This window comes from Abramis brama (genome assembly GCF_963993115.1).
Source record: "Abramis brama genome assembly, chromosome: 15".
Lineage (NCBI taxonomy): Eukaryota > Metazoa > Chordata > Actinopteri > Cypriniformes > Leuciscidae > Abramis > Abramis brama.
In genome coordinates this window covers 8701847-8846025 of record NC_139977.1, presented here as the reverse complement: position 1 = coordinate 8846025, position 144179 = coordinate 8701847, and the positions used below count along the sequence as shown (strand labels likewise).

Sequence of the window (144179 nt, the reverse complement as noted above, 5' to 3'; positions counted from 1 at the left end):
AGGAGGGTCCATTGTCATTATACAGTACGTGTACTTTGTGTAGATATTTAAAGATGACCATCTAGAACAGGGATGGGCAACTTCGGTCCTGGAGGGCCACTGTCCTACAGAGTTTAGCTCCAACCCTGAAAAAAATCACCTGCCTGTAATTTTCTAGTAATCCTGAGGACCTTGATTAGCTTGTTCAGGTGTGTTTGATTAGGGTTGAAGCTAAACTCTGTAGGACAGTGGCCCTCCAGGACCGAAGTTGCCCATCCCTGATCTAGAAGCATGTTTGCTTGGATTTATTTAAAATGGTAACACTTTACAATAAGAGTCCATTTGTAACATTAACTAAAGTTAATAAAAGTATTTCTCATTGTTAATTTCAACTGCCCCCAATAGGTGACTAACCATTAGTTGACTAGAAGAGGCTTGGTCGACCAAAATTTTATTAGTCAGTTAGTCGCAGAAAAAATAAGCTCCACAGGAAGTGGCGAAATCACGCAGGCTGTAACGGACAGATCGTTAACGGCAGGAAATCCAAACATTCGCCTATCATTCATCGACCTCAACTATGGCTTATCACTTGAAACATGTAAGTAGTAGCAACTTTACAAGTCCGCTCGCTCTAATGTTAACCTAGATAAATGTGCGCTATAATTAGGCACATAAATTTGTGTGTGGAGAGCGCGCTTACTGCATGACATACAGGCGCCAGTGAAATCACTTGCATTTAACGTAAAAAATACTCCGTAATTTTTGGTCATACAAATAAGAGTGATGAAAACTGTAAAGGGTCTACTTTTGTTTTTGTAAACTCACAATAACAACAAAATGTTGTGCTTTTGTAAAATAGAGAAAACAAACAGGATGCGCTTTCTGCCGTCTCGGATCAAATTCAAATGGAAAATAAATATCCTCAGATTATGTAATCCATATGAAACATGCATATATGTGCGTCCACTACTGCAGACATGACGAGTCAGCATCGTTGACTTAATCTCTGCAGCCGAAAACAGAGAAAACATTAACAATAAATTATAAAAATGTTTAGACAAGTCTCCTTCAGTTTTTTTCACGACACATTCATAGTCATTACATTTACTGGTGCGCTGTGGCAAGCTTATGTGTGCGCTTGAACGCTGATTAGGCTATGCATTTTATATAGGCAGTTAAAGACTCATTATTATGATTTATGGCTTAATATAAAGTCATCTCTCCTGTGGTTATTAATGATCATTATTAATGATCATGCTGTTGAGGTTGTACATCAATTTTAATACCTTGGTACTGTAATAGATGAAAAGTTGACTTTTGAGGCTCATGTGGATGCTGTGTGCAAGAAAGCCCATCAGCGTATGCATTTTTTATGGAAGCTTTGTGATTTTAACCCTTGTGCATCAATTAAAAAAAGTTACACATAGCTACATAGAGGACAAAAATGTCTGTCAAAAAACTGTCATAAAAATGTGAAGCTTGGGAGCACAGACTTAAGTTTGGTATCATTTTAAAGAAGACCCTTGGCAGATTATTGCTGAAGTAAAAAAATAATATTAAGTAAATCCCCAAAAAAACGTTATATAGGTTTAAGTTTATGAAAATTATTTATGAACATTATTTTATAGAAAATATATATTTTATGAAACAAGTTGAACTCTAAAACGGCTAGAAAATCAAAACCATAAATCTAAATAAGTTGTGATCCAAATTTGAGGTTGATATCTCAAAAAATTAGCTTTCGGTAAGATTTTGTTTGGGCGCAGTACCAGATTTTCCCTATTGGATGCCAGCAAAACTCCACCTGGTGCACACAGTGATTGGATTTGTTATTTGAAGTTTTTCTCTCTCAATATTACAAACACACACATGCACACAAACACATTTTTTTTTTTTTAACATACATACCAACCACACTCTGACATCCATACCAACACACCCACACAAATATCGGTGCATAATTTATCCAATTGGTTCTATGATATGCCAAAGCAAAAAACAGGAATAAAGCGAGTATTTGCTTTATAGGCCAAACATGAAATTATGCAGTTAGCATTAACACAGGCAAAGACAAAAATGTCTTTGGGTTAGTACTTCTGAAAATGTTTTATTCTTGTTTTATTGAATCTGTCATTACGTTTTCATTTGTGTCCTAATCTTAAAAACAGAAATTGATTACAGGGTATTGTGAAAGTGTGTGGTAAGTTTGTTGGCACCACTTTTAATAATTTATATAAAGTCAGGACTCTGAGGAAGGCGGAGTTAATTATGAGAGATTCTAGCCATCCTTTTGCAGAATGTTTTTAAGTTGCTTCCTTCTACTCGTAGATATTATCTGCCATCTGCCATCGGACGAATAGATTTTAAAAGTTATTTTGTACCAGCTGCCATTTTTATTTATTATTATTATTCTAGGTAAATCATTTATGGAAGTCTTTTTCCCCCCCTTTCTTTTTGTGTGTTGTGGTGTTATGCATTTGTTCTTGCTGATTGTATGGTTTACTGTTGGTTGTGAAACAAATTGCCCCTTGGGAATAATAAAGTTGACCTAACCTAAACCTGCGATTAGTCGACTAATCACTTAAATGAACGACTACTAGCTGACTAGAAAAATCTTTAGTCGAGGGCAGCCCTAATTTCAACATTTACAAATACATTTTTACATTTTAAAGTTATATCTCTTAACATTAGTTAATTCACTATGAACTTGAATGATATGGTATAATTCATATATAAAAAAAATTATATTTAAAAAGTACAGTACATTTTCATGGTTGAGTACCATTTTTCAATTTCTGTAATAAAGTTCAGCACTATTTTTATGTGTTATGTTTGTTTTCATTCAGTACCCATTTTAAAAAATATCGGTTGATTAATCGGTTATCGGCCAGCGTGGTCCAACCTTGTTATTGTTATCTGTAAAATCCACTATCGGTCGACCTCTAGCTTACATATTATATAAAGCTTGAAGGATGACGACAAATCGGTAAGTCTATATCGGCTGCAAAAATACTGATCGGAGCATCCCTAGTGGACTTGTGCATTTACATTATCACAAATTTTTCCAAAGTTTAAATCCAGAAAATCAGCTATTTACCTCAATTGCCTTGCCTGTCAATGACGTCATATCCGCGGCGCATTACACTTGATTTTACTTTTGTGTTATCAAAAGCACTGACTTCAGTACCAAGTCGGTACTAAAATTGATATCAATTTTGCGTGCTCCTACGCCTAGTGAGAATATAGTTCCCAGTTTTTATACGATTAAAAATGGTCTCTGTCTCATATAGCCTTGTTATTTGTACACACTGTGACTATACAGATCACAACATGTAAATAGGAAAATGTTTGCATTATTTTGTCACTTATTGGGATTAGTATGCTACCATTATCCATTTACATCCAGTCCTAGGCTAGCGGTGGGTGCGTCAAATAACACTTACAGAACGCACAGAAATGAAAAAGGTATGTATGGACTTATCTAACTCTGGGGGATACTGTGAATAAGCTAAAGTCCCAAAAAGTCGGAGTGTTCCTTTAATCAAACAAAAGAGAAAATCACTTTTGTAGCTTTAACAGAGATACATTTTCTTAATTAATTAACTAAATCGCATAGGCTTGGGTTGGATTAAAACTTCATGATCCGTTGAGTTTGGAAAATTATTTACACAGTAATCAGAATATCTCTTCTCGCAGACAATCATTTTAGGTGGCGTTTAGTCAACTAGGTGACTACAGCACAATGAAAAAATACATAACCAGAAACAAATTAGCTGTACTATTTCAAAACAGAAGTGCGTCACAAAGCTCAGTGCAAGTAGTCCATTTGGCTATTGCCCTTAGATAAAAAAAAAAAGCAGTTCCGAACCACAGTATTATCCCTGTATCTAACTTCAAAGAGGAATAAAAAAAATTACTCCCAAGTACTTTACTTGACCCTGCAGGTAACTACCCCATAGGTCTAATTTAAGGAATATTCCACTTGAGTCCTTGCTATTCAGTCTCAAAAGCAAGTAAATTTGAGTGTAGTCCACATAGAGATGGTAGGAGATACCATGTTTTTTTGTTTTTTTAAATCATTCCCAAAGGGAGCATATAGTGAAAACAAAACTGGACCCAAAATGGATCCTTGTGGGACCCCACAGGTAATGGGCGCTGGGAGGAAAAATAATTACCAAATTTCACTGTAAAAGATCTTTGCTCCAAGTAGCCTAAGAGAAAAAACATTTAAAATCATTCCCTGGATTCCAACAAACTATTTTAAGCAGTTCAGGATTAAATGATCAATGGTATCAAAAGCTGCTGAGAGATCCAATAGAGTTAATGCCACATGATTACCTGTGTCACTGAAAAGCCGGAGGTCATTTACAACCCTTAAAGGGGCAGATTCAGTACTATGCCCACGTCTTAAAACCATATTGAAATTTATCTAAAATAATTTGGTTAAAAAAAGTTGATAATTGTCCCAATACAACTTTTTTTAATATCTTAGATAAGCTGGGTAAATTTGATATCGGCAGATATATATATTTTTTTATCATATGGGTCCAGATTTTTTTTTTTTTTTTGTTTTTTTTTTTTTTTTAAGTAGGGCTCAAGTAGGAGTGTAACGGTTCTCGGTAAAAAAACAAAAAAACAACCGTACCGTTCTCCACCCATGGTTCGGCAAGCACTTGCACCGCGGTTCATCTTAAATTTGATGACGCATCTAATAATATGGTTTGTTGAAAATAATGCGTAAAGAAGACGGACAGAGCTTGGCTAATGTATGTTTCTGTCGATGGATACACATTCTGGCTTTCCAATACATTACAACAGTGATAATCAAAAAACATGGACTAAATAATCACTCTTTGTAAACTTTGTTCAATGCGAGTGCCGTATGCTCTAATATGACCTGTCATTTACGGCATCATCACCCGGGTGTTGATAGCGTGCGAGCGCAGGTGAGACCTGAACAGCACACGTGGTTATCTGTGTTTAAACTAAACTCATTCAAGCCGTGCCAATTTAAACACTGAAGAGCAAGACAATGCAAAAGAGAACTCTAGATGTTTTACACATTTTTTAAAAACTGCACTTTTGAGGAATCCCATTTATTTGATGCATGAATGAAGATGAAAGATTGAAGACAACGTGAGACTGCATGCGTTGTTTGGTAATGTATAGATGGACATTGTGTGAAGATGTGGAGAGAATCAAAATAAAGGTATATATATATACACTACCGGTCAAAAGTTTTAGATCGGTAAGATTTTTAATGTTTTTAAAAGAAGTCTCTTCTGCTCACCAAGGCTGCATTTATTTGATTAAAAATACAAACAAAAACAGTAATATTGTGAAATATTATTCAAATGTAAAACAGCTGTTTTCTATGTGAATATATAGTTAAGTGTAATTTATTCCTGTGATCAAAGCTGAATTTTCAGCATCATTACTCCAGTCTTCAGTGTCACATGATCCTTCAGAAATCACTCTAATATGAGGATTTGATGAACATTTATGATTTCAAGAAACATTTATGATTATTATCAGCGTTGAAAACAGTTTTTTACATTTTTATTTCATGATGCTATGATGAATAGAAAGTTCAAAAGAACAGCATTTATCCGAAATCTAAAGCTTTTGTAACATTAAACACTACCGTTCAAAAGTTTGGGGTCAGTAAGAATTTTAATTTAATTTTTGGGGGAAAGAAATAAAATAAATCAATACTTTTATTCATCAAGGATGAGTTAAACTGATCAAAAGTGACAGTAAAGACATTTATAATGTTAGAAAATATTCTATTTTAAATAAATGCTGTTCTTTTGAACTTTCTATTCATCAAAGAATTTTGAGAAAAAAAAACATTGATAATAATAACGAATGTTTTTTGATCATCAAATCATCATATTAGAGTGATTTCTGAAGGATCATGTGACACTGAAGACTGGAGTAATGATGCTGAAAACTCAGCTTTGATCACAGGAATAAATTACAGTTTAAAATATATTAAAATAGAAAACAGTAATTTTAAATTGTCATAATATTTCACAATAATACTTTTTTTATTATTATTTTTTATCAGCCTTGGTGAGCAGAAGAGACTTCTTTTAAAAACATTAAAAATCTTACCGATCTAAAACTTTTGACCGGTAGTGTATATATATTAGGGGTGTAACGGTACATCAACTGTGGAAAGATAATCAATTAAACAGCTTGAGAATAATATCTCACGTAGCATTACATTTACCTCAGGCATTTAGTGTCGACAGCAGGTTAGTTCACTAGAGAAATTAACTCTAGAGAGAAGCATTTTGTAGCACTATATTAGCCTATTCATTATATTTACTTAACCTGTTAGTAATGTCTTGATTATTTAATCATGTATGTTTAAATAAATGTGTCATGAAAACAACTTATGACAGCCTCTGTGTGAATGATTATATTTAAAAAATAAATGAGTGGAAAATTAACTTTAGAATTAGATTTAGAAGTTAATGCAAAACTGCCTTATTTACAGTACTTTTTTTGTGTGTGTGTTGATTATTATATCTAAAATAAATAGCAACTGAATTTAATAATTTGGCCTCTGTTGTTAATTGTAATTAAGGGCTCCCCAAATAGTTTACAGCATTAGCTAAGATAGTTGTTTTTTTTATCCTTATTTAAACACATATACACATTTGTGCACAAAATTGAAAAAAGAAAAGCAGCAGCAATTTTGTGTTTAGTTTTCTCCCCCCTGCTGTACCGTTACAACCCTAATATATATATATATATATATATATATATATATATATATATATATATATATATATATATATATATATATATATGAGTACACTGTAGTAACTAAATTGTAGTATACTGTAGTATATTATAGTATTTACTACACTTTGATGGAAGACCATACCCTGTCCACGGTCCAGTGAAGATTTCAGTGGTAAGTCTCTTGTTTAAGTCAATTCACTTACTAGCTCATAAATGATTGGTCAATACTAAGTAAGGCAGCTGCTTCAGCATAACGGTAAACTAATGTCACTATACGCCAACTGTAAACATGCAGGGTTTAGAATCAATAAATTCTTCTCTCCATGCAGATTATAGACTAGGTTTGGTTGAAAGGATGGCAAAATGCATTGACAGGGAAGACATGCCAAGCCCTGCATGAAGAGGGAAAGGGGGGGGGGGAAATACTGGTGTGTTTTACCAGTAATAAATTAACTTGTGAGTTTATATGTTTGTGTTTCAGGAGCTGCCAATGCCAGATTCTCCTGCTTGACTGCAATGTCAAGTGTCTGATTCTGCTAAAAATTTGTTAAACAAATAATAAAAGTTAAACAATGCAGCCAAGAACAAAAAGATTTTTAAAAAATAAAGAAATGAATAGCTTCTTATGATGTTGTTTGGTGTTATTCATTTTTAAGGATTTTGCATGCATATTATTGGTAGACCTACATGTTTGGCCCCTGACATGTGCTGTTATGACTGTCATACTGTAGTATTATATACAACCGTTTATAAGACCCCCGGTATAATGTGATTATTAGACATGACTCATGAGTGATCATCAGATTCAACAAACATTCAGCTAGCCTCGCGCTGTTTACATCTTTACATGTGAATTTTGTAACTTCATCTACACACATCTATGTATGTAACGCTATAGCTGAGAGGCGTCCAACCTGAGAGGCGTCGTCGAGATGTCCGTGTCCATGGTTGTGTTCCACACCATCAACCTCCACCTCAAACACCCCTGCCATCTTTACACTTACAAGCCGTCTGTTCAAGACACTTCCGGGTTACACGCCGCCTTCGTCTTCTTCGTCTTCCTCTTCTTTTTCCGGTTTTGTGGCAAGAAAACGTAATACTGCGTATTTCCGCCATCTACTGAGATGGAGTGTGGAGCATCAATGTGAATAAAAGGGGGAATACTAAATTATTTTAAAGGAACACGACGACTTTTGGGGATTTTAGCTTATTCACCGTATCCCCCAGAGTTAGATAAGTCCATACCCTTTTCATCTCCGTGCGTGCACTTCAGTAACTCTTTCTGTCGCGCACCCATCGCTAGCCTAGTTTAGCACAAAGACTGGAGGTAAACGGCTCCATCTAGCATACTGCTCCCATTAAGTGACAAAATAATGCCAAAATTTTCCTATTTTACATGTTGTGATTTGTATCACAGCCTGTACAAATAACAAAGTCATTAAGAAATACAAATACACAGACATTAAGAAACAGCATATGAATCTCAACAATGGTGACAATCAAACAAAATATCCAGATAATCAGATTAACTATGAGCATAAAACAAGCTACAAAAAATCCAGCTGCATAATTTATTAATGCCGCAATGCATGCTGGGAGATAAGGGTGTGTTTTGATTGGTGGTACCCAGCATGCACTGCAGCATGAAGCATTTCTTTGATTGTCACCATTGTTGAGAGTCATACACTGATTCTTGATGGCTAAGTAATAATGCAGAGGAAAAAGTTTAATCCACTAAATGTTTTTAAAATTCTTTATATTATTTGACAAACAACATTGCTCTCATGCTGTAAAATTAAATGGCATCTATTATAAAACAATATTAAAAACACAAGTCCTATATAATCAAAACATTATACACTGAATAAGATCAGGGATTCAAGCAATTACATGATGATGATTTCATCATCAATAAACAGCCAACATCACCTAATCTAATTTTTCTCTAGGCTCTTTTGCCACAACAAATGTGCTTTATAAACACACAATTATAGCAGCCAGAGAATTTTTTTTACTAAAAAGTCAAGGGTCAAGTAGCCTGGAAATCCAGACCTAAATCTAAAAGATTAATGGTCTGGCGTTGACTAATGAAAATTGTAGTGGCAAAAGCCGTTTCAAACAAATGTTGTTCATCCATAACCATCTTGCAATGTTTACTAATGACTTCGACATCACAGCGCTGGCTCACCCATATCAGATAACCTGATGTGATTGGTGTAGTTCAGATAGAGGAACATATTTAATAAGCATCATTACTCGACACCAGAGTAACTCGCTGAGCAAATTAAATTTGTGCTCTCGCGAGAACTCCGGTTTACCAGGGTAAGGGTCAAGAGTCCAACTAAAGCAAACACTAACCACCATCATGGTGACTTTAAAGCTCCAATATGTAACAATTTTGTAATAAAATTTCCGAAAATAACTTGCACAGTGTGATATATTTCCTCCAGTTGTGTACTTACAATATCTCAAAAGTCTCCAAAGATTTTTTATTTCAGAGAAATTCCGATATTAAATAACTGTCCGTCCCGGAAAAGAAATGTCGCCTCTCAGTGACGCAATGTCCGCAACGCTATCCTTTTTTTGGTGTGGACCATGTGATAAATAACATTTCACGTTCCTTGCAGTTCATTAATTATGATGACATAAAATAATACGATCAGACATACAGGTAATACAAAAACGAATAAATTACCTCATCCGTGATCATGATTCATTAATTCCATTTAGATACATCGCTAGATGGTGAAAACGCATTAAAAACGACATCTCCCATCGTCACCTCCTTCATAGCGTCATCAAGCTTCGCCTTTGTTATTGTTGGAAACTGCGCCCTCTTGTGGTCAACATTTTTTACATATTGGAGCTTTAAAATACAACTATTGATTTCATTAAAACAGAAATTAAATAAAGTAAATCTGGTTAGTAATAAGTGAAGCTGGTAATGCTGTTTGTGGAGTTGTTTACTCCTCCTCTGCTGAGATCTTCACAGATTTAATGTGCTGCCATGCATGTCACATTTTTCCAACAGTTATTCCAACCAAAATTCAACATCTGTCTGACGTTGGAGCTTGACGCCAAACAAACGTTGGGTTTAGACGGCAACCTGACTTTCATTTTCAACCAAAATATGACGTCTGACTGACGTTGGATTAGTTGGAGTCCAACGTCTTCCTGACGTCACATTGACATACTGTGCCTGCTGGGATCTTCTAACTGTATACATACTGGGAACTATATTCTCAGAAGGTGAAGCACTGCTACTTTGGCGGAGTTATTTGCTCGCAGCACCTGAGAAGCCCCTTGGTGAGGAGCAGAGCAGTAGCACCTCACTGCAGTACACGAGATCCAGGGGGCAGAGTTGGATCCAGATCGAAGGGGTAGGTTTAGGGGTGGGTTTAGGGATCAGGGGTGCAGATGGGTAGGTTTAGGTCAGAGGTCTTCAATCCTGCTCCTGGAGGGCCACTGTCCTGCAAAGTTTAGTTCCAACCCTAATCAAACACACCTGAATCAGCTCATCAAGTTCTTCAGAAGCTTGAATATTCAAAGGCAGGTGTGCTGAAGCAGGTTGGAACTAAACTCTGCAGGACAGTGGCCCTCCAGGAGCAGGATTGAAGACCTCTGATCTTGACTTGACTTGACTTGACACAGACTATGATATGTTTTGGTTAACAGTCATCAGTATCGTAAATCTAAATACTGCAAAGTTTTTTACATTTTCATTTTTAAAAGATGGAATGTACATTTATAACACTATTCTTAGTATTATATTACCTTTGTGTGATTTAAAACAGCTTAATGTTGTTATTTACGAGTGCACAATACCACATGAGGGCTCGAAAGCCAGGTGAAATCCCACCATAGTGAAAGAGGCAGACGTGGAAATCATGGAAATTTGTCCAGCAAAAAGTGCTGAGTGCCGGAAATGCAGTAAAAATGGTCATTTCGCTCAAATTCACTGCAGTTTGTAGAACCAAAGAAGTCCATGATGTCAGCAAACTACAAGAGGGCAGCAATATAACACACTTCCTGAGTGAGTTAACTCTTTTTTTTTTCTTTCTTTCTTTTTTTTTTAAAGAACTTTATTGAACAATATAAACAAACATAAATGGCCTGGTACAAAATATGAAATGTCTTAATCAGACAACAGACAAGCATCATAGCATAATATAAAGAAAATATAAATAAATAAAGAAGTAAAATAAAGAAATAAAATAAAAAATACATTAGAGTAAATAATAAATAAGGAAATAAAAGACTAGGGGGTTTCAGCAAGTTTAAGATCCTCTATCAAAGTAGATAAGATTAAGGCATTCTTTTTCTTCATTAATTTAACGATAAGAACACTGTTAGACCTTACCAGTTTTTTTTTACAGTAAAACTGGCAACACTGTTGCCAGTAATTTACTGTAATCTACAGTATGTTACTGAAAAAATGCACTAAATCAAAACTCGAGTTACCTAATTTCACTTGCAGAAACCGACTGCCTTAAATTGATCAACTGTCATTTAAATGTATTAACTTAAATGTATAATACATTAATAATGTGAGCAAAGTATTACTGTGAGCTTAATTCATTTGAGGCCACTAAAAAACTATTGTACATAAAAAGATTTCCACTAGACCAGCAAATACACAGTCACCACCTGTTAAACAAAGCAACATGTAGCATATCAGCAATGTTTGTAGACCTTCTCCTGGACTGAAGCACAGGCTCTACTCTTCAGCACAATGGTGACCCAAACTTTTTTTTTTTTACAGTAAACCACTGGCAACAGTGTTGCCAGTATATACCTGTTTTATAACTTACAGTTTATTACTGTTAAAATACATTCAGTGGGTGTGTCATTTCATCTTACACTGTTAACCCTTTCAACCCCACAGGAAAATCCACACTACAAAGAGTAAAAGTAACATTGAGACAGTAGCTGTGTCCCAATGTGAAGGCTGCATCCTTCGAAGGACTGAAGACTTCAAGGATGCAGCCTATGCGTCCTCCGAAGGACGCACCATGTAGCCTCCGTAGGATTTCCTAATTGCGCAGCCAGGTGTTCCCGATTACCGCTCCAGGCGCCAAGCAACGGTGCGAGAGTATGCTGCCATCCTGACAATTCATTTGATATGCTATGGAGCCAGAACTGGCTGTTGTCATTTTTGTGTTTTATATTTTACTGGAGGACATGGTATTAAGGATGTTTCAGGTCATACTTTCGGCTTAGCCGAAGATTCAAATGTTCATGTAGCCTATCTTACCTTGATGCGATTTTGTAGGCTAGTGTATTCTTTTTATTATGCACATAAATGGACCATGGTAAATATATTTACACAGGTTTTTAACCCCATTTGAATATAAAACCCAGTTGAATATAAAAAGTCCAGTGCGAATGTTACTCCCGCTCGTCATCGGCAGCTGTCAGTCACTGTTGCTAGGCGACAAGAACAATCCTCTGTAGGCTAGACCGGTCCGAGCGCTTCAGATGCGCCCTGGGACGGAGCTGTAGTTAGCAACAATTTGTTAATATTGTGACAATAGGCCTACATTTTGTTACTTTAATATTCAAAATAACCAGTGGTGGTATGTAAGGAACTATATACTTCGTTAATACTCAAAGTAATTTTCCCACACGGGACAGCAACACTACAAAACTGTTATTTTACAATATGATGCATTGTTTTACATTAAACTACACAAAAGTATATAGTTTAAATGTATCAACCTTGAAAATATTCTTAAGTAAAATGCAACATGCAGTAATAGAAATGCAGAATTCCTTTACTTTTACTCTTGATACCTTAAGAACATTAGAGTATGCAAGATAATGAAAACAAATAATTAAAAAATTGCTTAACTAAGGTTTAAAATATATGACTAGTAGTTTTTCACCAATGTGGTATTAGTGGTTATTAAAAGTACTTTAGTGTAATAAAGTATCTCAATATTTATTCCATGAGTCAGCCCTGCAAACCTGTTGGTAGACAACTTAGTGGACAGTGAAAATATGCAGTCAAACACTCTGGAGAGCATCCCAGATGATGTCCCACCAGCAGGAGGCCTTACCAGGATCTCTATTGTGGAGCCCATCCCGGTCCAGCAGCACACCAGGGTCTCCCACTCAGCTGAATAAAAGTCTACATCATTTTTCTTATTTTATGTACTGTAAATTTAAATGTTTATGTTGAATTTGATATGTTTAACGTATGTTGTAAATAGTTGGGGGAAAAAAGGTATAGAAGAATTTGTTTCATGTAGAAATTATGACTATCATTACAAAAATAAACAATGTCCAGAGCAATGAATTCTCTTTTATTTACACATTTAAAGTTGCATAAAAATAAATAAATGTACAGATTTTTTTATATTTTTCCTTTTAAAAAATATAGGTGAAAAAAAAAGTTAAACAAGAATATATATATATATTTCTCAATAATTCTTTCAAGAAGAGAAAACAGCCTGTCCATCCTCTCCCTACTCTCCAGTGCTCTCCTCGCCTCTGCAGTCCCATGTCTTCTCTAATCAAGTCCAAAAACTCATCCTCTCTGTCTCGCCTTCTTCGTGGTGCTGGTGCTGATGCTGTTGCGGGTGCTGGTGCTGGTGCTGGTGCTGCCCCTGGCTCCTCCTCTTCTTGGGCACCCACTGCTGAACTCGGCCCTGATCTGTCCTCAGGGGTTGGTACAACGCCTCTGTCCCAACACCTCATCCATGAGGACAAACCAGGGCCAAGTTTCAGCAGTGGGTTTCCCACTCACACCCTCTCCTGTCCCAGGACACGTGCAATCTAAGGCAGAGCAAATTAACCATGGCTTGTTAACAACAACAGCACAATACAACAGCACAATACATTTCAGCAAAGATGTGTGTATTAATTTTCTTATATATATATAAAATTATATACCCATATAAAAATGGGTCTGGGGAATGTAACTCCCATACAGGCACAAAATAATATATATTTTATATATATATATATATATATATTATTTTGTGCCTGTATGGGAGTTACATACCCCAGACCCATTTTTCCCTGAATTGTTCTGAAAAAGCAGAAAAGGGTACTTAACACAGGGGTGCAATCTTAAGTGCATTGTTAACACTGCAAAATATGACACATCAAGACCAATTTAGACCAACATTAAAAACCAAATTTTGGGGTTGGTTGTTTTAGGCTTTAGGGTGAGTGATATTTCTTATAATACACAAGTGAGATAGACAAGTGCAAATATTACAAATAGGTCGTTAAACTAATAACTTTATTACCACAAGTTTTGCCTAAAACTACCTGACAAATGAAGCCATGCAATGATGACGAAGGAGTTAAGATGAAGTTTATAATAAACTTTAACTGTGGTTTCGCTAGCTATTTGAGTAAATGAAAACATAATAGGCTACTTACATTTAAATGTGAATTTGCTGTCCACCACCGATCTCTCGGCCGCCGGCCTGTCGTCAACGGCGTGCAATGACTTATGGGGTAGGATAGGCCGCTAAGTGTCCATTTATGTATCCTTCTTTTCACGGGGAAACGAAGGGCGCATTTGGCGTCGCTTTTGAATCAGGGTAGCCTTCGTCGCGGCGCGATGACGCAACCGTCCTTCGAACACGGCCTTCGGAGGATGCAGAATTGAATTGGGACAGCCTTAATCGAGCCGCGGTGACGCAATCGGCCTTCAAATGCGACCTTCCAAGGATGCAGCCTTTGAATTGGGACGTCCTTCGTCGCGCCGCTGTGACGTTTCGTCTCGCCGCGGTGACGCAATCGGCCTTCAAATACGGCCATCCGGCCTTCAAATACGGCCTTCGAAGGACGCAGCCTTCACTTTGGGACACAGCTACTGTTGCAGTGAGATAATTAAGGGAAAGTGATTGTTGAGCATTAGTGATGAACACCTGCTGTTAACAAGCAGAATCACTGTAGGAAAGAGGAACACACGAACAGAAAATAGAGAAACAGAAGAAATACTACTGACTTCCAGCCATTACACATTATTACACTTATTATTAACCTGTCTGACTTTATTTCTGTCATACATCTACAGAAGTTGTTATTGAGATGTTTAATTGAAAATGTTTGGTTTGAAGTTACCATTATAGCAATCAGTGTTTGATTTAGTTGGGTTCTGGACTCTTGACTTTTTAACATTAGTGATTGCAATTATATTAATTATGATGCCAAAATCGTCATATAACCTGTTGAATAATTAACCTCATTCAGAGTTTAATCCTGTAATAAATGTGTTACATCACCATCACTGTTAAACTACAGCAATGAGTTACAATGATGATTTTTTTAACACATCATGCACAACCAAAGAAACGGAGACTCTATATTGTAGAAACACAGAGATATCAAAATTTAGCACGTGAATCTCAACAATGGTGGCAATTTTTTTATTTTTTTTTATTCATGCAGCAGTGCATGCTGGGAGTTTTCTACTATCCTGGAACCCAGCATGCATTGTGACATGAAACTTTTGATTGACACCATTGTTGAGATTCATGTGCTGATTGTTGATGTCTGTGTGTCTGAGTTAAGGAGTTGTTCAAAATGTTTTAATGCACTATATGATTTCAATATCCTTCTGAATAACTGGTTACAGAAATATTTCAGTATTTCATGTTGTATATTAAAAGATGAACAATAAATATTAAATACCCATAAATTCAAAGCTTATAAAAGACAATCAGACATGACCAGGATGATTATGGCATCATCTCAACATCCTAAAACACCTGATCATCTTCCTCTTGGTTTTTTCTAGTCATAACAAATGTGCTTTATAAACACAGAGTTAAAGCAGCCAGAAATAAACTAATGTTATAAAGTCAAGGGTCAAGAGACCAACTAAAACAAATACTGATCTCCATCATGGTGACAACAAACTTTATTATTTTCAATAAAATATCAACAACTAAATATCTGTTAATTCTCAACAAGAACTTTTGTACATGAAAAAAATCGTAAACTGGTTTGTAAATTGGTTTCACACTCAGTGGCTATAAGTCCGTTGTAGTTCTTGTTTCTCTTTTTTTCTGTTCTTGTTTCTCTGTCCTTCAGTGATTCTGCTTATCAGGTGTTCATCAGTTTCTCAATTCACTCACTTCTTTTCATTCACTGTCAAGAGGACTGTATTAGTGAACTAATGTAGGGAATAGTGACGGGCAGGGGAGTTTATCAGGGTTGGAGCTAAACTCTGCAGAGCTGTGGCCCTCCAGGACAAAGTTTGCCCATCCCTGCTTTAGAGGAACTTGATGGGCTTTTGGCACTCCATTTTGTGCCTGCGCACTGCCATTGGATGGTGAGAGACTTTCTTATCCAAACAAACATGCCATACAAACACACAGTCACACCAGCCAGAGAAATAATAATAATGTTTGGGATTATTTCTGTGCCAGGGTTACACCCTTTATTCAGTACAGTTTATGGCGACTGTACTGGGGCACTGGATGTTTTGTGATATAGAGACTATTTTACACCAGGGGTACCCTTTATACAGTACAGCTTATTGTGAATGTACTGGGGCGTTAGGACCCACTAAGGACACAGGTTGATCAGACCTGCTGGCCTCTCTAACAGCTCTTCCAGCAGCTACCCAGTCTCCCAGGAGGTTTCCCATCCAGATAAAGACCAGGCTCAACCCTACTTAGCTTCGATGTGAGTGCATGGAAGCTTTAGGTTGACCACTGCTGGCTGGTACTGTTTTCTTTGCAAGAGTTAAAAAGACCAACTAATGGAAACAATAATAACCATTATGGTGATTTCAAATGAAACAGAGTTAAACCCCTGTTAATTCTCATTAACAACTTCTGTGGACATCTGACAGAAATAAAGTAATTCTGGTTAGTAATAAGTGAAAGTGGTAATGCTTTTTGTTGCGTTGTTTAATCCTCTTCTGATGAAATCTTGAGAGATTTATTGTCGTCTTTTATCTTCAGTTGATTTCATCTTAGACTGTGGCTGAAGTCAGTTGTAGTTCTTGTGTTTATGCTCGTCTCTTTTTCTGCTGTCTTCTTTCCTTCAGTGATTCTGCTTGTTAACAGGCTTATTAAAGCTGAGATGACTCAATATTTAATATTCACACATTTTGTGGCTCAGATGAGGTCCAGTTCTGGTTTATTTCTTTGCTCTTGGCTGACATGTGTCATTGCTATGGCCTGCTTGTGGCCCAGATCTGGAAAACAGGAGTGAGCCACCCAAGGGCCGTCATTCCACGCTGCATGTGGGCCAGATCATCTTTCCACGTGTGTCAGATGTGGGCCGGATATTGGACGTCAAAATGTTGCTATGTGGGAGGGGTCAGAAAGTAAAAGTCCTGCCATATGTTTATTCCACCCATAAACTCAGTCAGCTGATTTCACTAATTAGTTCTATCTCCTTGGCTGAATTAGCAAATCCAGGTGATTGGAACAAAATACTGAGGAGGACTTTTACTTTCTGAACCTGGACTTTACACCTCTGGCCACATGTCAGCCAAAAGCAAAAGAAATAAACCAGAACTGGACCTTATCTGAGCCACAAAACCTGTGTATATTAAATATTGAGTCATCTCAGTCTTAATAAGCCTGTTAACAAGCAGAATCACTGAAGGAAAGAAGATAGATAAGTACACTTTAAAATGAATACGCTATATCTACTCAATAAATTTGTGGCAACAGATTACAAGCAATATTATTAATTAAATGTAACAAATTAGAATTGAGTAATAATTATTCAAATTAATTCCTTAAAAGTTAACCATTTAAAATGAGTAAAATTTACAAAAAAATTTTTTTAAACAAAAATATCTGAATAACAGATGGGTGTCAAAGATGAATTAAGAACTCTTTATTTTTTATTGTCAACATTGAAGACACCTGATGTTAACAAGCAGAATCACTGAAGGAGAAAACCGTCATTTTAATCGTCATTCAGTGTTTGTTTTAGTTGGGCTCTTGACTCTTATATCACTAACTTTAGATTTTGTTTGGCTGTTGTACCTGAATTATAACAGCCAAATGAACAAATAGAAAAGGTGATCTGATGGGGTTGGTTGTGTTTTAACATAATCATTATTTCACAATCATTTGACCTGAATCACTCAACTCATATAGAACCCGATTTCTGAGTAAGCTTTACTTTATTAATTATAGCAGCACTGTCCTTGTACAGCATAATAATTCTAACTTTTACAATGTAATCAAAAGATTGTCTTAAAAGTTTCTCATATACAAAAAAAGGGTTAGGGTTAGGTTAGGGTTAGGTTAGGTTTAGTTTTTAGACACACACATCAAGAATCAGCCTGTGAATCTCAACAATGGTGACAATTATAAAGCATGTTGCAGTGCATTCTGGGTGCCACCAATCAAAACTCATTCATGGCTCACATCATGCATTGCTGCATAAATACAGTGAGGAAAATAAGTATTTGAACACCCTGCTATTTTGCAAGTTCTCCCACTTAGAAATCATGGAGGGGTCTGAAATTGTCATCGTAGGTGCATGTCCACTGTGAGAGACATAATCTAAAAAAAAAAATCCAGAAATCACAATATATGATTTTTTAACTATTTATTTGTATGATACAGCTGCAAATAAGTATTTGAACACCTGAGAAAATCAATGTTAATATTTGGTACAATAGCCTTTGTTTGCAATTACAGAGGTCAAACGTTTCCTGTAGTTTTTCACCAGGTTTGCACACACTGCAGGAGGGATTTTGGCCCACTCCTCCACACAGATCTTCTCTAGATCAGTCAGGTTTCTGGGCTGTCGCTGAGAAACACGGAGTTTGAGCTCCCTCCAAAGATTCTCTATTGGGTTTAGGTCTGGAGACTGGCTAGGCCACGCCAGAACCTTGATATGCTTCTTACAGAGCCACTCCTTGGTTATCCTGGCTGTGTGCTTCGGGTCATTGTCATGTTGGAAGACCCAGCCTCGACCCATCTTCAATGCTCTAACTGAGGGAAGGAGGTTGTTCCCCAAAATCTCGCAATACATGGCCCCGGTCATCCTCTCCTTAATACAGTGCAGTCGCCCTGTCCCATGTGCAGAAAAACACCCCCAAAGCATGATGCTACCACCCCCATGCTTCACAGTAGGGATGGTGTTCTTGGGATGGTACTCATCATTCTTCTTCCTCCAAACACGTTTAGTGGAATTATGACCAAAAAGTTCTATTTTGGTCTCATCTGACCACATGACTTTCTCCCATGACTCCTCTGGATCATCCAAATGGTCATTGGCAAACTTAAGACGGGCCTTGACATGTGCTGGTTTAAGCAGGGGAACCTTCCGTGCCATGCATGATTTCAAACCATGACGTCTTAGTGTATTACCAACAGTAACCTTGGAAACGGTGGTCCCAGCTCTTTTCAGGTCATTGACCAGCTCCTCCCGTGTAGTTCTGGGCTGATTTCTCACCTTTCTTAGGATCATTGAGACCCCACGAGGTGAGATCGTGCATGAAGCCCCAGTCCGAGGGAGATTGACAGTCATGTTTAGCTTCTTCCATTTTCTAATGATTGCTCCAACAGTGGACCTTTTTTCACCAAGCTGCTTGGCAATTTCCCCGTAGCCCTTTCCAGCCTTGTGGAGGTGTACAATTTTGTCTCTAGTGTCTTTGGACAGCTCTTTGGTCTTGGCCATGTTAGTAGTTGGATTCTTACTGATTGTATGGGGTGGACAGGTGTCTTTATGCAGCTAACGCACTTTCAATCCGTGACCGACAGAGGAGCGTCTTGGCGGCAAGGATTTAAATCTTTAACAATGTCTGGGATAAGAAAATCTAAAGTGTAGATGTACACCATCAGAAAGGATATTCTCCAAGGCTGGATTTAGCATCAGGAAAACCATGATTGCATTTCTGCCGGCCAACGTTAACAAGTTGGTTTTCCACAGGACATTCTAAAATGCTTAACGTGAAAAAAGCTTTTAAAATGCTTAAAAGGCACTTTAACGTGCCTTAATGCATCTATACAGTACACACTTTATTAAGAAACCATACTATGTGCAGATAAGCAGATGAACCCAGAATATGAATGCGTTCCTCCTATGGTAAAGCGTTTTCTTTACATAATTTGATATTTTAATTTAACTATTTTAGGAGATTAAGTTTTTCACGTTAAGTGTTTTAGAATGTATTTTATCCACGTGCACAATTTGAAAAGACTCCAATGGACACAGACAGAGTGAAAGGGTGTTTCTCAAAACCAAGAATGCAAAGAACGGACTTGTGTTCTTGGGGAGAACGCTCTTGCTAGTTGTTCTTGAAAGAATTAACTCACAATGTGACGAGCACACAGAACGCTGCTGACAGTTTGAGATGATGTGTTCTTGCTGGTATTGCGCAATAATACCCCCGCACAGACGCTATCTGCAGTACCCAAACATAACAAGAATTATTGACGATAACAGCCAGGCTTTATCGCCCAAGCCTACCCTCAGCTCAAGGGATGACTCTACAACTGTACACTACAATGTAATGTATATTTATAACAATAAAGCAACGCTTATGGAGATTCTCATTTCCGAAAATGTTTGAGCACATTTTCGATTCGCCATAAATCTTCGTAAAAATGCCAATATTTGAAATCTACACAGTTCATTTCTCGCATCAAATGTTCTCAGAAGTGAATTTAGTGATGAAATAGCGTACGAAATTGTAGAAAAACGACTTGTATTGACCTGCCTCTCCTTCCTCGAATGCCGAAATGAATGCTGGGATATTTCTGCCGTCAAGTTCACACAAGTTACCAACCGATGCATCCTCGGTAAAATGGGCGTGTCAAGAACACTTCCGGTATTTTTAACCGTTCTTGCCAAAATGCAAACTTGTGTATTGGGACAGTACTTGGGCAGCGACTGATGACGTTTCACAAGTCCACAAGAACACAAGTACAGACAAGAACGCATATTGAGAAACGGCCAAAGACTGGATTTTTTTCTCTCGATCACGTAGGGTACAAGTGATTTCAAAACTTTTCAGCCGGTTCCAATTTGATTTTTGGATGCTGTGAACATTTTTAGCTAAAAAGACTGCCACTCCAGTTTATCATTTATTTTATTTAGCATTTATTGTTGTTTCTACAGTTAAAAAGACAAAGTTGAAAATTCTGTCTATTATCGTTATTTTAATAATTTCTTTATTTTTATTTTATTTATTGATCTGTCAGGGTTATCTAATCTAACTATTTGTGGCTTGTGTTTTGAATATATGTTCCCCTGCACTTTAGGCATTTTGCACACATTTGCTCCTCATCTTGTGACTTGATTCTGATTTATTTCGTTTTGTATTTCTATTTATTAGAAAGGTATATTCTGTTCTAATTTAATTTTGTAAATTAACTGTTTATTTTTTCGATGCATCGATGTTGTGCTGTAGCCTACTTAGAGCCTGCTCGCACAGGTAATTTAGCCGATTTAATTTGATTTGCATGTGAAATGCAAATCCTGTCTGCAGTGTGGCCTTTCTGGAGTTATTTATGTTATTTCTTAGTTTTATTGATCCAAAATGTTTTTATACATTTTTTTCTATATCTTTGTGTGATTTTCTGTACATCGCTGCTTTGAAATGTTTAAGCCCAGCCTCCACCCTCCACCTAGGGTCTTGAAGTTCTATCACACCACATGTAGCCACTTACATGTATGCTTACTTGGCATATGTAACTCTTCCCAGATAGCAACATTGTTTCGGCCCAGATCCGGCCCACATCTGGCACTTGTGGAATGCGGATCTGGCCCACATGCAGCGTGGAATGATGGCACTTGGGCGGACCGCTCCTGTTTGCCAGATCTGGGCCACAAGCAGGCCATAGCAATGCCACATGTCATTATGGAGTCATTTCAGCCTTAATAAGCCTGTTAACAAGCATAATCACTTAAGGAAAGAAGAGAACAGAAAAAGAGACGGGCAGAAACACAAGAAAAGAAGACATTAAATCTCTGAAGATCTCAGCAGAGTAGGATTAAACAACTCCACAAACAGCATTACCAGCTTCACTTATTACTAACCAGACTGACTTTATTTATGTCAGACGTCTACAGAAGTTTTTATTGAGAATTAATAGAGGTTTAACTCTAATGTGTTTCATTTGAAATCACCATAACAGTGATTAGTGTTTCCATTAGTTGGGCTCTTAACTCTTATTATATCTTTTGTCTTTTTTTGGTGGCTGTGACAGTGTGTTTGTCAAACACATTTGCAGCAGACAATTGTGTTGTTCTGTTAAGGTTTTCACATCACAAACCCTGTGTTACTGCAGCCTGAGATGTAGCAATGTTATAACAATCAGTTAGAAGACTTTTACAAACATGAGCACGAAAAAGTCAGTTTAATATGACAAACACAGACATCAACAATCAGTGTATGAATCTCAATTATGGTGACAATCAAAAGTACCTTGCATAGTACAAAACTCCCAGCATGCATTGGAACATGAATAAATTATGCAGCTGTATTGTCCTATTATTTTGTTTAATTCTAAATATTTGCTTTTATTTCAGGGAAGACTGGCTGGCAGCAGGAAAGACTGCACCAGGGGCGGAGGGGCTAGTTACCCTGTCCGCACGTTTGTGAAGCAACTGCCTCACAAACTCCCTAACTAACTACAAGCAGAATAAAAAGAAAACAGCTCGATGGTCCACCGAGAGGCGGGATGGAAGATGGACCAAACTGGACAGATAACCCGGTAACGACTGGAACGGACACAACGAATAAAGAAAGGATCCTAAGAGAATGTAGCTTCGGATGGAGCAAAGTGACTACATACCTCGGCCTGCAAATCCATCAGGGGAAGGCAAAGTGTGGCAGGAATACCCAGGCGCAAGCTTGCACTGCAGCAGCAGATCAGACAAGGAGAAACAGTAGCCCGGTCGAGCACCACAGCGCTACAGATCCCACAATTGCACCTGGGAGAACGACGCCAGAACAGCCCCCCCCCAAGTGGTTGTGAGTCATCCGCCACAAATCCAGCAGCCCGAAATATCGAGACACCGCAAGCGAAGAACCCGAAAGAGCCACAACCACGATGCCTTGCCGGAAAGTCAAGGTCAAATGGCCGAAAGCCAGCGAAAAGGACGAGTGGAGAATCTTCGACGAGAGTCTGCATACATCCCTTCAGAATGCCCTGAAAGGCAACACAATCGCTAAGTTGAACATCTTCGGTGACATCATCTACGAAGAAGGCAAAGCAAGATTTGGAGTGCTGCAGCAAAGGAAGAGCCTCCCAAAGCAGTACGGTAGACGTGAGAGGGAAATACACCAGCTAGTGAAAGAGCGCCGCCTCCTATGGAAAGCTTGGAAAAGATCAGAAGACCACGAAAAGGAGGGCCTAAAAAACCTGTGGGACCAGATCCGAGCCAAACTTGGGCTGTTAAGGAGAGCAGAGAGGATTCGGAGACGTAGAAGCCGCAAGGAGAAAGCAAGGTCGAGCTTCGTACGTGACCCTTTTAAGTATGCGCGCGGGTTGTTGGAGGAAAAGAAATCAGGGACACTGCACATCACTGAACGGGAGCTGGAGGATTATATAAAAACCCAGACAAGCGACGAGCTTCGGGAAAGCCCCATTGGTTCACCTGGCTACATTCCAAAACCACCTGAGCCTTCATCAAAGTTCGATACCACCCCTCCGAAATGGTCGGAAATCAATCAAGTGGTGTCTCGAGCAAGAGCGGCCTCAGCAGCTGGACCAAATGGGGTATCATACAAGGTCTACAAGAGATGCCCCATGACCTTGAGGCTTTTGTGGAAGATGATGAGTGTTGCCTGGAAAACTAAATCCATCCCACCTGCATGGTGCAAGGCATTCACCACTTTTATCCCAAAAGAAAAGGACTCCCGAAACATCAACCAATTCAGAGGCATTGCGCTTCTAAATGTGGAAGGAAAAATCTTCTTTTCGTTGATGGCGAGCCGCTTGTCCAACTACTTCCTGGCCAACAAATACATAGATGCCAGCTGACAGAAGGCAGGCGTACCAGGGTTTTCAGGCTGCATGGAGCACTCAACGGTAATTTGGGAACAGATCCAGACAGCCAAACACAACAAGTCAGACCTCCACGTAGTCTGGCTTGATCTGGCTAATGCCTATGGGTCAGTCCCCCACCAGCTCATCTGGCACGCCCTCAGCTTCTTCCACATCCCACCAAGCATCCAGAGTCTCATAACCACCTACTTTAATAACCTCCAAGTGTGCTACTCTACATCAATCGTAACAACTGGATGGTATCATCAGCAGAAAGGAATAGCCATGGGCTGTTCAATCTCCCCAATTCTTTTCACAGCAGCCTTTGAGGTCATCCTAGTTGGAGGAAGACAGATGGTTAAGGGAGTCAGATCCCCAGCAGGGCAGCGTCTTGTGGCCATCAGATGCTATATGGATGACATCACCACACTCTTACAAACAGCAGCGTGCACTCACAGACTCCTAAAGAGATTTGAGGAACTGTTGACATGGGCCAGGATGAAGATAAAGCCATCCAAGTCTCGCAGTGTCTCAATCCGCAAAGGAGCCAGGAGAGACGACATCTCCTTCACAGTGGATGGCGAGGAGATTCCATGCCTGGCAGAACAGTCGGTGAGAAGCTTGGGAAGGCTATATACAGCTGATCTGTCAGACAAAAACATGGCAGTCTCGGTGACGGCACAGCTCACTGCTGGTCTGAAGAAGATCGACCAAAGCCATCTACTTGGCAAGTTTAAGGTCTGGTGCTACCAGTTCACCCTGTTCAATCGCCTAATGTGGCCCTTAAAGCTGTGTGACATCCCCTCTTCAGCAGTCCTGAAGATGGATGCTAAGGCAAACAATTACATCAGGAAGTGGCTGGGCCTTCCCCGATGCCTGTCAAGGGCAGCTCTATTCGGAAGGAACACCTTGAGACTTCCGCTGAAAACCATCAGCTTGGGCTACAAACTGGAGAAGGTGAGACTGCTGTTTGAACTAAAAGATTCACCTGACCCAGCGGTACAGAGTGCCAAAGTCCAAGTTAGAACAGGAAGAAGATGGGATGCTTCACAGGCATTAGACCAGGCCATAACCCGGCTGAAACACCAGGAGGTCGTGGGGCGGTGCAGTATGGCACGGCAGGTCTTGGATGGCGAACACCATCCAAGCCATGGTCGAAAGCCTCAAGGGAGGAAAGGAAACAACTTGTGATTTCAGAAGTCAGGAGGGGGGAAGAGGGAAGAGGGCCCCCAAGGTTATGGCAGTTACCCAATCCCAGCAAGGTAGATGGACTACCTGGGAGGCTGTCACCGACAGGTCCATCACGTGGTCAGATCTATGGAAGTTGCCCCAAGCAAGGCTAAGTTTTTTGATCAGAGCCACGTATGACACTCTCCCAAGTCCCCAAAATCTGCACCGCTGGTACTGCACAGAGGAGCCCTGCCAGCTTTGCGGCCACCAACGTCCCAGCCTCCAGCACATCCTCTCTAGCTGCAAGACTGCGCTGAGCCAGGGGCGCTACGGGTGGCGTCACGATAGAGTTCTGCGAAAGCTAGCAGAAGCCATCGAAGCACGCAGGCTCGAAGTGAACCGTGCCAGCCCACTAATATCACACCCGCCCATTCAGTTTGTTAGACAAGGGGGAGAGGCACTCAGTAGCACAGTAAGAGAGAGGTCCTTGCTGACACCTGGAGGGGAGTGGGCCCTTAGAGCTGACCTGGATCGCCAGTTGAAGTTCCCACAGGAGATCGCCATAACCTCCCTCTGGACAGACATCGTAATTTGGTCCATCGCCACGAAGACTGTTGTTGTGGCCGAATTAACCGTGCCATGGGAGGATGGGCTGGAGGCCGCCTTCGAAAGAAAAAGGAGAGGTATGCAGAACTGGCAGCTGCATGCGCACAAGCTGGGTGGAGAGCATACACCTACCCAGTGGAAGTGGGTTGCAGGGGCTTCACTGGAACCTCCATCCAGCGACTCCTTAAGACCCTTAGCATCAGAGGTGCCAAACTAGAGAGAGTTCGCAAGGAGCTGGCAGAAGAGGCAGAGCAAGGGAGCTTTTGGCTCTGGCTTCGTAGAAAAGACAGGGCTTGGGGGAAAGACGGATCCTAAGGCTGGCTGCAGGGGGCGGCAGGGAGACGTCCCTGTCGCTGCTCCACCACCCAGAGGTGCTCCGGGATTAAAGGAGCGAAACATCTGTGAAGGGTGGCTCCCGGCTGACGACCCTGCAGCCAGACCAAAAGGCACTGGCGGAAGTGCGTCAGGCAGAAATGCCTTGCAGGTGGTCTCACCTGTGCTTACAACTTGCTGTTGTTTTTGTTGTGAAATAGTAGCTTTTTAATGATGTTCTAAATTGATGTTTATCTAAATATTTGTGATTGTCACCATTGTTGAGATTCATACGCTGATTGTTGATATCTGTGTATGTCAGCATAAGCTTATTTTTTTGATCTCATGTTTGTTAAAAGATTTAAACTGACTGTTATAATATTGCTAGATCTCATGCTGCAGTAACACAGGTTTGTGATGTGAAAATATTAATGGATCAACACATTTGTTAGATTCCAAGGACATCAGTGAAACAGGTTATTTCATGATGATTATAAAACCATCAACAGGTAACCATCATCACCTGGTCTCATTTCCCTTTATCTTTCTTTGCTGCTGCAGATGTGTTTGACAAACACACTGTCACAGCGGCCAAAAAAAGAAAAAATATATAATAAGAGTTAAGAGCCCAACTAATGGAAACACTAATCACTGCTATGGTGACTTCAAATGAAACACGTTAGAGTTAAACCTCTGTTAATTCTCAATAAAAAACTTTTGTAGAAGTCTGACAGAAATAAAGTCAGTCTGGTTAGTAATAAGTGAAGCTGGTAATGCTGTTTGTGGAGTTGTTTAATCCTCCTCTGCTGAGATCTTCAGAGATTTAATGTCTTCTTTTCTCTTCAGTTGATTTCATCTAAGACTGTGTCTGAAGTCAGTTGTAGTTCTTGTGTTTCTGCTCATCTCTTTTTCTGTTCTCTTCTTTCCTTCAGTCATTCTGCTTGTTAACAGGCTTATTAAGGCTGAAATGACTCCACATTTAATACACAGACTTTGTGGCTCAGATAAGGTTTAATTTTGGTTTATTTCTTTGCTCTTGGCTGACATGTGGCATTGCTATGGCCTGCTTGTGGCCCAGATCTGGCAAACAGGAGCGGTCCGCCCAAGTGCCATCATTCCACGCTGCATGTGGGCCAGATCAGCATTCCACAAGTGCCAGATGTGGGCCGAAACAATGTTGCTATCTGGGATGGGAACAGGTATTAGCACCCAGCCGACGTCGATGTGTAGACGTGCTAGGGTGTAGGATTAGACTCAGCCGCCGTCGATGTGTAGACGTGCTAGAGTATAGGATTAGACTCAGCCACCGTCGATGTGTAGCGCGCTAGAATTAGCACCCAGCCGATGATGATGTGTAGACGCGCTAGGGTGTAGGGTTGCACTCAGCCGACGTCGATGTGCTAGAGTATAGATATTATAGGCCCAGGTAGACTTAGGTCAGATGAGATAGGACTTAGTTAGGTTTAGGGAAAAATCTACAACAATAACAACACCCAAATACACCCAAAACGCTGTTGTCGTGTAAATGAACAACCAAAATACATAAAAAGTCTTACGGTTTCAGTTCAAAACGGTGATTAAGTAATTAAATCATAGCATTTTAAAGTTTATATTGCTTCACATTTAAGCAATATTGTGATTCCTGTTTTTCCATCCCCAGATTTAAAACCTCCTCAAATTAAAATGGAGACTAAAGCAGATTAGCAGATTATATCCGAGCAAAAGTTACTGAACTCGAGTTCAGCGCAGAGTGGCTCTCTCAGCCTGTATGACGTTACAGAATGTTGCCCAGTCCGGTTCCATTCACACAGCAGGTCTTTCCTGAAAATGCACTGGTATGTGAGTTAATTTGTAGAATGATGTTGTCACAGCAGCAAACTCTCATGCATACAAATATTAGCCTATTTAAAAATATATAACTTTTGTGCAGCCAGTAGGCCCTTGCATGGGCTTTAGCCCATGGAAGCCTGTGCGTTAATGAGCCCCTGCTCATCTATATGGAGCTGCATAGACCACCTGCATAGAGCATGATTTGAACCTTACAAATTATGTGTTTGCATCAGTGGACTTGTACATAACACTTAGGGAGCTAATTAACAGTGAGTTGGAGACTTATAAGTTGTAAAAAAATAAAGAAAAAAAGTCTTGCTGAACATTTGGGATTTGTATTATAAGGGTCAGTAGTGAAGACAAACAGGTTATCTTTTAACCAGGGAATGGTTTAATTGTCCCAAAATAACATTCCAAAATCGATCCAAGTGCAGCACACTTTATTAAATAAACTAAAATCAAGACAAACTCAGACATGGGAAACAGGACATGGGAACCAAACAACCAACACACAATAACATTAAGAACTCACAAAGACTGAACTTGACACAGGACTTAAATACAAAGGCAAACAAGCTAAACAAGATTACAATGGGGCGTGGCTAATCGGAAACACCTTTCCGGTGTATATAGGTGCAATCACATAATGCCACTGCTCTATCACAAACTTGAATCAGCTTCTGATGTGCCATCTCTTCCAAGAGCTGCTCAATATTATCTGCTGTTGGGACTCTTCAACAGTTATGATGATCCATGACCTCAAACAGCTCTTCTTTTGTCACATCTTCAAAATGTGAACGTGGATCATTCTGTCTGATTCTGTAACATAATCTGAGAAAGCAGTCCACAAGACATGTTGTGACACATCCATGGGCTTCCTGTTTCAGCATTACAGGTGCTATTTTTACAGGCAGGTACTTCTCTTTTTTCCAAACAACTGCATTGATTCGGCCAATGCTTTCCTACTGTCGGTGACCAAAGTCATGTCATAGATATAGGACCTTAAAGCTATTTTACCAAAGTGCATTGCTCATAAAAGTCAGGCCAAAACTCTCAAAGCACATCCCTCAACCCACATTCACTCAAAGCACATTCACTCTGAACAAAGGTACAGAATACAATTAGGTAAGGTGTCATCAAGCGCAGTGTCTTCCAGCCTAGAGATGTGTCATGTGTACTGTGTGGGTGGTACATGTGGGAGACCTGAAATCTTGCATGTTTTCCTTCAATTATTTAGCTGTTGAAGTTTTGCTGTTATTTCGCTGTGTGTCTGACTGTGTCACCTAGTGATGACTTTCTTCTTGGTTGTCAAGTAAAAATGCAAGACTGGTAATTTGATCTGCTCATAAAGTTCTCAAACTGTAATCTGGTCATCTATTGTTTGCTCTTGAAAGACTGTTACATCGACCACAAAATCTGAAGCTTCCCTCAAAACATTTATCACCAGGAAAAAACAACAGCAGCCTTTTCAAGTAGATCCTTTTTTTCTATCGTCCTTTGATGCGCAAATTTTCCATGTACCTTGACATTTTTTATTCAGACCTGAATAAACATCCCTTATCGAAAATGCATCCATCACTAAGCACCAAGTCATCAACATCCGGATACTGTGTAGTGACACCTACAGGGAGTTCTGTGAAAGCCTCAATAAACTGTGCAGCAGTAGAATGATTAATAACTCTAGACAGGTAAGTGGAGGACTTGTGTTCAGATTTTAAAGTAGGGATAGAACAATCAAATATTATTGGCAGATGATCAGACAAACCAGCATCACGAATATCAATGTTTGTTATAGGAAAGCCTGAAGTCATAACAAGGTCAAGTGTGTGACCCTGCATATGTGTATGATCGGAAATATATTGTGTTAAGTTAAAAGAATCTAAAAGTTGAGTAAACTCTCTTACAATTGGCTTTTGTGGGCAACAAACATGTACATTGAAATCGCCTAGAAGCAAAACATCATCAGCTTTTGTGGCCAAAAAAGATAGAAAATCAGAGAACTCTTTTAAAAAATCCTTATAGACCCCTTTTGCGCCGACGTCACAGTTACGTCACGGCGCTAGCTGGAGGCAAAACAAAGGGAAAACTGGAGGCGGCCAATACAAACCAGCACAGATTCGGCTACATAAGGAGCTTAAATTATTATTCTTGTTGTGTTGTTGGGTGCAAGAATCGATGAAAAATGAGTATGCTGTATCTGGAATTTTTATTTCTAGAAAATATCCACATCTTTAAAATTGCACCGTAATGTCACTCTTTACATTGTCGTCTTCTTGGTGCTGGCTAGGCAGAACTGCGGATCGTACCACACAAGTCTTTACATGACCATTCAGCATTCATCTAAAGATTTATATGCCCTCACTTTCTCTTTACCCTCAGATTCTCTATCGGGTAACGTTAGGTGTAGAAGTCAGGCCACTCAACCGGAGGTAGCGTTAACGTTAATCCTGTCAGATCGTCCATCCATTGAGTGAGCGTGTACGGGTCAGCCAATCTGGTTCCGTCCGTTAAAATTAACTTTTGCAAATAACAATCGCGGTCCTGGACAGTGAGTGACCTTGCACATTAAGATAAAATTGGATTTTCTCCAGCCATTGTTAAAAAAACAAGCTAACAAACTGGCAAACTAACATTAGTGAAGCGGCCAGAGGGATCTTTCTGCCTCCAGCTACACCATGTTTACCAACTGTAAAAGGGTCTATTGGATTTTGGTGCTCTGTAAATTAGGGCACAAAGCACAGGTTTCGGTAAATCCACTTTACACACTAAAGCCTCAAAACTGGAATAAGAGTCTATAGAGAGAGGCTTACATGAAAACAAGTTCCTAAAAAGCACAGCGACCCCCCCCGCCCACGACTAAAAGTTCTAGGGCAGCTGAGATATTTACAGTTCGTAGGACAGAGTTCAGATAAAGAAGTTCGATCATCTGGAGTGAGCCATGTTTCAGTAATGAAAAGAAAAATGTGTGAAAATTTTGTGTTTAGAGGGTCTCGACTGGTGGTACCTGGTGGAGAACTGCGTGAGTCACTGGTCCGCATTGCACATGAGGGCCATCAGGGGATTGTGAGAACAAAGCAACACCTGCGTGAAATGTATTGGTGGCCCAGAATGGACACACTTGTGGAAGAAAAGATTACCGCCTGTCAGTTATGCCTTTCTCTGGATAAAACTGCGAAAACCTCTGCTGTGCAACTCTAGCCTGTTCCTTTACCCTCTGCACCTTGGGAAAAACTGGTGATAGACATTGTGGGCCCTTTCGAGACTGCTGTCTGGGACTGTCGATACGCTCTGACACTCACTGACTACTATAGTAAATGGCCTGAGGTAGCCTTTACTGCATCTATTGCAACAAAACAGGTGATTGCTTTTCTTACCTCTGTCTTCAGTAGACATGGCAACCCGACCACTCTGGTGAGTGATAATGGGCCTCAGTTTACTTCACCAGAGTTTGCTGCGTTCCTGAAAGAGAGAGACATTAAGCACATTCGCACATCCGTGTATCATCCTGCTGCAAATGGAGCTATTGAACGCTTCCACAGAGTTCTGAAAAGTACAATTCAATCAGCAATCCTACAATCAGCACCATGGAAAGCAACAGTGACTGACTTCCTGCAGATCTATCGTTCTACACCTCATGCTGTCACAGGTGTTTCCCACTTTGAATTACTTCATGGGAGGAAAATGCGTACCCGCACTCAATGTCCTGAAACCCTCACCTTCGGGTCATGAACCTAAACAACTGCAGAAGCGTGTTTCAGCACGTCAGGAAGGATGTCATGAAATCTCGCTTTGACAACAAGCATCAAGTGCGTCATTCTTCTTTCCAAAAAGGGGATGAAGTGTGCATAAAAAAGTCAGTACATGTACCAAAAGGACATCCAAAATTCACTCCTCCAGTTGAGGTTAGAAAAAAAGTTGGCCCTTACACCTACCTCTTAGACGATGGAAAGAAGTGGCACCTGTGTCGACTAATGCACTGGATAATGGACTGATCATAAATGCTGAAAACCTGATTCCCTCTCATGTTCCACTGTCTGGAAATTCAGTGTCTTCTGATGCTTGTCCACGTGAGACACATCAAAGATGTGAGCCAGGTTGGCTAAAGGACTGTGTTTATGAGTTACAGAAACTGACATGGACTTTGCAACACACATTCACATGAACATTCACATACTGAATAGCAGTTGAGTACTTTTGTTCATATTGTTTATTTTAAATGCTCCTTTGTATTCATGTAATGTGTTGCTTAGTGTATTCTTATACATGTGAAATTGTTGATACATTACTGATTTAATGTTCTTTATTTCTATTTCATGCCAATTGTTGGCTACAGGAAGAATTCATTTAACTAAGAGGGGAATATGTGATGTCCTTACATTAATGCACCACTAGATGGCACTCAAGCTTCTTGAGTTAGACATACATGTGAAGTAGGAGGAGAAGAGGGAGAGAGACCATGAGACTGCTGAGCATGTGCTTGCATGTTATCCTGCTTGTGCATAACTGTTATTAAAAGTTTCCTAAGAGGAATATACTTGCTTGTGCTTCTTGTCATGAAGACATAACATACAGCAATCAGCCTCACTAAAGAGCCGAACATGCTCTTTTAACACGGACATTTCAATTCAAATTTATTTGTATAGCGCTTTTCACAATACATATTGTTTCAAAGCAGCTTTACAGAAAGTGCATTTCAGAAATGTACATAGAAAAATACAGTTAGTTAATTAATCATGCATTAATTTAGGGCATAAACATATCGCCAGCGTCGAGTCGTCTCTTCACAGGCGTCGAGTCGTCTCTGCACGGGTGTTGGGGCATCTGTAGTTTCCATGGGAGGCTGGATACAAACTGGAGCAGACAATCTGTATTTACCTCGGGACTAGCGTCCCGAGATAACAACAGAAAAGCAGATGGGAAATAATTAGCGTAGCTGCTGTTCATAACAATAATGCATTCAATCTGATTCAACTGTAGTATAAAAGGTAAGTATTATGTGAATGCTTGGCTAAAGAAATGCGTCTTTAATCTAGTTTTAAACTGGGACAGCGAGTCTGAGCCTCGAACAATATCAGGAAGGCCATTCCACAGTTTAGGAGCTAAATATGAAAATACCCTCCCTCCTTTAGTGTACTATATCCTAGGAATGACCAGAAGCCTCAAATTTAGTGATCTTAAAGAGCGCGATGGATTGTAGGGCACATTTAAGTCAAGTCACCTTCATTTATATAGCGCTTCAAACAATATAGATTGTTTCAAAGCAGCTTTACAGTTATAATAGGGAATTAAAGTAACAGAGATTGTTTGGCTTTACAGCAGCTCTAGAATAAAGTTATTGTCCAGCTAAAGTTAGTTTTGATTGATTCACTTCCGTTGCAAAGATCATTAGTTATTAACTTAGGGGCCACTAAAACGACACCGTTCTAACAGAAAAACCTTAATGCACTCCGGCCCGCTCACCCACACAACAACAGTCTCTGGTGGCTCGAGAACGCAAACCTTGAAATAGGTTCCAAGGTGCAAGCCTTGAAATTTTTTTGAAAAAAAAAAAGGTTATCTCTGCGCAAACTTCAAAAACGCAAACCTGTGAAAACGCTGACGGCGTGCATATGCGTATTACGTGTTTAGTATATAGGTATGCGCATTTGAATATATATGTGCACAGGCGTGTAGTCTTTCAAATTACTTGTATGTCTGGCCTTAAAAATTTATAATACAGAATTTTTTAGCGCTTCCGCGCAACCATGTGAACTGGAATAATTTTGACAACATTTTGACAAACGTCAAATTTTGACAAATTTTGAGACTGTTCCAAAGTTTTGGTGCTAAATAAGAAAAGGAACTACCGCCAGCAGTCGATTTTGATATTCTAGGTATTATCAACAGCCGGAATTTTGAGATCGCAATAGACGTGAAGGACTATAATACGTTAAGAGCTCGCTCAAGTACTGCAGAGCTAAACCATTTAGTGCTTTGTAAATAATTAGCAATATTTTAAAATTTATACGATGTTTAATACGGAGCCAATGCAGTGTTGACAGAACCTGCTAATATGGGCTAATATGGTCATACTTCCTCGTTCTAACTCTAGCTGCTGCGTTTTGGACCAGCTGTAGTTTGTTTATTAAGCATGCAGGGCAACCACCCATAAGAGCATTACAATAATCTAGCCTTGATGTCATTAACGCATTAACTAATTGTTCCGCATTTGTCATTGAGAGAATATGACGTAATTTAGATATATTTTTAAGATGGAAAAATGCGGTTTTACAGATAGCCTATAAAATTGGTATCAAAGAGCACACCCAGGTTCCTAACCGACGACAAAGACTTAACAGAGCAGCCATCAAGTGTTAGACAGTATTCTAGGTTATTACGTGAGGAAGTTTTTTTGTCTAATAATTAGAATCTCTGTTTTTTTCAGAATTAAGTAGTAGGAAAATACTAGTCATCCAGTTTTATATCAGCTATGCATTCCATTAATTTTGTGAATTGGTAAGTTTCGTCAGGGCGTGAAGAAATATAGAGCTGTATCATCAGCATAACAGTGAAAACTAATGCCATGCTAATGATATCTCCTAAGGGTAGCATGTACACGTGAACAGCAATGGTCCTAGTATTGAGCCTTGTGGTACTCCAGACATCTCTTCATTTACTCTACAAACTGATGATGTTCAGATAAGTATGATTTAAACCAAGCTAATGCAATTCCACTAATGCCAACATAATTTTTGAGTCTATTTAAAAGAATGTTGTGGTCAATAGTATCAAATGCAGCACTAAGATCGAGTAACACTAATAGAGAGATACAACCATGATTGGATGATAAGAGCAAATTATTTGTGACTTTAATGAGAGCTGTCTCAGTACTATGGTACGGTCTAAATCCTGACGGGAAATCCTTGCAGATACCATTTCTTTCTAAAAAGGAACATAGTTGTGAGGATACTGCCTTTTCTAGTATCTTTGACAGAAAAGGTACACTCTCAGAAAATAAAGTACATAATTGTACCTTTAGGGGTACAATGGCTTGTCACTGGGGCTGTACCCTCAAGGGTACAATATTGTACCTTAACCTTTAAAAATGGTACATATATGTACCTTTTAATGCTTTCTGACCCTCAAAAAGGTACATACTGTATATGTACCTTGAGGTCCAATAATAAGCCCTATGGGGTACGTTAGTGTAGATTGTACGTTGGGGGACAGACATGGACTCCTACTGTACCCCTATTTCTGACAGTGAGATTCTGTTTTTTTAAAGGAGGGAAGGGTGGATTTTTGCTTCACTATCACTTGAAGCAAAAATCCACCCTTCCATCCTTTAGAAAACAGAATCTACCTTTTCTGTCAAAGATACTAGGTGAGTAAAATTATAATTGCCGTATATTGTCTTACTGTATATGTGTCGTTTTCCGTAAATTTTCTATCTAAAAAGGGACCAAAAAAGCCATTTTAAACCAGTTAAAAAAATCATTGGGAGGGGACCCGACCGCTAAAATTTTGTGTGCCTCTTCTATTTTAAAACCCACCAGCCGCCACTGGTCTTGCCTGCAGTCGAGACGATGACGTGAGCTCCACTCACAGTCTTTACTTGGTTGTCGCTCGCAAAATGTACAGGTCATCGGAGGGCTGGGGCTTCCACTGACTGCAGTTGGAAGAGGTGAAGATGGGCAGTCCAGTGGTGGGAGATGGAAAAAGGAAGATGCCCATTCTCTGCTGAGTCCTTTTGTGGCCAGATCGTACTGTCAGGGTTGGGGTGAAGGGATGAGGCGAGGACTCAATTTTACAGATATGATAGTCAGGCGAATTTACTTGACTTGACTTGACTTGACACAAGGAGTAGGGAAACATGAAGCACATACTATGACGATCTGGCACAGGATTGCAAACACAAGGAGAATAAATAGAGAGCAAAGGTAAGGATGGAGGGCAAATTAACCACATGGCACAAGGAAAATGTGGTCACAACAAACATGACAAAAACAAGAATGATGACCAAAAAAAAAAAAAAGGCCAACAAACTTAATCACAAGCCATGTGCTCAAACAAAAATAGACACGAACACGCAGCTAAAAAGAGCTCATAAGCTGCGTGTTCACACAAAACATGACAACACGAAAGCACGCAGCCAGTGAAAAGCACCAGCCAACCTGTTATGAAAGCATGCGACCGATGTAAACATGAACCGCATGCTACACAGAACACAACAACCACATTTAGACAGAAAAGCTTACGGCCCGAGTGAACTCGAAACAGCACAACAAGACATAAGGACAAGCGAATGCTCATTCCGTGCGCTCTTAACAGAAGACAAACACAGAGCATGAATGTCTGAATCCCGACACAGAACCAAAACCAAACTAGAGCGAAGTGCCAGGATCCAAACACCACGCTCCGCACATGAAACAAGGCACACAGACAATCATATTTTTTATTTAGCTAACTGTGGCAGAAACAGGCTTCCATATGCAGTGTAGCCAATGGGCAATTAAAGCCGTTTGGAGTTTTTGTCCAGTGCTGAATATAATGGAACTTCGTGTACAAAGTGTAGACATTATGGAAATGAGAGATTTGTTGTGCAGTGTGGACAGCTTTATTGATTATAAAGGAACTTTGTGAGATTGTGTCATCCTAATGAACTAAGGTGAGTTTGCACACTTAATAGGCAACATATCCGTTCAGAATTTGATAAATCTTTTGTTTTGTTTATTATTGTCATATATGCATGATTCTTTTCCTTTCTCACAAAGAAAAAATATTTTGTGCCTCATTTGATTGGGTGGACCTGTCGTCTATCTGAGTGGGTCAGTGCCACCCTGGCTTAGCCTCGCTATGTTCCGACATGAACTTGAATACACCACTGTCAGTGTTGCAAACTCTCGCAAGACAGCAACCGCTGCTTCAAAAACAAGCCCAAACCAGGCCCAATATTATTATATTATTTATAATCATTCATATTATTTATTATTAATAAATGAGCCTGCAACATATTACATTGAAACAACTCGGGTTTGAAAAGCTAAAACAGAAGTTATTTTACAAAAATCATCAAATTTCAACAAAGCGGGAGGGCATTCACTATCCTCCTATCTCCTGTGAGCAAAATAGGTTTGGAAAAAGGAGAAAAAGAGAAGCACTAGGCCTAAAGAGGAGCTGAAATAGCTATAGCATACATTTGTAATAAAATAAATTCGAACCATATTAGTAGAACCATGTTAGTAGGCTATACTTGTTTTTTTTTATTATATGGAATGATTAATAAATTATACAAATATTTTTAAATTAGGTCCCTTTCCTCCTCTGCACCATACATCTCTGTTGGTGGCATTGTTTGTGAAAATGTACATCTATTTACATCTACTTACCATCGCTTGGATTAAAACGTCAAGGCTGCACATTGAACTATAAGACTATGACTTTGAATAAAAAATTTAAACAATTAAATTAAACAATTAAAACTAGTAAGAGGTTTAATATGTGCTTACAAAAAGATTTGTCATGGGTATGTTTGTTAAAACGAAGGAATCTCCAGATCAGTTTAGGCTATGTGTTGTTATCATTGGATATTCCCCATAAACTTAAAATGCTTTTTGAATTAATTTGGAAAAACATGCCACATTATCTGAGAAAATAAGTTTTATGCATCTCCAAAAATCATGGTGCAGAGGTGTTGAGTTATGATGCTTTAAACAATGTATTTAAAATAGGCTTATTCAATATTTAAAGAATAAAGACAGTTGTCATGATTTGGTCTTGTCTTGGTCACGTTTCATGTCATTGTCATGTTTCATGTGTCTTGTCATTGGTTAATCGTCTGTTCATTGTTCACAGGTGTCTTTAAGCCCTCATGTTTGCCATGTGTCTTGGTCAAGTATTGTTTCCTGTAGTTCTGCTGTTGTGTAAGTTCATGTTCATGCCTTGGTTTTTGTTTTCATGCCACGCCATGTTTTTGTTTCATGTTTTGTTTTATTTGTAATAAACTGCACTTGGGTTCTTTATAATTTGCCTCCAGTGGAATCCCCTTTACAGAATACTTGACCATTTACTATGAACCCAGCAGTTGCCCTCCTTTGTCTTCGTCAAGACAACCTCACCATTGAGGATTATGTGGCAGAGTTTTGTGAACTCTCTCACCTGTTGGACTTTAATGATGTGGCCCTCAAGGACATATTCATGGTGGGTTTGAATGAGCCTGTTTGCTCCCAGCTGCCTGGGGGAAAAATTCATTGGTCTCTGGCACAGTACATGGACTATACCCTATTATTGAGCGGTTCCTCATTTACTGTGGGTTTTGAGGAGGAGCCCCACAAACCCGCAGTATTTGCCAAGCCTGAGCCACTTCACGTCATGCCTGCCATGCCTGAGTCTCTTCACGTCATGTCTGCCAGATCTGAGTCTCTTCGCGTCATGTCTGCCAGGTCTGAGTCTCTTCGCGTCATGTCTGCCAGGTCTGAGTCTCTTCACGTCATGTCTGCCAGGTCTGAGTCTCTTCGCGTCATGTCTGCCAGGTCTGAGTCTCTTCACGTCATGTCTGCCAGGTCTGAGTCTCTTCACGTCATGTCTGCTAGGTCTGAGTCTCTTCGCGTCATGTCTGCCAGGTCTGAGTCACGCCACACCTGAACCCGAGCCCTCAGCAGAGATGGCTAACACTAATCCTGAACCCTCAGTGACAGCTACACTAACCATTATGGCCACAGCCATGTGGTGTGTGTGGGCAGTGCACACATTTGAACTTCATGTCACATCTGCTGAGCCAGAGACTGTTCACGTAACGTCTGCCAAGCCAGAGACTTTTCACGTCACGTCTGTTCCTGAGCTGGTATCTATTCCAGGCCATTACCCCATAGCTGCCCCCAATAATTTTTTTTGGGGGGGCAGTGGGTCCCTTGATAGGACCATGGAGTCCGCGCCACCATGGCCCCCTGAACTGTCTGGTCCACCCTGGCCACCTGAACTATTCTAGTCCACTATGGCCACCTGAACTGCAGGTCCGCCCTGGCTACCTTGCCACGGCTCAGGTCCGCCCACGCCTTGCCACAACCCAGGTCCGCCCACGCCATGCCACGACCCATGTCCTGTCCCCCTGCACGGGCCTGGCCCACCATCCCTCCCCCAAGACCGCCTCCGCTCCATCACCCTCCTTGAACTTTTTTCCTTTTGTTTGGGTGTCTGGAGCCACCCATAGAGGGGAGGATCTGTCACGATTTGGTCTTGTTTTGGTCACGTTTCATGTCATTGTCATGTTTCATGTGTCTTGTCATTGGTTAATTGTCTGTTCATTGTTCACAGGTGTCCCTTGTCCTGTCATTAGTCTGTGTATTTAAGCCCTCATGTTTGCCATGTGTCTTGGTCAAGTATTGTTTCCTGTAGTTCTGCTGTTGTGTAAGTTCATGTTCATGCCTTGGTTTTTGTTTTCATGTCACGCCATGTTTTTGTTTCATGTTTTGTTTTATTTGTAATAAACTGCACTTGGGTTCTTTATAACTTGCCTCCAGTGGAATCCCTTTACAACAATATCTGGAATTCCTTAAGGAACTATGTATTCAAGCAATTGGGTGACCTCTCATTTTTATTGAAGTGTAATTTTTCAATTGAAAATACCGTTAAGCTTGCAACATTTCATTAACAAGCTTTTATGGCGCCTATAAGCATAATTTTTCACCTAGGAAATATTATATTGGGAACAACAAGGATATCATGTACAAAAATAAATCTCTCTTTTTTGATAACTGGTTTTAATATATATATATATTAGTCAGCTTTTAAACTATGGACTTTTTGAATACATTTAAAATACCAGTTAGACCTAAGGATTTTGTTGTTGTAATGGATCTAAAGATCTAAATTTTACAGATATCAAGGGTAAAAAAACAACAAAATAGTCTCAAATAACTACATTAGAAATAAACTTAAAGTCCCCTGTAGTCAAAAATGGTCTCCCTTAAAACTCATCTTTGATCACCAAAACGACATATTTAAAAAAAAAAGTCCAGTGAAATTTTTTTCTTCATGCCTTAAAATAGCTTGAATGTAACTCTACACCCTTGCTTCATTTAGAAAATGAAAATTAGCCCCCTCCACTCACTCATCCTTAGAAATGCTTTGAACATCAGAACGTCAGTGGAGAAAAGCATAGTTCAATGTAATATACATCATATACAGTACATAATCCACCCACTATATTGCTAAATGTAGCCTACCTAATTTTTTTATATCAACAGAAAATATACCGGAATAACCTGGCTTCTCTTGAGACTCCCCTGCTTTGCAGCATAGTCAATAATATGCTAAAGCCCACCTGAAAATTGACGTGATTGGTTACGAGGTAGTTTGTGATGTCAGAAACACCTTTGATTTCAAACTGAGTCTTTGGTTCACTGGACTTTTAAGGAGCAAATACTCAGCAATAGTGCTGACTTATGAATTTGCACATGATTTGTCTTAACATTGTAAGCAGGTATAATGTTGTATAAAGTGGCATCCTTTTCCTTTTGTCTATTATAATTTTGTTATTGTCCTCTGGCCCTGTTGTTTTAATTATTTTACTATTTTACTTGAGTTAATTTTTTATTTGTACTTTTGAATTAATATGTCTCATTGTATTGTTCTCATTTATGCCATTATTAAAAAAAACTTTACAATGCCAACAAATAAATAGCCTACAAATACAAATAGGGTAACAGTAGCCTATTTTATTATTGCACTAATTGGCTATTAGATGTGAGCAGACAAACAGCGACCATAAATGTAAAGAAACGAAGTTTTTAGAATTTCCTAAGCAACCATATTTTTATTTTTTAGACTTAAACTCTATGGACTCAACCCTGAACACTGCTTTACTGAGGAAAGAACTACAATCCCATGAAGCATTGCGAACAGCATAATCGAATTTTTCGCAGTGCTTCATGTGAGTGGGCGGAGTTAAAGAGCTACTTTGGAGCGTGTTGCTTTTTTTGACTCTGATTCAGACACTGACAGTAAAGGTGATGATGATACACAGGGCAACTTTTTGAGCAATGTTGCAGAGCAATGTTGACGTCAACGGGCAACCAGATGAGACACAGGGCGCACAACCCATCTAAATTATCCAGATAGAAATGTATTGCCCATTTTCAATGTGAAAGTGCCCAAGGAACAATCGCTCGGCAAGATTGCCCAGCAACATTGCTCAAAAAGTTGCCCTGTGTATCATCACCTTAAAATAAGCTCTGATTGGTGTAATTTTCTGTACAGCGTCATGGGTAATGTAGTTTTCATCAGGAATTCCGCTGTTAAACACGATTGTTTTAAAAGTAGGCTGAAATAATGCGGGCTGACGGCTTTAGTATGTCTGTATTTTAAAGGTTTATAAGTTATCATTCAAAATCAATTTCCCTATGGAGAAACGGAATAGAGTTTTTACGACAGTCTATGGGCGGAGCTGAATTGATCGACCTCTACGTAATAACGGCAGAGGCGGAGCAGGTTATTTGAAAGTGGCGGGCAGGGTCTTTCTTCAGAGATGCTAACGCTGTGCTCGGATTTGAATGGCAGAAACTGTTAAGGACGTCTGTCTTAACAAAAGATAACGGTATCCCGCGAGGGCGATTTAAGATTACCATTTTTCTTGTTTTATTTGAAACTGTTGTCAAGTTTGTGTAAAAAGGAACGTTTACTAACGTTACGCTTTACTCTTCGAGCCCGATAACAACAGACTAACGTTACGTTACAGGGCGGAAGGTAATGACATGCATTTTAAACATCCCGGTTTGTTGTATCAGCTCCTTATTTTGTTCGTGTGTTGTTAAGTTTAAATGTATTTTTATATGTAGAAAGTGTGTATAAAGATACATGTTAATGGCTTTAAGTGTAGGCTAGATCAGGACTTAGGCCTGTTGGATAAACCATAATCTAACAAGTTAACGTTAGTCATTAATGTTTTTTTCTTGAAGACTGATTTTGAGTTGAAGCAGAAATTCTGATTGTCTTTAAAAGGTCTAAAAGTATTAATTAACCCGTCTACAAATGAAGGCCTTAAAAATGTTTTAAATAATAAAGAGCAGAAAGACTTACTTTTATAAAGTGATGACATTAAATGTTGCAAACATGAATATCTTATTCAGTATTTTGCCTTGTTTTCTAATTCTAAATAAGTATCTATAAACATACTTAAATCAAGATGCAAAGAAAGATATGTAACGTTAGTCTTGTTTTCTGAGAAATTGAACAAAATTAAGTGAGTTTACACTTAAAACTAAAACCAATATCTATCAATTGGGTATTTTTTCTTTTTTCTGAGCCTATTTGCAGATACTTATTCTTGTTTTAATCATAAACTTACTTCATAAATTTCACAGAAAACAAGACTCCTCTTAAATCATTTTGCTTCTCAATGTATCTAGATTTAAGAATCTTTAGACAATTGCTGGAAAACAAAGACAAAAAAGAAAAAGGTAAAGTAAAAGCTATATCCATATTCCAGTTAGTTATATATTCATAGTTCGGAGCAGAGGTATTCAAGTCTTAAGCTTTTTGTTTTGTTAAAATAATAACATTTTATTTAAAAAATAATGGTCGGTAGGAGGTTGTATTTTGAAACTTTGAAGTGTTGCTAATGCAACTCATTGTGTGCTCCCTAGACATAAAGAGAACATATTGACGTGTGTTTCCTTCTCTTTAGTCCTTTTTGTTTTCGTTACTTGGTCTTGAAAAGATCTTTTAAAAAGTCTTAAATCTACTATTATAAAACCTGCAGAAACCTGCAGTTTTAGTCAGTTGCATACAAACTTAGACTGGGTGAAAAAGTAACTAAATATAAAACTAACTTTACATTGCATGTTGCTGTAGACCGCAATTAACTGTCAGCTGCACTAGTTTCACAAAAGTGGCTTTTTGTTGACTAACTTCTTCAAATACAAACTTTAATCTTTGGTTTTATTAATGTTATTGCAAAAAGTAGTTGGAGCCATTGATGGAACACATTAGGATTTAAGCACCTCCAACCCACAAGGCTACCGTAGTGTTTTGTTAATATGCAGGCAATTAGTGATGTCAAACTCCGAGTGCTCAACTATGTCCCTCGCTGACCTGGATTAACCCATTACTAAAGAATTGTAGTTTCTAGTTTCATGATGCAATTGAAAGAGGTGAATTGCAGGGTGCAATTTTGGGGGACTCTGGTTATCCACTAAATCCCTGATTTTTTTTTTTTTTTCACCCTTTTTGAACCCAGTCAGTGTGCCTTACAGAGCTTTTCTGACAAAGGAAAGCTGTGACGAGTGTCAGCTGTTTTGTCTAAAGTTGTTCAATGTCTAGTCTAAATGTTTCACATAATGCATTGTGAATTTGACAACTTTAAGCTTGCGTAGTGCAACAGGCTTTCCTTGGTGTCTTGGTGTCAGACTAATTATTCTTAGACACAGTATTAACATAATGGCAATAACTATGTAACTGGTCTGGTCTTGCTCTGTGCACACTGGCTTTGCAAGAGACAATATGTGAGTTGGGTTGTCATTTGTGTTTCAGCCTTATTTGCTCTTCCAGCATGACCAAGGAGGATGAGAGAGCCATTCCTGTGAGGGTTGCGCTGAGATGCCGGCCTCTGGTTCCCAAAGAGATAAATGAAGGATGTCAGTGCTGTCTTAATTTTGTACCTGGTGAACCTCAGGTGTGTATCATGAGATCTTGCCTATTTCATTCACTCTTTTGCATCAAAAGGTCATGTCAGTACTTAAAGATTCATGAAATCTTTTTTTCCTTCCCATTTCAGGTCATTGTTGGCGTTGACAAGGCTTTCACCTATGATTATGTGTTTGACCCCACAACAGAACAGGAAGAAGTTTTCAACTCTGCTGTGTCTCCTTTATTGTCTGGGCTTTTTAAAGGTTTGTAAAACAGTCCCACTAGGATTTTGCGGATTTCTGATTTTTTTTCAGCCTGAAGTGGCTTGACACCATGCTGGTGCAACCAAATTTAATGGTGACACCAGCACAGAAATACTTATGATCTCCTTTTTTGAAAATACAGAGTTGTGAGAGACAATAGCTTGCACACTGAGTCAGTACAGTGTGTATGTATTCAGTGATTTTTTTTTTTTTTTTAGGGGTGTAACGATATTCAAACCGTATGTTGGGGCTTTGTTGAGGTTGACCTCACTTTACATTGTCACAAAATGAAATTTTCCTCTGGCATTTGATTAAATAGTAGCCTAATTAGGGGTGTAACTGTACACGTATTCGTCCTGCAAATTTTTGTGTGTCTTCTGTGTACAAGACAAATACAGCGTTGTAGCCTAACCACCATTAACCACCAATAATTGCATTAAGCTCTGTTTTGTCACTTTCGATAAACAGTGTCATTTCAAATTATATCCATTTTATCATGAAATTCAAACAATAAATACCGTTTTGACGCTCTTTAAAGGGACTGTAAGTAGGAATTTCTCCCATCTAGTGGTGAAATTGTATTTTGCATTCAAACGAATAATGCTCTCCAGCGCCTCACTTTTTCAAATGCGCGTTGCATCTACGGTAGCCGTTATGTACCAAAAAGCTATGACAGGATGTCTTATAATAGCACTTCCGAGTTTTTCTTCGGGTGAACAGGTTTGTTATTTAAAACAAACTGAAACTTGAAACAACGAAAAAAGAATGTTACAGTATGAATTACTGACTGTGAAAAACGTTAACTAAGGTAGTAATAAAGCCTTTACTCGTTATATTTTTTGAAGTAGGCTACGTGCATTGTTAGATCATCATCATCAGAGCCTTCTCTAATGTTACTTTACTCAATAGCTGCTATTCATCAAAGAGCCTGTTTAACTTTTACTATAAATGTTCTTCTGTCTATATAATAAAGTACTTCTCTATATAATAAAAAACTTATATAGTTTTTTATTATATAAATATTATATTATTATTTTTCTGTCTATATAATAAAAAACTTCTCTAATGTTACTTTACTCAATAGCTGCTATTCATCAAAGAGCCTGTTTTACTTTTACTATAAATGTTCTTCTGTCTATATAATAAAGTACACAACCAAGTAATGAAAAGAAAGCTTGTAATTAAGACTGTAACATTGACTTACCTGTCGATAAGAAAGCAGGCAACTTCAGCGTTCTTTTAAAAGCTTTCTCCTGCATTAGCTATCCCGACATTAACCCTTGTTTTTGTAATCTCCGGTCACGTTTCCTTTTACGGTCTATTTTGGACTTTTTCGACGACGAGGACTCCTTATCCTGTGACTCAGCATATGTATGAATGAACGGTGTATAAATAACCGTACAGTGCAGCCTTTTAAACTTGCCGCGGCAGTGACAAGCGCCTCTCTCTGCTCTGCTTCTCCGCTTCTGCTGACTTCAGTCACGTGACGCCTGGCTCTGAACGAAAACGCGTTGTGGAAACGCGTTGGCCTAGTACTTTTTGTCCCTCTCTGCTATTATAGTTTTTCAAGATGGCGGAACTACATGGAAGCCTCCGTGGACCTACCCGTCCCATGTATATAAAGATAATAAATTGTTTGTTTACGAGGATTAGTCTGATCATTGGCATAGGTATTTGTACATCATTGAGGGCATATTTATTAATAAAAATATTGATTTTAGATAATAAAATACCTAAAAAGCTACATACAGTCCCTTTAATGTGGCGTGACAGATCACTATAAGCACCTCAGATTAAGCAGCAGTGCGAGTGAACGCCATTATCTCCTCCTAATAAACGTGAATGAAAGCTACAGTTCAACTTACTGAAACTTCTCATGTAATCGCTCAATCAGTGTTTTAATGGTGAAAGATATCACTAAAACAGCTTGTAAACAATATCCCACGTTGCATTACATTTACCTCATTTGTTAGTTCGCCAGAGAAATTAACTCTTTCGCTAAGCACTATATTAGCCTACATATTCATTATGTTTTACTTAACTTGTTAGTGATGTCTTGATGATATAATGTATGTTTAAAATGTCATGAAAATGATTGCCAGTGTGTAAATGATTATATTTCAACAACGAATTGGAGTAAAAACATAATTTTACAATTAAACGTACAATATGTAATTTTTTTCGCCGCTAGGGGTCGCTAACCTCTTACAATAACAAAGGCGTAGATTGATGACGCAACATTTGCTAAGAATTATGGATCTTGTCGTCAACGTTAAGCCGACCGATCTAATAATGTTTATGGATGAGTAAATACATAGATGTTTTTATCATGATTGTGATATGAAGCAGGTCGGGATTGCTAAGAGACAGCTATCAGCTCCACACGCGACGCGAGTCCCGCGGATATAAAAGGAATATGGACATTTCATTCTACCGAACTACACGCAGAATTACTACTCGCAGGTCAGTTTATTAGACAAATTAAACTTGTGAGGTAACGCAGCGCTGTTTCACTTGGTCTAACATTACACTAGCACACTAAACTGCATTTAAATGTGTTGAAATGTAACGTTATGTGTTAGTTTGTCTGTATGAGACTAGCAGTAAGCTAGATCAACATTAGAATAACATACAGATCATATTCTAACATTTTATCATTGTTGAGCTATATAACATTGATTAGTTTTATGTAAATGTGCTCACCTGTTTAATAAAGTACATGTAGGAGCGGTCGAAGTCTCTGACGTGGAGCTCTCGTTTATATACTGTCTATGGGAGCTCTCGGCATCTCGAAAACACCGCGCTGATATTGATTCTCGTTTTAGTTCTCCTTTTTTATCCAAAGTCTGCTTGCCATGGTCCATAATGTTTGAACGAAACAACAACAGTGTGCAGATAGTCATTACGAACTACACAGTTGTCCACGTCTGTCGTCCTTGGTTACAGTCAGAGGGCTCTGGTTGCTATGGCAGTACGAGCGGAAACCAGGGAGAACGCGGATATGACGCCATTGACGGCGACAAAACGGAAATAAAGAAACGGGACGTGTCTTCGAATTAAATTACAAATTTCTCTTGGTTTGAAAGTTGTTGAAAACAATTGGGATAATGTAAGTACACAACGTAAAAATATATAACATAGATATTGTGATTTTTGCTATTTTTAAAGCAAAAAATATTGGCCTTTTAAATTTAGAAATTAATGCAAAAACTGCCTTATGTGCAGTTTACATGTTAGCATACAATTTGTTATTTGGGTGATTATTATATCTAAAAATAAATAGCAACTGAATTTAGGCTAATAGTTCTGTTGTTAAGCTTTAATATTATAATAATGTGCAAGTAAGGGCTCAGTTTACAGCATTAGCAGAGATATATATTTTTTTTATCCTTAAACTTTTAATTATAACTGAATTCATTTAAAGACAGAGACACAATTTGTTTAGTAAACCACTGTTTATAAAAAAGCAATTTTCTGTTTAGTTTTCTCCCCCCTTCTACACCGAACCGTGACGTCAAAACCGAGGTGTCAGTTTTGTGTACCGTTACCCGCCGGGAAGAGGAGAGAGTTCTGTTTTATTTCGCTCATTAAAAGCATCAAAGCTTCCCATAAATGCACGCTTCATATTACCATTACACGCAACACAATATACCCATGGTTTTGTTAGCTCAGTGTAAATTACACATATGGTATTGTACACGCATCCTGTGATGGCTAATTTAATGCACGAATATATGCACAGCCATTTGCATTTGTTCTCTGCATCGAAAATTTATATGAACTCGCTGTTGCATCTGATAACTTTTGAGACTTATTTTACTGCGGTATACATGCCATTTGGTCGGATAAAGTGCTGTAAAGACCGGTTACACTCACAGTGTGCATGAATCGGGTTTGTGTCGAAGACTCAGGATCTATTGAAGAGAACTTATGTGATGCAGAAACTCTTACAAAGCCAAAACAAACACCCGTATTCAATTTGTTCTATTAATAGATCTCACTTACTGTATGCAATCTCACTGTTTGAAGTGCCTGTCAATCAATGTGTGCTGACATGAATAATTAAGCAAGGTGTCTTCTTATAGGATAAGGATACGCAGTCTCATGAATAATAATGAGACTAGTCAAGTCAAGTTTAACTTGACTATAGTTCTTGTACTATAGTACAAGAAAACATCACATCCTGTGACGTTGACACAAAGACGAATTTAAACCCGGAAGTTGAAAATAGGTTAAAATTAACTAGTTTTCTCCAACAATCAAAACTAATGGATGGTAAGATTGCCTTCGGTGATGTTCAACACTCATAACTCTGTTAAAATCTCAGAAAATTTGGTTTAGGGTTTCATGACCCTTTAATGTGTTGATTGATTTAACACAATTCTTAATTCACAGTAAAACGCAATGAACGTGCGCCACTTAAACTTTCGTTTTCAGCTAATTTCATGATCAAAGACCGTAATGGGAGAAAGAGCGGCATCAGCACTGGTAATATAATTTAGTCTCACTATTTTTAACGAAGACAACTGTAGGCGAGTTTTCATTACAGATTTGTGCAAAACTTTTGCAATATTTTCAAAATGTTGCAAAAGTTTTGCGAAATGAGTGTTTCCATTCATGGCAATGGAAGTTAGTAGGTTTATGTATATCCAAGCCACCGCACTAGTCAGTATTTTTAATAGGACACACGTAAGTGTGTTATCCAAGCATTATAATTTTCAAAATGAAAATTATGAAAGTCTACTCACCCTCAATTTGTTTGAAGACATTAAGAATGTCGGTAATCAGACAGTTGATGGACCCCATTGACTTCCATAGTAGGAAAAAAATACTATGGAAGTCAATAGGGTCCATCAACTGTTTGGTTACCGACATTCTTCAAAATAAAATCTTTTGTGTTCAGCAGAAGAAAGAAATTCATAAAGTTTTGAAACAACTTGAGGGTGAGTAAATGATGACAGAATTTTCGTTTTGAAGCGAACTAATCCTTTAATAAAGAAAGTCCCTTATAATTGGGAGCGGCACATGAGTTGTTCTGCTTTAAAGGGATTGTTCACTTTGAAATTAAATTTTGGTATGTTTTAGCTTACCTCAAGGGCATCCAAGATGTAGGTGTCTTTTTTTCCGCAGTAGTTTCAATTTTGATATTTTTAGGTCAAACCGTTCTTGTCTGTCAGTCATATAATGCAGGTCTATGGTCACTGTCTCAAAGAGCATGCACAGAGTCCAAACTAAAACAATTCCCCGTCGTCCAAATTAAACAATTCCCCATCGTAAGTACACATTGGCCTAAGACACGAAACGAGCAGTTTGTGTGAGAAAACGAACAGTATTTATATCGTTTTTACCTCTTATACACAGCCACGTCCAAGTGATCTGATCTGACGTGTACGCAGACTGGTGCATAGATATATACACGATGTCGTTGGATCACTTACTCGGCCGCATCTCTCGCATGAAGCAAAGAGGTTGGAAAGAAAACAAATACGTGTAGGTTGTAAATGATTTATTTGGGAATATTATGCATTACACTCCATTGTTCAAATGGGCCTCCCTCATAGGAATTTGTCTTTCCTTTTGAAACATGAGTTTCAAAGCCTCTGTGCTGTGTATGGTCAGTTAATTCCTGCTTGCTTCAAAATCGAATTTACGATAGTATTCACTGCGATGTATAACGACAGGACGGTTGAACACCTATCTATTAATTTGTTTGTATAAGCTGTAATAGGCCGGGAGCCAGGTCCACTCCTCAGGATGTTTTTTGCTACCTTTTTTTCACTATTATTTCCTATTATCTTATACCTTGGGCCATCACAAGTTGATAATGAGCACCCCCAACTCGGCCCCGTTTGGTCTCAGGGGCCAAAAAACACCCTTTTTGGGAAAAGCTTTTGGCGGAATGATGTAATTGTGAATATTAAGGTACTGCAGCTACATAAATGGCCATATAACCCTAAAATTTTGCATGGTGTATCCTGACACATAGGGGAAACTAGCAGAAAAAGATTCTGGGTATTTCTGCCTTTTTGCTGTCAAATATCACCCTCAACATACCCCAAAAGACAAAAAAATGTCTGTCCGCCTGATACATTGTTATCAAAAGTGATCATTTTCAAGCATTTTATTATACATATCACTGCCTCAAATGTACATGAAAAACTTCCCAAGTTTATAAGCTTCAATTTAAGTCCAAGATGACCTTTCTATCTAGAGGATTATAGCTGGTATAACCAAAGTTCTCCACTGTACCTCAAATCGGAGAAAACAGAACTTTCAAGCATTACCATTCCATATTGGATTAAGCATATTTTTTGCATGTCTTAAACAAGAGTTGAGACTTGACTTATGTACTGCTATACTATATGAAGTGAATTGCATGAAAAGTGAGTAATGTTGAGGAGGGCCGGTGGGTTTAGCTTATGTATTGAAACATTATTTATTACTTATTGAAACATAACAGTATCAATAAATAAGCTAAAGTAAACCTAAAAAAGTATTGTATTTACTTGGAAATGTGGTACCCAACATTATGCAGATTTATGAGTCTTTAATAAATAACTTATTGACAGCTATGTACAAAAATATGAATTATACAAGATCATAGCTTTGGTAAGAATTATTTTATTAATAATTATTATAGGCTTAAATGAAAATATTCTGACAGTGATACTTGATAAAAACAGGTAAAACCATGCATGGCTACTCACTCACTACCACTGTATAACAAAATGCCTAAACACAGGTAAAAACTATACACAAAATGAATTGTATATTCCTCTACCCACCTAATTAATCCACTGCAATATAAATGACTATAAGATAGTATTCAGTATAAATATTCCACATTTCTGCCCAAACCATAGTAAATTACTACAGTACATTCATGGTAAATGTTTGTAAAGCTGGTGATTAGGGGATTTAAAGTCTTCTAACTTTGTTCATGGCACAATGTTTCTGCTGTTTACCTCATCAGTCATGTTGGGAATGTTGAGGCTGCTTCATCAGATTTAAAACTAGTTAAATCATTGAGTGAGTTGTGGTTTGTAACAAAGGTGTGTCGAATTGAACAACTTCTCACTGGATGTTGCAATGCTGTTTAATAATAGTGTCAAGCACCGGGAGTAAACACAACTCCTTTAAGCTCGCGTTCCGTTACCCACTGGGCAGTGCTGCGCAGTTCAATGTAAACTAAACTGCGAGTTGAACTGAAACTAAACTGAAAACAGCGCTATTTGTTCTATATTTGTTGTTACTGACCGAGAAACAGCTTCAGATGATTCAGTGACAGGGCGGTCCGAACGAATCTGAATCGTTTCAGACCATTATGCAAGCGCATTTGGCCAATTCATGGAAAGGAAATAATTTAACCAAAGATCGAACAAAAGATTCGCACCATTCACAAATGATTGGTATCGCTGGTTAGGTCGACAGAAATACAGGACACACATAATAACTGCTGAAATATTCGGACTGAAAACGTTTCTCAGGTTAGTCGGAGTGCTCATGGTACGCACTGTGCGTATAGACGTACAGCTGCACGCGCCACTACGGCCACTCGCATATCTAACCAAATGTAGCCACACCGCCAGGAGAAGAGGCGGAGGGAGGTTGGAGTGACTTTGGGCCAGATGGAGATGATTGAATTGAATAGCGCTGCCCTAGGTGGACTGGGGTCAGGGTGCAACATAGGGTACATTCACACAAAATCAATTAACCAAATGTGAGATTTATTAAAGTCCACAAAGTCCTCGCAACACAAGGAATAAAGATGACCCTAGTGTGCAGTCTGTTATCAAAAAGCCAACCTTCAATAGAGCAAACGTTAGTAACCTTCTGTACAGGTAAACATTCTTTACAGCCAAATGGCGAAACGTCTCGGTTACATATGGTAACCCTCGTTCCCTGAGGGAGGGAAAGGAGACGAACGTTGTGACCGACTGATAGGAATCTCGCTAGAGAGGCCAATCTACTTCGAGTAAAACTAAAACGAGCCAAAACACATTGGCATGCAGTCATTTGCATCGGCTGTTCAGCCTCGCAGCGCAGGTACAGTATATAATGAGCAGCAGGTGCGAGGTGAGTTCCTTTTTTGCTGAGGAGCCAAGCCTGGTAAGCTGGCCTCCTCGGCAGGCAGCAGCAGATGTGACGATGGGATGTACGTCTCCGTTCCCTCCCTCAGGGAACGAGGGTTACCATATGTAACCGAGACGTTTCGCCATTTGGCTTACACAGAGCGAATCTGTCACTGTTGTTCCGTGATAACCCATACAGTGAGATTATTGGATAACACTGGGAAAGCGTGCCCTTTCTATGGAAGGGGAACGCTGCGGAAGCCACTTTCTTCGAGGGAGTTATGTGGAAAAATACATATGGACTAGCCCGAAGGTTGTACTGCATATGAATATTGGGTAACTTAGCCCAAGGGAAAGACACGGGGCTTCGATTAGGAGCAGCCGTGGAAGTATACACAAATGGAATCCCCGTAGGGTCACACATATGGAACCCAGCCTAACACCTGATCTCTGAAGGGAGTGGTAGGAACCTTGGGCATAGACAGGCCGAGGTCTCAGTACAACATGGTTGTCACCAGGCCCGAACTCTAGGCACGATTCGTCGACTGAAAATGCTTGCAGGCCCCCTACCCTCTTGATAGAGGCCAGTGCAATCAGCAGCAAAGTCTTCAAGGAGAGAAGCTTTAAATCTGCTGACTGCAAAGGCTCAAAAGGAGCATCCTGAAGAGCTTGAAGCACCAGGGAAAGGTCCCAAGAGGGTATGGAGGGGAGACGAGGAGGGTTTAACTGTCTCGCCCCCCCTAAGGAACCTGGCGACCAGGTCGTGCTTTCCAACTGATTTGCCATCTATGTGGTCGTGATAATCTGAAATAGCGGCAGCATGTACTTTGAGGGTGGAGGGAGACAGCCTTCGCTCCAACCCTTGCTGCAAGAAGGAAAGCACGGACCCTATCGAACATCTTCGGGGGTCCTCTCGGCGAGAAGAAAACCACTCGACGAACAGGTTCCACTTCAAGGCACACGTCTCGTTGGCGGCGACTGTGCAGAAGTGATGGTGTTAAGTACCTCTGGTGGTAAGTCACCTAGAACCAGAGATGGAGTTTCCAGAGGTCTGGACGTGGGTGCCATAGGGTGCCCCATCTCTGAGTCAGAAGGTCCTTCCTCAGAGGAATAGGCCAGGGAGGGACTGTCACGAGGAGCATGAGTTCTGGGAACCAGGTCTGGGTGGGCCAATAGGGGGCCACCAGAAGGACCTGCTCCTCGTCCTCCCTGACTTTGCACAGGGCCTGTGTAAGTAGGCTCACTGGGGGGAACGCATATTTGCAGAGGCCCCGGGCCAGCTGTGTGCCAGTGCATCCGTACCGAGTGTTCCCTCAGTCAGGGAGTAAAACAGCTGGCAGTGGGAGGTCTACCTGAGCCTCCCCGAACTCTCTCCAGATCAGCTGAACTGCCTGGGGGTGGAGTCGCCATTCTCCCGGGAGCACAGCTCGTGATAGCTCGTCGGCCACACGGTTGAGCACACCGGGGACATACATGGCTCGAAGTGACCTCAGATGCTTCTGACTCCAGAGGAGGAGATGGCGGGCGAGTTGCGACATGCGACGAGAGCGTAGACCACCTTGTCGGTTGATGTACGCAATGGTTGCAGTGTTGTCCATATAGACCAGCACGTCTCTGTCCTGTAGCGGCCTCTTTAAGTGGCTCAGAGCGAGACGTACTGCTAGCAACTCGAGGCAGTTGATGTGCCAATGCAGTTGAGGGCCCGTCCACACCCCTGACACTGCATGCCCGTTGTACGTTGCACCCCAGCCGGTGGCAGAGGCGTCTGTGAACACCACAGCATGCCTGGACACCTATTCCAAGGGGACTCCTGCCCGCAGGAACGAGGGGTCTGACCACGGGCTGAAGGTCTGGCGGCACGCCGGTGTGATTGTCACCCGGTGAGTGCCGTGATGCGCACGTCCTGTTCTCTCATGGGAACAAGGGCCCCCTCCGTGACTTTCGTGAAGACACGGGGAGACAGGGACAGCCCGAAGGGCAGGACCTTGTACTGATATGCTCGACCCTCCAACGCAAAGCACAGAAATGGCCTGTGTCAAGGAAGAATCAAGGCATGAAAGTACGCGTCCTTCAGGTCGATCGCTGCAAACCAATCTTGGGGACGGATGCATTTGAAAATGCGTTTCTGCGTGAGCATTTTGAACCCACCACCTTTCTTGGGTACAATGAAGTAGGGACTGTAGTGCCCTGACTTCATATTGGCTGGAGGGACCGCTCTATCGCATCCTTCGCCAGTAGGACTGCGATCTCCACTCACAAGTCTTACCAGCTGTGAAAACGGCCTTTGAGTGCTCTCAAGCGCACCTTACCAGCTGTGAGAACAGCTTTTGTTTGCTCAAGTCAAAACAAAAAGAAAAAGAAAAGAAAGAGAGAGAAAAAAGACAGCTCACGCTGCTGTGCTGTGTCACCCGCACCAGTGTGGAGAGGTCCGAAGAAGAAGCTCGCTCAGTAGTGATGGGGACGAGACCGTCTATGCCGAGTCCGAGTCAAGACCGAGTCTTTGAAGGGTCGAGTCCGAGTCAAGACAGAGTCCGTTGGTTTTCAAATTCAGTCGAGTCCGAGTCAAGACCGAGTCTTTGAGGAAGCAAGTCCGAGTCGAGACCGAGTCTTTAGGAGTCGAGACCAAGACCATAAAAACATATCAGTTTTCATATTCATGATTTAATATCACCCCAGTTAATAATCAACAGTTAGGCCTACAGACTAATCTAGATTGGGAATTGTTTAGAGGAGCAGTCTTAACGTATTAATATGGACTATGCTTTTACTATCATTAAAAAAATCCCTACCACATGCATCATCTTCTGCCTATTTTTCTAAACTGCTTCAACAACTATCGCTCAGTTTCACAATCTCCTTGAAGATATGTAGAACACATTGAAGTGCTTGGCTCCGAAGCAAAAAACTGAAATGCAATCGCACCTTCTGCTCATTATATTCCCGCCCTGCGGGGCTGAACAGCTAAGGCAAATGATTGCATGCCAATGTGTATTGGCTCGTTTTAGTTTCACTTGAAGTAGATTGGCCTCTATAGCGAGATTCCTATCAGTCGGGTCACGATGTATGTAGAGAGTGACCGACCGATAAGGGAACTAAAATACAGCTCAAATGTAAAATAGAAAACATTTATTTCGTTCTTAGATTTTTTTGCTGCTTATCCATGGTGTACTTCGACGACTGGTCATGTTAGTGTATTGTATTAGTGTAGAATATAAATATTACTATATTACGAACCAGACTGACTTTATTTTCTGTCACACGTCTACAGAAATTTTTATTGAGAATTAACAGAGGTATAGATGTTGATGTCTTATTGAAAATGTTTTCGTTTGAGGTCACCATCATGGAGAGCATGAAACAGATGATGATTTGACTGATGAAATCTATACGAATATAGATGAAAATGAGGAAGAGGAGGAACATGATGATTGAGAGTTTATATTCTACACTAATACAATACACTAACATGACCAGTAGTCGAAGTACAGCATGGATAAGCAGCAAAAAGATCTAAAAACCAAATAACTGTTTTCTATTTGATGTTTGAGCTGTATTTTAGTTTCACCATTTGGCTGTAAAGAATGTTTACCTGTACAGAAGGTTACTAACGTTTACTCTATTGAAGGTTGGCTTTTTGATAACAGACTGCACACTAGAGTCATCTTTATTCCTTGTGTTGCGAGGACTTTGTGGACTTATGGAACCCATATGGAATGGTAATGCTTGAAAGTTCTGTTTTCTCCGATTTGAGGTACAGTGGAGAACTTTGGTTATACCAGCTATAATCCTCTAGATAGAAAGGTCATCTTGGACTTAAATTGAAGCTTATAAACTTGGGAAGTTTTTCATGTACATTTGAGGCAGTGATATGTATAATAAAATGCTTGAAAATGATCACTTTTGATGACAATGTGTCAGGCGGACAGACATTTTTTTGTCTTTTGGGGTATGTTGAGGGTGATATTTGACAGCAAAAAGGCAGCAATCCCCAGAATCTTTTTCTGCTATGTGTCCCCTATGTGTCAGGATACACCATGCAAAATTTTAGGGTTATATGGCCATTTATGTAGCTGCAGTACCTTAATATTCACAATTACATCATTCCGCCAAAAGCTTTTCCCAAAAAGGGTGTTTTTTGGCCCCTGAGACCAAACGGGGCCGAGTTGGGGGTGGTCATTATCAACTTGTGATGGCCCAAGGTATAAGATAATAGGAAATAATAGTGAAAAAAAGGTAGCAAAAACATCCTGAGGAGTGGACCTGGCTCCCGGCCTATAAATTCCCATCCGAAATGCGCAACTAGGTCCAGCTGTCTGCACATTAAGATTGAAGTCTGGTTCATGTAATTTTGCATGAGTGGCATATGCTAAGCAAGGTATATAGGCTACTGTGACCTATATTTTATTGAGAATGTACTATTATAAAATACAATGTAGAAAAAGTTATATAAAAAAAAAGTATATATATATATATATATATATATATATATATATATATATATATATATATATATATATATATATATATATATATAAAATAAAATAAAATAAAATAAAATAAAATAAAATAAAATAAAATAAAATAAAATTTCATAAGTGCAATGCAGAGTCAAGAATTAAATTTTGTACACATGAATTGACTAAGCTATTAATTTTCCTGGAAAAAAGTGTATATATATAGATATTCCAAGATATGACAAAAATCATTAAGAGCTTAGTAAAATAAAAACTGTATCTCTTAAGGAGTATATATAAAAAAAAAAAAAAATCAATATAGGAAAATAAGTAAAGTTAGATTTTTACATGGCACTTTGCAAGACAAAATTGTCAAACTGATAAGGTTTCAGATGCTTAAATGTACCTCATATTGTGCAAACGATTAACTAACTATTACTTAATTATTGCTTTTGTTTAATTAACCAACTTTGCAGGTGTGGATGATAGGTTAACTACCACAAAAGATTATGTATAAATCAATCTAACATTACATTAACTCTTCAACTTTCAGGGCTCCAGACTAACTTTTTCTAGAAGCACTGTAGCCCCATACTGAGAATTTTAGGAGCACAAGCAGAAAATGTAGGGGCACACCTCAAATCAACCTACAACACAGTTATTCACATTTTCCTGCATTTTTCCTGTATTACTGGCAGATTGAGGGGACTTAGCCAAAATTTTTTATATTTACAACTCTCATGCCCCTCCCCCTCTACCACCGAGCACCCTCCCATCGAGTTTGTGCTCGTCAGTGCGTGTGCACTAGATTTTCTGTGAACGCGCCCGTCTCTTCAGCATTGAAGCATAATTTTCTTTTCCTTGGTTGTTTTGGACCTCCTAGCTCTGGTTGTTAACCGAGGAATTGGAAGCTTGTTAGTAGATTTTCTCTCCGCCATCACGCTTCGTACAATCCAACACACCTGCAAACTTCAGGCGTGTGCTTGTGATATTGTAATGTGCGCGAGAGGGGAGGGGGGGATCTGTGGCGTGTGCACTAACTGAGATTGACAGTCAGATCTCACACAGCCCTACGCTGATTGGACCAGAAGAACCGGGAGCGGTGGATTTTTGCAAAACAAATAACAGGCTCCAGGTGGAGGTAGAAGCGCAGAGTTTTTTCTAAAACCGGCTGATTTATGTTGTTCTGTCGGAATTAAAAAAATATATATATTCTAAGTAAACAACAATAGCCCAAGTTTAGTAAAACATTTATTGAGACTATAAAAAATAATTCTGCATCCATTTTTAGGTGTGCCAGCTGCCTCTGTGGGTGGCACCGGCACACCCGTGGCTACGCCCCTGTTCTGACTGTATCGTTGCGCACAGTGTTTCTCCTGTTTGTCAGCGCTGTTTCATCTGCCTTTAAACTGGTTTAAATCACTGAGACATTTGTGTTCTTCGCTGAATTCAAGTACTTCTCACTGGATCTCGTGACCGAGACCGATCAGAGTAAACGCATCTGCTCTAGTGAGCTCGCGCCTTAAGACAGTAAAATAAATGGACACAGCGACCCCCATTGGATTCAACGGAGAAAAGTGAAGTCAATTAGAAGCAATCACTTCCTGATGGTCGACCGTACTGCGCAGTCTCAAACTGAGCTTGACAAGCTTAACGTAAGATACAAGGTAATGGAGCATTTTATACATTTTCGTGTTTCTTTAGAAATAAATAATGGACAAATGGAGTCTTTAAATGCCTCAGATGTAAAGTTATTCGCTGTCAAAGTGACGGCAAAATGAATGGGAGTCAATGGAATGCTAACAGCAGGTGATGGTCTGCTAATCAATGGCGCGCCCGGGGAAGTTTCAGTTTTTTACGAAACATTGGCCCCCTGTTTGGACTTTAAGCCGAGTGGATAAATGTTGATTGGGGGCTTTTTTTAGTTGATCAATGCAAATAAAGTCAAGTCACCTTCATTTATATAGCGCTTTTAACACTATGGACTATTTCAAAGCAGCTTTACAGTGATAATATGACATTTAAGTAACAGAGATTGTTTAGGCTTTAAAGCAGCTCTAGAATTAAGTTATTGTCCAGCTAAAGTTAGTTTTGATTGATTCACTTCAAAGATCATTGGTTATTAACTTACACGACACCGTTCTAATAGAAAACCCTTAAGGCGCTCTGGCCTGCTTATTCGCACAACAACAGTGCCTGGTGGATCAAGAACGCAAACCTTGAAATAGGTTCCTACTGTAGGTAGGAAAATAAATAAATAAATACTTAAATATTGCTGGGATTGATTGAAGGCAAAGGGAGAAGGGGAAGGCAGAGGATGAGATGGTTAGTGTCATTGATGCAGTGAACATTAAATTGAGCAGACTAAAGGAGATAGTGGAAGACAGGAGGCCTGGCATGCTTTACTTCATGGGGTCGCAAAGAGTTGGGCACGACTGGGCTTCTGAACAACAACAATGTTGTTTCCAACCTGTGATATTCTTTATTCTGTGGAACATATTTTCTTTGATGCTTTTCTTTTTTGTCCATACAATGGTAGTCTGTAGTAACCAAAACTGTTTGGTTTCTAGTATTCTTAAATTTTTTTTGCAGACCTACCCCTTTAAATCAGGGTGCCCAGTTCTGTTCCTGGAGATATACCTTCATGCAATGTTCAACTCCAACCCTGATCAAACATAGCTGAACCAGCTAATTAAGATCTTCAGGAGCACTTGATAATTACAGAGAGGTGTGTTGGATCAGGGTTGGATCTGAGCTCTGCAGGTAGGTAGATCTCGAGGAACAGGGGAGTTGATTGGGGGATTGAAAGTTGCATTAACCTCAGCCAGTATAGGTTTTTTTTTATTTATTTTATTTTTTTTATCAGACTTCGCAAACGTGTTGTGAGGTCCAAGTTTATGCCATCTGATGCTAAGACCCAAGGCATGGTTAACATCAAATAACTTCAATGTAAATTAATGTTCATTGTTTGCAATCACAGGTTATCATGCCACTGTTCTGGCCTATGGACAGACAGGGTCAGGGAAGACGTTCTCTATGGGCGGCACGTACACATCTCAACAAGAGAACGAGCCTACGGTTGGAGTCATCCCGCGCGTGATACGAAGAATCTATCAGGAAAAGTCTAAATGTGAAGACTGTGAATTTCTTCTTACTGTATCTTACCTTGAGGTATAGCTTGCATAGCATGTTGTCCTCCTTTATGGATTTAATTTACGAATGAAGTCAATACTTATTTTGTGTAACTCAAGGGTGTGTTTTTAAAAAAACTTTTTATTTAAATCTTAGATTTACAATGAAGAGATACTGGACCTGCTGTGCACGTCAAAGGACAAACCCGTCATCAGTATCAGAGAGGATCCTAAAGAAGGCATCAAAGTGAGTTTTACAATATATAACCATGCAGAACCACAAAGTATTTTTGTAGTAGGAGCATGAACTTACAATTGACCCCATTTACTTGATCTTGCTCACCCTCATGCTGTTTAAAACCTTTGGCCCTGTTCCCAGTTGTAATAAGATATTTTTCGGATTTGATCAGCTGAGAATCATCACTGTTTCCCCATGGTATTAATGTGTTTCAAATACATTTCCTGTGACCACTTTCATTGAGACCCTACCCTCTTATTTCACCTTAGGTGAAATGTGATTTGATCCCCCCCCCCCCCCTTTCATATTAATACTGATTTCCTTATTTTCCAATCTAAGTATTTTAGAATTTGATTAGAATTTTGGAAAGTGAAAAATTGGAATTTAGTATTTCAGCCCTGTTGATGGCCTGAAACGAAGTATTTTGCAAGCTTTACATTTTTACATGGGATGCCTTATGAAAGTGCTAAGTGGCATGATATAAGTAAGGTAGTAGTCTTGATGGTGTATAGGTCACATTCAGGACAGATCTGATGTGGTTACATGTTTTGACTACCTTACCCAGAGATTGTTTTAGACTTCTGTAGCCTTTCTCAAGTATTACCAATAGTTAATGCATTAGTTAAATAATAGTCAATGTAAAAAGTTGCTGCAATACAAGCAAATATTGGTAGATTTGAAAAAAGCCCATTACGACTGAAATATGCTATGAAGGTTGAACCTAATGTTCAAACTCCATGCCCTGTTCAAAATCCCCCTAAAAAGGGGGTAGCAGAGATTCACTGATTGCGATTTTCTTAGCCGTGTAGCATCTGGACCAATCAGACACACACAAATTATTCATTATATTTTATGAATAATCCAGCAAACTCACTCTCCCAACAAAGGTCTATAAAATTCCCTGTTACAGGACACAAGTTGACTCTCACTTAATTCTTGTTGAGAAGGATAATTAAACTCTTTTAATTAGGGATGCACCGATGCCACTTTTTCCAGAGCGAGTCCGATACCGATACTTTTATTTTTGGTACTCGCCGATACCATATAACCGGATACCTGTAGTTTCACTGCATTTGTAATTTTTAAATGTATTGCTAGAGAACATTTTTAGGGATGAAAAAAGTGCTCGCTTTGGATGTTTGCGTTCATGGAACTTCTTGACTTGCACACGTCCTGTAATAATAGGTAATCACTATTCACTAGTGATTGACCTATATATCGCCAAGGCCGATATTTGGCTGTTTTAAAATATCGGCATAGGCCGAAAAGTTTTTCTGATTGGCCGATGTGTTGGAAGCGGGACTTTTATTTTGACGGCGCTCCAGACTTTTATTTTGATGGGCGGCGCTGAGAACACCAGTGCCTGAGAAGAGAACAGCAGCGCCTGATCACACAGCGCTCACTGTCAGTCATATCTAATACTTTGTTAGACAGAACTGATAAACAAAAAGTAAATGGTATGCGAAAAAGTAAAGTGTTGCTTTTATATTATTTGTTACAGAAAAGGCAAACAATTAGGCTAAAATACTTTCTCATTTACTGTCAACTTTCGGCAAATGCGCATCTACATCATTTAAACAAATCTCTGCATATCTAATAAACATTTAATTTCACAAACCTTGCAGATTTAACCGAATCCAGCTGTGATATCTTGTGTGTGCATTTGTAGCCTGCATAAACGTGTTACTGCGAGTGACGGTCGGTCCGTGCAAAGTGAGTGAATGCAAACAGAAGATCAACTTCACAGGAGACGCGATCGAAAAACTTTAATCCTTCATTTTAAAATATGCTGTGCTATTTCCAGTTGCCCACTATGTTATGGAGCTTAAAATATGACAATATGAAACAGTAAAATGTATATTTTTATTTGTGTATTCAAAATTACTACAAAATATGTCATTGTCATATTTTAAGTATGAAGGAAGCCTTCTTTATATTAATAGTTAGCAGATGTTACATTGCAAATATGAAAACTTTTGACTGAATGAGAGATGCGCGACCGTTTCGATTTAAATAAATTTGTTTAGGCTTGGCGTTTAAAATAGGCTAAATGTTGTTTGTAATAAAGGGCACAGTATAGGCTATTTTTATATTCTATGTAGCCTATGTTATTTTATTATACATGGCTACTTATTTTTCATTCTTGTTGTTTTCTGCATTCATTTGTCATACAGTAAGGGAAAGTAAAATAGGCAACACATAGCATACGTTAATAGTGTTTATCATGTAAATGTTGTATTTTATTTACAGGTCTTTTACACTATTGCGGAATAGGCTAATATTAAAATGTTTTTTTTTTTTTAATTCTCATTTGAATTTTTTTTTTTTGCATTTTTTTTGTTTCTCTCTCAACATGATCCGGTGTGACTTGCACTCATGTGCATGCGACTTATTTTCTTGCAAATACGGTCAGTTAATTTTTTTTGCTGTATTATTACAAAATGCATAGAGTGGAGACCATTCGGGCAAAAAAAAAAAATATATATACATAGTGTTTATAACCCCCACCCACATTTGGGCTTAATCACTGTTATTATTAGGAAATGTATTTAGGTGTAGACAAAATCAGTTATGTTTATTTATAAATATGAACGTACCTTGCATCTCCCGGACACTAGCCGTTAGTCTACTTCTTTGGCCTATTTTTTTTTTAGCTGGCCAGTTCTCAAAATCTGTGTGGAAAAGCTGCGGAGAGAACGCACAATGGCTTTGCTTTGGAAGTTGTGTTTTTTTTTTTTGGAAGTTTAGTTGCCAGAGAAAATAACACACCGTTTTGTTTAACATCAATTGATACTCAATATTAATTAAATACATAAATATAATGTCAGAGAATGCACAAAGCGCATCCTTTTCAGATGTAAATTAACAAATTTTTCTGGACGATAAATTGTCCAAGAAATTATTGCGATAAACGATAATATTGTCGTTCTGAGACCATTTTCATCTAATATAATGATAATGGCATAATAATGCAGGTACACCTTTTCAAAGATCTATAAACTTTTATTTCTAAAGAATATTAAACATTGAAAACGGAAAACCTTTTAAATATCCACAAAAAATGAACAAAACAACCAAAAACAATAAAAGCAATGGACTCTCAGTGTCTGTTAACAAAAAAATTCACTTGAATAAATACCAAAAACAATAAATGGATGTAAACAAAATTGCACTTAAAAAAATATTAAACATTAGGCTCAGACATAAATAGTGATACATTCCATAACAGGCAAAACTGCCAGTTAGGACCTTTGTAAACAACTAAAAAAAGCCTCAACAGGCCATATCACACCATTTTGCACTGTCCTCCTGTTACTTTACTTCGGACTAAACGCCCGAGTGATTGTGTACTGTCGGGAAGACGGAGACGCACTTTATTACGTGTACGCACTGAAAATACTTGGTTAGGATTAGGGGTGAGGAGTGCGTGCGTATTACACGCCATAAAATCGCGTATCATATGCACGCAAAAACTATTTTTGGCGTATAAATGGCACGAGAAATAACATTCGTTGTATAGATACGCATTTTCATGAGATCGGGCACGCTGTCGCGTTTGGCTTTGAAACCAATTCCATCTTTTTTTTCCCTCCAACTCACAACCAGCGTCTTCTCTCTCTCCCGGCAGTCGCTGCAAGCAGTCCCGCCGGCGCTTTCCCATACAAAGACCATGTGACTGACAAGCGCCGCGCGCCGCCTCCCCACACAAAGACCATGCAACTGACAAGAGAGTTCACTCCTCATATACGCGAAGGAACCGAGAGTGGTCCTTCAGTCTCTTTGGTAGAGAGAGATAGAGACGAGGAAAACAAACAAGCATGCAAATGGAATTATCGCGGCCGGAAAAATTATCGAGCTCATTTTTTTTTATCATGCGATTAATTGATTTATTGACTATCGCGACAGGCCTACACACAAGGCCTACATCATAAAACTAAAAGGCTAAATCAGCGTATTTACAGCAAGGGAAATGTTTGGAATAACAAGTAGGACTGTGCGGCACAGCTTGCCCTTTATATTGTACAGCAGACCAATTAAATTAGGCAGAATAACTTTTTATATGTTTGGTTGACTGTTTCATTTTGATAATGAGCAGTCTGCGATATGAAGTAACGCCAGAAATAAATAAAACAACATGATGCGCTGCTTTAGCGCGTCTCTGTCTCTTTAGATCTTTCTGGCGCACATCAAAAATGAACCAAAATACAGAGAATAGCCTTCTTGGCGCGCCTACTTTTGAAAGTCAACATTTAGATTATTTAATGTTATATGCCTGAGTCACTTTGGAATAAATCACAGCGTGTTTCATGATAAAACTCCAGTCCTCGGGACCCACTGCTCTGCACATTTTGTATGTCTCTCTTATCTGACACACTCAGTTCAGTTCATGGAGTCTCTCCTAACGAGCTGATGATCTGATTCAGGTGTGTTAAATAAGGGAGACATACAAAATGTGCAGAGCAGCGGGTCCCGAGGACTGGAGTTGAGAACCACTAGCCTATACAGTCCAGAAAATAGGCTATAGGTTATAGCAAATTCAGACCAACTGCTGGTCTACACAGAGAAAAATCCCTTTCTAGGCTCTTCTGTTGTACAGAGCCATTCGTTAGTCTAGTTGTTTGAAGAGAAAATTAAATGTAGCCTATAGTTGCAATACACGCGTTTTGTAAGCTCCGTGCAACTGCTGCAGCGGACTATTATTATATTAGAAATCTAATACACAAGCTGTTTTCTCATTTTTCTACTCTTAATATTAAATAAAAAAACAACTGAACAAAAGATGCATGGATTATCTTGAACCACCACCGCGTTTGCGGCAGAAAATACTGCAGTGCAGCCAAAATGCTCTGTTCGACTTATCTGAGATCCTTTACTCTTCCCTGTGGATGACCTGTGACCTACTTTCTGTAAGATCTGAATTTTTGAACTTGAATTTTAGAAAACTGAATTTGAAGTTCCGAATTTCTTCATCTTGAAAACTTGAATCTGTATTTTTTTTAAACTGAATATTTGCAGTATATGAATTCAGAACAAAAAAACTAGCTGTTTAAAAATACATGTCTATAAAATTCAGCCATAAAAACATTTCAATTTGTTAAATTTCAAATGTTCAATATTCGTTTAAAAAAAATCAAATTCAGAACTATTTAAACTACCACCTAAAATTCAATTTTGTTAGATTTCACTTGTAAATAATTCAAATTTACACAATTCAAATTCAAATCAAATTGTCATATTTTAAGCTCCATACTATGTCATATTCACATATTCAGTGTTGTATGTAATATTAGCGTTACCTTGTCTTTTATTTGAAAAAATATGATTACCAGTGCGCACAATATTACCAGATTACTGAGTGCAATGTTACAGTGTTTACTTTTTATTCATATATTTTTAAACAAGCTTCTGAGAGATGGGGCTGAACATATTCTTCTCTCTAATAAAGGCAGGAATCTCTGTGTCTGTATGTCTGTTTGCATTTTTATTATTTCGAGAACCGTTCATCCAATCGACTTCAAGGGAGTGCAGTGTCGCATTTGGTGCAATATAGATGGACACGCGAGACGTGACACATTCATAATTAATAAACTTTTAGTAAACTACAGAACAGCGCGAGCAGAAAGCGGCACGCCTCACGCGGGCAGGGCTTATATGCTCCGAGAACGGACACTGCACTAGTGATATAAAACGCACACACAGGTCTGTTAACTTAAGCAATACTTTTAAGGTAGTCTAATATTTTTCTGACTAACAAATTACTGACACAGTAAAGGGTAGATTTAAATAAAGAAAAACGAAATTTAAATAAAGAAACTAAATTTAAATAAAGAAAAAACTAAATTTAAATAAAGAAAAATGAAATTTAAATAAAGAAAAACGAAATTAAGTTAAATTAAAAACGAGATTAATTTAGATTGATAATAACAGGTAAAAAGGCTAATACATTTTGTTTCTATTATTCTATTTTCCACAATGTCAAAGCAACGCAGCTTAACCCAAAACACAAGCTCAGGCATGCACTTCGGTCCATACAAACTCCGCTGTTCTTCGCTCTAGCCAGAAAACACTCCCATTGCTGGAACACTTAGGCGTCGGTTCTATTTCTAGCATGCACACGTTTTCCGCGTGGCTCGAGCCGCGCCTGCGTGTCTCACGCAGGCAGTGTGCAAACTCCAACCTGTTAACATGGGAGCCGAATTAAAAACGGACACGCCACGCAGCTGAGGTGTTCACGCCACGCAGCCAGTGTGTCGCCGGCCTTATTCAAGCGCGAATGAGAACCGTTTTGCGGGGGATCCCAGGTGTGCAAAAAACAAAACAAAAAAAACAACGAATATTCGAATGTCAAATTTTCAAATCGAATACCAACCCACCGAACGAATATTCGGGTCCATCCCTAGCTATGTGTTACCATATTTCGTTTAATATTCCACTAATAAGATACATTTACTTCATAAACTGCCTTTTTTGATCCCCATTATACTCTTTTGTTGTCAGTGTTTCTTTGTCTGGACACAAGTGTACAAACGCTGCCTGGTATCAGTTGTTGGTATTGGAGCATTTTTGCAAGTACGAGTACATGAACTCAGTATTGGGTGCATCCCTACTTTTAATCCTATATATTCTATATACAATCACTTGAGAAATGTATAACATGCATCTAATTTTCCCATCTCATGATTTTCCTTTTATGTGGTTTGGCCCATGCATTCATTCTCTCTTTTAAACTCTTTCGGATAAATGTTTCAGACTTGCATACTATGGTTAACCAAAATCATATGTGTAGCACGTTTAGTCTTTATAAACTCCAATCTTCGTCCCCTTTTGTAAATTTACATTACATTTTGCTAGCTTTGTGACGCATTAGTATTATAAGAATCTTGAAGATTCTATGGTTAAACACCCAGTCAAATGACGTTCAGAGGCCTGCTTGAACAAAAGGTCGTAAAGAAATTCCCTCCAAAGGGAACAAAGATCCTCTGACTCCCTCTGGTTCTCTCTTATCAAGACAACATCAGCAAAGATCAACTGGAGCCTCAACAAATTGCATCAGGACAGTTCGTTGTATTTGAAAGGAAAACTGAGCGATGCTGTGGTGCTGCATGACTTTGAACAGCTGGAGTCGTAGTTGGGCACCGCTGGTGTGTGTACAGTTATAGAAGACAATGTGTTGATTTGAAACGTGTCATTTCTCAGTCTGCGACCCTCTTTACGTGTAGTTTTGCTAATATTTGAGGCTCCTTTTAGGGGAAAGGCTCTGATAGTGATACCATGCATAGTGATGAAGCATAATATTTTAATCATAACCCACCTAATTGGGTAGTGTGTTGATGTGTTACCCGTCACAGTGGATTTTTACCCACATTTGGCGGGTGGGTGGGTGGGTGTTCATTTCAGACCCTGATTGTGGGCGAGTGAAAAGTGGACCACAAATCTGGGCTTACCTCCTAGAGACAACTGCACTGTGCGTTGGAGTGCTACCCACAAGGCTATCGTCTCTAAATACATCCTTAATTCTCATGTGCCCTGTATGACCACCGGCGTCTGTTTTTGTTTTCGGTCTTCTTGGTGTAGATTGTTGGACTGACAGAAAAGGATGTGTTCACCGCTCATGAGATGGTGAGCTGTCTTGAGTTGGGAAACTCTGCACGAACAGTGGGCTCAACAGCCATGAATGCAGCCTCATCTCGCTCACATGCAATTTTTACCATATCACTGGAGCAGCGACGCAAAGGAGACAAGTATGTAATCTTGGCATATGCTGTTAAACTAAGCAACTTGAAGTAGTTGTTTGGAGGCTGTCAAATTTGACAGTTGGCTGTATAAGATGTTTAAGGTTTTATAAAATTGGAGAAAACTAGCTAATTTGTCACAAGATTATATATTTAGAATTAGGGCTGCAACAACTAATCGATAAAAACAATTATCGATAATGAAAGTGATCAACAACAAATTTGATTATCGATTAATCGTGTCAGCACTCTGTGCAAGTTGCTTTACAATGGTGAATAACCAATTTCTTTGGACAAAAAGCATATGGAAAATAGCGGAGGACACAGAGTAAGCTGCTCCGGGAAAGATACATGATTTAATTGTCAGAAACATGAGAATGCTTTATATTTATAAGCACTTAAAACAACAGCAAGCGCTTGCCCTGTCGTGCTTTCACAGATGTGTGTGCTGTTCAATGCATCTGACACGTGTTTTCCTAAGCGCATAACTTTATGATTATATCCTTACCTGTAAATGTTAGAAAGTCCCACGAGTATTTCCATTTTTTTGTATATTCTGACAAACGTCTTGCTAAACTTCACAGACTTCAATAGACAAGCGCTGGTGCGCACATGCGTGTCAAAAATACGGAGCGCAATAAAACAGGAGCGCAATAATTCTATTGACTGATACTTTAATGACTGAAATACACATTTTGCTAAAACATTTTTGTTAGAAATTGTAGGTTTTAAAATTCTACATGTAACAAAAGTAATCATATTTATTAGGGGTGTAACGATACCCTAATTTCATGATTCGATACATATCACGATACTGAACTCACGATATGATATTATTGCGATACTCCAAGACATATAATAAAAGGTTAAGAAAAAATGTACTGTTGATTAAATGCTAAATTTGATATAACATTGTGGGTGTAAATGAATAGGCATGGACAATGGTGACACCAGAATAAATATATTCATGATTCTGAACCTGACAATACAGAATTATTTTAGACAAATATGCTTGCACTCTGTCACTGGCTAGATATATTTAAAATAATGTAGGCCACTTTTTACTGGTAACATAAGACTTATAACATAAGCATTATCAGGACCCACTAATATTCCCCCATTATTATACATTATATTCAACATAATATATTGTAGTTTAATGTAGTACTGACTCTGAACACTTCAATTTTTTCTCACAGGGTAATTTTTATTTTGGGTGAACTATCCACGATACATATTGTCACTATCCACGATACATATTGTTGCATTTTTCTATTGCGATATATTGTGACACGATATATTGCACCCCTAATATTTATTGTTAGAATAACCCATTAATATAACTATTCAGACAAGGGATTGTTTGTGTTCTTCATACCTCGTAAAAGTTTTTTTTTTTGCTTTTGTTTTCATTTCTGCTTTACATATTAAACCTTAAATCAACTGATTGCTTACTATTTTAATGTTTGTATTATAACCTTTTTTTGCTTATGCACAGCATAGCCTACATAGGTACATCCCCTATTCATAGGCTTTATTACACACTGTTTGGAGGACAGCACTGGGCAGGATGTGGAAGATTTATTTATTTGTTTTTTGTTTTTTTGTTTAAAATAATGGATCGAAATTAATTTAATGTATAATGATTGTTAGATTTTTCATCTGATTAATAGGAAAAATCGACAGATTAACCGATTATCAAAATAATTTTTAGTTGCAGCCCTATTTAGAATGGACATACAGCTTGTGTTTGAAAGATGCGCATGAGAAAAGTGATAAGCTTTTGTTGTTTTGATGCAAGAAGGTGCTAATTGAAGTAAAGGTAAAATGAATTTTCAAAGAAAATGTATGCAGGTCTAAAAATGATTATGGTGAACTGCTAATGTAGAAAACTAAAATGTTTATATATATATATATATATATATATATATATATATATATATATATATATATATATATATATATATATATATATATATATATATATATATATATATATATATATATATATATATATATTTTTATAATTTATTTGTAAAGGAATGATGTTATGGTGTCCAAACTGCACTTGGTGGATCTCGCTGGATCTGAAAGACAAAAAAAAACTAAAGCAGAGGGAGATCGGCTCAAAGAGGGTGAGTGCAATCAAAAATCCATTTTTATTTATATTAATGCCAATTTACTTAATTTTGAAATAAAGTTAATAGTTTTGCATTTTCAATGGGATCCCTCCATGCCAGCATTTCTTATGACTTATTTTTTTTACACTCAAGGGTGTAAATTAATTCACCTAAGAAAGAAAATTGTAATTTATTTTTATAAGAATTCTGTGCAACACAAAAGGAAAAAGTCTACAGAATATGATGTCCACAGTTACAATGGACAGGGACTGGGATAAATAATTAATATATTATTATTATATTAATAATGTATTATTAATTTAAACACAACACAGCTAGGGGTAGTTGATATACTGGCAGACGCGATTAACTGGTAGTTATTTTTTTGTCTTTCTTTTTTTTTTCTAGTGCTTGATGTTTTTCAAGTAGGTGTTTTATTTGTCTTTTGTTCTCTTGTAGTTTTTGTCCTATTGCTAGTAATCAGTTTATTTGTTTCTTTTTTTAACTTGACTTCAGTGAGCTGTTTTTTTTTTTATACTTCTGCTAGTATTTGTTTTTTGTGATATTGAAATTGGTGATGAGATTTATGAAATTTCAATGGTACCAACAATTTATTATAACTTTATTAGGGCTGTAATCAACCAAAGAAAATCTTGGTCGACTGAAGCCCTGAAATTTTCGACTAAAAATGACGTTAGGAAGTACTTGTGCGCAGTACTTGGTAGCCTTGTTGTCCACCTAAATGAATTATAAACATAAACTACTGTAGTAGGCTATTTGCAGTATATTAAATCGTTTTTGACCTAATTATTTTGCACTGAAATGAGTCTGACACACGAGTCTGTTGGCTCTAGCTTTGCATCACGTGCACCTGCGCAATATCATAGCCTATGATTTCCGAAAATAGTACTGTGTTGTCAACTAGTGATATCATCACAATAACTTTTAAGGAATATGCAACCTAATTTAGACAATTGTTTTTGTCATATGTATTATAATAACTGACAGACACTATCATTTCAGCCGCTCTGTGCAGCTCGCGCACAAAGCGAGGCTGAACATAGGAGCTTAGCTTCGCGGCTGAGACACGAATAGACTAACTTAAAGCTTTTACTCTTAAACACAAAAGGCACGTCCACTTTAATAAAAAAAATATATATTTATTAAAAAAAACAGATCAAGTAATAATATTCAGCAAACCTTCTAGTAGCCTACTTTCTTCAATCTGTCTTTCTTCTCCAGTGGGTTGGGCTAATCCAAAAGAAGTGAAAACAAGGGGGGTGTTCTGAAGACAGACTGTTACCTGTGAAACAGGGGTGCTCTGAAAACACCCCCATTAGCAATTAGTGCTTTCCACCTGATGACGCGGCAAAACTGATGAAACAAACGCGGCAAAAAATCGACCAATCAGAATTTTGGTCAAGCCACAACGTATCAACCAAATAATCGACTAATCGACTGGGAGATTACAGCCCTAAACTTTATTCAAAGCGAAATAACTATATAGTGATATAGCGTTATCACCCACCCCTAACAACAACAAATAAACTACTTTTATGATTTATTTTCCAACAAAATGGGTTGCTCCATCCATATTCAATAGAAATATATACTAGGCTTGCTGCAGTAGTTGGTGTTAGACATGTTTTCTCGTGTCACGCAAAAACACTAAGCGTGAGGAAATGGCATGCAGAATAATTTATGGATGAATTAACCATTTAGCCTACAGTTTGGGAATAGTCATTTTTAAATGCCTTCATATCATTATGCAAAGCATTTTAGATGGTTTATTATATGTATAGTGCATTAATAGCTGGAGAGGTGGGACATATAAAGCACCGGGAGATTGTGTGTGTGTGCGCGGCTTGTCTAAATCCAACAAATGCCTGTATTGAAAGCGCGAGTACTACGTTTCAGTGACATTGCTACGTTCAATTACTATATATAATGTTGAATATAATGTATAATAATTCAGTGGGGGAATATTTGTGGGTCCTGATAATAGGACCCACATAATAAAAATCTTTATTTTGGCTTAAAATATCGCAATAGTATCATGAGTTTAGTATCGCGATTTGTATCGAATCATGACACGAGTGTATCGTGTACACCCCTAGTTCGTGCCACTGCTCCCTAGGCGTTATCACAAAAGTGAAAGTAATAGTGGGTGGGCTTTCAAAAGCCATTTCAATACCCTGCAATATTGATAGCGTCTCCGTTATGCCAGCAAATTATAGGCCTATATGCACAGGGTATGCGTGAAAGCGGATTTAATAGCGAAAGTGAAAAGCGAGCGCGCATTCAAAACAGAAAAAGGAAAGATCGATCCCGGAATGGGGACCTAGTAATATTGCTGGAATCAGTCCCAGAATGCTGCCTGTGTAAACAATAGGGCTGGGTATCGTTCAAAAAATTTCGATACAGATACCTTGATTTTGATACCGGTTCCTGAACGATACTTTTTCCGATACCAATTTTATGAAATCCATTTTAACAATATTGCATAACACATTACCTCAGAAAATCTTTGGTTTTATTTTTTCAGTTTGACTCATGCTCCTTAGCCAGTGCACAAAGGAACAAAAAAAAGCACAAAGGAACAATTTTTTTTTCATAAAGAGCTCATGCTCACCAAAGCTGAATTTGTATAAAAAATACAGTAAAACTTGTAATATTGTGAAATAGTATTACAATTTAAAATCTATTTTTATTTGAATATATTTCAAAATGTAATTTATTCCTGTGATGTCAAAGCTGAATTTTCAAAATCATTACTTCATTACTATGATCCTTCAGAAATCAACAGTTTGCTGCTTAATATTTTGGAAACTGATAAATTTGTCATTCATGATTCTTTGAATAAAAATGTTAAAAGGACAGCATTTATTTGAAACAGAAATCTTTTGTAACATTGCACGTTTTAAGGTCACTTTTGATCACTTTAATGCATCCTTACTGAGAAAAAATTCAGACTAACCAACAAATTTTTGAACGGCAGTGTAACAAAGTATCTCTTCATTTACCAGTCGAAGATGGAGCAACTTTCTGCTCTTATGTTTACTCCGTGCACTGTCAAGTGCTTCTTCATATTTGTCGTGTGTGTAGAGTTTGCGAGTGCAAACTCGCGCACTTACTCAATGAGACGTGAGCACACACACAAAAACTCTCCGTGCACATACTCGTATGAGACACACACACACACACACACACACACACACACACACACACACACACACACACACACACACACACACACACACACACACAAAATACCCTAAAGATGTGGAAAAGTCAATCAAAGGTGTGGCTACATTTCTCCAGGCTCGATGCCAACAGCGTATGTGCGTGAGCGACTTTAGGTGTGTCGTTGTGCATTTCATATGTATTAGGCATGTGCCGGTATCAAATTTTCATGCTGCGATTAATTGATTGAGCTTTTATCACGGTATACGGTATTATCACGATATTTTAATTGCTATAATTATTAAAGGTTAAAAATTAACAAATTAAATTAAATACAATTTGGCTTCTATATAATAAATTATGACAAGTAAAAATATAATACAAATGTAATATAGTGCACATATTTAGCAAAATACTCTTCTCTATAGCTATTTTTTCTAGTCAACTAACGTGTTTGGTCATTAAATGGCTTTCCTGAGGTAAATGTAACGTTCTGTGACATAATTGTTCACCTGCAGTTTTATTGACCTCTTTCCGTGGTTGAAAAACACTGGTTGATCGATATGTATGAGGCATAAATACCTTTCGGTAAGTTGTACTGTATCTTTAAATAAAAAGTAACAGATGATCGGTTTACTTGAACTGAGGCGCTACAGCGATCGGTCACGTCACATTTACAAGCACCAAAACGGTATTTATTGTCTGAATTTCGTAATAAAATGGACACAGAACATGAGAGCTGAGAATTTTTTTCATATCAAAAGTAACCTGCTCTGTCTAGTCTGTCGGTGTCGGTGTCCTCTTTGCTCCGTGATTTTTCTCTGCGTGAGAAAATGGATGTGTGGCGCGAGAGCGTGTGAAAAGTGTCGATTGCGTGAGTCTCACGCTGAATGTGTAGAGTTGACAGCCCTGCTTTTAGAAGGGGGATAAATCGTCGGCAGTGTTCCTCCTTCCGCCATGCTTCTCCATGTGACGATTGTTTACATTAGACTAAAGTGCGCACTGCGCTGCATGCACACAGTGCTTCATGTGGGGATTGTTTACATCAGAGTGCGCACGTGTTTCGCGCAGCATATACGCAGTGTTTAAGCGGTTGATGGAAAATAAGCTAATGCGCGTTCTATAAATATAAATTCTGATTTATTATTTTTCACGGTATTTTGAAGTGCCCGCGATAACAATATTGTGCATATTCATTACCGCGATTTATCGCATTACCGAATACCGGCACATGTCTAATATGTATTTGTTTGAGCATTCAGCAGGACCAGTGTCCGAAGGGGTGTGTCGTCATGCGACTCAATGCAGATCAATGTTCACGTTGCACATTAACAAAGAAAGTTTGTGTTCATCAAGGAACAAAGGAAGGACGGAAAAATGTCTACAAACACATCCTGATGTCACATGTCTTTACTGGATCTTTAGGGGATTTGTGTGAACGCATGCACGGATTCCAAGAAAATCACTGGCAGAGTGAATGAACCAAAATCAAACGATCCACATTGTCACGGGACACATTGTCAGTGTGTAAGGGGCTTTAGGGAAAACCAATCCAGGTTTTCCTAGTTATTATAGAAAAAAACCTACAATATTTTGCTTGACTTAAGTTAACAGCTTTAACTAAAATTATGCACAAGCTTCACAGAAATTACTGTGTTTTCCAATGTAATGATGGAAATAACGTGTTTAAAGCTTAGTTTTTCATTAGGCACTAATTTGCAGACCCTCATTAAGCTACGCAGTTGCACCTGTTTAAATGGCAATGGAGGCAAAACGGATCCAAGAGATATTTTAAAAGGAGATTTAAAATCGAAAGAAAAGGAAGGAAAGAAAAATGCAGTGTGGTAGCACTTTAGTGAAGTAGTTAACCAGGATCGATCAATCAAGTGCTGGGTATGTGTAACAGCTGTAAAGCGCTGGATGTACAGTATAGCCAGTATAACAGTATTATTAATATAAGTATCTTGTCACCCATTCTTATCTTCCAAGCACTAGTAGTCCCTATGGTTATATCAGAGCTTGGGTTGAAGCCGTTTTCTCAATTCTTTTTCACTGTGGACAGCAAGCCAAAGAAGTTCAACCTCAATAGCTTAAAGATTACCTAAATGGGCAAATGAACTCATGAAATGTTACAAAAATGCAATTAAGTCACACATCTAACTACTTTCTTGCTTACATTATTGGTGGTATTTTTATTTGCATGATGTTTAGTGTGGTCAGGATATTCTCCAAAACTACTTTTATGTTCCATGAAAGTCATTCATGGGTTTGGAATAACATGACTGTGAGTAAATGACAGAATTTTAGCTTTTGGAGGAACTATTCCTTAAACACATTCTTGATAACATTTGTCTCACAGGAATCAGCATTAACCGTGGTTTGCTGTCTCTGGGGAATGTGATCAGTGCACTCGGTGATGAAAGCAAGAAGGGGACCTTTGTGCCATACAGGGACTCCAAACTGACGCGCCTCTTACAGGGTAAGATTCATTTAGTCCATAAAGTCAGTTGTTCATCAAATCACTTTTTTACTACAACTTTTAAAGGGCTCTAGACTCATTCTTCCCACTGGTCGCACTGGTGCGATTAACCCCCTGGGGTCGGCTATCGCGCCGGCGCGATAGGCTCGTTTTTTTCCGTATCAGTGAAAAAAATAATATATATTTTTATTTTATATGCTTGTTATACATCAATCAATCCTGTTAAGTGTGTATTATTTTTGTGTATACTCACAATAAAAACAAAGTGTTGTGCTTTTCGCCAAATAAAGAAAAATAAACATGATGCGAGTTCTGCCTCCACTCTGTCAGTGAAGTCCATTCTGAAACGCGTCCGAAAATGAACCATAACTCAGCGAATACTCAGTCAAACAGACATACCAGACACACAGGCATGGAGCTTGAATTCTCTTCTTTAAATGAAGTAATTTTTATAAAAAAACAAATATTCTCTGTTTATGTAATCTTTATGAAAAGAGCGAGATGTCAGTCGTTCTCATCTCAGCTAATTATTTTTAATGTGACTCCGCCCACAGAGAGCGCGCGCTGTTCAAACGCAAATGACGAGGCAATCCGTGCAATCTGTGAACGCCCCCATATCAGCTCGAGAAAACACATCAAGTTTATTCAGATCATTGTACTTGTTTACACCGTCTCGCAGCGCTGTGAGGAATAATAATAATGGAAAATGTACCTCAGAAGTGCTGGTATTTCGAGGAGCAACGGATGGAATACTGTAGTAAGTTTTTTTCATTCTCAAGTGAATCGCGTTTCTGTGTGAATGAATGAACGGCAGAGATGCACGCTGTTTACCACAGCTCGCACACTCGCGTTTCTGTGTGTGAATGAATGATCTGCTTTTACCAAACTGTATTGCTATACTGAGATGAGTAAAAATCGACTGAAATATGTTGAAATAAAATGTATTTGTATAAGCAACGTATTAAACTGCAAATTAACATTTATATTCCTTAGAATAAAAATGAAAGACCTATGTTAGAGACATATGAAAGACAACATTTCGTTGACTAGTTTTGGATAGATTACACATTTTTACTGTAAAATATCTGCCTCCTCAAATAAGCTTTTGTTTGCCAATTTTTGCTAATATGTTAAATATAGTATGTTTTGTCAATGTAGGCTATGTTCAAAGTAATGAATCCTTAACTTTGAAATATGTATGATAAAATGTATACTTTAGTTTTTACAAAGAAAGATTACACTTGAATTGTTGTTGTAATTGTAACCTTTTTAATAAAAAAATATATATTTACAAGGTAGATGTAAACAAATTTTAAAAGGTAAATATAAGCCTTTTCTTTAAATAATTTTTATTGTGTTTTATTATTGACAAATTTGGGGAGAGGATACATATTCCAAAACTGAAAATACAGTATGAGAATTAACTGCACAATTACTAGACATGTTTTCCTTGGATATTATACAATTTGAAAGCACAATTTGTGAAAATAAAAAAATTGAGATGCTTCCAACTGTGAACCAATGTTCTTGCATTCTTTCTTGTGGCTATAGGTGACACACCTGAATGAATGGCTCATTAAGTATGTGGGCCCCATTGTCTCCTGAGGTGTGAATCACTAAATATGCATGATGGTGTTCAATCGTTGACGCCCTTTGCGCATATTGCTTTTCCAAACAAAAAGTGTTTTACAAGATTTAAATTAATGTATTGTGTTATGTGAATGATTAGGCAGGATGATTTTCACATCATTTTGAAGAACGACATCCATTACTCTAGGCAACGACATCCATTAGTCAAAAGTCTTATTGACACATATTTAGTATGTGTTTTGTGGCCTTATTTCAGAAACTTTTTGTTTTTAGTTTTTTCAATAACCATGCATAACCATTATTCTCTCAAAAATACAAACATGTACATGCACGTTGCTCACATATTATGGTAGCCCTGTTTGTGCTAAATAGTGTAATTACACCTTTGCCATTAACCCTCTGGGGTCTGGGGTGTTTTTGGGGTCCTTGAGATGTTCTGACATGCCCTGACATTTGTGCTTTTTTCAGTTGCTTATAAACATATTAATGGCAAAGGTGTAAATTCACTCTATATAGCACAAACAGGACTTCCATAATATGTGAGCCACATGTATGTACATGTTTTCATTTTTGAGAGAATAATGTTTGTGCAAGGTTATCGAAAAAACTAAAAATTAAAGTTTCTGAAATAAGGCCACAAAACACATACTAAATGTGTGGCAATAAGACTTTTGACTAATGGATGTCATCGCCTAGTTTTTTCTTCAAAATGATGTGAAAATCATCCTGCCTAATCATTCACATAAAACGATACATTGATTTTAGTTTTGTGAAACACTTTTAGTTTGGAAAGCCAATATGCGGATGGGGCGTAAACGCTCCAACAGCATCATGCATATTTAGTAGTTCACACCTGGTGAGACAATGTCCCTGCATACTTCATGAGCCATTCATTCAGGTGTGTCACCTATAGCTAACTTAAATATACAAGCTTCATAAAAATGATCATTCTAGAAGAAAATTTCAGATGGCATTTAGAGGCTTTTGCATCTGAACTCTTCATATACATTTTATCATACGTATTTCAAAGTAAAGCATTCATTAGTTAGTTGATGACTTTATTTTTGACAAAACACATACAGTATATATTCCTCATCTCAGTATAGCAATAGAGTTTGCTAAAAGCTGTTCATTCAATACAGCAGTATTTGAAAATTGATCATATTTTGTAAATTACATTTATATTTGCATTTATGTCAAAACCTAGACACTTTTAAACATCAAAAGGACATTTATTAATATGTATTTGTGTCAAAATGACAAATAAACAGATTTTCCTATTCAATTTTGCATGGAAGCGCTTCCAAGACGCTTGCGTGTCGCGTGAAAAATAGGCGTCGGTTCTATTTCTAGAATGCACACATTTTCCACGCGGCTCGTGCCCCGCCTGAGACGCGCGTCTCACACAGGCAGTGTACAAACTCTAAACTGTTAACATGGGAGCCGAAATAAAAACGGACACGCCACGCAGCTGAGACGCTTACGCCACGCATCCAGTGTTTCACTGGCCTTATCCAGCGGATGTGGGCGTTTCACAGGTTTGTATGGATCGCCTCACATTTGCGTTTGAATAGCGCGGTCTCCGTAGGCGGAGTCACATTAAAACTTAATTAGCTGAGATGAGAACGACTGACATCTCTCTCTTTACATACATATTATATAAACTGTGAATATTTGTTTTTTATAAAAATTACTTCATTTAAAAGAAGAGAATTCAAGCTTCATGCCTGTGTGTCTGTATGCCTGTTTGACTGAGTATTCGCTGAGTTACAGTTCATTTTCGGACGCGTTTCAGAATTGACTTCTCTGACGGAGAGTAGGCAGAACTCGCATCATGTTTATTTTTCTTTATTTGGCGAAAAGCACAACACTTTGTTTTTATTATGAGCATACACAAAAAAAATACACACTAAACAGGATCGATTGATGTATAACACAAGCATATAAGATAAAAAATAATTTTTTTATTTTATTTATTTTTTGCACTCATACGGAAAAAGCGATAGCCGACCCCAGGGGGTTAATATGTTTATAAGCAACTGAAAAAAGCACAAATGTCAGGGCATGTCAGGGCATGTCAGAACATCTCAAGGACCCCAAAAATCCCTTAGACCCCAGAGGGTTAACTTTCTCAGTTGGTCGCACCAGCACACAATTTGGTCGTAATTTTTTGTATTTATTATTATTTTTGGCTACAACATGGGATTTATCAATGCATGGTGATGAATAGTAACGTGTCTTATTCTGCATATCCTAGTTTTCTACTGATGCAAAAAGACTAACAGTGACACGAGACATGTTGGCAAAATGTTTTAATCTTTTAACTATCAAATGTGACTGGCGGAAGATTTGGTTTCAAATTGGAATGTAAAAGTGCCTATTTAAACAAGTTTGTCATTTTACTGTTTCGTTGTTTTAATAATAATGAACTCACCATTCAAGCAATTGCCACCCCGATTTAGTGCTAATTCGAATTCACTGGTGCGGAGCGAGCATTTTTAGTTCATTCCTGTAGAAGCTTCCATAGGAATTAATTAAACACTCGCTTTGCTCCGCACTGTTATGAATGCCCATGCGGCTGTGCGCATTTTCGAATTGGCGATTTAAAAGTGAGGTGCAAAAGAGGGAAAACTCCAACAGGACTAACTACGGGATAATAGCTGATTTGCCATAGTCGATGATGCGTGTCAGATTAGATAAGTCCCTAAGGCAAGTGTAGGTAGGCAGACGCCATTTGAGTGCATAACCCTGCACTTGCAAAAATGCGACTCCAAAAATTCTCAAAAAATGTCGCAGTCTAGAGCCCTGTCATATAACGAGTGAGTGAACATTAAGGAATTTAAGACATACTAAATCCAGTACTTTAACATCATTCTGAGTAAAATTCTGACTAACTCCTCCTAGAGCTTTCTAGCTACAGCCTAGCAACTATCCTGCAAACATGCTAACAATGCTAGTCTCAATCATCTCCCTAGTTCAGTAGTCAGGGCACTGATCAGGGAGTCTGCCATTTTAATGGGTGTCTTAATCTCAGAATCCTTCCAGGGCACTGAAACGATCGCTCCCTAAAAAGTCCCACAATGCACGGTGAAAACCAGGGAGCATCGATGTTCACCTTGTTCCCTTAAGCGCAGTGGTTCTCAACCTTTTTTACCCCAAGGCTTTTTTTCTGAATCAATACTGCAAGCCCCCCCCCCCAACCTTTTATTCACAAAAACATTTGTATTCTAGTGTTATTACTTTTCAACTTCATTTTGTTGTTTTTTAAACAAAATAAATTCAAGATAGTTAAAGGTTTAGTTCACCCAAAAAAGAAAATTCTGTCAGTAATTACTCAACCTCATGTTGTTCCAACTCTGTAAGACTTTCGTTCATCTTCTGAACACAAATTAAGATATGTAGGAAAGAATGTATTTCTTCTTCAAAATTATTTAAAAAGCCTTTATTTAACTGGCTATATCATGGTAGAAAATTTAAAAGACATGGGGGAAAAAAAGCAACCCACGCGTAGCGGCACAAACAGCCTTCTTCAGGGTGTGCTTTCCAACCAAACAATTTCCTCTTTTATGTGTGCTAATAAAAATAATAATAGAATCTGCAAAAAAATCTTTGGATTCAATTTGCAATGTAGCCACCTAGTGGACTTTCTCTGTATGTGCATGTATTATGTCACTCAGGTGTTTCTAATTAGCACACATAAAAGAGGAAATTGTTTGGTTGGAAAGCACACCCTGAAGAAGGCTGTTTGTGCCGCTATGCATGGGTTGCTTTTTTCCCCCCATGTCTTTTAAAATTTCTACCATGATATAGCCAGTTAAATAAATTGTCGAGTTCACGCGCATAGGTTTAGTTACCTATGATCACGCGCGTGAACTCGACAATCGACTACTGTGGACTTCGACCGAAAACAGGATGTAAATACAGGTATGTGCGCTGGCTGAATAAACATCAATTTTATTCATATCTTTCACATCTACTGCAGTCAGATTCACCCATGTTCACTCTGAAGGAATCATCTAACATGGCTGGGCACTTGTAATGACACAACAAGGATGTTAAGAGGCTAAAAGCAGGTTTAAAACTTGCCCCATTGAAGTCAACAGGGTGCAAATTTTAAAAAGAGGATAACACGGTGTAGGCAACACCGATTTTTGTTGTTGTTCTCTGTACTGGCAGCACTCCAAATTTACAAAAAAATGTTAAAATTGACCGGAGTTCTCCTTTAAGTTTATCAAGTGACGAGAATACTTTTTGTGCGCAAAAAACAAACAAAAATAGCGACTTTATTCAACTGTATTCATTTTCTTCTGTGTGGGCCTCTCAGTGTGTTCACTTAGTGCAGTGGTTCTCAACCTTTTTTGGGCCAGCGCCCCCTATCCAATATCCAGGTCCCTGACCCCCCCCCCCCCCCCCCCCCCCCCCCAGATGAATTAAGTTAACAGATGAATTAAGTACAAATTTGTCATTTATTAATACAATTGAACTATGATTAATCCAAAAAAAACAAGCTTTAAACTGCACTTGCATAGCAATACCAGTGTTTGTCACAGTATTTTTGGTAAATCTGTGGCCTTCTAGGGGGGTTCGGGGGCATGCCCCCCCATAAGAAAATTTTGTGCATTTTAATGTCAAATTCATCAATCTGGTTCACTTTGAGAGTTCAAAATTGAGAGTTCAAAATTAAAAGCTCCAACCCATATTCAGTGTGCAAATTTAACAAAGAAAAATTCAAACCTCTTTTAGTTGTGTCTGTCTACATTACACTACTACATAATAATAGTTACAATATTAATCCCATGACAGTAATAGCCATATATTGTAAAACAAATGCACTGAAAAATAAAGGACGCTCATTAAAGCGGTAATGTTTGCACTTAGGTTTTATTACGCATATAGGAGAGTATTGCAAGAAGCTGCTTACATTAACCTTACTATCGAAAAATAAATAAATGCAATCATGATTTTTCATGAAAAATTATGTTAGAATTGTAGGCCTAAAATACCTTGGTATCAGCTTGTTTTCATCAATGGTATAATTAATTACAATTAATTTGGTTTGTCGTGATTAATTTGTTCATAATCAGTAAAAAAATCAGTCAAGATACAACTCGTCAAAACTCCGCGAATCACAACAAGCGTATCGGTGAGAACACTCATTTAAACAGCATATACACACACCCGAACTTGACTGCATATCATATTTTTGACATTGATACTGCTTTCAATCGTAATGCAATAGAAATTAACACAAAAAAACCTGCCTAGTGCCGACCTACAACACTGACTGTGGACTTGCGGTCAGGAGTAGAGCGGCTGCGGACGAATGTTTTTTTTTTTTTTTTTTTTTGCGCTGCTGATGTATTCTTTCACGCGCACCACAATATGACATCACACTCGTATGCGCATATGTTTAACAACATAATTTAACATATACATAGTCCTAACACTTTTTAAATAGCCTACTTAAAGCGTTTATTACAACTAAATTACTAAATGCTTAAAATGAATAAAAGTAAATGAACAAAAATTTGCGTTATATATTTAAACTCGTACTAAACTGACATACTTTGCAAAAATGTCAGTGCAGACAATTTTTACAACTTAAAAGTACTTGCTCTGGTCAGTTATACAGTAACTTAAATAAGCACAAGTCAACCTGCCATACCAAACAAGACCACAGGGAGTTGCCAAAGGACTGCATACAGCTACTATATGGATCCATTCAGAATTATTAAACACCAAAATACAAATAAAAAATAAAAACATCCTGAATGTGTGGAAACTAAGCAATCTGAAGGCAGGTCGATGTCATCAGTGGACATTTCCACTGTCAGAACAAGCAATCGTGTCCATGTTTGGATTGTCTGATGCCTGTGTACATAAACACCACGGATCCTCACAAACTTCTCAAAAACGCCCTTCTTTGGCAAGCATCAATTATAAAACACTCACAGTACAATCATTTCAACTACATGATTATGTTCAACAGTGTTCATGCAGAATTACTATTATAGTGATCAGTGAGCCAAGAGCGCACATATACGGTTTGTTTGCGTATCAATTTACTTTTACTTACTCTGTGCCCCATATACTAGCGTTATAAGATAATCTGTTTTTAAAGATAAAACTCTATACATTCGATTTTCATGAAAACGCATCGCAGGGAACGATCGACTCAGTAACCATGTGTTAATTACCCCTAGGTTCATTTTTCACTGGATTTGTCCTTTAAATATCATTACAAGTAATGTCAGAAAAACATTAGCTCTGCTGTTGTTTATAAGTACCAGTAGTGATGTTGTACAATGAGGACATCATGTCGCCAGAAATAGTCATCAGTGTCCCAATGTGTAATGAGCCAGTGCTCGACAGACACTAACGTTATAATTTCAGCCGGTCTGTGGAGCTCAGCTTCACGGCTGAGACACAAATAGACTATTAACTTTTTAAAAAATGCTGCCACACTGCCGATGTCTTTGTTGACATGGTAGAAGAGGACTGACTGACTATGAATTAAACGCTCTCACAATTAAATAAATAATATTCTGCAAACCTTCTAGTAGCCTACTTTCTTCAATCTGTCTCTCTTCTCCGGTGGGTTGGGCTAATCCAAAAGAAGTGCAAGTACACCCCCATTAGCAATTAGTGCTTTCCACCTGATGAAATGAACACGGCAAAACCATAGACTGTAAGGGCAAAACTGATGAAATGAACGCGGCAAAACTGGTGAAATGAACGCGGCAAAACTGATGAAATGAACGCGGCAAAAAATCGACCAATCAGAATTTTGGTCAAGCCAGAATGTATCGACCAAATAATTGACTAATCGACTGGGAGATTACAGCCCTAGAAAATACCCAGCAATTTTACGCACATAGTTTCTAACGGTTTCAATCGCTGCTGCTGCATCTAGTGTTTTCCGAAGAAAATGGAGGACAACGGCAATAAACCTGTGCACGAGAGACGAATGATAACCCCGAATAACATGAGGAGTTCGATATGGAAGCACTTCGGGTTTTGGACTGAAAATCAAAATATGAATAAGGACAAAGTGGTATGCAAACTGTGCGATCGTGAGTTCCCATATCACAGCAGCACTACACCTATGAGGGGGCATATGCAACTTCATCATCCAGATGAATATAAAGACCTAGAGCGGGAAGAGCCACCTGCTAAACAGCCAAAACTGACTAACTTTTTCCCCCCGTCTGCACCTCTAAATGCTGCACGGAAAGAGGCTATAAACTCAAAGCTCGCAAAGTTCATTTGTAGAGACATGAGGCCAATTAGCATTGTGGAGGGTGAAGGTTTCATTGATTTTGTTCGTGAACTTGAGCCGAGATACAATATACCTAGCCGAACCACCGTAACTAAGAACATTGCGAAAATATATGACACTAGTCGTGAAAACATGCGTCAGATTTTGAGTGGCAAAAACGTTTCTCTGACTACCGATGGATGGAGTTCCCTCGCTACAGAGGCATACATCACAGTGACAGCACACGTCATTTCAGAATCTTGGGAATTCCACGATTTTGTACTGCAAACGAAGCAGCTGAGAGGTAGCCATACAGCAGAGAATTTTGCAGAGTGCATCACAGGCATATTGAGGGATTTCGCAATACAGCCTGATTCAGTTGTTGCATTTACTACTGATAATGCACTTAATTATGTTAATGCAGTGGAGCAGCACCTAGGTGCTGTTAATATACCGTGTCTGGCCCACACAATCAACTTGGCTGTACGCAAAGGGTTAGATGTCAGAGCCATAGACAACTCTGACAAGGCTAAGAAAAACGGCCTCTCATTTTCACAGATCCACTACAGACAGCAGCCTCTTGGAGGATAAGCAGCGTATGCTAGGTTTAAAGCCAGATAAACTAATCAATGATTGTGTGACGAGATGGAATTCTACCTACGATATGATTTGTAGGGCATCTGAGCAACAAGCAGCCGTGATATTTGACAAAAAAATGTCTAATCTAGAACTGACCACAACTGAGTGGCGCCTGGTTGAACAGGTGCGAGAGACACTTAAACCTTTCAAAGTCGCTACCCAAGCGTTGTCCACATGCAAATACCCCACATCCTCAGCTGTACTGCCTTTGCAACATATTCTTTTCTCAAGTTCAAAACATCCGGTCAGAGTCAGACGAGAGGTCTTGCTTGAGGGAAATGGCAACTAAAATCGAGGCAGATTTGAGCAAACGCTATGACCCCAAAAAGGAAGCGACATTTATGCTTTTGAATAAAGCTTCTTACCTGGATCCTCGGTTTCATCGTTTAATCCATATAACGGAGGAACAGAAGCAACAGGTGCACGCAAAAATTAGAGAGGAATTGTCACTGCAGTCTGACAATGACGAACCCGTGGAGGCGGAGCCATGCAGCTCGGGTTCAAGCACAGGAAAGACGGCCTTAACGGCAATGGGGGATCTGTTTGGAGACATTTACTCAAGGGGCTACGAAAGACCTAATGACGTTGAAAGCGACCTCTTACAGGAGATGATGAGTTATGAAAAGGAGCCACCATTGCCAGCTGACAGCGACCCGCTTTTGTGGTGGAAGACTGGCAGTACGAAATACCCCCACCTTGCGCAGCTGGCAATGAAGTACCTGAGTGTCCCTGGGACATCAGTGCGGTCGGAGCGCGTCTTCTCAACAGCTGGACATATAGTGAATAAAAAACGCTCTGCTCTAGACCCCGAAAATGTTGATCGACTTGTTTTCCTGTCCAATAATTTGTAATGGGCCTAGCCTTTTTGCGCATTTCATTATGCCTGCCTAGTGCCGCGGCCGCCTAGCCTAAGTGTCGGTTACGTTCAATAAAAAACACACATGGCCTGTTCTCAACTTCAAGTAAGTCCATTTAAAGTTTCATTTTTGAACAGTTGTTTGAAATGGATTGAATCATTATTTAAAATAATTTTGGAGATTTTTGACTTGCCTAAATCATAAATGCATCCGGGTTGAAACCTGCAGTAATGTTTTTCATTTATGTTATGGCAGCAGTCCACTCTGCATATATTTTTTTTCAAGAATGTTGCACTCCTGTTGTTTGTTATTCTGCACGAAACTTCATGCCAATAAATAAGAAATATTGCTGACTTGTGCGTTTCCAGCGCTCTCTTTACGTTCATCCGTTATTTGGCGTTGAAAATGGAAATGTCTTTTATTTTTAGACATGGAAAATCTATTTTACAATCGATTCAATGAACACTTATGTCTCAAAAATCGAAAATGATTTTTTCACAAAAGTGACAGCCCTAACACGATATACTGATTCACGAGCTAAGGAGCTGATTGAGATGCACCCAATGCCTAACATTATAACATCTAGCATCGTCAACAGTTTTTGTTTTGTTTTTTGGGCTAGTTGGTCATGAAATGCTTCTCAAACCTTTTCCCCAGACTCCCTCGGAGGAAACAGCCACACCTTGATGATTGCATGTGTCAGTCCAGCAGACTCCAACATTGAGGAGACCATCAACACGTTGCGTTATGCGGACCGTGCCCGTAAAATCAAGAATAAGCCTGTTCTCAATGTTGACCCACGCGCACTAGAAATGAAGCGACTCAAACAGCAGGTACTTTGTGTAGTGTGTTTTCAAAGGACAGCTGTTACATGACAAGTTATTTAAAATTAAATTGAATGCTGAGTGAATTATGTAGGTAATTCTAATTTCTATCTTTTTTTAAACACAGGTGCAAGATCTTCAGGTGATGCTGCTACATGCCCGTGGTGGTGTTGCATCTGTGCTGACTGGGTATGGCCTAAGATTTTTTTTGGGTAACACTTACAGTAAAGTTCCATTTGTTAAAATTAGTTTACTTCATAAAAAACTTATATTCATTATTCATTCAGTATTCATTATTCTTAATTTGATTTTAATATTGTATTAGTAAATGTGGAAATTTTTTATTAGTTCTATTTTTATTAACTAATGGTAACCAAGATTAATAAATACTGTAACAAATCAATTGCTCATTGTTAATATTAGTGAATGTATTAAATAATGTTACCTAATGGAACCTTATTGTGAAGCATTACTGACTTTTCATTTTTATTTGGAAGTCTTGTAAGTAGGGGTGTGCGATTATCATGATTTTTGATCGTTGACGATTAAAATGTCTCCACGATCTGCTTTTGAAGAAATATCGTAGTATTGTGGATTCTATCAGTTGCTGTTCTGGCGCCTCTGTCCCATCATACTGTACAGCGCGACGTATATTCACATCAAATGTTAACACGGAGGAACGGGACACTGCAGTTCACAAAAGTTCATAATTTGCATGTGCTTTAATGCCTTGTCGGTTAAACATTTAATTCGCCTGCTGATGCGCTGTTCTAACGTGCAAGTTATCTTTCGAGTCTTATTGTGCTAATACTGTCAAATACACACAAGGTTATTATAAACAAAGTCGGTTAAGTCTAAAGTGAAAGCAAACAGAGAAAATTTAGAGAACGTCTGCTTGCCAAATGCGTTAGACGCGTCGCGTGCAGCTCTTAAAGAGACAGTAGCCTAAAGGCCTCATTATGCTTCTTCGTCAACTCCACGGCAAAGCTACGCCGTCACTCCTATGGCGTCGTGGCCGAAATCGCGGTGCATTTCACTGCCAGAACGCTAGGGGGGTGTGTGGTTCGCGAATCTCTTTGCTAGTTTGTTTTGGTTCCGTGCGCCGGTTCCGCTTTTTCATTTCCAACAATGGCGAGCGAAAGAGAGAGAGTGTTGTTGCAGCTGGAGCTAATCGACGTTGAACAACAAATTATTTTATTGCAAATGTTTAATCGCAGAAGAAAAAGAAGACGTCAGCGAAGGTGGTCTGTTAAAAAAAAAGCTACACTCCGGAAATGATGTATAATCTGACCAATCACAGCCCTTGCGGTCTGCGTCGCCTCGACGCGTAGTTACAATTTTTTGGAGGTGCACGTCGAGCTACGGCGGAGGGGTCGGAGAGGGGTTCGCGGCGACGCAGAGGGGTCTGCGGGGGTACGCCGTCGATTCGACGCAGAAGCATAAAACGGGCTTAATAGTAAACATGCTGCCGCTTGTCCTTAAAGAGATAGTTCACCCAAAAATATATACTATGGAAGTCACTGGGGTACATCAACTGTTTGGTTACCCACATTCTTCAAAATAACTTATTTTCAACAGAAGAAAGAAACTTATACTAAGTTTAAAAAACATGAGAGAGTAAATTGACAGAGTAAATTTTGGGAGAACTATCCCTTTAATGCTAATTAAACAACAAAATGCAAAGAGGAAATCACTCACTGCTCTTGACTGAGAACTTAAATAGCTTTTATAAGTATCAACGTATAATTTATACAATGAAGTCTGTTGTGTTTTATTTTCATATTTGTTCATTTAAACACTTTCTTCAATGCCACTGTTAAATACACCTACTGTAGCTGAAAACATAAAGCACTGTTTATTTCATTTGGACATTAGTTTGGCTGTAATGCTCAGTCACAAAATAGTAAAACCAACATGAAAAAGAATCGTGATAAAATCGTGAATCGTGATTTTCCCGAAAAAAATCGTGATATGATATTTTTGCCATATCGCCCACCCCTACTTGCTACTTGTAAGAGGGTTTATTTAAGGGTCTTCTATTACGTTTGTTTTTTTGTTTTTGTTTTTTTATTTAACTTTCTGCCTTAAGTGTATGAGCATCAGAGCCTATAAATTGCAGAGATCCCGAACTTCACAGGACAGTCACAAATGTGCACCACTACACAGGTGCACAGTCAAACATCTGTCAGACACCAAGTGGATCAAAATTGTTGCTTCCTCTAAAACATACCTTCTGAATTTATAGAAAAAAATATGAATATATAATTATATATGAAAAAAAAATCATGTTCCATCCATAATTTTTCCGCCATTTATTTACAATAGCATGTTGGTTAAAAGAATAAATGAATCCACACAGATTATCAGATCAACTCAATAATTAGAAAAGTTTCTGTGATTTCACAACAAAGCAAGTGACTCTTTCACTAGGGTTCTAGACTAACATTTGAGAGCAGTGGCACCAGTGCCAATAATTTCTACAGATGGTGGCACCAGCACCTGATTTGGTAGTGCTGGGACGGAGGGTGGGATTGTTAATCATATAGGCAATTTAATCATAATGGCATGATTAAATTGTCGATGACGTGGAGGTAGAATTTAAGTTAAGTGTCTTGCTGTGAGCGCGGTACTAATTTAGCTTCCACATGAACACTTGGATATGCGCAGCCATGTAAAGTGGCTAACGTTAGGCTTCTACTTGCATGTTATATGTCATGTTTGGGGTCGCACGTCACCTTTTTCTGTGGCATTTCCTGTGGAGTTTTTTTGTTCTGCAACTAACAGACTGATTAATATTTAGTCGACCATGCCTCTTCTCGTCGACTAACATTTAGTCTACTATTAGGGAGCATTAGGTCTACTAGGATCCATACATTAGGTCTTAAACTGACAGCAGCCTAATATTCCTGCTGCGGTCTTTTGGTTTTTTTGTTAAACCACAAAAGGCAAAGAAATCACTCACTGCTCTTGACTGAATAACTTTTGTAACTTTAAGGATTAATCTTTGTTTAATGTATACAGTGAAGATTATATGCAGTAGGGATGTGCACAAGTACTTGAAAACGATGATCGCTGTGATTTAAAAAAAAAAAAAAAATTCTGATTGGTTATTGCTGCATTTTGGGCGGTACCTAGATCTGATTAGTTAGCATTAGGACAGCATGCCATCCAGACTAGTGAAATACAGTGAAAGCACACAGATGACTTGAATCACTTTAATCATGCCATATTGCCAATCTTCCATATACATAACGTGTAATATTATTTTTATGTTGTGTATCTGATTAATCTCACTAACCCGCTAAGCACGCAAGTTTACCGGTGTTCGTTAACTCTTCAGCATCAGCTCATAATTGAGTGGGTTATTTGAGCCAGTCATACTCAAAAACATATTATTAATAATCCAGCAGTGTTATTTTTTTACAGTAGGCTTCTTGTCATGGCTTTGAAAATGCGTGGAGATGTCAGGAATCACTTGATAAAGTAGGTGAAAATACAGTTAAAGGGTTAGTTCACCCAAAAAAGAAAATTCTGTCATTAGTTATTGTCATTAATAACTCACCCTCACTTCGTTCCAAACCTGGAAGACCTTTGATAATGTTAAAAACGCAGTGCAGTGCTTCAATGTTCTACGTCAGAACGCCGGCTCAGTATTGGCCGGTTCCTGCTTCAGCATCACACTCATATCGTGGTTCTCACGTGAACAGTGAAGAGAAGAATGGGGGACGGGATGAGAAGGAGGGAGGGTTGAGCTAGCCTCCGTTTTGTTTGACAATACTTGACATTTTTGTGTTTGTCCCTTTAAATGCAAATGAGCTGCTGCTCCAGGCACAGAGGGTGGAGCTACAACAGCTTGTGTCCTTTTACCTCACACAGACATGGACTGAAAATTTCAAAAACTTTTAGCCTTTTATGTTCAAACCGGAGTCAATGATGGAGAGACTCAAGAAGAAGTGACGTCACCCAGCATCACTTAGAGCACCTTTAACAATTTCTTTACTACGTTTCTGGGCCTTGAAAGGGGCAATTATGTTGTTAAAATAGTCTATATGACTATTTGACTGGTCAACTGGTTAACTGTTTTAATGTTTTGAAGCACTGCACTGTGTTTACAACATGAACGAAGGTCTCACAGGTTTGGAACAACATGAGGGTGAGTAATTGATGACAGAATTTTCATTTTTGGGGGAACTAACCCATTAAATGCAAGATGTGCAGCGCCATTGTTATATGCAGTTGCGATCAAAATGATTAAAACCACCCCCGTAGACCGTATTAAACAAATGTTACCTTTTTTAAAGAAAAAATGGCATCCGTAAGTTCAGTGGCAAATTAAGTGCATGTGCTAAAGTTGAGTTGCATATATGGCCAAGTCAAAAGAGCTCTCACAAAAGCTATAGAGAACAAGTTGTTTTATTACATTAAAAAGTCTATGGCTACAAGATGATTTCCATAACACCAATATTTGGATATACCTGTAGAGTTCTGTAAGAATGTTTTATGGGGTGATGTGACCAAACTGGAACTTTTTGGAGCCATGAATCAGCAGTATGTCTGGTGCAAAAAAGGCAAAGCTTATGAGCAGAAGAAAGCCGTCTCTATGGTCAAACATGTAGGCGGTCCAGTCTTGTTATGGCGGTGCTTTGCTTTTGCAAGAAGTGGAAATCTTGACCCTATGAATGACATCATGAATTCTTTGCACCAAAGGCATCAACATCTTTGCCAAAATGGCTTGATACTTCAGAGACTGAAGCTTGATGATCAATGGACTTTCCTGCATGAGTCATCCCAAAGTATACATCCAAATCTACTTAATATTCTACGACTGATTTTTGAACCAAGATAAGTGGCCTGTACAGTCTTCAGATTTAAAGCTCATTGAAAATATTTTGTGGAAAGCAGTGGTATCGTGAAAACCAAAGATTACCAGTGATCTGGAAGCTAGCGAGGAATATGCTAGCGAGGAATGGGCTAAGATTGCAGTAGGGAAGTGACAAAATTTGACTTGGGTTGAATTTTTTTTTCCATTTTTCATCAACTTTACATTCTCAGAATCACTCAAATGTGTATTAATAAACTTTCTATATTGGTTTACTGATGCCTTTGTTGAATTGTTTTCAATCCCTGCTGTAAGCTATACAAGAAATCCTTTCACTTGGAACATTACTATAATATAAATGGTGAGAATTAACAAAAGAGCCCAAACTATTAAAGTAAAGGGGTGGTATAATGCCCTTTTCACAAGATGTAATACTAGTCTTTGATGTCCCCAGAGTGTGTATGAGAAGTTTAAGCTCAAAATACCACACAGATATTTTTATATAGCATGTTAAAATTGTCACTTTTTGAGGGTGAGCAAAAACGTACCATTTTTGTGTTTGTCCCTTTAAATGCAAATGAGCTGCTGCTCTCAGCACAGGGGGTGGAGCTACAACAGCTTGTGTCCTTTTACCTCACACAGACATGCACTGGGAATTTCAAAAACTTTTAGCCTTTTATGTTCAAACCGGAGTCAATGATGGAGAGACTCAAGAAGAAGTGACAACATGTAGAATGCAACAGGACATTTCTGAATGGTTAGTTGATGAATTTAGGTAGCTTATGTGTATTCATCTTTTAGTCATTGATTAGCATATTCTGTCATGATAATTTGTCAATCGCATTCCCGGGGACGGGGTTTATGTAAATTTTAGGGTTTGTGATGTCACTAACCCGGGAAGAATGTCTCTACCAGCCGTTTGTTGTAGTCCTTAAAAAGCTATTTCTTTAAAATAAAATACCTCCCTTTGCTATGAACTTTGAGCGTTGTAACTTTGCAGATGTTTATGCTCAAACAGCAACATTACACACTAACTAAATCATAATCAACCACCCCTTTAAATTTCTATTAATTTTTAGATATCATGATTAACAATCAGATAATATGAATGCAAATATTTAAATTGCACAAGGCAGTTGAAATATCACATTTCTAATTATATAAATGTTTCTTCTAGGTCTGGGTTTACCAATGTTAATGAATTGATTTTAACCAATATTGTTTTTTAAATCCCAAGATCTTTTTAGCCTGTGCTGTTTTCTGTTGACTTGTGAATAAAACTTCACTAACCATTAGTTGTAGTGCACCTCTCATCCAATTATTCCAATAATTGCAATAAGCTTTTTCTTGTTACTTTTAAGGAACGTAACTCTCAGCATTCAAATTGAAATGTCGTTTTGACGCTCTTTAATGTGGCCTGACAAATTGCTGTAGCCACATCACACAAACCAATCATCTGTTCCGCTTTACTTCTAGTTGCAGCGCAAAATAAATATGAACATCAGAAGGTACATTACAACAAAATTACTTACTGAAATATGTCTCATGTAATATCTAAATCACTGTTTTAACAGTAGAAATACATTAATAAAACGGCTTGTAAGCAGGAAAGTATGTAATGTCCATAGGTCGTTAGTTACCTAGAAAAAAAAGAATCATATATATTATACATCATTTTTTTGCTAAATGAAGTCTTCATTAGTGATGCACCGATGTGAAAATTGTGGCCGATACCGATAACCGATATTAATATTGCTGTTATGGCTGATACCGATATTTACCGATGTCGATATCTCTGTATAGAAAACAAATTTTAATGATTATCAAATAAAGAGCTATTTTCCAAAACACATTTTTTTTTTTTTTTTTTTTACTTTAGAAATTACTGATATTGGGCACCTTTACCTGTGTGCAAAATGTCACACACACATGCATTATATTGCATTGCATATAATGTGTGCTGGTCAACTTGTCTAAAATTAAGAAACCCTTAGAAAACAGTAAAAAAAACACAAAAAAAACAGGAACATTGTGTACAATTAAGATAGGCTACTTAATTTATTATTCCAATATCCAAATATGATACTAAATACCACAGGGAAAAGGGCTTCTTGTGACGTGCTGTCTTTGCGTTTGAACACTGCACATTTTGAACAGGACACGCATTAGCTGAATAAATGTTAGCAAAATATAAACATATTTATAGAAAACAGTTAACAATGAATAGACAGGAGTCCAATAATAGCATAACGAATCACTTATTCTAAAAAATAATAACAAGTAGGCTATAAGACGAATTCGACATATGGGCTGTGTTAACAGTAAAACGTCCGTCATTTAACGAATTTTAAAAACACGGATGGATAATACAAAATGCTTTCTGACATTTTGACAGAAAAAAAACGAGCAAGAACAAAATTTAAACTTAGCCCGTCAATTTTTCATTTTACAATTATCTTCTCTCTCTGTGCGCGCGCGTCCGTGTTTGTGTGAGAGAGAGCTCGCGCAGCACTGATACAACGGTAGCCTACTTTTTAATCCATAAGTAACGAACGCGCTAGTTTTCATACAAAATAAATATGTAACATAATTAGGTAGGCTACTTTAGTTATTAACACAATAACACATGAAGGCAACGTTTCTCAACACTGAGAATGAATAAATAAACGCCTGTTTATCCACTCCGCTTATCAGTAATCCACAAATCACACGTGCTGTCACTTTTATCGGTTAACAACACGGTTATCAAATATCAAGCAATATATTCAAATATCTACGAGTCAAAAAACGATCAGTCAAAAATGTGTCATGAAGAGGAAAAAACATAAGTCGCACTGGACTGCATTAACAATGTTATGGACGGGACAGTTCTCCGTTACGGACGTGAGCGCTCTGAAAGCGGCACTAAAATACTGCTTTAAAACTTTCACAGAGACCTCAAACAGACAGCACAAAGCCTGTCTTTAAATTTAATTTCGTTTTGTATTAATTATATCTTAATTTTGGCCAATGTTTCATCAACCAATTGCCTGGATTTAATAAATAAGAAATAATAAATATAGTAGAAAATATTTGAACGTGTGAACCTGGAGCGCGTCTCATAAATGAACCGAAACCTACCTGCCTCACAGACCTGAGACATATATAGAAAGCATTAAATGTCTATTTTTAAAGAAAACAGACTGTTCTCTGCTTATGTCATCTGTATGAAATGTGTATTTCTCTCAGGCGTGTTCACTACTGCTAAGATCGCGAGTCATAGCCGATTTTGACATCGGAACAATACCGATGTGTAAAAAAATGACCATATCGGCCGATATCATATCGGCGGCCGATATATCGTGCACCACTAGTCTTCATTATTCAACATGTTTTTATGACAGATACAGCTTCATCGCTTACATTTAAGCATAAGTATTGAAGTAGAAGCAATTGTCATTAAATATAAAAACTGCTTTATGTGCTCAGTTTTTGAGTGTTAATTATATCTAAATTTAAAGATGTTTGATTTGTAGGTCTGAGCCAGCAGGGAATGTGTCAAAGATCCTGGAGCAGAATCGCTGTCTGCAAGATGAAAACAGCAAGCTAAGTCGAGAGCTGAGTGAGGCAGTGGGACAAACTGCTCTTATGTTTGAAAGGATCATCATGGTGAGGATCATAATTTAGCTGAGTAGTTCAGAGAATGTTAGTTGTATTCATGCAGCACAGCAACAAATTGCGGTGTGATAAAATTACAGTGGATGTCTCTGTTTTTGTGACAGGTTGCATCTTAACAGACCTTAATGTTTAATGCTGAGAACGACCAATGTCCTGCACAGTTTACTTGTAAAATAAAAAAATGGGAAATGACTAAATAGATTAATGACATGCAAAACATTTATGGCCAGCACATTTTCTCAGTGTACCTACCACTGGCATGTTGGTCCAGGAAGCTTTGGCAAATTTTTCCTAACTTTACTGTTAACCATTCATCTTCAAATTTTGTGCATTAATTAAATAATTTAATTGTTCTTTCAGACAGAGCAGACAAATGAGAAACTGCAAAGCAAGCTTGAGGAGTTGAGGCAGCACTCAGCGTAAGTATCAATGTCTTGCCGATCTGTGAACCAATGAGGTTGAAAAATTTCAGTAATTTGAATATGTCTCTAATTTCAGGTGTAAGGTGGACCTAAAGAAAGTGGTCGAGACTCTGGAAGACCAGGAACTGAAGGAGAATATGGAGGTGATCCAGAACCTTCAGCAGCTCATCTTAGATCTGCAGGTATTGACTGGAATTTGACCATTGTGGTGGAAACTTTTAGTGGAGATTCTATTGTTTTCTTTAAAAGAGTGGAAATGGGACATCTCTCTCGCTTTGTTTCTCTGCAGCGGCTTATCAGATCTACTTGGGTGGTCTTTAATATACCTTATATAATTTGCCACCGAAGTAAATTATGTGTGGGGAAACACCAATATATGCCATCCTAAAAGTGGCACGTGGCTCAGTGCTAAGCATCTCCCGATCGGTCCAGTGGTACAGATTTTTACTTGGCTTGCAAAAGTTTTACTGGCCCCACCACAGCGTGTGTGCGTGATTACCAGATTGACCACTGGGCAGAAAATCTATCCTAAAAAAAAAAAGAAGCAGCTCCATTTGGGGCATTTTTAAGATTTTGACATCTGCCAACCCTGAGCAGGAAAGATAGTGGAGGCTTGTTACCAATGCAAGATAATGCAAATGATGAATAGGCCTAAATAAAATTTAAAAATCAGAAATCGTTATCATGATTGAAATACGATTAATAGTGTAGCCCTAGTTCAAACATGGTTCAAAAGATAAACTACATTCTAGTTTTGTCTAAAGATTTTTAAAATATAAAGAAATAGACAGATCTGGTTCCTTTTCAACCCTCTACACATCACAGAAAATGATACAGAAATGAAAATGATAGAGTTCAGATACAAAAACCTCTAAGTGCCATCTGAAATTTTCTTCTTGAATGATCATTTTTATAAAGCTTGAATATTTAAGTTAATTAATAGGTAATTTGCATGGCCATTTAAGTGAAATTACTTAACTTAAATGTACAAGCTTTATAAAAATGATCATTCTAGAAGAAAATTTCAGATGGCACTTAGAGGCTTCATTTTCTGAAAACAAAACAAAAGGTCAACTATATCAAAACTTGGACAGTAATGGTTGAGTGCTAGCCAATAAGATTTCCATTTGCACATTAGTTCCGCCCACTACCGAAGAAACCGGCAGTGGCTTCTGCTTGCTTTTAAAAGCTGAAAGCTCACGTGTGTGAGAAACAGCGCCCTCAGCTAAGCGACGAAGAATAGGGCGCCTTCACACTAGAGTTTAACAGTGAGTAAAATATGCTGCGCATCCATTGAAATGAATTGGAATAGTACTAAACTCTCAAGTGCTCAGTCAGTGTTCAAGATGAGTGAAACTAGATCTGTGCTAAACTTACACTTAGCCTCTAACTCAAACACTGGTGAGCGAAATCTAACAATTTTTTAGCCAATGGCTAGTGATAGACATTTAGTCGCCTAGAATGGAAATTTAGTTGCATATGCGAGTGATTTACTCGCTTTGTAGAGGGCTGCTTTCCTAATGTGCTTTGTTTGAATTAAAATAAAATATTGTCGTCCTGCCCATACTTTTTTGAATACATCTACTTCATAATTATTGTGTATATTATGGAAATTAAACCATAAAGGGTGTGTCCTTATACAGTAAATGTGAATAATAGCCTAAAATAAATGTTTAGTCTAAATCGGTTTATTAAACTGGTTTAATAGCCTACATTTATTCGCTTTAAACCGGAAGCTACTCTTCAACTACTTAAGGAACCTATTAGAGAATATGGCAAATTGTCTGGATATAAAATAAATGTTTCAAAAACGCAGGTTCTTTTCATTTCTTCCCATCACAACTAATCTTACTAACATATAATTTAAAATGGGAGGTAACTCTGACAAAATGTTCAGAAGTACTGTAGTGGTTATAATCTTCATAAGGACATCCAAAGAGGCATTTAAGAGATGGTCAACTCCATGGAATTCAGCTCTAGTATAGAGGTTGTAAAAAATAATGTTCAGAGATTACAGACTTTTCTGAGCTTTGTCAGTAAATGATTCCTGATAAAGGGAAGTGCTAAAGATTCTAGCCTACACATTTAAGTAGTGCAGCAGTGATGGTGGCTTCTTGGACTGGCAAAAGTTTGAGCAAAGCATGCAAACTGTTCTGTCGTTGGCTGCAGTCGAGCACAGAACAATATTTGATCAAAAAATGTCATAGCTGTCTTATAAAGACCTCAGTGAGCTGTCAACTTGTGTAAAAGTTAAAGGCATACTATGCAAGATTTGTACCTTAATATAACAGCTTCGAAATCATTTCGATGGTAAACAAACTCCTAGTAGGGTGAATCATCCCGATAGCAAAGCAGGGGGGGACGCCGCTGGAAAAACCAGCAATGCAAGTTTGAGAGGTGGCGCCCCGCCTGCTTTACGGCACGATGTCACATACATCAACAACATATGAAGCAGCCTCTATGGAAGACACTAGCATGCATTTCAGACATGAATCATGGCAGAGACGACGAAAAAAGCGCGGTTGGAAGAGTGCAGAGACGGCTCTGCGTGAGTGGCATTTACGACAAGCTGAGCCATATCGCGTTAATTATCATGGACGTATCGCCTGCGATAATGCGATATGGCTCAGCTTGTCAGTGAACTACGGCTCTGTGTAGTAAATGCCGCTCCATCTGAAAGCAGGTGGTGGCGATTTACTACTAATCAAGGAACCGGCTTTACTGACAAGATGCGCATAACAATGTCATGCGATATATCGCCCAGCCCTACATGACGGTACAGGCAAGTTGATGAGATGAATCGATGTAACTCCACAACAACTACATAAATGTATTTACTAACCATTCAGAAACATCCAGGTGCAGTCTCAAAGTTGCAACCTCATCCTGAGTCTCTCCGTAAGTCTGCACTCCGCTACTGGTTATTTCTGAGATTTTGGATGAGTGAGATTAGCGTGTTTTGTTATTGTATCCGAAGCTTGTGTAAAAGATCTAGGCTGTCAGAAGATCAGCTTTTAGGCTGACTTCTAAATGCGGGCGGGGAGCAGCAGCTCATTTGCATTTTAAAGGGACAAAGCTCACACCCAAAAAGGGGCAAATATGACAAGATATACTAAATGATCTGAGGGGTATTTTGAGCTGTAATTTCACTGACACATTCTGGGGACACCATAGATTTATATTACGTCTTGTGATGCGATATGTCACCTTTAAGGCCGGGACACACCAAGATCTTGGACAAAAAGATTTTGCATACTCTGACCTGAAAGGGGCTGATTTTCCTGATGGTTTTAAAGAGTAAACCTGCATGACTGGTCGATTGTTGAAATATGAGTCAAAATACTCCCCCTGGCTGGCCTTAGTGTTGTGGACACCAAGTTGTACAGTGATGTTGTGGTCAACTGACGGAGCGAAAAGCGAGCCGAGTCGAGCTGAGCTAGTACTGGTAATGGAAAAGCGCCATTAGGCAGAGATACAAGTTCAAACAGAATCATTAGGTTGAAATGACACAAGAGCTGGGTGTCATCTGCATAGCAGTGGTAGGAGAAACCATGTGCCTTTATGATCATTCCCAGTGAAGTTATCTAAATGGAGAAAAGAGGAGTGAACACTGAACCTTAAGGCACTCCAGTGATTGGTTGATGTAACTCAGAATCCCTTTCTTTTCCATTTAAACCTTGAAAGATCTGCCTGTAAGGTAAGACTGAAGCTGGTGGAAAATATTAGCAAGGCATAAAGGTAAGGTACTAGAACATAGTGTCTGTTGCTTCATTGACGTCCAAAGAGGAGAACTGGTTAATGAGGTGGAGGTTACGGTGAAAGGTGACCAGTGGAGGAGTCTGTGGTGAGCATGAAGGCGGAGTGAAAGATAACTGGAAAAAGTGCTCTGAAGGATGTAGTTGAGTAACAAGATGTTATCAGTGGTACCGTGACGTGTAAGGATGAGGTTTAGCTCTGTCTGCTGTCTCTCACAGGAGTGCTGACTTAGTTAGATTAAAGTTAGATTAAATGGAGTATTTAAACATTTCGACGACACCATAAACGGACTCCAAAGATTTTAAACGTTGATCACTGAATGTGTTATGATTGGTAGGATGTTTTCATTATCATTAGTTTACAGTGATTTGAAATCACAATAAAACCAAATGACCTGGTCCAACAGAGCGAGAGTATGGGGATTGCTGCCACCATTGATGCCATGACTTCAGCCAGTGCTTCATCTGTGGAGTGTTCCGGTCCTGGCGGTTCTGATACTGGCCCACCAGCGGTATGTATTTTTAAGTCTGTGGTTCTCAATTGTGGGACCCACCACTCTGCACATTTTGGCTAATTAGATATTATGCAGGCAAATTAGATTTTTTATTTATTTTAGTTTTTAGTTTTTTTTCTCAAATCAGATCTTTTCAGGAAGCCTGTCCACCACACTATTAATTGCAAGTGATAAATAAAATGATTCAGAATGCTGCAGCTCATCTTGTCTTCAACGAGCCAAAAAGGGCCCACGTCACTCCTCTGTTCAAGTTCACATCAAGTTCAAGGCATTGACGCTTACTTACAGATCTATCACAGGCTCAGCTCCCTACTACTTTCACTCACTCCTACGAGTCTACATCCCTACCAGAAGTCTATGATCGGTCAATGAGTGACGGCTCGTGGTTCCATCACAGAGAGCCACAAAATCACTTTCCAGAACATTCTCATTCACGGTTCCATGCTGGTGGAATGCTCTCCCCACCCTCATCCGGAATGCAGAATCCCTGACAACATTCAAAAGACAACTGAAAACTCATCTCTTGTGTGACCCTGTGATTCCCACCCCTAATGTAGTCAGGACATTTTTTTATTTTTACTCCATTTTGCTTTTTGCTCAAATTTCAATTTAGGACATCAGTGCTGATCCCCAAGCCAAAGGCTCTCCTGAAGCCTACACAGCCCAGCATGCACTGCGGCAGGCACAGATGTCAAAAGAACTGATTGAGCTCAATAAAGTTTTGGCACTGAAAGAGGCTTTTGTCAAGAAGATGTGTCAGAATGATAGTCATTTGGAGCCCATGCAAACAGAATATCAGGTAAGCCTGGAAACTAAATCATAAAAATGATATTGCTGAACATCATGAAAGTCATGTTACTGTTTGTTTCACCTATCCAGGAGAATGTTCAAAGTCTGCAGGCTGCTGTTGGCTCTCTGCAGAAAGAGAAGGAAGATCTCGTCCATGCTCTGCAGTCTGCTAAGAAGGACACCAATCAGGCCAAGTAATTCAATATCTGTGCCAGTTTCTCGCCAAACTTAAATTGCCAGGTCTAATGCTGCAACACAATGACACTTTGATAGTTTATTATTTTTCATGTCTTGTTTTACTCTAGATTGAGTGAACAACGCAGAAAGAGACTTCAAGAGTTGGAAGGACAAATCACAGAGTTAAAGAAGAAACTGCAAGATCAATCCAAGCTGCTTAAGCTCAAAGAGTCATCTGTGCGCAATGTTACTAAACTCAACCAAGAGATTCAGGTTTGTGTTTACAATGCCTCATGTGCTTAATTTTCTGATTTGGAATGGGACGTTCCTTACATCCAGGTTGCGGTGTAATCTGAAGAAAAAGATCTCCACCTCTAGTGGACATACTAACAGCCTGTGTGGATAGTGATGCAGACAGTGAAAGATTTTGCTTTGTTAGATTTTTTTTATTTTTATGAGTTGTTGCAACCCTCAGTATCCTGTCAACCCTAAAGCCCAATTTATACTTCTGCGTCGAACTCACGCCGTAGCTACTTCGTAGGCTGTGTGTAGCGCGCGTACCCTGACATGCACCTCTCCAAAAATGTAAGAACACTTCAAGTCTACGTGGAATGCAAGCACTGTTATTGGTCTACTAGAACCCCTCCCTCGGGTTTCACATGCTCCCTCAACATGTGTAATTGCACGTCAACGCGGACAACGACGCAGGAATATAAATGAAAACCAACACGTAACCTAAAGCGCAGAGGCTCCGGCATAGGTCCGATGCAGAAGTATAAATCAGCCTTAAGACATCATTAAAAAGGGCAAAAGACCAAAGACAAATGGTCACTATTTAAGGCATCGTGCCTTCGAACTATAAACAATGGTTTCATTAAAATGACAATTACATAGACTTTTCTTATTGCCACTGCTCGCATAAATTGTTCAAGCTGGTTCCTTTCTTGGCTCAGTCATAGCAGCATTGTTACGTTCATACTGTGAGCCTTAGTGCTCAATTCCAATTTATTGCTCAGATTTTTTTGGTATAGCTGCTCTCGTTGTTTTAAATGTGACCAATATGAGATTCCAGTGTAAACAGATCATGGTTTTGGACTTACCGGCATGCTCAAAAGAACGATAAAAAGACGTCACGTAGCACCTTGTTATGTGGAAGTAACATAGAGGACATTAAAGTAAGTGATTACATGTTAATTTAAAGTGTGATCTGCCGCCGAAGTTGGCGAATTTATGCGCAGACAACATAAAGACGAAGATATGACAAAAGAGAGCAGAGTTTTTAAACATTTATGATACAAGCCCTAATTTTTAGCTTGTATAAAGAGCTGTCACTGTAATAATTATAAGTTCTGACACATTTCGCAACTGTCTTGATAACGTTGGGTATGTAAAATCTTTGAAATGACTACCATGAGCACAGAAAGTCGCATGAATTCCGATGGTTCAGACTGAGGTCGCATTGCAAAACATCTGACCTGTATTGGCTTTAGTACCACATATGGAAGTGGCAAAAGAGTCATATGTGATTTGGGCCACATTTACCTGCTGTCTGAACGTAGCCTTAGCCAATGAAAATGGGTTAAAATAAGGCTTAACTTTTTCTTTAAACAAATTATCAGTGGAAAAAGTGCTGGTTAATCTGTGCAGGCTATGAAGTCCCAGCGAGTGCAGCTCATGAGACAGATGAAGGAAGACTCTGAGAAATTTCGTTTTTGGAAACAGAAGAAAGATAAAGAAGTACTGCAGCTCAAAGAGAAAGTGAGTGTCAGTCTTAAATTTTTACTCTGATCTTGTTTCATTTACAGATGGTGTAATTTTACCATTTTTGGTGTTTGACATTCCAATTTTTCATATTTCTATATTAAAGGATAATTCCGGTATTTAACACTTTGAGTCTATTTTGTAGTTTGTTTTGGATGAACGAGTGGTGGACACAGAAATTTTGACAATGGTTCCTGTCTCGACTTTTTGACTATTTTAGAATCGCCTTTGACCGCTTCAGAATGGAAGTCTATGGGCATGCACAAACATGTCCTTAAAACAACCCTTAACGTTCGTTTTCAAAACTGTACAACTCACAGAGTGGTTAGTGGTGTTCGTTGATTAAAAACAAATATATTGGCGCAATGTATGATTCCAATCTGTTTATTTTGCTATAGTGGAACTATTTTTTTCAGATACCTCACAACCGCGTATAAACTTCCGCTCTATTTGAGTCTGAAGCGTTAGCACACTCCCGACCACTTGATGGCGACAACCACTTTGCCGTACAAGGACGCAGTACGGAACTCGGTGTCTAGCGCATAGACAGTAAAAAAAGACGAAGAACCGAGCGAAAAGACTACAACCAAATGTAAACCGCCCCCTTTCCGTTTCCGGTAGTGCAGTAATATCAACGAGCAATGAGTCCTCCAACAGAAATCAATGGGATTTTACAAAATGCCAAATAAAACACGACAGAAACTGTATTTCGCTATGCTACTTGTTTTGGAACATCAACGAACACAACTAACCACTCGGTGAGTTGTACAGTTTTGAAAACGAATGTTTAGGGTTGTTTTAAGGACATATTTGTGCATGCCCATAGACTTCCAAAATACGATTCTAAAATAGTCAAAAAGTCGAGACAGGAACCATTGTCAAAATTTCTGTGTTCACCACTCTAGTTTATCCAAAACAAACTACAAAATAGACTTTGTTAAATACCGGAATTATCCTTTAATAAAGTTTTGTAGGAAATTAAACGTTTGTTGTACACATTTCAGGATCGTAAACGGCAATATGAGATGCTAAAACTGGAGAGAGACTTCCAGAAACAGGCCAATATTCTTCGTCGCAAGACAGAGGAGGTGAGCTGTTTTTCCAAAAGCTGTATAGCAATTCTGAACTAATTTGCACCTGCTGTTTTGTTGTCTAACAAAAGATGATAGGACAGTGTTCCAATTAGGCATGTGCCGGTATCAAATTTTCATGCTGCGATTAATTGATTGAGCTTTTATCACGGTATACGGTATTATCACGATATTTTAATTGCTCAAGAGAAACGGATGTATTGGGGGAGGGATGTAGAAAAAAAACAACTTGCATCACAATAGGTGTAATTGTGATTGTCAAAACATTTGGTAACTAAACACAATTTTACACAATTTTCACAATTTCAATTCAGTTCTTGGGATTTGATTTCAATCTTGATTCAATATTGACTCTTTGGATAAATATTAGGTAGGCTATAGTAGATAGCCTACATGTTAATTTTTCTCAAGAAAAAATATATCTCACATAATGCTGTAAACATACAGAGAGCCCTGTCAGCTGGTATTATTAAAGGTTAAAAATTAACAAAAAATAAATTAAATATAATTTGGTTTTCATTATAATAACAATTATGACACAAGTAAAAATATAATACAAATGTAATATAGTGCACATATTTAGCAAAATACTCCTCTATAGCTATTTTTTCTAGTCAACTAACGACGCGTTGGTCATTAAATGGCTTTCCTGAGGTAAATGTAACGTTCTGTGACATAATTGTTCACCTGCAGTTTTATTGACCTCTTTCCGTGGTTGAAAAACACTGATTGATCGATTATGTATGAGGCATAAATACTTTTCGGTAAGTTGTACTGTATCTTTAAATAAAAAGTAACAGATGATCGGTTTACTTGAACTGAGGCGCTACAGCGATCGGTCACGTCACATTTACAAGCACCAAAACGGTATTGTCTGAATTTCGTAATAAAATGGACACAGAACCTGAGAGCTGAGAATTGTTTTCATATCAAAAGTAACCTGCTCTGTCTAGTCTGTCGGGTGTCAGTGTCCTCTTTGCTCCGTGATTTTTGTGTAAAGTTTTGTATAAAGCGTGTGAAAAGTGTAAATTGCGTGAGTCTCACACTGAATGCGTAGAGTTGGCAGCCCTGCTTTTAGAAGGGGGATAAATCGTCGGCAGTCCTCCTTCCGCCGTGCTTCTCCATGTGAGGATTGTTTACATTAGACTAAAGTGCACACTGCACTGCATGCACACAGTGCTTCATGTGGGGATTGTTTACATCAGAGTGCGCACGTGTTTCGCGCAGCATATACGCAGTGTTTGTTTAAGCGGTTGATGGAAAATAAGCTAATGCGCGGTCTATAAATATAAATTCTGATCTATTATTTTTCACGGTATTTTGAAGTGCCCGCGATAACAATATTGTGCATATTCATTACCGCGATTTATCGCATTACCGAATACCGGCACATGTCTAGTTCCAATATTAGGGCTGCATGATATATCGTTTTAACACTGATATCTCAATGTGCACATCCTCAAGTCACATCGCAGGATGTGCGAAGTCAAGTATAGGGATTAGTGTTGTCACGATACCAAAATTATTGTTTCAATACCGATACCAAGTCAAGTATTGCGATTTCGATACTTTTCCTGAAAAGGGAGAAACACTCTCAAATATCATTGCTGTGCTTTATTTTAAAACCGGGACAACATTCTAATCATATAACACACTAATAAATGAACATATGAACAGCAGATATATTAAACATTTGAACAAAATATGAAATATCAAAATATAAAAAATTAATTAGAGCAATGACATTCAAGGTAAAAAAAGGTTAAAAAAAAACATTCAAGGTAGCAGCATTATCTCATTTATCATAAGAAACATAAGAACTTTATCTTGATTCTGAACTTTGAATAAAAATATGAACAGTGATTATATTAAACAATGTTTAATATTGGTAACATATGATAAGCCTCATTGGTGATATATTTGACATGTGGGGAGAGAGTTGTGGAAGGCCTATAGTTCATGTTAAACAAATTTATAGCAGCAAAGACAACGTCGGCAGTGTTGACGGCAAAATAGGCTACAGAATAATTCGTTCTGTATTAAGAGGTGCAATATTTGAAAATCGATAATATTTTTTTAAATTACATTTATATTGTATTTATGTCAAAACTTTCAAACATCAAAATGTCATTTATTAATATGTATTCGTGTCAAAATGACATAGAAACATCTTTTCCTATTCTATTTTGCCTGGAAACGCTGCCAACACGCTTGCGTGTCGCGTGAAAAATAGGCGTCGGTTCTATTTCTAGCATGCACGCGTTTTCCGCGCGTCTCGAGCTGCACCCAGACGCGTGTGTCACGCAGGCAGTTAACATGGGAGCCGAAATAAAAACGGACACGACACGCAGCCAGTGTGTCGCCGGCCATCTGGAACGCGGTCATTCTTAGAAGTATCGATACTAATAAATGAAGGAATCGTGACGTTTTTAATTTCCGATTTACTTTTGAAGTATCGGTGCACCGTGCAACAGAGCAAGGTAGGCAACGTACTTCCATATGTCACTCCTCGCGTCATCTTTTTCTATGAGTCGTGGACCACTTGTGCTCGCACATGCAGCCATTTCGCTGTAGTGTTTTGTCACATGACACTGACAGCGGCAGGTTCTTTGCTGCGTGCGTCAGGAAAAAAACACATGTCCATAGGGAGGCGTTTTTTATTTATTTATTTATTTATTTATTTTTTGTATCGATACTGATAAATTTAGGTATCGTGACGTTTTTAATTTCCGAGTATCGCGATACTTTTGAAGTATCGGTACACCGTGCAACACTAATAGGGATCATAGTGGATTAGTGATCCGTAGGATTCTGAACGCATGTGATTTGCGGATTAATTGCAGTTAGCCATCATAAAATGAAAGTTTATCATTTGCATGTACTTTTAAGTCCTGTCAGTTTAAACATCAACCGCAAGACGACAACTCGTGCGGTTTTCTGTGCGTGCAAAGAGCAGCACAGACAACACTGGAACACAGAGTTCAGTTCTCTGTCTCTGTTTATTTTTTATTTTTTTTAGCTTGAACAGACAAGTATTGTATCAGCGAGTATCCTCGTAAACAGTTGGTTATGTGTTGTAAACAATTGAGAAAGTAAACGGATGCGCATCATCATATTGGATCCGCGCATTCATCTTAAAGTGACAGCAGCTTAATATACCCACAGCTGTTGGTCACCAATGTTAATCAAACAACAAAAGAGAAAGAGAAAATCACTTTTGTAGCTTTAACAATCAATTGACAGTTCGCAAAGACCCGTCCCCTTTAGTTACTGTTGCTATGTCCGACAAGCCATGCTGCTCTCACGCCACACCATGTTCTCATGCAGTGAAAAATACATCGCGGAGCAAAGAGGACACTGACAACGTGCTGACAGACCAGGTTACTTTTATTTTGGGTTACTTTTGATATGAAACAAAGTCTTAACTTTCAAATTTGTTCATTTTTTTTAAACAAATTTAAACAATAAATACCGTTTTGTGGCTCTTTAATGTGTCTTGTCAGATCACTGTGGCGCCTCAGTTAAAGCTTCTCGTGGACCCATCTCTTCCTTCTAGTTAATTTATAGCATCAAATAAACATGAATGAACATAAGAAGGAATGTTGTTTTAACCGCAGAAAGACGTCAGTGCACTCCGTTTTTCAAGTTCAAATCCTCCAACGTTAATCTACCAACTCTCCTGACTGATTTGTCGGACAGATGGCGGATTATGATTGGTCAGATCGCCTGTCAATCAAACTCCCTGTGAAGGGTCAATTTTATTAATTAGATTTAATTTATACAGTTAAGAGACAACGTAGTTATTTTACATTTGATTATTCAATGTCTGAACCTGAATACAGTTAGATTTACCTAAAAAAATAAATAATAATAATAAAACATTAAGCACTGCTTATTTAATTTGTATCTATGTTCTGTTGTCTTTATCTATGCTTGTAATTGTTTATTATTTTTATATGCAGATTCACTGTCCTAAAAAATCACTCCAATCATCCTTGAATTATTAATTCTTTACAAATAGAGCTATACAAATCATCTGGTGAAATTTTTATATTGCAATATATCACAGAAAAACTAAATTTTGCAATGTCCATTTTTTTCAATATCGTACAGCCCTATACAGTATGGTAAAAAAAAAAAGAATGTTCATCCACAGGCTGCAGCTGCTAACAAGCGTCTGAAAGATGCACTTCAGAAGAGAAGTGAAGTTGCAGAGAAGCGTAAAGACGTTCATAACCGTGGAACCGAGGGTGTCGCCAGCAGAGTCAAGGTACTTAACTTAGAAAAAAAACAGAGTTTGGTTTGACGTCCAGCTTATTTGTCATTTATTTTTGGATCTTGGCTAATTGATTCAAGTACAGTTTGAATTTATTTTTAAATGGTCTACCAGCTTAGGCTGTATGATGTATCGATGCCATATTGTTTATTGGTCGATATTACGGAATTATTTTTTAAAAATGTAAAAAAAAAGTCAATTAACAACACCTACTGGGGATGCTCCGATCAGGATGTTTGCAGCTGTTACGACTTCTGGATTCTTGTCATCATGATTGGCCAATACTGATCCTGACCTCGATCATTCAAGCTTTATATAACTTGATATGTTGATTGTCACTGTTAACTTTTCTTTTTTTTTCTTCTTTTTTTTTTTTGATAAATGTTGCCTGGGTTCTATTATTTACAGTAATGTTGTAATAGTTGTTTTACTTGAGAATCAAATAAGCACAACAAATATTCATTTTACATTGAACATTTTAATAGGCCTTTAAAAACAGAGCTTACGCAAAACACTATCCATATAAGGATAATTTGGCTTATTAAAGCACCTACAAGACTTTAAAACTGAACATAATTGCAGGCTGTCAGGTGGCAAGGGACTGTGCCTCTATGGGAATGTTTACACCTGGTCACTTCATGCGTTTTCTCAGATCAGATAGCTGTCCGATCGTGAAAAGACCAGGGCTGCGTTCAGCCCCGACAAAACGTTGCACAACGTTTTTTAAACAGAAACGGTGGTGTGTTGAACACACTGTTCTGATGACGCAAGAGTTGCAACTATGGCAGCTGAGAAGGCTATTCTTTGTGTTCTCTGTGAAGAATTTTCGGAGCCTGATGAAGTCGGTATAAATATGTGTTTAATACTACAAAATATGCCCGATGTTACAGTAACTGCACTTGCCGCCCAGAACAAAAGAGAACATCCCAATCGAGAGAAGGGATTGCTGAAACTGAAATGGAATTCAGACTAAAACACATCTATTTAGCCTCACATACTGACTTTATTTGTAGTTCATACTGTTTTAATACCCTGTATTTTCTTTCTCATTTTTAGGAAAAGCACTTAACTACCATTGTTTATTTCTATACCAATACACTTGCAATGAAGCTAAAATAAACAACTACATCATTTTGTTGATATCCTATATTTTTTACAATAAAACTTTAGACAAACATGTCTTCTAATATCCTCAGTTGTTGCGTATACCGAGCTGCATCGAACACATTTGTAAATTTAATACTTTCCTTGAACCCATTGTGCGAGTTCACTTTAATACCACGTGCTTTATATACATGTTGTTGCTGATTGGACTGCAGTTCTGACACACCCACCAAACAAGAGAAAACGTATCTCAAACCCCGTTGCACACCGGTGCACGCCGTTTCCAGGAAACATGACGTTCAACCCGGAAACCGTAGCAAAACGTTGCGCACCGTTTTGAACTTGAACATGCCCCAGGTGTAAATGCCCTCCGAAACACATTTGAGACCGATTTAAAGGGATAGTTCACCCAAAAATTAAAATTCTATCATCGTTTACTCACCCTCAAGTTGTTCCAAACCTGTATGAGTTTCTTTGTTCTGCTGAACACAAAGGAAGATATTTGGAAGAATGTTTGTAACCAAACAGATCTCGGTCCCCATTGACTACCATAGTATATATTTTTTCCTACTATGGAAGTCAATGGGGACCGAGATCTGTTTGATTACAAACATTCTTCCAAATATCTTCCTTTGTGTTCAGCAGAACAAAGAAACTCATACAGGTTTGGAACAACTTGAGGGTGAGTAAATGATGACAGAATTTTCATTTTTGGGTGAACTATCCCTTTAAATCTGATCGTTCAAACCACATCAGGAGGTGGTCTGAGCCATAGATATCATATATAAACGCTAGATGTCTCGTCCGCGCTGCTGGCCAATGGAGGTCGACGTCCGCACATGGCGGCCATCTTGCCACAGACAGCTCGCTCACTCGTTTAATGGTGCATGTACTTTTAAATAACCATAACTTGCTCAATTTTCTACCGATTTTCAAACGGTTTGGTTTGTTCTAAACGTCAGAGATGTAGTTATGACACTGCATACATACACTGCATACATATGAATAATTATAACATACATGTTCAAGCATTCGGAATTATAGCCACGTTAATAACGTTTGTAAGAAACCAAACCGTTTGTAAATCCGTCAAGATTTCAGCGAGATAAGAGGATTTGTGTGCGTGCTGATCACTCACTTTACATTAAGCCTGCCTGTGACAAGATGGCCGAACGGTGATGCAGGAAGTGACTGCGCCATAAGACATCTAGCGTTTATATATGATATCTATGGTCTGAGCCGCATTTCAGTCAAAACTGAACAAGTGTAAATGCATCTGGTTGTTGAAACCACATGTAAATTTGACTCCTCTCTGCTCTGTGTGAATGTGTGGAGCAGCTGCTTGAGCCAGGCCTCAGACACAGAGCAGATGACAGAGGCAGCGAATCAGGTTCATTGTATTAAATCAATCTGTGGCCGATCGAGCGGAGCATCCCTAATAGTAACACTGTTCTGTTGAATGCTATCTTTAGCAAATCTCTGAATTAATATTTTTCATACTGTACTACTGTATGTTGTGATTTATTAATTGTAAAATTTAAAACATGATGACATTGATTTGACCTTGGTTTGTTTTTAGTTTTGTGAATTGTCAGAAAAGTAAATTTTGTTGGATTGCATCCGACCTTGCTCAACAAAAAATATTTATTGTAGACATTACCAGTCGTGGCACTGTTTTTGAGAGAACTTTCTATGTTGAAAGCATGATAAATAAATTGTGAACTTCAAAAAGAAAAAATACATTTCTGTGGGAATACATTAGAGATGAAACGGTATGAAAATTTTAATATCACTATTATAGTGACCAAAATGATCACATTATCACAGTATTGTTAAAATTATAAAATGTTCAAAAAAGAAGTCATACACGCACTGAAATAATTTCACCAAGTTTTATGTTGAAAACCAACAAACAACAAATAAAATTAGCAGCACTATGCACCTTTTTCTTTGTTGTATAAAATCACATGAAAAATGATGACCGGATTTTAAACAAACAAAAAATATTGGTTGGGTGACTTATCTACTAACATGTACTACATGTTCAAAAAGTTTTGAACAAAAAAATAAAAAGTTTCACAAAATGATAAACCTCACATTGCAGCCTTTAAATTATTTTTATGAAAAGTTTTAGTCAAAATTATATATTACAGGTATTTTGTCTGGTCCATTAACAATTCATCATAGGCTACTTTATTATCCAAAGTATTGACTTGAGATCTTTTGAATGCACATCTACCAGTTTACAAGAAAAATGTGGTCTGATTTTTGCATTAGTCTGGCAAAAATGGCAGACAGGCTAAATCCAGACTGATGCTAACTTTGCTGCTTCTCTAAAATCTTAATAGAAAAATGTATTTCTTAGTTTCTGCATTTGTGTTAAAGGGTAATTGTTTCAAGTCATGAAACAGGTTTGTGTTGTTGCCTAACTTTGATGGCACGTATCTTTGGCAGTTTGTAGTGCAGGTTGCAATATTAATAACATTACATGTTTTGTCTCTTAGAAATGCACAATTGACAGTAGCTTGAGTTAACTGGTAGTAGCTTGAGCTGGGATGCAGATGTAAATTTGTTCATTAACAACAACAGTAACATCTGTAAAGATTTTAACAACCTCATTTTTGTGGTTTTATTAAAATTGACCTTTAATCTTTCTGTCGCTCGGCCCTAGTTGTAATTGTCATTTTGCTTGGTTAAGAATTGGTTGCTGAACGAGGTAGAAGTGCTTGTGAGCACAGAGGAGGCCCGCCGGCATCTACAGGACCTACTGGAGGACAGGAAAATGCTGGCAGAGGAGATCGCTCAGCTTCGCCAGCAGATGGAGGCAGGAGAGAGACCTGTAGCCAAAGTCCGGGTGAGATTTACACACACCATATTTCAGCATGAAATACTAACATACTGCTTAGTACATTTGTGTCAGGGCTTTGTAACAGTGCTTGCAAGGCAGACCCATAAAACAAAACCCATAAGACTTTTGTTCATCTTCGGAACTAAAATGATGTATGTTTTATGGGTCGTATGAATTGAGTGGTTTAATCCAAGTCTTCTGAAAATACATGCTTTATGATGAACCTCATTAATTCTAATTAATGCTGAGGGTTGATTTGTAAAGGACTACACACCTGCGCACATATATATTCAAACGCGCATACCTTTGGACTGAACACATAATGCGCATGTCCGTGACACCTGCATTTTCGCGGGTTTGCGTTTTTGAGGTTTGCGCAGAGATAACGGATAATCGTTTGCACCTTCAAACCTATTTCAGGGAGTGCGATCTCGAGACACCAGGCACTGTTTTGTGCGGATGGGCGGCCGGAGCGCGTTAAGGGTTTTCCTGTTAGAACAGTGTTGTGTTAGTGGCCCCGAAGTTAATAACTAATGATCTTTGCAACGGAAGTGAATCAATCAATCAATCAATCAAAACTAACTTTAGCTGGACAATAACTTTATCCTAGAGCTGTTGTAAAGCCTAAACAATCTGTTACGGTAATTTCCTATTATCTCTGTAAAGCTGCTTTGAAACAATCCATATTGTTAAAGGCGCTATATAAATGAAGGTGACTTGACTTGACTATTGGAGCGAATTCATAAATGGTCCTTACGTCCTTGCGGTTCAAGTGAGTAGTCCCATTTTGTCCCACTTCTAGAGCTTTTGCCTTTTGATGTTTCTCATATGCAACAGACATGGCATTGGTCCCACTACCAAGTTTACCCAAATAAGCAGTGCAACCTCTAACAAAATGCAGTCGCACCACCAGAAAAAAAGGTAGCAAAATGCAATCATTTAAAGACACAGAGCCCTGCTTGGATTAAACTGCTTGATTTGTATGGAATACTTTTACAATGTTTTTATTTATTGATGTTTGAAAATGTTTATTACTTAGGATTTCAATAGATCTACAAAAATAGTGAGAGAATATTAAAATGATTAACATGTTTTATGGGTTTGCAATGACATAGATTGATGGATATATAGATGAATCTTAAAGAGATAGTTCTCCCAAAAGGGTGAGTGTCAATTTTCATTTATCATCTATCTATAAATCAATTTATCATTTTTGGGAGAACTATCTCTTTAAGATTAATCTATCTATCTCCATCTTATCTATCTATAAGCCTCAGTCATTTGTCAGTGGCAGTTTGAGGCATTTAAATTGTTTTGTTTTTTTCTTCTTTCTCAGCGTCGTACACTGACCATTTCAGAGTTGGAAGGCCAAGGTGATCTGGAAGCCTCCATCAGCAAGCAAGTGGAGAGTCTGGAGACCGAGATGGGGCTCAGGTCAGACATACTAAAACTGAACCACAGTGTCTGCGTGGAGTGATGACAGTGAATGCAAATGTGTTGATTCATTTCTGTTCAATAACTGTGTAAAGTTTGTCAATTATGAAATGACTTCAATTCAGCTATTAAGAAATGCAGATCTTCAGAAAGCTGTGATGTCATCATTCAGTTCTAATCCAGTAGTGTCAGTGCAGTCAAATCAATATTTCTGAATATTAAGTGTACCCGACTCAGCAAGTCAAAGCGTTAGTGGAAAGGAATCCAAACTCCATCTGGTGACAAAAATGGAGAAAAAACAGGCTCACTTGAGGGGTCAGTTCTCCTGACCAAATGAAAGAACATGCTGTGATTTTGATTCCAGGTTGCATCAGAACTCAGATTGTGGATTGATATGATATCAGAATATTTAATCTAGCTCCTTCTGTTAGGGTGGTAAAAGAAGAGGAATCAGTTGCAGGAATAAGTGATTTATTGTATATCAAGGGCACACAAAATCAGGAACACAATGAGGAATAGTGAGGCCACAGTCAGAAGGGGGATCAGGAAGGATTCCAGCCAGAAACCAGGGAGTGCTACATCAGCCCAACAGGATGCATCGGATAAGTGAAATGTCAGAGCAGATCCAAACGGCAACACTGGGGGAGAAATGAGTACAGTCTCCAGAGTGAACCTGGAGAGTAGAGGTAGGGACCTGGTGGTGGTAGCTGGAATCCTTTGAGGCTGGTGGGTAGGGAAAAACCAAAAAGGAGCAGGAAGGGAGCAACAGGAAGGATGGGATCTGGCAGCCAAATCGGACAGTGGAGCTGGGGGGCAAAAAAAAGGGGGGAGGGGAAAAAAATAAACAAACCAGACGGGAGCTCAAAAACAAGGCTAGAAGAACAGGAAAAAATTTAAATGAAGAAGTAACCAAATCTCAAAATCTTCAGATAAATGGTAGGAAGACTAGACTAAGACTAAAGCTACAGAGATTGATCTGGCACTTGACAGAAAACAAGAGAGGAATATAAAGGGTGAGAAACGAACTAAAACAGTGCGAGCCATTATGAGATAAGGTAACAAGAGGGGCGGAGTGACAAAATAGAACATGAAATGACAACACACACACCATGTGTCAGCCATGTGGTCCAGACAAGCAAAGGACACAACACAAACAAACCCTGAGCTGATCAGACTGGCACCCTGACACCTTCTGCTTGAATTAGGATGGATTTGAATACATCACACCAGCATTTTGTGGGAGAAGTTGTTGAAGCTGGCCATAGGAGTTTGCGCAGAGGACTTGTCTGGATGGCCTCCGCTAAGGAAAACTGTGCCGAGGGCTGTCTAGTTGACGAGGTGTTCGCAGTGGATCTTTCTCTTGGGATTGTTTAGTTGTCATGGTCATCGCTGTCATTCATGGCTGTGTTGTGGTTTTCTCTGCGTTGCAGGCCCACCATCTGGTCTGGATACCAGACCTGGTTTACTAAAGTAACCTCGGGGTGAGGGTGAGACAGACAGACTAATATAATGCCATTCCTCTTACGATGAATCAAGATCATCCAATGTTATGGGAAGTTTTCCTGTTTCCGGTTGACACATATGCTGCCTAACAATACTGTAAGGGATTTTGATTATAATAATGTGATAGTGTTATGTGTATCTTTTAATTTAGATTTAAACTGACAGTGTGTCTGCATCCCGAACAATGCTAGAAAGACTGTTCCAGAGTTTGGGCACTAAATAGGAAAAGGATCTACCTCACGCTATCGTTTTTGTTGTTATAGGTATAACTGGCCAGAATTGAGACTGCAGCAACAAATATAATGCGATAGGAGCTAAACAATTCAGGGTTTTGTAATTAATCAGCAATAATTTAAAAAATGTATACAATGTTTAATAGGGAGCCAATGTAGTGTTGAAACATTTGAGTATGGTGGCTGGTGTCTCTATTTTCATGTACCGTAAAATAGAATCTCTAATAACTAGGGCACTTTCAAAAGGTTTCTCAGTGGGTGTGTCACTGAGTGGGGAGAACCAGTTAGACGTTTCAGTCAGAACGAAGGAGCGGTGTTATGTCCTGTGACTATGCTGTTTCAGTTGCCCTGCTGTGGGGGCTCTGCAGCTGGAACCAAACAATGTACTGGGCTTGCTAAGCTAGCTGCGTTCAGAGCCGTATCTAATGCCCTTGCATTCTTACCATCCTTGATTAAAGTCTCTAATTCTGAAATCTTATCTTTCAGCCTATTTCCCTGCATTTTTCACATGTGAAACCCTCGCCACTGACAGAGAAGGTTATGAACGTGTGAGCTTAGGGTTCCGTTTGGGACAGGGCCTGTGTATAATGGCCAACTACTGTGTGTGCTGAATTTCATTAATTAAAAAAAGCATTAGTTTGCATTACCATAGCAGCACTATTTAAGCTATCAAGAGCCCCATCACAGTTTTACATTAGCAGTGTCTTATCATTAGGCAAACTCTGAATTCAGTATTATGATTGCTTGATATCTTACCTCTTGGAAAAAAAGGCCATCTCATTTCACCATTTCTGAAAAGCCAACATCAAAAGATGTTGATTCAAGTTGTATATGCGCTCTGTCATTTTAAACTATTCTCTGAAATGGCTGCTTTTTAAAGGGATAGTTCAGCCAAATTTGAAAATTCATATTGTTATGAAACCTGTATTACTTTTTTTGATATAAATCATACCCTGTTAAAATCACAGCTTTTTTATATAAAAAATAACGCAATCAGGTAATTTTAGGTTTCTAATTTTTTTCCTTTAAAGTTTCCGTTTGTTACCAGAATTTTGTTGTTTTCAATATATTACAAGTAAAAAAAGATCTGATATGAGTTTACTTTTTCATGATTTTTTTGTTGTTGTTGCTGCTTTTATTTGGTTCATCTTGGGTCTGGCAGAAAGTAACAATAATATAAATGCATGTACACATATACATATAACATACAACCATACCTTAATTCATATTAAGATTTTTTTTTATATCAGCTAAGCATAATTGTACACACCAGACAAAAATAAATAAATGTCTGTGTGTGTGTGTGTGTATTTAAAACTATTACTGACAACCTTGAATTGAAAATTTGAATATGAATTCTGAAGGGAAGATGTTCAATGGGAAGAGTTCACTTTTACAGAAATTTTGTTTGTATCCTGAGAAACTACTAAATATATCTAGAATAGAAAAAATTTGAGGAATTGAAATAAGAGGGTTAGACAAAAAGAGAAGGTCATCTGCATATAAAGAAACCTTATGCACTATACCTGCACGGGTGATATCACAGACCTGTGCACTGGACCGTAGGGCAATTGCAAGGGGTTTAATGCTATGGCAAATAACAATGGGTAAAGGTGACAACCTTGTCTTGTGCCCTGTTGTAGTTTGAAATGCTCTGAAAGGACATTATTAGTACATACAGAAGCTTTAGGGGCCGCATATCAAATTAATTGATATGAGTTTACTTTAATAATGTGTTTTACATCTCAAAAAGCTGCAGTTTTAACGGATGTGTAAACTTTTAAATCCACTGTGTATATCTTTCTTTAAACTCTTTCAGGAGTGCTCAGATAGCTGACCTGCAGCAGAAGGTTCTGGATGCGGATAATGAGGGGCGAATGAAACAGCGCTGGGATTCTATCACAACCATCGTAGAGGCCAAGAGCGCCCTGAAGGTCCTCATGGCTGAGGTGAAGGCAACATTTTCTCACATTTGAGGATTTTTTTTGGTCTAAGCACTGAAGCTGCTGTGTTTGTACTAGGACTGTGAATCTTTAGGTAGACATCGATTTGATTCACGATTTATAGGTTTTCGATTCAAGAATGATTTTTGCAAATTCAGAACGATTTGATTCGAGGCGATTCACAATGCAATTCGATTAATGATTCAATTCTGCATTAAGTGCATTCATAAGATTATTTAAATGAGGATCAAACTACAGGAGTCTTTGGCCGATTTATCCCCGATCAAGCCCTCTCAACAATCTAAGAAAAAACTTGTCCAGGTCATTGGTTTGTTCGGCCCAGATTATCTGGGAATGTGAGGCATTTTCAGATCAAATCTTAAATCAATAAAACGTTATATTGCAGTGTTTCCCACAGGATTTTGTGAAACTGTGGGGGGATGGTTGTTAGGCCCTCTAGGGGGGTCGGGGGCATGCTCCCCTTTAGAAAACTTTATATATTTTGAAGGCATCAATCAGTTTTGTATATTTTAAGGAACGTTGTATATTTCTTTTGAGGAACGTTTGTTTATCTTGCTTGCATTGCATTTTGCTCACGGGCCATCCGAATGTTCCATGCTCATCGGAAAAGCAAAATTCTCTCAAATAATGCACCAACATGACACGTCTATGTAGTAGTACCGTATTTTTCGGACTATAAGTCGCACTTTTTTTCATAGTTTGACTGGTCCTGCGACTTATAGTCAGGTGCGACTTGTATATCAAAATTAATTCAGACTGAGATGAAAACATTACCGTCTACAGCCGCGAGAGGGCGCTCTATGGCGGAGTTGTTCAGAAGCCACACCCAAGGATGAAGAAAATTCAATGGATTCAGTGATGTGGAATCAGGCGGGAAGGAAGTCGACCGGAAGTTGAAGCCGGCCGCGTGCCACCATCTTGTAGCAGAACTTCACCTGCAGTTAGCATCCCATTGACTCCCATTCATTTTGGCGTCACTTTGACAGCGAATAACTTTACATCTGAGGCGTTTGAAGACTCCATTTGTCCATTATTTATTTCTAAAGAAACACGACAATGTATAAAATGCTCCATTACCTTGTAGCTTATGTTATGGCCCCGTAGAAGCAGTTTTTGTAAAAGTAGGCTAACGATTGCGTCATAACCACGCGACTCTCTGTCGCACAGTAGAGAGATTACCGTATGGACGGGAGGAGAAGCTCGCGGGCAATCGGGGGGACGTGGAGGCAAAATGACAATATAATTATTCAGAATAGCTAGCAAAAGTTGCTCCTGCTCCAAGCTCATGGACAATTCCTACTCACACTCTCCATCTCTGCAAGATTCGGAAGGGAATGATTCAGATTTCTCTTGGCACAGCTACTAGAAGACAGACGGGTTGCTCACGTGGTCCGTGTAACGCTTTGCTCGGTTTGAGTCTGCGCGTCAGGAAAGGAAGTGCTAAGAAATCGCTAAAAATGGGCTTCACTTGTCTCAATTGAGATCCAATGAGATGGCTCTGTCAACTTCTTATACTGTCTATGTGTGGAATGAGATCGCGGGAGCTTGGTGAACTTGTTTACTGGTAACTTGCTTGTTGGACTCGCTGGCTTATGTTAATTTAGCCTATTCAGCCTCCCAGGTATATGTTCTTTATGCTATTGTGTAGCTGAATAACTGTTAATGTGTTGCGTTAACACACCGGACACCTACTCAGCCTGTTGTTCTGTGTGCTACTGTGTAGTTGAATAACTTGCCTTTCCATATTAAATGTCTGTTCTTCGTCTTGGATTTTGTGAAATAAATTTCTAAATAAATGCGACTTATAGTCCAGTGCGACTTATATATGTTTTTTTCCTCTTCATGACGCATTTTTTGACTGATGCGACTTATACTCCGGAGCGACTTATAGTCCGAAAAATACGGTATACTTGTTTCTGTTTGCAATAGACCTACTGTGCTGTTGCATGGTATGGTATAGCCGTACTGGGCAATGCTGGAAAAATGAAACTACCCCCTCGTTCACTGATTCGCTCCCCGCTGCTCTGATAATAATAGCGTAGGACTATATATTTTTTAATAATTGGTCAATGTTAAAAACATATGAGGCCAAGGCACTCAAGAATGTAGAAAATATATAAAAAGCCTTTTTTATTCATGGCTATAACATTTTAAAATTTCACATAGCGCCACACAGATTTAATTTAGGCTTTTATTCACATTTAAATATTGATTAGCAAACATAAACAGAAGCTCAACCAAACCTGCTTGACTCACGAGAACTAACCTCATTGGTTCTAACTAGAGCCCGACCGATATATCGGCGGGCCGATATTATCGGCCGATATTAGGCATTTTCCTAACTATCGGTATCGGCATTTATATTGGCCGATAAATTAATATTTAAAAAAATGCAGCGTGCAGTGATTTATGTAAGGATGGCGCTGCCAATAAAGCACCTAAAAGCTGTCACAAAAAACGGGCAAAAGTGGCAAAAAAATAACGGCCGCGTCCGGTGTAGACACAGTGTTAAAGCTCATTCTGCTACGTTACAACATCAAGCAATATTCCAATAATTTATGTAATTATAACACTTTATATAGGGCCATTTTGCATTAAGAGTAGCCAGATGGACACGCGAGACGCGACATGTTCAGAATTAATACACTTTTAGTAAACTACAGAACAGCGCGAGCGGGAAGCGGCGGAGAACGCGTCTGAGAATGGACACTGCATTAGTGATATAAAATGCACACACAGGTCTGTTAAATTAAGCAATACTTTTAAGGTAGTCTAATATTTTTCTGACTAACAAAATTACTGACACAGTAAAGGGTAGATTTAAATAAAGAAAAACGAAATTTAAATAAAGAAAACGAAATTTAAATAAAGAAATTAAACGAAATTTAAATAAAGAAAAACGAAATTTAAATAAAGAAAAAACGAAATTTAAATAAAGAAAAACGAAATTTATATAAAGAAAAATGAAATTTAAATAAAGAAAAACGAAATTAAGTTAAATTAAAAAACGAGATTAATTTAGATTGATAATAATGGGTAAAAAGGCTAATATATTTTGTTTCTATTATTCTATTTTCCACAATGTCAAAGCAACACAGCTTAACCCAAAACACATGCACTTCATCCATACAAACTCCGCTGTTCTGCGCTCTAGCCAGAGAACACTCCCATTGCTGGAACACTTGCGCGTCAGTTCTATTTCTAGCATGCATGCGTTTTCCGCGTGGCTCGAGCCGCGCCTGAGAGACGCGTCTCACGCAGGCAGTGTGCAAACTCCAACCTGTTAACATGGGAGCCGAAATAAAAACGGCCATGCCACGCAGTCAGTGTGTCGCCGGCCTTATTCAAGCGCGAATGAGAACCGTTTCGCGGGGGATCCCAGATGTGAAAAAAAAAATGAATGTCAAATTTTCAAATCGAATACCAACCCACCGAACGAATATTCAAATATTCGGGTCCAGCCCTATAGCCTAGTTTCACGTTTAGTACATTTTGCTTACTACTTATTTAAAATAGTATAAAACTACTGTACATATGTAATTATAAACGTTTTCATTATGATATTATTAATTTTACTTTACTAAAAAGATCTGAGTTCTTCCTCCACTGGTAGATATTAGAGAAATTAAGATTAAAAATAGAAGATAAGGTTTTGTCAGTGACACTTTTGATATATTTATTGATACAAGTTATGTTTTAAATAATGTGACTAAATTAAAAGACAAAGTCGTTAGTGAAGATTATGCAACAGTATTTAGAATATAATATAATATAAAATGCAATGCAAACTAGTTTGGTTACAGCTCAAATTCTCATTCTATCATTCACCCTGCCTCCATTACATATCTTTGTCACACAAGTGTTTGATCACCACATTTGAGTGATCATTGCAAAACGTTTATATATTTATTCTGTTTATACTGTGTATTCTATATACAGTACCCATCAAAAGTTTGTACACACCAATTGGAAAGTGTGTCCAAACTTACTGTAATACACATAAATAATATTACTACTGTATTATAATATACACATAAATAATATCGGCCGATATATCGGTATCTGGCTTTTTTTTATCGGTATCGGCATCGGCGCCCAAAAATCCATATCGGTCGGGCTCTAGTTCTAACACATCAAGCAAACATACTTGAGCTTCCGTTTACCACAACTGATGCGAGTTGATGAATGTTTATATGTGAATAAAAGCCTAAATTCAATCTGTTCATCATATAAAGTCATCTTGTCTCTTCAGAAAATTTGGACTAAACCACTGCTAACACCTGTCAGCGATATTCTGGAAGACAAGTTGGATACAGCTCAGGCTGAGCCTCACACTCAGTCCAGATGATCATGCAGACATTAACTTCATTCACTGTAAACCTTACTTCCCTGAGACGCTGAAAGCGCTTGGTCATGGAAATTCTCAATATGAATACAACCTACTACTAAATCTGACTTCTTCACTACGGACAAATTAAACAACTCCAGTTAATATAATAAAAGTGCTGCGCTTTGCTGCTTATTTATACCTAACAACTTCATGCCTAACAACACTCCTTAGCAGTTGTAAGGCTGTAAACCACCGATTCTTGGGGATTCTTACTGCTTCATTAATTCAATTGCAGCCTTTTTCAATTTGATAAGGACGATTTTTGACAACTTTGCCAAAGCAATGGTGCAAAGCTCAATGTTAGTGATCTTTTGTTATGAGAAATGTAAACATGTTTTCGGTTCATTATGAGACTGACAGGCCGCCAGAATCTAGGTAATTACTTGGAAAAACTTTGGTGTATGACATAGGGATGTTACTTGTTTGAGAAGTTTAAAGCTCCAATATGTAGGAATTTTGTAATAAAATTTCCGAAAATAACTTGGACAGTGTGATATATTTCCTCCAGTTGTGTACTTAAAATATCTCAAAAGTCTCCAAAGATTTTTTATTTCAGAGAAATTCCGATTTTAAATAACTGGCCGTCCCGGAAAAGAAATGTCGCGCCTCAGTGACGCAATGTCCGCTCTATCCTTTTTTTCCGGTGTGGACCATGTGATAGGATATTCCACCACACCGGATTTTTATTTTATTTTTTTACAACAACTTTATTGAGTTTTTTTTTCTTATCACAATAAACAATAAAGACGTCTGACAAAGAATAAAAAAGAATAAAATAAAAAATATGACCCACCACACCGGAATATCACGGTCAAATGCGGAAGTGGTGGTTATAGCGTTATTGCCATAGACTGTATGGTTATAGCTGTTATGGATCACGATTACTCTTTGGCGAGTATTGAAGTGCCAACAAAACGAAAGCGTCCATATTCGGATACACGCGGAGTCACGGACTGTGTGACAAACGGAGGAATAAAACCCGGATAAATATCGGCAGGCGTTTTCGAGATGGAGAGAGCTGCGCGACTATCTTGGACTTGACAGAGACTCTGCTCTCGCGAGTGTATTGATAGACAGGTAAGACATGCAACTGTCAATAATAGCACTTATAAACAAAGTTATATTGCTCTTTGTACTTCGGTAAGGCTTTTTATCACGTGTGGTGACCGAGATTATGGCAGTACAATTAAATACAATCGGATATGTTGTTAAAAAATATATTTAGTCATTACTTGCAAATGTTCGTTCAAATTTACTTTTAGATATTGGTTTGAACACGTTAAACAACACGGCATTAACCATAAAAACGTAAAACTGCACAACATAAACCAAACAAATCATTTGACAAATAGCTGTATCTTGTAACGGGATAATATAGCATAACATTTCACGTTCCTTGCAGTTCATTAATTATGATGACATAAAATAATACGATCAGACATACAGGTAATACAAAAACGAATAAATTACCTCATCCGTGATCATGATTCATTAATTCCATTTAGATACATTGCTATGGTGAAAACGCATTAAAAACGACATCTCCCATCGTCACCTCCTTCATAGCGTCATCAAGCTTCGCCTTTGTTATTGTTGGAAACTGCGCCCTCTTGTGGTCACATACAAAAGTTACATACTGGAGCTTTAATTTAACTAAAAATGAAAATTCACACGTGCGAATAATCATTTTATAAGTAGGTTTAGAAGTCAGTATATTGAATGTTTTTCTTTTCTTTCTTTTTTTTTCCATTTTTTTTTCATTTTTTTTTTTTCAGATTATTACAATAATCAGTTGTTTAACTCATTTCCTTGCTCCCGTTTCAGGTTGTAGTCTCCAAGACCACCAGTGCCAAGCTGGAGAGTGAGCTGAAGCAGGAAAAGGCCAACCTGCTGGATATGCAGAAGATCTTGTGTGATGAACGCAAGCTTATGTCTGCCATGGACATGGAGCACCAGAGTCACCTGGTAGAAATGGAGCAGAGACACCAGGAGAAGGTCTGCTTTCATAGAAGCTCCTCATAGATGTTTAGCTGCTATTTTATAGTAATAAAGGCAAAGAATTAGTTGAATTAGTTTTACAATTTAGTCTTGACATTTAATAGCAAGTAGATTTTCTGCTAAGGTTTAATTATTATTTTTACACTACTATGTTTTATATTTTTCTTAAAGTTTAATTGACTATTTGTAATTTTAATTGTTTTATACTTATGAATTATTTTTATGCTGCAGAACCTTTTAAAATGTGATGAAAAATGGTGACCAGTTACAGTATCTAAAGTATACACTTTTCCTTAAGTACATACAGAGTGTTGCTGATATATTGGCCTTTCACTCATTCGTTATGTCTGATGTGTCCAGGTGCTGTATCTCCTCGGTCAGCTCCAGAGTAAGCCTGTGGCACAGGAGAAGCGGGAGGAGCAGCGGGAGGAGGTGTCCAAACGGGAGCAGGAGCTGATGCAGCGTCTAAAGTTTCAGGTGTGAATGTCTCCAACTCTCCATACATTCCATGTATTCTCTTGTAGATGTCAACCAATATTGTTTTTTTATTTGTATTTTTTACTGATGGATATCTTAGAGAGCAGGGTGATCAATATAAAGCCGGTATACATCGCACTCTAATTTAAAGATGGTAAATACACATGGAATAAAATTTCTGAAATTACATTTATTTTTAACATATTTACTGAATTAGAACTGCATCATTTTAATAAGAAATTGTATGAAAATAAATATAAAGAAAAATCTGTAAACTAAGATAGTAAATAAAGAACACTCACGCAAGGAACGTTTGCGTTTCAAACATTATTAAAGATAAGTAAACACTCAGTAATTAATAATGAACAAATAAAAAATTAGCAATCACAACAAATAGATACAACTGAACAAAGATACGATTGAAATGGTGTTTTCAGGTATTCAGCTACAGAAACTATCAAATCGTTAGCCTCATAGCATAATTGCCTATAAGTCTTTTTTTTTTAAATAGGACGTAGGCAATTATGCTATGAGGCTAACGAAATATAAAATACTGCACTTTATAAATAAAATATACATTACAAATATAGTTAGTTATTCAGTCAAGAGCAAGTGAATTTTCTTAGTCTTTTGTTGTTTGATTTGTGTTATTATAGAGACGGTAGCAGAAATATTAGACTGCTGTCACTTTAAGAGTTGCCCAATATAGGTACACATGCCTGCAGCACTGAAAACAGCGCGTGAGTCGTCTCTTGTTCTAATGGTTTAAAATCACTTTCTGCGGGTGTGCTTTGGATGTGTGTTTAGCACAGAAAACAGCGCGCGAGTCACCTCACGTTCGAATGGTTTAAAGTCATGTTGAAATGTTCACAAAGGAATCGATAAGAGGAATCGAAATTAAAATTTTATAACAAGTATCCGATTCTTGACCTCTAGTCGATTCCTAACCCTAGTGGCCACCTGGTTAAAGTGCAGCATACTGTGAAATCAAGGATTTAAAAATTGTCGATCATGCGTGGCCAGTGACCACTGAACTCTTCTGTCTGCATCCAATTCACATGGACCGTCCATTTTGCGTAGTTTACATGTTTTTATGCAGTCTACAAATGCACACTTCAGAATATCTCACAGCTTGATTCACCCAGGTAAATAAATGCATATGTGCAGAATGCTGATGGTAGATGAGAAGGTATTAAAGCGTTTTCCTTCGTTTTTCCTTTCTAATGCTTTTTGTATACTGTTTACTTTCTTTGTTTACCAGTTCTAACAATTTATTAGACAGAACTGTAAACAGAGACCGTAAACTAATGAACTCTGAGAATGGGATCTCAGGTGCTGGTGATCTCAGCACTGTCAAAATGTTCTCTCACTCTGTACCAAAAATGATTACATGTCTGAGTTTTGGTAGAAGTTTCATTGTGTCATATGTAAAAGACAATGTGCAGTCATTGACATTTAAATGTGTGCAGTAAAACCTAATTACATATTAGACATGACATCCATTCAGCAAATAAAATAGTGAACATTTAAAAATATAAATGTATGGTCTGCTTTCTGTCACAGGAAGAGGAAATTGGAAAACTGCGTGAACTCGATGATCAGAACCAAAAACTTAAGAATGAAAATGAACAATACAAGCAGGTAAAAGCCTTTTCGCTCACAAATTCATACCATAATTTAGCAAAGTGGGACCTGAATTTCACGATTGAATTTTCCATAAGTTGTGCTTGCTAATTTCTGAACCCTGAAAACTTTTGTTTTGGGGGCGGATCTCCACAGAAATTACTTCTGGCCCAGCTGACCAGTGCAAAGAAAGTCCTTTCTTCTGTGAATGAGTCACCTGATACATCTTTTGAATATGTTCCACCTAAGGTAAACCTGCAACATCTGAAAAAAAAAAAAGATTTAGAGATCTATTCTGACCACTGTCTTTCCCCTCCCCTACATCTAGCCTAAAGCCAAAAGCCACTCCACTGCTCGGGCACGTCTGCAAGAGCCCATAGATCTTGATGAACTCATCTCTCCATCAGAGTCTGAGAAAGAAGAGGACGAGTGGCGTCCAGAGAAAAACGACAGAACACGACGAGGCTCCAAAAAGTCGAAAATGAATGGGGTAAGTTTTTGATGGGGATAAGACTTTTTGTTCAGTGCTGAATTCTGCATACTGGCAAATCATCTGATTATAGCAAACAAGTGTAGATATTATGAAAGATTCATTGTGCAGCCAGTTTCATTGATTATCACAGAGATTTGTGAGATCGCGATGAACTGAGATGTCAGCTTTTTAGGAATTATTAAGGGAGAAATCCGTCCCGCGCAGGTCTCTAATGTAGACTTTAAAAACAAACGACTAACGTTATATTTACATTAACAGTAGCCTAGGCTGCAATCTAGTGTATGTGAACCTTTTTGCAGATAAACACAAGTGCATTTTCGGACAAGTTAATTAAGTAAATCATACTCCCACTACGGTAATTAATAACAGACTATAGTAAACACATTTCCTAAATAGGCCTGTGACTGTATCTTACATTTTATGAAATGGTACCATTAGTTAAAAATAAAGTTTAAAATGCTTCCTGTTCACATATTTCATAATAAAATGACAATTACCCTTTCTGAAATACAATTTTTGTTGTCATCATTCATAGATTTCATGTTAAAATAATATACAGATGCACTACCCTCTTCAAAATACAGCTGATATATTGTTGTACTTATTATTTATTGGAAAGTTTGACAATGGATAAATCAGCTAATCCTCAAAATTAATCAGAAAAATAATCGTTAGATTAGTCGACTAATCGACAACAAAAATAATCGTTAGATAGATAGATATATATATATATATATATATATATATATATATATATATATATATATATATATATATATATATATATATATATATATATATATATATAAACGTGTAAAGGGCTTCAAAAGTTCACGTCAGCACATCGCATCTGCACTACAAGCAGTGCTGGGTAGATTACTTGCTTTACTTGGTTACTGATTCCAACTTACATGACAAAAATTGTGGTTGGTAGCGTAGAAAGAAAATGTATTCTATTCTTTATCAACAACATAAAGTGCATTTAATACTAAATTGTCAGGGTTTCCCAGACTGGGGTTTGTGGTGGAACTGCAGGGGTTTTTGAGTTTAATGAAAAGCTATTAAGTAATTAAATCTTAAAAAATCTTAATTAAAATAAATCATTTTAAAATAAAATCACCAATATAAAGCACTTACTTAAAATAAAAAAATATATATATTTCATTTGTTTACCTGCATCGTCATTTATAACTGATTTTATCCTATAAGGGTAAATTATTTGTATCAAATTTTCTGAAACTTCACACACATTCAAATGCATTTTCACTTTTCTGAAAAGTACTGAAAAGGTCATGGTGTTTGAAAAAAAAGAAGAAAAAAAAGAGCTTTAAGTTCCATTTCATCTTGTGTTACTATATTTCATTTGGAACTCGCATGTGAAAGTCAAAAACTTGAGACAAATTCAGATGCAACTTCACCGCCTGGAAAGTATTAGTGTTTCAAAAAACATAAAAAAAAAAAAAAAAAGACTTTAACATTGCTTCTTTCTTGGAATTCCAAATCAATTATTGTAGCACAAGTGAAAATCAACAAGACAACTTTTTCAGTGTACCCCACACTTTCCACATGTAAATTAACTTTGACTAGTCATTGAGGCCAATAGGCAATGGCATTTGACATTTGGTTGTAGTATGGATCACATCTTCCAAACTCATGGGCGTCGGAAGAAAAAAAAAAGTGGGTGGGTCCTCCCCCAGAAAAATGTTACTGGAGTAAATACCATTTAATGTAGGCTATTCTGGTGCCTTTTAATTAAAACAACCCAGGTGAAAAAGACGTACTATTAAATATATAAAAAATGTACTTGAGTATGTTTTTAGTACAATACAAATATACTTTAATGCATTTTTAATACATTTAACAGTACGTCTTTTTCACCTGGGAAGTAAACTAAACTCCACTTCACGTCGGGCGGTTCTTTGCCTCCAAGTCGTGCATTAAATGCACAGCTATCCGTGGATCATTACCATGGTCATCTGCCAGCAATGACAATTTAAAGCTATTATTGATGTTTGCAACGCAATATTTGACTGGAAAGGTACAACGGGCGGTTACTTTCGTCAGTTGCGGCTCGTTGAGAAATATAATGTAGCGATTCAGCGGAGTTTAATTTATTAGGGAATTCCCTAATAATTGGATTTGACTGACAGCACTATGAAAAGACAAATGCGCTGAAGACGGTAAAAGTAAGTGGGTCCAATATCATTGGTCTTAAAAAGTGGGTGGGTCTTGTCCCACCCATATACAATGGTTCCGACGCCCATGTCCAAACTGCTGTATTTTGCAAAAAAAATACGTCATCTGCAAAAACTTACAGCACTACAAGTGTAATTCAAGTCAGTGCGGAGATCAAGCCAGACGCGAAGATGTCAAAGACGTGCGTGTGTACATTTAACGAGGATCTTCAAAAAAGAGTTCAAGTTATTATGGTGCAGTAAGTTGTGAAAAAAGAACTTGTGGTATTGTGCTGAATGACGCATACCAGAAGCTCTCTCAGACAGTCCCAAATTCACTTCTCTTTGCGCCTCAATGGTCAAATACAGACACCGTTGTCAAAATGCCCATCATGTGGAGTTTCACACGTAAATAGTCGGTTATACGATCCGATCCGATTCCGATTCTGGGAGTCACGATCCGATTCCAGAACGATTCTTTATCTCCCCCCCCCCCCCCCCCCATTAATTCATAAGTTTACATAAGTAATTAAGTAGTCTATTTTTTTTATAATTACAAATAAAATAAATAAAACATTAAAACAGTTTTATTTTAAGAATTTTAAACTAATATAACTTCAAACCATAGCAAATAGCCTAATAAAGAGAAGCATAGAAACGAATGACAAAGAAACAGAAGAGTGCTTTCAGTATTTAAGATTATCTGAACATTTTCCATTCAAGAACTGTGAGTGATTTATTTTCATCATACTTTTGTTTTTTACTTTGACATCTTATTAGACTGAGATATCTTAGATATCTATTTAGCTGCATTCACGCTCGGATCTCTTTTTAAATACAAGTAGTAATGTGGTTTGTCCTCACAGTTTAATCCCTTAAGACATAACTTGCTGTGTTTACGTTCATTTTGCACAAGTATATTAAACCACTTACACGGAGTCGCACAGCCGCATGCGCGAGCAGTCAACACAAAGCGCGCATCAGCATTTGAAACTGAAAGCAGCCTTCTGTTAGCGAGGTTCATATTTTAAATATATAAGTCCACTGCATTCCAAACCACATAAATGATGACTTCGTAGAGCATTTTTAAGGAGAATATCGACGCGCGAGACAGCACACTTCAAGTGTAACATCAAACATGCGCGTCTCTCACAGCGCATCCTGTACAATGAAGCCTGTGAATGTCCTTATAATTCGTTTCAACCTTTCTGAACTTTATTAAATATTATTTTACTGAAGGTACGTGTGTGGGGAATTGTTAGCAAGCAGAAGACGGGTGTTTCTAAAGCAAACTCTGCGTCATCGCACATCTGGTTATAAACTAAGCTCAGAATCGATTCTGAAATTCTCAGAATCGATCCAGAATCGTTGGAGAGAGAATCGCGATGCATCGATGGATCGATTTTTTTCTCCCACCACTAGTCAGTATACTGTTTTTCTGGTAGATCCAAGCATTCAGTCTTAAAGTGACAGCAGCCTTTAACATTAATGACACAGACATGTATTTATCAAGCAATAAAAGATGTAAAATAAATGTATACATGTTAAATAAACCTACTGTACCTGGAAAAACGTGTCCCCCCCATATTTGTCAGTTTGTAATTTGCTTCATTCTTTTTTATATAGGCCTAATAAAATAACTAAATTGTATATATCATTTTCATGAAATAAAATGTTGCACTTTTTTTTTGTTGGAGGCATGCAAAGTACGTTACATTCTTTCAGCAGTCAGTTATAGGCCTAATATACTGTAAGCTCAAAGATGGCCAAATAAAAATATTTTTAGGTTAACAATTTATTTATCTTAAGTTATATTGTGCATTGTTGGTATGTCTGCTGGAATGTTAAATAAATATTTTTAAGTGTTAAATAAATATTTTTAAATTGTAGTTTTGTATTTAATTTTTTTGTTTTGAAAAGCACATTTTGACTTTGATTCAGCATTGGTGAAAAATTGACAAAATAAATAGAAAAAAAAAGCGAAAAATCTCGTTCAGCCTTTGGCCAAGTGTTTCATTATATTCCTATTCGGGTAAGAATTTTCATTTTGGTGCATCCCAAGATATTTTTTATTAATTATTTTAATTTATATGCATTTTCTGGTCTAAAATAAACTCACCGTGGTGCCTTGACAATTGAGTTCATTTTCGCAGCTTATTGCGCTTAAACGTAAAAATGCACACAAATTTTCAAAATGCCCGTCTTAAGTATCCTCGTAAACCAGGTTGGTTGGTTATGTCTTAAGTGAACACAAACAGTTGAGAAAGAAAACGTATCAGTATATTGGATCAGTGCAATCACTAGACCTTTCATTTGTATATTTTTATTCTATTGTATTTGTGCTATTGCTTATAATTTTATTTCTTATTTTACTGATTGTTTACTGACTGTTTATGAATTAATTTAAAAATTTGAAATCAAGCTTCCTTGTGCGGTGTAAGCTATTGCATAAAAAGTAACCCCTTTGTAAAAAACAAAACAAATGCATAGAGTGAGCAAACATTTAGGATTTAGGTGAGATAATTGAGAATTTCAATTTCCAAAATAAACTTCAGGCACTGGTTTAATTGATATTTAAATTACAATACTTGGCATTTGGGCATTCAGTCATGTGACATTGTTCTCTGCATGAAGTAAAGTCTGGCACAGTTGCTGCTTGTACTTATTTTTTTAAATAGCATTAAAAGTCATTCATTTTAGTTGAATTTTAATTATTTTACATTCAAATTTAGTATAGCTTATCTAAAATCATGTATACATAGACTTTCATGGAGCATTTTGTCAATATTGTTTCAAGTCATGGACATTTCTTGGTAAAAATCTGAATGAACCCTGTAAATTGAACATCTATTTTGTGGCTTTGCTTTTTTTAGCGAGCCATTTATGTGTATGATTCTGTCTCCTCTAGTGTGCATGTCGGGGCCGCTGTGTTAACAAGCTTTGTCGCTGCCGCAAGGGAAAAATTACATGTGGAGAGAACTGTCTCTGTGACCCTGACAAATGTCGCAATATGGAGAACCGCAACAATGTGGTTAGTAGAATGTTCTTTTAAAGAGCCAGGGGTTGTCGGTTTACCCAATGAATGACTATGTCCTTATCTTATTTTTTTCTGCCATTGTCCTCAGGATCATACTGATACAAGTGAAGTGTCTAAAGAGCCTGCTGCCGTCCCTGAGGACCCCACAGCAGTCAGTTCTCTAGATTCTACATTTTTCAGACCTCCTAGTGTGCCACCTACTAAAAAGGTAAGACCAAGGGTGAAATTTGTCTTTGACCAATTCTCTTTCTGAAGGAATGGTTTACACCATATGGAAATGCAGAAAATATGCAGAATAAGAAAAAGCAGACTTTTTAATGTGTGAGTAAATTAGAATTCATACATGCAAGGATTGAAGATTGAGGATGTAGAAGATACGATCTTCCTTTTTAGAAGGTGGCAACAATAATCTCTAAATGAAATAGTCAAAAATGTCACTGTGTGACAACTGTCAAAAAATATAAAGTGGTTTTTTGGGGGGGGGGGGGGTTACTGGATTATCAGCAGACCTTGATTATTGCACAATATGGATCTCAACCCTATAATAAATTACAGTGGAAACTATACTTGAAAAAAATCGTTATCCAGGGTTCACACGTGTCCTTGAAAGTTTGTGAATCTGAAACAGATTTTATATATATAAAAATATGTGTGTGTGTTGTTTCCACAGGATAATGTTTGATTTATGTACTTTGCTGTGTTTAGTAATTGTAGGTTTATGCAAGTTAAGGCAGTTGATTTTAGGTTTTTTTGGCGTCTCCATGGGGTCCTGTTCGGTATCGCAGCTTGACTCATCTGAAATGAAACGGGCTCTTTGTTGTTGCTCTGTGCACATACTACACAGAATATATTTTTTTTTTTACAGTGTATATATATATATATATACATATACAGTCCCTGACAAAAGTCTTGTCGCTTGTGTACAAATTGACCTGAAGTGCCACTGAAATATATTTCTAATCAAGATTTTTCTACAAGAAATGGCTCATTTTAATCCCAACAGCTTTTGTAATAATGTTTCAGTGCAAAACGAAACTGTCAAAAAGTATTCTAATATTCACAGCTTGGTAAAGCCCATTGAGTCAATTTTTGCAAAGACATAAGTGTTGTCGCCTTGTCATATGAGCTTCACCTGTGACTAATAATGGATCAATTAGGTCTCAGGTGTGTATAAAAACAACCCCAGTACACTAGACCTTCACATCAACTGCAACTAGACCTCTGCAAACATGCCTAAGATTCACCCTGAGATTAAAGATTTGATTTTCAAGAGGCTGAAGACCAGATCCACTGCTGATGTGGCAGACACCTTCAATGTGTCTAAGTGTCAAGTACAGAGGATGAAAAAAACATTTGAAGACACTGGAGACGTTTTTGACAAGCCCAGGTCAGGCAGACCCCGCAAGACAACTGCTCGAGAGGACCGTTTGTTGGCTCAAATCCAAGGCCAGCCCATTTTCCACTGCAGCAGAGCTCCACAAGACCTGGTCACCTGAAGTCCCTGTGTCAACCAGAACAGTTTGTCGGATTCTGTCTCGAAATGGCCTCCGTGGTCGAATCAGTGCCCAGAAGCCAGCACTAAACAAAAGACAATTGAAAAACCGTGTGGCATTTGCCAAGGCCCACAGCCTGCTAAAAGGATGGACGCTGGAAAAGTGTCAGAAGGTGGATTTTTCAGATGAATCTTCTGTTGAATTACACCACAGTCGCCGCAAATATTGCAGGAGACCCACTGGAGCCCGCATGGATCCGAGATTCACCCAGAAAACAGTGAAGTTTGGTGGCGGAAAAATCATGGTTACATCCAGTATGGGGGTGTGCGAGAGATCTGCAGGGTGGAAGGCAACATCAATAGTCTAAAATACCAAGAAATCTTAGCTACCTCTTATATTCCCAACCATAAAAGAGGCCAAATTCTGCAGCAGGATGGTGCTCCATCGCATACTTCCATCTCCACATCAAAGTTCCTCAAGGCGAAGAAGATCAAGATGCTCCAGGATTGGCCAGCCCAGTCACCAGACATGAACATCATTGAGCATATGTGGGGTAGGATGAAAGAGGAAGCATGGAAGACGAAACCAAAGAATATTGATGAACTTCTTTGCTATTCCTGATGACTTCATCAATAAATTGTATGAATCCTTGCCAAACCACATGGATGCAGTCCTTCAAGCTCATGGAAGTCATACAAGATATTAAATTTGGATCTCACAGCACCACTACTTAATTTGCTGACATATTTTTGTATTTGCAGTAAATTTGTTCAATTTCTGTATAGGCGACACAACTTTTGTCTTGCCAAAATTTGACCTTTCTGTCTTGATTAAATGATAAATCTTTTTTCAGGAAACTAATTTATTTCAGTGCATTAAACATCATTTGGGAGGGTTTTTAGCTTTTCATATGAGCTATTTCTAACACCAATTGATTAATTAAAAGTCAGTTTAATAGCAGGTGTTTCTACAAAATAGATAAGCGACAAGACTTTTGTCAGGGACTGTACATATACATATACACATATATACACACACACACACACATATATATAAAAAATAGAATATATATATAATAGAATTATATGGACACGTTTTGTATGAATCACCCTTCAATCTGATTGTTTACTTTGCTGGATAGGGATGGGAACTGATAAGATTTTATCAATATCAGTGCCACTGACGATTCTGCTTATCGATCCGATTCTTTAACGATTCTCTTATCTATTCTTGATAGCACTGTGTGGAAAAATGTAGTCATATGCTTTTCAAAAAAAACAAGTGGTTTTATTTATTTTAAAGCTTGAGTAAGCAAACTGTACTTTTTATGTAATTTATGTAATAAATAGAATCTTGTAAAGTGTTACTGATTAGTTATACACTGATTCAGACGTCTCCTGAGTTCACTGTTGGAAAGATCAGTTGTTTTAACCATTCATTAAAATTAATCGGTTCAAAGGAGTCATTAGTTCGCAAATTGGACGTGTCATGCGCGTTGTATGATTATCCCAGCAGTTAGGACATGGACATCCAAGATTTGTGTCAACACAGAAAACATTTCATCACTGGATAGTTTTTTTCGTTTAATTAAAGTGTTGTTTTATGTCAGCTGAATGTCCGGAACGCTTTTCAGAGAAGATAAGGCAACTTATTTAGCACAGTTCACACCCAGCGGTAATTCAGGAAAAAAATGCTCCACATGAAACTTTGGTCTTCCGACCTTTTACCACCGTGTCGATTTATTTTGATTAATATGTGCGAGGGAGAGAGAGCAAGACAGCGCTTAGTTTGGAGACGGTGAAGTATTGTTTACACTTTCGCCTGGCTCCGAAGAGAGAGTGCGCGACCGGGTCTCTCTCCCTGCTCGTTCTTTCAGTTAAACATGCACCCTGTCACAAGAGCAGCAGTTCATCAACATTACTCACCGATCAAATAAGACTTTGGCGGGACAAAAATTTGCTTTGGCGGGCGTTAAAACAAGTTCAATGCAGGAAAAACCCTGTTATTGCAAACGGCATAATTTGTCTCGTTTAGTCAAATAAAGCCAAGCTTTAGATCGCCTCTTCCTCTCCATGATTACCTCCTCTGCTCAAATCACTTTGACGTCATGATGCACAGATGTGTAGGACGCTGTGCTATGGTGCCCGATAAAGGACAAAAGGGAAATTTGTGAGTTCACGGTCTATGGCTGGGACTCGGAGCAGGAGCATCAATAAGAGGAATTGTTAACGTCGAGGGCATACAATATCGATTGTTCATAAAACTTAGAACCGGTTCTCGAGTGGAACTGGTTTTCAATTCCCATCCCTATTGCTGGATATAGCAAATTACGACAAAATGAATGTTAAACAAGTTAAATGGCGTATGCTTAATTTCATAATTATTCACGATTAATCGCACAACAAGAGTGTGATTAATCCGATAAAAAAATATATATAGATTGACAGCACTCATAAAAACAATATTTTATGTTTATTACAAATTATGCATGTGTATATAGTTGCAATCGAAATTATTCAACCCCCATTGCAAATCAGATTTATTGGCAAAGTTTACAGTCTTTCAGCTGTTTGCAATGAACAAATCAATCAAAAGTCATTGAAATAACTCAACACAACAAATGTTTCAAGTGGTTTCCCCAAATTTAACTAAAATGCAACTTTTAATGACTTCTGCAGTTTCCAAATCTTCCCCCTCACAGAATAGAATCCCTCAAAACAGCACAAATCTGCAAAGTCTGCAAGTTGCACCAGGTGTGCTTGAGCTAGAGAACACAAAATATCTGAACTGGCTAGGTTTGTTGAGTCACGTTTGACTCCCAATTTAGAAATATGGCTAAGTCAAAAGAATGGTCCAAAAAGTTAAGAGAAGGTATCATCGCCCTTCAAAAACAAGGAACAGGATACAAAAAGATGTGAAGGCACTAAATATTCCTAGAGACACAGTTGAAAGCCTAGTTTGCTAGTTTTGGGATTCTGTTCTGTGGAGCGACGAAACAAAACTGGAACTTTTCGGCCCTCTGGATGTCTGGAGAAAGAATGAAGCTGAAAAAAACGCTGTTTACAGTTAAGCATGGTTATAACTTGGTGATGTTCTGGGGCTGCTTTGGTTCCTCTGGCACTGGAAACCTTCTGCGTTTGGAAGGCAAGATGAAGATTTGTTGAAGTATCAGGAAATCCTAGGAGAAAATGTCTGTGAAGAAGCTGAAGCTTGGGCATCATTGGACCTTCCAACAGGACAATGATCCCAATCATACCTCAAATTCCACCAAGGCATGGTTTCAGAAAAAGTCCTGGAAGATTCTGCAGTGGCCATCACAGTCACAGGGGGACTTTAAAAATAAGCTGAACATGTAGGCTGATGGCTTCAGCAGAAGCAAATACCATGGATTATCAACCTCGTAGCTCACAGTTGATCTGTCTTTAAAGGTTTATAAGTTATCATTAAAAATCAATTTCCCTATAGAGAAACGGAATGGAGTTTTAAATACAAAAAAAGCCCCTCATGGACGACTCCCGCAGACACAAAATAAAACAAACAAAACACAACGTAAAGTCTAGGCCTGGTCCTCTCGTCCTTCACTGCTTTTATGCTTCCGAAGCTCCTCTGTGAGAGATACGAGACCGGTGCGTCGCTCAGTTGGCGCTCATCAGTAATCACGCCATTCGTCCTGCTCACCACACATGCCGTGTGATTTTATTTATTTAGAGGAGACTAAAATGCTAATCGTGTTTGGTCAAAGTACGACAATTTATGAGAACGGTGTACTTTTACTACAGACTCGTGTTAGCGTCAGTCGGGTGTTTGAAATAACTTCCTTTTGTGAACTGATATGGTTTCCTGTTACAGAATGAGGCAGAAATTAAAATATAAATGATATTTTATACACTGCCCGGACAAAAAAAAAAGTTGCTGTTTGGTTTTAAATTGGCAAATGAGTCTGTTTGGATCATTGTTGCAGTGATTATTATGTTTATATAATGTTATGTGTTTGGAAACAATTCTTCTAAAAGTGTGTAGCTTTACATGTCTTAACCATGTAGGAAGACACATCATGGCCATATTCCGAGATGACAATGTCAAGATTCATCAGGCTCAAATTGTGAAAGAATGGTTAGGAGGAGCATGAAGAATCATTTTATTTTTTATTTTTATTATTTTATTTTTATTGATGTTGCAAAACAAAAATACACATTTGGTCATATAATACATATTTCTTATACTGTCTTACATCACCTTCTTTTTTCCAGAACAAAATTAACACCCCACCCCCCACCCCCCCACCCACAAAAAAAAAAAAAAAAAAAAAAAAAAAGATAAACTGGTAGCAAAAACAAACTAGGGAAGTGCCACTGTTATTATGTTTCACACAAAGTCTGATCTTATTGGCCGAATAAATTCCAAGAATCCTTTCCACAACCTCTCAAATTTTTCCATTTCCAATCTACAAGTGGAAGTCAGTTTCTCCATAATGTATATATCATGCATCACATCAACCCAATTTTCCTTTCTTGGCGCTTCCACCTTTAGCCACTTCCTAGTAATTCCCTTTTTTCCTGCTAATAACATAATTTTAAACATTTTACAATTCAGATTCTTTTTACCTTGCATATTAAGTTTTCCCAAATAAAATGTGTCAAAAGTTAAAGGGAGATTAATCCTTAAAATCTTGTCCATACATTAAGTTCCATCCAGTATTTCACCATCGAAGGACAACTCCAAAAAATATGAACATGATTTGCACTTTTTTCTCCACATCCCCGCCAACAGCATGTATACCGATATTTTGTCTGAGCTGGAGTTCTAAAATATCTCACTAAGTTTTTCCAACCATGCTCCCTCCAAGTTAAAGATGATGTCACTCTCCATGTTTGTTGAGTGAGATCTTACCATTCTTCATCCGTCAATTTTATGTTTGCTTCAATTTCCCATTTTTGTTTTATGTAGTGTGTATCGTTTCCTTTTAAAATTTCTATCCCTGAATATATCTTTGAAATTAATATCCTGTTAAGTTTAGATTTGTATGCTAAAATAAAGAGTTTTATAATGCTTAACTCAACGTCAAAATTTTCCTTTTTTATATCATGCTCTAAATAGTGCCTCGCTTGCAAAAATCTATAGAAATCTTGATTTGCCAGACTAAACTGTTCTTTGATTTCTTCAAAACTTTTACACTTCTTATCTTCTAATAGTTCCCAAAACATATGTGGGCCTTGTTCCCAATTTTTAAATCTATTATCTCTTCTATTAGGGGAAAATTCTGTATCGTATCCTATCCACCTTAGCAGCTTATTGCTTTAAGTTATTTTTTGTAACAATTTCAAACCACACTTTAAGTGAAATGTCAAGCCATGGGTTAGGTACATTTTTCGAATGGTGCCTGAGTTTGTTATCCCCGATAAATGCCTGTATTGGAACTTCCGTTACCATTTTCATTTCAATTTCTTTCCACCTAGCAGAATAGGAGGGATTACATAAGTTCAGCAAAGGCTTTATTTGCGCTGCTTGATAATAACTTTTTAAACACGGGAGAGCTAGCCCCCCCTTCGCCTTAGACAGTTGTAGTGTTTTATATCTTATTCTAGGTTGTTTTCCTTGCCAGATATATCTTGAGATAATTTTGTCCCATTCTATGACTTCCTTGTCCAGTACCTCCACTGGAAGATTCTGAAATAGGTATAACACCCTAGGGAGAACATTGATTTTGACCACCTCAACTCTAGATGTAAGAGTCATAAAGGGGATTAAATTCCACCTTGCAATATCTTCTTTTATTTTGGATATTAATGGGTCATAGTTTGCTGATTTCAAATGGCTAATATCTTTTGTTAAATTAACTCCTAGATATTTCATTGATTTTAAATTCCACTTAATTTCATAATTTTCTTTAACCGCTTCAGAGGGGCTATAATTGAAAGTGAGGACTTGTGTTTTCTGTACATTTATTTTGTAGCCGGACATTTGTCCAAACTTTGCAAATTCTGACATAAGCGCTGGCAAGGATGTATCAGGACTAGACAAAAATATTAAGACATCATCTGCGAAAAGTGCAAGCTTCTGACATGTCCCCTTTATCTCTATGCCTTGTATTTGTGCTTTTTGTTTTATGGATTGGCTAAGTGGTTCCAAAAAAATTGCGAAGAGAAGGGGGCTAGCCGAACAACCCTGCCTACATCCGCGCCTTAATGAAATAGAATTGGATAAACTCCCATTTATCTTAATCCTAGCTGTTGGGTCAGTATACAAGGCTTGTATTGTCCTAATTATTATATCATGGAAGTTAAATTTTTTTAACACACTATAGAGGAAATCCCACCTGACAGAATCAAACGCTTTCTCCGCGTCCATTCCCATAACCACTGCTTCAGTATGATTTTCTTTAATATGCTGCATCACATGTAAAGCCCTTCTTATGTTATCTTGCGTTTGTCTTTCTTTAATAAACCCCGTCTGGTCCAATTGAATAATACCCGGTAAAATTTTTTCAATACGTCTAGCCAATATTGCAGTGAAAAGTCTATAGTCCTGATTCAGGACACTAATAGGTCTATAGCTGGAACAATCCAATTCATCCTTGCCTTCTTTAGGGATTACAGAAATTATGGCTTCCCGCCACGAGTATGGTATTTCCCCCTTCTTTAACACCCAGTTAAACGTTTTTTCTAACATTGGGATTAATGATTTCCTAAACAACTTGTACCATTCTGAGGAGTATCCGTCTGTTCCCGGAGACTTATTCATTTTGAGTTTAGAAATCGCAGAGTTTATTTCCTGAGCTGTTATCTCTGATATTAGGCCTGAATTTTGTTCATCTGTTACTTTAGGCAATGAAAGTGTCTCTAAAAAGGCTTCTATGTCTGTTTTATTATCAATGAATGGTTGGTCGTAAAGTTGTGTATAATATAATTCAAAACATTTTTGTATATCTTCTGTCTTATGCCTTATTATTTTATTGTGAGAATCCCTTATCTTATATATATTACTTCTGGCCTGCTGTTTTCTTAATTTATATGCCAATAATTTTGATGATTTACTACCTGTTTCATAATACCGTTGTTTTGTGAACAGTAACTTTTTTTGTATATCTGCTGAATAAATATCATTTATTTCTGCTTTTTTCTTCCTAATTTCCTGATAAGTTTTATCAATCGGCCTTTCTTTATGTTCCTGTTCTAATTTCTGTAGGTCCAACTGTAATGTATCAATTTTCCTTTGCCTCAATTTTTTTAAATAAGCAGACTTGGCAATTATTTTCCCTCTTAACACCGCCTTACACGCGTCCCATAGTACTGGTGGGGACACTTCCCCGTTATCGTTCTCCTCCAAATATTTTTGAATTTCCGATTCTAATTCTTCCTTAATGTTTCCCTTTAATATACTGGCATTAAGTCTCCAGAATGTTGTTCTTTTTTCAGATGTCAAAGCCAAAGTTGCATAAACTGGACAATGATCAGATAAGTCAGCCACCCCTATCTCACAATTCCCCACCATATGTCTATCTTTATTGTACATTAGGATGTAATCTATTCTTGAATATATTTTGTGCGGAGATGAGTAAAAAGTGTAATCCTTGGTTGTAGGATTCAATTCCCTCCATACATCCATGATACCTAATTCCCCCATCATATCTCTAATTTTATTTGGAATCACATTATTTTTTACTCCCCTCCCTGAGGTGTCTAATAGAGGGTCCAGCCTTAGGTTCAAATCCCCTCCTGCGATTAACACCCCCTCCCCCTCAGATGCCATCAAATCAAACAATTGTCTATAAAAAGTCCAATCTGAGCCAGGGGGTGCATATATATTCAGAAGACTAATTAATACTCCCTCTACTCGTCCTTTAACCCAGACATATCTTCCATCTTTATCACTTATCACTGATTGTTTTTGAAATGGGATTTTATTTGATAATAAAACCGCTACCCCTCTCCTGTGACCTGATTTATATGAAGCAGCATATACCTGATTATAGCCATTTCTCCTTAGTTTTTCATGTTCTTTTTCTGTCAGATGGGTTTCCTGCAGGAAAACTATCCCCGCCCCATCTTTCCTCATTTTACTTAAAATTTTACTTCTTTTAATTGGGTTGAGAACACCATTCACGTTATAGGAAACCACCTTAATTACATTTTTTTGTATAGCCATATTTTAGGTCTAATTGTTCTCATTACTATCCCCAGTCCACCCCCTATGGTACCATAAAAACACACAACCATGAGCCTAACGGAACCAGCTCTAGAACAATTTTTTCCCAAATCACAAAATGAAAACAAAAGGACTTCCAATATTAAGGTCTTTCTCTCGACCTCATCTGAGCCTAAATAAGACTCAGAGGGATAGCCTCTAGTCCTAACAGCCAGAGGGCCCTCGCTGCAACCAGAATCAAACAAAAAGTTCATACCATAACGACATCTCGGAGAATACAGTCCCGACAATTATACCTTATTATGAGGGAGCTCTCCATCCACATCTCACCTTGAAATACTGAAAGGAAAAAGAAAAAAAGAAAAAAGGAAGTCCTGGAAACATCTGGAAACTCCTGGATCAGTCATTTGCCTCCGGCGTCCTCCTAAAAGCCTGCAGTCTCTGCTTATACCCAGGTCTAGCATCCTCCTGTCGTCCGTCATTCGCAGATCGGTCACGGCGCCACGTCAGGCGCTTTATCTTCTCCATCACGTCCTCCGTGGGCTCCACTACCTTCACTTGATAGCCCCTGTCAGCCATATCTTTCGTCGCCGCCTCCGCTGAATCATACGTGCGTGTCCCCTCATCGTAAAATACCCGGAGGCGTGCTGGAAATGGTGTTTGGAAACGTATCTTCTTATCCCTGAGCACTTTCTTTGCCTCTGCGTATTTTTTCCGCTGATTCAAAATCTCGGGTGCATAGTCGTGATCTATAATTATCTTCTTGCCTTCATACTCAAATCCCCTTTTCTGCCACGCCGTTTTCACGATTACTTCTTTACATCTGTAACTGAGAAACTTCACCACTACTGATCTCGGTGGGGCGTCTTTTGGGGGTGACGTAACCGTCGACCGGTGAGCTCGTTCAATGGTGAGTTCCAGGGACGGCGGTAATTCGAGTTTCTCTCTCAGGAGGGACTCGATGAAAGCGACCATCGACTGGGCCCCATCTTCTGCTCCTTCTTTTAAGCCGTGAATCCTGATGTTGTCTCTTCTTAAACGGCCCTCTTGATCCGTCAATTTAGCTGCAACTTGATTTTGTAACTCCAAAAGTTCCAAAGTGGCGTCCTCGATATTTTGTATCCGGTCTTCCGACTCCATTATGCGCCGCTCAGCCTCATCCATCCTGCTATCTATTTTTTGAATGTCCTCCCGAATTATTTTGAGGCTTTCCCCGTTCTCACTGCGAAAATCTCTGAGCTCTTGCAGCACAATGTCCAGAGTTGCCATCTTTTCAGATGAATTCTGCTGTAATAGCTCGTCTGCTTTGCTCGTGGCTTTGCTAGCTTCGTCCATGGCTGACGTTGTCTTCGTTGTTAATTCTGACTGACTTTCGACGTCTCCCATATTTCCAGTGTTGTTTCCAGTCTTCCTTGCTTTCCCTCTTGTCATGGTCCTACCCCTTTCTATAATATCCTAATTTTGATGTTTTCAATCTGAGAAAAGGGGTATTTTAAAACTTTATTCGGGGAGCTGTTACTCTATGCTGCCGCCATTACCGACGCCGAACCGGAAGTCTTGAAGAATCATTTTCACACATGAATTGTCTCCTCTGAGTCCAGAGCTTAAATTCATTGAAAGTCTTTGGGATGTGCTGGAGGAGACTTTACAGAGTGCTGGACTCTTGCATCGTCAATACAAGAGCTTGACCAAAAATTGATGCACCTCTTGATGGAAATGACAGCGCAACATTTCCATGAAGAGGTGCATCACTGGACTACATGGAGTGGGCAGGGTTTATGACCTACACTGCAGTCAGTCACAAGGGGGCGATTGAAATGCGTCAGCTTCACTTTCAGGACTTGTGCGGCACACTTGGTTACACCACACAACATTGTCATTAAATTTAAAGTTTTCTTTAAAGAAATCTTTTTTTTTTATTCTTTTTTTTTTATCTTGGCCATTCTTATAAGCCTGGCAAGCCAGACCTACATCAAGATGTTAGGTCTGGAAACTCACCATAGACACGCTCAATCCGAGGGGCGGGATAAACGGCTGTCTTTCAAATTCCCTCGGCACGCAATAGGACAGCGCTTCAACCAACCAGTCGCGGCCAAAGCCGATTCGAAAGACTGTTCTCCAGCAGCCGCCATTCTTTGTTTTCAAGTAACGTTAGCAGGGACCGTCACAACTCTGTCGTCATTAAGCCCGCCCCGCCTACTCTATACACGACGTGATTGGCCTGACCCAATTTAGGTTTTTGCAGCTCGAAAGTCTATGGAGAGTTGCTAGACTACCCTGGCTGCAAAATACATTTTGCTGCCGCTAGGGTGCGTCTAGATTTCTAGGCTACATTCTTATGTCATTGACCCTGAAAGTAACAGCATACTGCTTCAAGAATGTCATGAATAATTATGTCAAGGTAATTGGGAGTAAATTGACGTGTTGTAGGCTATTCCTTTAAAGTCACTCTTGATTAAACACACTTGTTTGCTGTATCATAAACAGGAGATTGGAGACATGGGCTGCCTGCCTGCAAATCTGAAGCTTGAAAAAAAGCCAGTTGCTGCTGACAACGAGAGTGACAGCGATGACTCTGAAGCGATGAACAACACTTCCAGCTTCCTCCGGAGGAACAAGAGAGGCCTAAATAACTTCAAAAACAGCTTCTTCTCTGGCTGCACACCCATCCGTGAAGAACATTTGTAGTACAGTAGTAGAATGTAATAGTTACGCCTGCTAATTATCTTGTCGTCTTGTCTTTTTCATGTGGTTTAAATGTATACATTTGTTTGTTAAATTGGTAGTTTATCATTAATGGTAATTCATTTGAATTAATGGTTGATGCACTAACTAACAATATGAGCTGCACACATCAGGAGTAATTTTATAGACTTAAGCAATTTGCCTGTATGACATTTGAAAGTCATGGTTGTAAATTTTATTTCTATTAAAAGTCTGTTGACTTGATTTTTATTTTTGTGGTGTTCATTTCTTAACATATTGCTGTTAAAATATCTAAATACACAATTCCTTTTTAAATTCTGCCTGGAAAAAGGCTGTTTTAGTCAAGTCACCTTTATTTATATAGCGCTTTTTACAATACAGATTGTATCAAAGCAGCTTCACAGTGATAACATGAAAATAATACAACAAAGTTTGTTTCTAGAAGAAAATTGCATCATCGTCCATCATCAGATCAATAATGTTGAATATTAAATGTCCCCAACTAAGCAAGCCAAAAGCCAAAGCGACAGTGGCAAGGAATCAAAACTCCATCAGTTGACAGAATGGAGAAAAAAAAACATGGGAGAACCCAGGCTCAGTCGGGGGCCAGTTCTCCTCTGGCCAATGAAGGAACAGTGTATGATTATGATCCAGGCAGCATTACAGGTCAGAAGTCAGATTGGATCAGAATATTTATCCAGTTTAATCTGGTTGGAAGTCTGAGTCATCACGCCGGTATGGAGGCGAGTTTGAGGATCAGTGCCTAATGCTGTAATCAGTTTTAGAATGCTGTAATGTTATGCATGGTTAATTCCAATATTACATTGTTGGTGACGGGTTCATATTTTATCCAAGTGCTGCAGACTTTTTTCTGCTCGGGTGAAAAATTAATATAGACTCATTTTGAAGGGGGGACTTGAGCCATATCTACAGACAGTGTTGGGGATCACAGTTAGAGGCCACTATGCTCAGATTTGAAGTTCGATCCTGTTGGCAGAGTTTACTGAAGACTAGAGCTGGGTAAAAGTATCGATTTCTCAATTTTAGTCTATTCTCATTTTGAAGAACCGATATCGATTCTTAAATCTCAAGAATCCATCTTTCAGTCAGTGCTGTTTTCAGTAAATTAACTAAAATGAACAGCAATGACTCTGAAGCGATGAACAACACTTCCAGCTTCCTCTGGAGGAACAAGAGAGGCCTAAATAACTTCAAAAACAGCTTCTTCTCTGGCTGCACACCCATCCGTGAAGAACATTTG

The 144179-nt window shown here is 38.2% G+C and overlaps 2 protein-coding genes across 4 annotated transcripts in view; one reads left to right on the top strand and one right to left on the bottom strand.

The window, feature by feature from the left end:
• rnf121 (ring finger protein 121) overlaps positions 1-7776 on the bottom strand; it is a 73144-nt gene extending 65368 nt beyond the window's left edge. Inside the window, exon 1 of the mRNA XM_084136448.1 lies at positions 7650-7776. Within this exon, the coding sequence (XP_083992574.1) occupies positions 7650-7727 (78 nt within the window). The 5' untranslated portion in view covers positions 7728-7776. The remainder of the gene's footprint in view (positions 1-7649) is intronic.
• Positions 7777-41044: 33268 nt separating this feature from the next.
• On the top strand, positions 41045-143161 carry kif4 (kinesin family member 4). Of its 3 annotated transcripts, none has more exons than XM_084137533.1 (31): positions 41045-41163; positions 43098-43239; positions 43342-43456; positions 58963-59153; positions 59271-59360; positions 66927-67093; positions 69125-69219; positions 74747-74866; positions 85868-86043; positions 86162-86223; positions 94369-94501; positions 94871-94929; positions 95009-95114; positions 99095-99199; positions 99816-100001; positions 100082-100185; positions 100297-100441; positions 101816-101926; positions 102934-103017; positions 107177-107290; positions 111099-111254; positions 112585-112682; positions 116238-116367; positions 122597-122767; positions 123131-123247; positions 124811-124888; positions 125027-125119; positions 125199-125360; positions 130446-130568; positions 130663-130782; positions 142700-143161. In XM_084137533.1, exons 2-31 carry the CDS (start codon positions 43117-43119, stop codon positions 142898-142900), a joined length of 3735 nt encoding a protein of 1244 aa, XP_083993659.1. In that variant the 5' UTR covers positions 41045-41163; positions 43098-43116; the 3' UTR covers positions 142901-143161. The 3 variants fall into 3 exon arrangements, with proteins under 3 accessions (XP_083993659.1, XP_083993658.1, XP_083993660.1); XM_084137532.1 differs by having other exon boundaries at positions 41057-41312; XM_084137534.1 differs by lacking the exon at positions 41045-41163 and adding an exon at positions 41171-41312 and having other exon boundaries at positions 43116-43239.
• Positions 143162-144179: the final 1018 nt, after the last annotated feature.

Coding starts and splice junctions, on each gene's coding strand:
- kif4 (XM_084137533.1), top strand. CDS start 43,117: ATGACCAAGGAGGATGAGAGAGCCATTCCTGTGAGGGTTGCGCTGAGA. Junction 100,442..101,815: donor AACTCAACCAAGAGATTCAG/GTTTGTGTTTAC, acceptor TAATCTGTGCAG/GCTATGAAGTCCCAGCGAGT. Junction 123,248..124,810: donor TGCAGCGTCTAAAGTTTCAG/GTGTGAATGTCT, acceptor TTTCTGTCACAG/GAAGAGGAAATTGGAAAACT.